Raw genomic sequence first — 121,733 nt, forward strand, 5'->3', positions numbered from 1 at the left:
AGGGTGTTACACTGACATCAGCAAACTCAACGATGAAATGTTTTTGTTGCTTGATCGGTCTTGGTGGGGTGTGCTATTAGGGGTTGAAGACAGTGGCTATTTGGATGGGGAGGTAAGTCTTATATTTGTCTTATATATTATTTTGATTAATTTGTTTAAAAATTAATGTAATTCACTAATATATGTATTTTTTTGTAAAACAACATATCGATGCGTGGGTGTCACGTCTACTAATAATAAGGAAGCTTAGGAAAAATAAAAAAAATTCGCTATATACAATAATGCCGACGGCTTTTCACGCAGTTCACTTGAAGAATCAACGAGATGAATCATTTTTGTTGGGCAATGGACAAGCTAAACTTTATCCTGCATGGTGGGAGGTCGATAAGGTTAGTGTTTATTTTTTAAATTTTTTAAAGGTGTTCATAAATAAGTACGCAAATAAATGAATTATTACTTATGATCGCAGGTGTTTATCCCTGTTTTGGAACGTCGTCACTGGCTTCTCGTCCAACTTCAGCTCCCATCCCTGAAGATAATAGTGTATGACAGCATGATCAATTACATATAATTGTCTGATTTGAGAGATATTTTCAAGGGATGGAGCTCTCATTTGGCTAAATTCTTGGATGGGATTAAGTATTGGAGTCATTCTGGACACAAGAAGCCAAAGAAGTTCAATGTCACAGTTGTCAGAGACGAGACCGCGCCACAGCAATCGCTGGGAGCCAGAGGGGATTGTGGTCCTCTCGTATGCCTTTGCTTGGCGCGTTTGACGACGGGAAGCACATAGTTTTTACCTCCCACCGATAGAGATAGAGCTGCAGTAGGCTTGTGGTTTCGGCATTATATGGCTAGAGCAATATATTTGAGACGCTGCCTACCTGCATCCGCGTTATGAAAGTGTCCATTGTTAATTGGTAAGTCAAATGCAAGTTTTGTTAACATATATACTTCTTTTGGTTTGAAAATGTTTGGTTAAGTACCTAGAATTCAATAATTTGCTGTTTGTAGGTTTTAGATGTGTAGGAAGTCTTGTTTGAGCAAATGTTTGGTTTCTGCAGGTTAATCCTTAAGTGAGCTGCGTGAAATGGATGTACGGGGTCACAAAGTTGTGGTTTCATTGATTCAATAATTGATGAAGAAATAAGAATTATTATTATTTTTTGATTGTTTAATTGATTTGTAAAAGATGATTTGTAAATGTTGATTTGTTTAATTGATGTGTACATAATTTGTGTTGAAATGTAATTGTTGATTTGTTGATTTTCAATCTGCTTTATGTTGAAGGCAAAACAGACTATCGCAACGCGAAATGGCTATCGCAACGAGAAAATCGCAATGCGAAATGAAAATCGCAATGTGAAATGAAAATCGCAATGCGAAATGAAAATCGCAACGAAAAAAATCGCAATGCGATTTTCATTTCGCATTGGGATTTTCGCGTTGCGATAGCCATTTTCGCGTTGCGATAGTCAAATGAATGTCTAATAAGTGATAACAACTGAACATATCATAGCAATGTTCAAACTCAAGTTACTAATACATGCCTAACTGAAAATGTTAAAAGTGCACACATAAAATACACATAATGCAAGTTTTGTTAACATATATACTCCTTTTGGTTTGAAAATGTTTGGTTAAGTACCTAGAATTCAATAATTGTTAAAAGTTTATGCATGTTAATCCTCGTTGCCTTTTTCATTTCGCATTGCGATTCTATCGTTACGATTTGCATTTCGCATTGCGATGGTCAAATGATTGCCTTTCGCAACGCGATTCTGACTTTCGCAACGAGATAATACAGAATCGCAATGCGAGTTTCAAAGTTCGCAACAGGTTTTAGTTTCGCAAGCCAAATGTTTTGTGTATATATCTACGCAGCAGCAACAACTCATAACCTAAATCCCTAAATCGCAACTCATTCCATCTCCATCTATCACTCTCTCCGGCGACATCCGTTCCTATATCCAACGACATCCTTCCCCATCCGGTAACAGATCTTAGTTTCGCATCTCGTTTGTTTAGTTACAACCATGAAATCATCTAATGTTGATCATGTTTGGATAGATTTGTGTTTTGGAGGGTCATGGGAGAATGTTCATGGTGTTTTACAATATATGCCTTTACCCATGAATCTTCAACTAAAACTGTCATTAAAGAAGTTAACTTATGAAACCTTAATGTTACGTGTTTCAAAGAAATTGAATTTAGAGCCCCTAAGTGGATTTAGGCTATCTTATCAGAGAAATGGTAAAGTTTATTTGTTAACCGACAATGAAGATGTTGAACGATTCATTGCTTACATTAATGTTTCAAGTGATGATGTTACATTGTATGTTGTTGAACCTAGAAGTAGTATTGTTGGGTCAGTAGCGGGTAGTAATCAACTAAGTGGGTCTCAAAACCCACAGTCTTTCTCTAATCCAAATCCAAATTAACTTTCAGCACCAAATTCCGGTTTTCGTATTGACCAATTAGACGATGATGAGCCAAGAGAAAAAATTGTGAGTACTAGTCAGTATTCGAAATTTGATCTTGGTCAATAACCGGACTTTGATATTGGTCAATATACGGATTTTGATGATGTTTCAGAAGAAGAAACAGACCCTGCGTGTAATGATTTTGATATTGGTCAATACCTGAATTTTGATGATAAAACACCCGTTGCCGAGGAAGATGTTGTTGATGATAATGAGGAGGAAGTTACGACTGTGAATGAACATGTTGAACATCCATTCTGTAATTCATATAATCCCGAAGAAGAAAAAAAGAAGAAAAAGTCCCCGAAGAAAAGAAAATGCCACGGGAGTATAACTGGAATATGCCAGAATTACTTCAGCTACCGGAAGAAGAGTTGGCAAAGAAAGCAGTTGATTGTTACACAAAAGTTATTCGTATCAAGAAAGATGATTGTTTTGATACAAAGGAAGACTTGAAGATAGCTTTGTATACGAAATGTGTGGAAGATGGCTATCAACTAAAAGTTAACAAATCAAGCAAAGATCGTTTCGAAACAAGGTGTACGATTGACAAAAACTGTACGTGGCGTATGATTGCAAAGAGGATAAAAGATTGCGCAATGTTTCAAGTTAGGACTTTTATTGATAAACATACATGTTCAAGAACCCAAGTTTTTCCTCACCATAGACAGACAAACAAAAAGGTGTTGGGTGGTTTTCTGGCTGAGTTAATGTTTTTGAATGGCAGGGTATATCGGGGACATGAAATTATGACTGACATGAAATGTTATGCCTTGGAATTGTTGAGGGGGTCGCCAGAAGCATCGTTTGCCCAACTGCCGGCTTATTGTCACAATTTAAAGCTGAAAAATCCTGGGTCGGTAACTCATATCAAAACAGATAGAGATGGACGCTTTGAGTTGCTGTTTATCGCCATTGGTGCTGCGGTTAGTAAATCAATATAATTCTGTTAACTCATTTCTGTTAGTTACATGCATTTCACATTTAAATGATTATATTTCTTGTGTATATTATTTTGTAGATTCGTTCGTTTATTACTTGCATGCGCCCATTTATTATAGTTGATGGAGCACATTTGAAAGGTCGATACCTTGGAGTAAACTTATTAGCAGTAGCCATGGATGCTAACAATGGGATATTGCCAATAGCTTACGGGGTTGGCAAATCTGAAACCTCTGATTCATGGACATGGTTTATGGGGCATCTTAGGGATTGCATAGGTCATATTAGCAATCTGACAATCATATCCGATAGGGCAAACTCAATTGACAACGCTGTTAGAAGGTGTTTCCCATATGCTTTTCATGGACTTTGTGGTGTTCATTTGTATAGAAATCTAAAATCAAGGTCTACTGGTATAAAAAAGCACAAATGGACATACTGGAAGGCTGTAAAGGCTTATCGGGAAGTGGATTTCAATAAGCATATAAACTGTTTAAGACATGTTTTGCCTCAGTGTGCTCAAACACTAGAAGATGTCGGGTTTGAAAGATGGTCAAGAGTACATCAACTTGGAGCAAGATATGGTTTCATGACGTCTAATAGTGCAGAATCAATTAACGCTCTAAGTCGTCATTCCCGGAAATTACCCATTACTATGTTAATGGAGTTTTTTCGAGCCTCTATTCAACAGTGGTACTACAAGAAAAGAAACCATGCAGGTATTATTTCTTTGAATTCGTAACTTATCATATATTTTACTAAGTATTATTTATTTAAATTTACAGGAACATTGGAACATCGTGTTACACCATGGACTGAAAAAAAGATAACGAAACGTGTTGTGAAGTCAACGTCATGGAGAGTTGAACCATGTTCAAACACTTTGTTTGAAGTACTGGATAATAACTTAAATGGGCTTGTCGATCTAAATGCAAGGACGTGTAGTTGTATGAAATGGCAAACATCTGGTTATCCGTGTGGCCATGTTATAAAAGTTGCTCTTCATCTAAACCAAGATGATTCAAGCACATACGCTATGGATTACTACACTACAGAAGTATATCGACAAACTTATGCCGAGATTGTCTACCCTATTTCACATCCTTCTGAGTGGGACATACCAGATGACTTACAAACAGTTTTGCCACCAGCCATGGCCGACCAAAAAGTCACGATCGTATACCGTCTAAGGGTGAAGAGAAGAAGAGATCGACATGTAGTCGGTGCAAGGAAAGTGGTCATACAAGGTTGATATGTGGATCACCAGTGCCATCACAATCATATTTTCCTCTACCAAAATATGGATCATCATCAAAATCCAAAGCTCATATGGTGTCAAGAAAAAGGCAATCAAAATCGCAATCATCTTTAAAATCCCAATCACAACTGGCTTCACCTTTTGGGACTGTTAACTTAGGTGATTTTTAAATGCAAACGTTGTATTATGTAGATTTTATGTGTGAACTTTTAACATTTTCAGTTAGGCATGTATTAGTAACTTGAGTTTGAAAATTGCTATGATCTGTTCAGTTGTTATCACTTAATAGGCAATCATCTTAATATCTATCGTAACGCGGAAATTACTATCGCAATGCGAAATGAAAATCGCAACGAGAGAATCGCAATGCGAAATGAAAATCGCAACGCTAATTTCGAAATGCGAAATAAAAATTGCAACGAGGGAATCGCAATGCGAAATGAAAATCGCAACGCGAATTTAATTTCGCGTTGCGATTCTCTCGTTGCGATTTTCATTTCGCATTGCGATAGTACTTTTTGCCTTCAACATAATACATATTGAAATCAACAAAATCAACCATTACATTTCAATCAATTAAACAAGCACAAATAAGAATTATGTTAACATCAATTAAACAAATCAACTTTTACAAATCACCTTTTACAAATCAATTAAACAATAAAAAAATAAGCAATAATTACTAGAGAAAATAACACTTCTACTATTGAATCAACTTTTGCAGCCATACATCATTTTCACGCAGCTCACTTCTGAGATTAACTTGCATAAACCAAACATTTGCTCAAACAACACTTTCTACACATCTAAAACCTACAGACATCAAATTATTGAATTCTAGGTACTTAACCAAACATTTTCAAACCACAAGCCTATAAACATACCAATTGTTTATGGATATTTTTATAACGCGGATGCAGGTAGGCAGCGTCTCGTATATATCGATCTAGCCATATAATGTCGAAACCACAAGCCTACTGCAGCTCTATCTATATCGGTGGGAGGTAGATACTTTATACTTCCTGTGATCAAACGGTCCAACGCCAAGCATACGAGAGGACCACAATCCCCTCTGGGTCCTTTCCTTTGTTGTGGTGCGGTCTCGTCTCTGCTAACTGTAATATTGAGCTTCTTTGGCTTCTTGTTTCCAGAACGAGTCCAATAATTTATCGCATCCAAGAATTTAGCCAAATAAGAGCTCCATCCCTTAATAATATCTCTTAAATCAACCAATGATATGTAATTTATCATGATGTCATATACTATTGCCTTAAGGGATGGGATCTGAAGCTCGACGAGAAGCCAATGGTTACGTTCCAAAACGGGGATAAACACCTGCAATCATAAGTAATAATTCATTCATTTGCGCACTTATTTATGAATACCTTTAAACTCAATCTAAAATAAACACTAACCTTATCGACCTCCCACCATGCAGGATAAAGTTTAGCTTGTCCATTGCCCAACGCAAATGATTCATCTCGTTGATTCTTCAAGTGAACGACATTAAAAGACGTCGACATAATTGTATATCGTGTATTTCTTTTATTTTCCTTAAGTTTCCTAATTATTAGAAGACGTGACACCCACGCATCGATATGCTGTTTTACAAAAAAAACATATATTAGTAACTTACATAAATTTACAAAAAAATAATCAAATGAAAATATAAGAAAAATATAAGACTTACCCCTCCATCGAAATAGCCATTGTCTTCGACCCCTAATAATACGCCCCACCAAGACCGATCAAGCAACAAATAGATATCATCATTGAGCTTGCATATGTCAGTGAAACACCCCTGGCTTCGCTCATGTAGATAAAAATAAACTGCGGTCTTAGCCCAAAGGGTGTTATCCTGAATTGTGTCCGGTAGTTGTTTCCTCTCCTCTTTAGATACCGGTATGGTACTGGCCGGTAACTCATATGAGAGCCAACTTGAATCCATCATGTCCGGCACGTCAGAGGGTTTCTCAAGAATCCTACATATGACGCCATGTGAATCGGGCTCTTGAATGGTGGGAGGGACCTCTTCAACGATGACAGTGGCCTCTTGAACGGTGGGAGGGGACTCTCGAGGAATGATAAGGGCCTCTTCAACGATAGGAGTGGACTCTTGAGGGATGACAGGCGAGTCGGGCTTCTTCTTGCGGTGTCTTCGCACTATTGGGGTATACGGAGACTTAATAGCACGTGCACGCCGTCTGATGCGTGAACTCTGTCGTGCAAGAAAAACCCGACGTAAAGCATCCACCTTATCGGTCCGCTAAATAATTAAATACAAATATCAGTAAATAAACAAACATGATATTTAAACAGTGAAAACAAAGATAAATATATTTCAAACTTTCAACCAAAAGACAAAACAAAGACAAATACTAACTTCACAGTGTTAAAGTAAAAAGTTTAGCAGTTTTGGCAGCAACCGAATAAATTTACTAAGCAATCTAAGTGAAATGGTTAATTTAAGTGAAATTACGAGTAAATTTATCATCAAGTTAAATATGGAAAATCTTAAACTTACCTCGTTGCGTAGAGTATGAACCTCATTCTGCAACGATACTACCATCTCACATAGAGCGGCAACCTCACCACGTAAAGTAGACACCTCCACACGCCATGCACCATCGTTATCAAGTAGAGTACCGATCTCCTCACGCAAGGCATTGACCTCATCACGTAACTCCCTTGACTCATCCCGTGGAGGTGGAGAATAGGGAGATAGAAGTCGTGGCATCTTTGTCGGTCGCCTATCATGAGGTGATGGTGGAGAAGAGGCTCGATGATGTGACGGGATAGGTGATGGCTCTCGTTGTAGAGGTGTATAGTCGGGTCGATCAGGTGATGGCTCTGGGTGAGGTGATGGCTCTCGAAGTGGAGAAAGTGGAGGCTGCTCATCATTCGTGCCATCAAGAAAACGCTGACTAGCTTACCACCAATCAGTGGCAAGCTCAGCCTCCGTGGGTGTCAGTCTCATTAATGGAATGTTGGCCTCCTAAAAATATAAAAACTCAAACAAAGTTAAACGTCTACTATTAATAACTTGTTTATATATGATAGTATTTGTGTTAACTTACATTATTTATTGTCGCATATGATATTAAGTCTTCCCAATCCAACAGACGTTTCCTCTTCCAGGAAATAGCCCTGGGAATATCATTTGAAGTTTTTATTGCATATGTCTTCATGGCGGGAAAGGCCTCGAATATCCAAATCTACAAACAATATAATAACAAACATTAGTAATTGTTAAATAATTAATTATAATTTTGAAAACATTATATAGAAATTCTTACCTTAAAGGCCCAAACAAAGCCTGACAAAGTGTATTTCGACCCATCGCCCCGCAAACTTTTGCGGTCATCAAAGGCAGACGACAACTTAGTCCAGGTAGCTTTCCATATATACGAACCCCACGGAAACAGATTCCATGCATTTAGGTCCTCTACCAATAATATTAGCTCCTGAGGAATAGGTTGTCTGGCCTCTCTGCCTAAAAAGCCGGCATACAAAAGTAGTAGAAGGCATACTCGGACAACATCGACGTCATTCATCCGAGTAAAACCATCTTTCTTATTAAACAATTTCTTCATGTCGTCGACGTGTAAGTTCGGCTTCTCTATTGACTCATCAAGAAAAACCCTGGATAACCATGATGGGCGGGTGATATGACGAGTGTACCGGCCTACATCATCGTGTCCGAATCGTAGACCAGTGATTAAGCAGAACTCCTTCCGCCCAAAACAAGTATACGCCAGTGGAAAATGAAACCATATCTCTTCCTCACCACGTTGTATACTGTCGGGTAGATCGCTAGTCGTGGTCTGAAGCCACAAATGGGTCAAACTAGCATCTCCACCCGGATGTTGTACTCTCAGCCATGGCCCGAAGCAGGTTTCTTCAAACAATTTTCTTTGTGCAGGTGAAAGCTTCGAAGCAATTGTAGTGGCTAGGCTAACTTTATTCCTTAATGTCAATGAAGCCGAAAAAAATTTCTACAAAAAAAAATAAACATACCAAGTTAGATATACCAAAAACTACACTGTCAAGATATACCAAAAACAAAACAATAAACATAAATAGTAGTTTATTCTTGAAACTAAAATTTGCAACACTGTTTTTGTCTTTTGGTTGAAATGAAAATCGCAACGAGATAATTAGAATCGCAACGCGGAAATGACTATCGCAACGAGAGAATCACAACGAGAGAATCGCAACGCGAAATGACTATCGCGACAAGACAATCGCAACGCGAAATGAAAATCGCAACCGCGAAATAAAAATCGCAACGCGAAATGAAAATCGCAATGCGATTTTTGTTTCGCGTTGCGTTTTTTATTTCGCGTTGCGATTCTCTCGTTGCGATAGTTATTTCCGCGTTGCGATTTTCATTCTCGAAACTATTCTTCTTCTGCATTACTTCAACCAAAAGACAAAACAAAGACAAATACTAACTTCACAGGCTAAACAGTTTAGCAGTATTGGCAGCAATCGAATAAATTTAATAAGAAATCTAAGTGAAATGGTTAATCTATTATTGAAATTACCAGTAAACTTATCATCAATCTCAATATGAAAAACCTAAAATAATGCAAAAATTTCAAAATAAAAATAAAAAAACTAACCCTCAGAGGTTGATTTTCCATTTCTGAATGATTGTGAGGGATTTTTGACTGTGAATGGTTGTGAGGGATTTCGCCGGCGATGGGGACGAAAATCTTCGGAGATGGGGATGGATTTCGCCGTAGAGAGTGAGAGATGGAGATGGGACTGAGTGTTGTGATTTTGGGTTTGAGGTTATGAGTTGCGATTACTGTGGACGGTTCAGTTTCCGATTTATTAAGAAAAAATTCGTGTTTGGAATTTGAAAAAAAAATACGCGTTAATACGAATGGCGCTATGTAAATCGCGTTGCGAAAGTCAGTATCTCGTTGCGATTTTGTATTATCGCATTGCGATAGTAAGTATCGCGTTACGATAGTCAGTATCGCATTGCGATTTTCCCAATTCGCGTTGCGATTTACTTATTCGCATTGCGAATTGGGAAAATCGCAACGACACTGTATACAATCGCAACGCGATTTCCAACTATCGCAACGCGAAATGCAACGCGAATTTGCGATAATGGAGATCGCGTTGCGAATTAGCGATCGCATTTCGATTTTGTTGGTCATTTTGGCAAATCCGGAAAAAGTTGGTTAAAATCGTATATTATATGGGATTTTTGGTCACTGAGGTTATTTTCTCTTTTATAAAAGTGTCCATACTTTTAACATATCAAGTAAATTTTACCGGTTTTGTCATAATGAATCTGGTTTTGTCATATTTTTACATGTTATATTGTAAAGTATATATCCTTTTTATAAAAGTGTCCATACTTATTTCACTGTGAAAATATATTTATTATTATCTTTGGTTAATATTGTTAAATTTAAATTCTAAATAATATTTTATAAAATATCAAAACAATCAAATAATTTTGTGTGTAAATGAAATTATTAAATTAATATTGTAGGTGGAAAACATGAAACACTATTAAAAAAAATTGAAACATAAATTACATAACTTTAAAAAAAGTATATATCATTTTTATAAAAGTGTCCATACTTATTTCACTGTGGAAAACATATTTATTATTATATTTGGTTAATATTGTTAAATTTAAATTCTAAATAATATTTTATAAAATATCAAAAAATCAAATAATTTTTTGTGTAAATGAAATTATTAAATTAATATTGTAGGTGGAAAGCATGAAACACTATTAAAAAAATTGAAACATAAATTACATAACTTTAAAAAAAGTATATATCAATTTTATAAAAGTGTCCATACGTATAAAAGTAGGTCTAAGCCATGAAGAAATATTAAAAAATTGTGCTACCGGTTCGTGTCGATCCAAATAAAAAATGTGTCGATCCAAAACGATATAACAGGTAAAACTATGACAAAACCGGTATAGAAATGATAAAACCGGTAAAGCGCTACCGGATACATTTAAAGTGTCGGTACTTTAATATAAGGATCGACACTTCGTGAATTTAAAAGAGAAGCAGTTTTAAATCCTATAAAGTGTCGATACTTTTAAAAAATGTATCGATCCAAAACGATATACCAGGAAAAAATATGATAAAACCGGTTACAAAATGATAAAACCGGTAAAACGTTACCGGATATATTGAAAGTGTCGATACTTTATATAAGGATCGACACTTTGTGAATTTAAAAGAGAAGCAGTTTTAGCGCCTATAATGTGTCGATACTTTAAAAAAATATATCGATCCACAACGATATAACAGGTAAAAATATGATAAAACCGGTATCAAAATGATAAAACCGGTAAAATGATACCTGATATATTGAAAGTGTCGATACTTTCGTAAGTACGTGTAATAAATAATCGACACTTTCAAAGAAATAGGTAATTATCCTTTCGAAAGTATCGACACCTGACATAAAAGTATCGACACTTTTGTATTTGTATCGATTAAATATAAATAACATATCCGATCAAAATATAAGCTAAATCTCCTCTGAAAATAGATAGAACGGACGGGTTTTTGAAATCGAAGCGTAATTGTTGATGCATTTCAGAAGGCGTTTCTAAAGCGAAGTTTGTTTGTTTGTTGCTGCAGTCGAATCGAAAAGTATGTTGTCGAAATCCTAATTTTTTATTATTACAGTAATCGCGATAGGATTTTTATGTGTTGTTTGGGGTTTGGTGTAAAGAAGCATTTGGGAACGATTGCAGGTAGAAAGTGATATTCAAGGAAAAATATAAATGTCGATACTTTTATTAAATATTATAGGTAGAAAATGATATTATAGGTTGTATAAATGTGCCGACACAGTTTGGTGTGGCCATTCAAATTCTTTTGAAGAAAACCGTTTTACCACAAGAGTAGTTATCTATATTTGTATATTGAATAAAGTGTATGTAACAAAATAATTTGATTTGCGTAAACTGATATATGAAGGAAAAATGGAGTCAATGGGTTGGAAAATTGTTGGTGGAGCAGATGACTTTGAAATTGAGGCCGAGACTCGAAAGCAACCCAAGGGTGGATATATGTACTTCTAGTAAGTATCAATGTCTTTTTGTTATTATTGTTGAAATGGTAATTGGATTAAAGTATCGATAAACTTTAAATTGATTACAAATTTTAAATGTTGACAGTATGGCCGAATGCAAAAGGATGAAGGAAGATGGCACACCGAGCGTGTAACACCCCCAACTCGTATCCGACCCGGATACGAGTCCGAAGTGTCACATTGACTTTTCAAACCTTGACTCTTAAGAAAAATCCCGGGAAAATTTTTAAAACTTTATTTAAATCAAAATAAAGACTTTATCAGAGTGCTCGTACTTAATGACTTATTACATGCCAACACTTTATACATAACCAAATACCTACTTTGTCAAATATTTCTGATCTGATCTTTTGGTAAGGAAAACTGACCTGTCTTGCTCCGTATCACTCCTTACTCTTCTCGAAACCTACGTGTGAAACAATCACACGCTAAGTCGAAGACTTAGTGAGGCATAACAACTTATAATGCACTTTAAAACATATATTGATACATGCATGTTCTGTTCTATCATGTTATAGCAATTCCATGCATTTTTCATATCGTATAAAATCATATCAGATTAATTGCAGTAAATACATACATACACATAATTCATCATTAACAGTTTATCATATAATCACATACATTTTCAATCAAACACTATACACACACAACATCATATAATTTCTATAGCATTTATCATACCACTAACTTATATTTGTTCATATCTCTGGATTAGCCCATGTACATATGTGAGAACTATCGATATGTGAGTCTATAGAGGTTGTGCACTATGCTGTCACCACAGCTCGTATAAATGCACCGAAGTGCCCCATAGAATTGCACCGTAGTGCCATATAATGATGTACATAAGGACCACATAGAATTCTTTAAGAATCATATACATATGCTAGGGATCAAGTATGTGTCTTTCCAGACTTCACATATGTTCCAAAGAATATACATATGTCCCGAAGAACCGCGTAGAATTGCACCGTAGTGCCATATAATAATGTCCATAAGGACCACATAGAATTCTTTAAGAATCATATACATATGCTAGGGATCAAGTATGTGTCTTTCCAGACTTCACACATGTTCCAAAGAATATACATATGTCCCGAAGAACCGCGTAGACCCTCGACTCTTGGCATGCCAACTATACCCCTAGCTCTCATGACACATAACATGGGCGTTATCATTTATTTCATTTCAAATATTCACATAAACTTGTAATTCACTTTCACATAGCTTCTTTTCATATGATCACATAGTCACGTAGTTCACTTACACGTAGATCATTTCCATATAATTCACATGTCACATATGTCATGTTTTCATATAATTTCTATCATTTCTCACCCAATCACCTTTATTCATGTACACATACTCATCATATCTTGTTCACATATGATCATATACTTCATATAACAGATAGGAACACTTTCACGTAGCTTATAATCATAGGTTTTGTCTCATAACATATACTTGTTTTCACATATCTATTTCATATCAATTCTTATACCATCACATAATTCCTTTAACATACATAACATATCGTGTAACATTATAATAGAAATACTTATAAGTCATATCACTTAGAGCACATATACTTATAGTCACATTGCTTATATCTTAATCTTATGCCTTCTCTTAGATATATATATATATATATATATATATATTCACATGTTCAGGTAATCCACCATTTCATCACATAATTGTGTATTCATATAACTCATTTCATTTCATTTCATATCTATCTATATATATATCCTCAAGATTATCCTAATATAAATCATATAGCACTCTTATATTTCGTATTCATATTCATCTAGGGCAGACTTATAAACATATCTCACTTCTATTATTTCTCTATATATAATCTAATCTGTTTACTTAATTCAATTTCATATAACTCCTATAATCTTCTCATATAACTTCATAATTTTCTATCATACAACCCATGTGTTATAGTTTTATTTAAACATATGAATCTTTCCCATCTAGCTTATCTTATATGTTCATCTTATCATTTATGTTCAAATCTCCTATTTAGTGTACTATTCTCACTTCATCCTATAGATCAATATTATCCAGCTTATTTCACTTATCATATAATAATAATTATATTTTACTATGATCACATAATTTATATCTCATATAATTCATAACCTTTCTTATGGAATTACTTATACTTTATCATCCAACACATAAAAGAACAGATCAATCCATATAATCAAGCATACATACATGCATATTCCACTCATGCCTTTAATCATGAATTCATGTGTAACACTTTAGGAAATAGACTCATCGCAAGTCTTATTCCCATCGCACATCGTATACTATTGAATATGCACTCTCCTGGCCTCACTAGTCAATTCCAATCTCTTATCTTTCCCTTGATCAATCTTACTTGCCAAACGTTCCGGAATTTCTTTATGCGTAGAATCTACATAAATGTACATTTCGAGGTAATCATTAGATACCTACACCTTTTAATTAGATACTAGCAACTTAAACGAACTTATTAAACCAATATTCCCATTTTTCCTTTAGGGGGAATCGGTTCCCTATTGAGGGGGTATCGATTCCCTCATGACATTCTGGAAATTTTGTCGTTTGAAGGGGTATCGGTTCCCCTTGAATGGGTACCGATTCCCCTTGCCCAGAAATCATATTTTTAACCCGAAAATTACTTCATTTCCTCTCAAATACTTCATATATCATCCCCTTTTCATTCTTAACTCTAGTACACATACTTAAACTAATCTATATTCATTTATTTCATCTTAAACCTCAAAATCCTATATTCCATACGAGATTCAAAAAATCATACCAAATTTTCAATGTGTTCTAAATCCAATTCTAACACTTTATACTTCTTAATTAGATTGATGACAAGTCAAATTCATCCTTAGAATTTCAAAAACCTTTCTATATCAAAATTTCATTTCTAATCTTTTAATAGAAATTCCTTTCTAATTCTCCCTTCTTGATGTTTTAAGTTTATACAAGCTTTCCTTAAGCTTATATAACCCCCAAAGATTCAAAACCAACTTATAAATTCCAGAAATTAACAGTTAAAAATCAAACTTACCTTTAAGCTGGAGCTACGAGAAGAAGAAGAAGAGAGCAAGAAGAAGGCTTCCAGAACTCTCCCAAAACCCACGTATCTCACCTGTATTTAAAGGAAATACAAAATATCCTTTAAGCTGAAAAGACTAAATTGCCCCTTTAATTATCCATCTATGCTATTCAATCCATCATCAAAATTCTTTACTTAAATCCCAACACTTTTAACTTATTTCAAAATTGAGCACACAGTTTCCAAAATTTATATTTTAGTCACTGATCCGGCTTTTGGGGATGTTACAAATCTCCCCTCCTTATAAGAAAATTCGCCCTCGAATTTTCACTGAACATCTTAGTAAGAACATATCTTCTAATGTTCTTATGTTGCTTCCCTGACTTATTCTTTCTTGTCATCATAAGAAACTTACTTTTCAATCCTTAAGTTTCCAACGATCTTTTTCGTTTATACATTCCTCTTCTGTTGCTTATCATATAAATAATAACCAGTAATACCAATCCATTGTTGTCTTTTCTCTCATTCAATTATGCATTTTTCCTTTGACCTTTCTAAAATTCCATATAATGTCACTCATCACGTTGACAGTACATCCATCTCATTACTCTATATCATAAATCCATCTATTTCTTCATAACTCTCTAATTACCTCATAACCATACCAAACTTGTATTTCATCATCATTTGACCAAAACACAACTTTAGATCTTCTTCAATGTGATTAAACATATACTTTAAGGAGTCAAACAATATTTTCACATCACCTTGCACACTTGTCTTATTTCTATATCAAAATTGTTCTCTATACTTCCATATTTATCGTATCTGATTCTTTTAAATGAATCCCTTTCGTTTCTTTATTCCTTATTCCTTATACATCAATCATATATTTCCTTTCATATTCACATACTCTGGTCTTATCACTTATACTCATCTTTATGTACCAATCTTCATTGCATCCTCATTACTCTGATAACCCATTTCTTATACATAGCTTCATTCTTTATCATTTATTATACTTGTATTTCCTTCCTGAAGGTTCCATGCAAATACTTATCTCTGTTTCTACATCATAGCTATCTGCTCAGAATATACAACTATATTCAAATTCACATCATAATCAATTAACTCCACTATATCTTTCCTCCACTCTTAAAACTCTAGCACCTTTACTCTGACAGTTAGATAATAACTTTTGTTAAATCTAGGGCACAAGCCCTATTATACCAATCATATACATCCTTTCCAATCTAGATTATCTCAAAATTCGCTTACTCAACTTATCAATTTCACCTCTATTCTCAACATCCTGAAATTTCTTTTGCTCAAACTCAACATTCTGACTTCCTATGTCCTATAATCTGATCATCGATATACACATTCTCAAACTCTTCTTATCAATCCTCAGCTTTACTTAAATATACAAATTCTTACTTCCTTTTCCTTTAATATACCTCATTACTATGATCCAACTATGCAACTATATCCAGATCCATTGCAGATCTGGTTATCATATCCTGACAATATCTTATAATCTTATAATTCCAGTACATTTTTATCACATACTCTAGTTAGCCAATGCTAACTCTTTCCATCTTAACAGCAAACCCTTATCATAAACATACTCTTGTTTATGCGCAATATTATCACTTCGTTTCAAACTCATAAGCTCTGACTTATACATCTTATACGCTTGTCACTGATGCACTTATCCTTGAGTTCTTCTATACGTAATCATCACGTCATTAGATCTTTTTAACATTCTTATGGTGACACCCGTTCACCATCTTCTATCTTATTCACATAATAGCAAAACTACTCTACATCGTTTTTCCGATTCCAAACGATGAAAATTTTCTATCATTATTCAGATATGATTTCAGCTTTCTGAAATCAACTTTTGATCTTACTAGGCATTTCCTGAGGTGTCCGCTCTTCATCCTGCCTGGCCAGGGCAAGTGAATAGCTATCACAATCAGGAATATCACCTTCCACTTACTTCGAAATTATCTCGATCGGATTTCTACTGTATTAAACTATTCTTATTTTATTAGCAAGACAACGTATTCCTTACACTATCAGATCAGAAATTTTTCAATCTATGTTGGCATGTACACCTTTTATGACATTTTGGACTTCGGTTTATGCCGAGAATCGGCTAAACCATGGCTATGATACCATTAAATGTAACACCCCCAACTCGTATCCGACCCGGATACGAGTCCGAAGTGTCACATTGACTTTTCAAACCTTGACTCTTAAGAAAAATCCCGGGAAAATTTTTAAAACTTTATTTAAATCAAAATAAAGACTTTATCAGAGTGCTCGTACTTAATGACTTATTACATACCAACACTTTATACATAACCAAATACCTACTTTGTCAAATATTTCTGATCTGATCTTTTGGTAAGGAAAACTGACATGTCTTGCTCCGCATCACTCCTTACTCTTCTCGAAACCTACGTGTGAAACAATCACATGCTAAGTCGAAGACTTAGTAAGGCATAACAACTTATAATGCACTTTAAAACATATATTGATACATGCATGTTCTGTTCTATCATGTTATAGCAATTCCATGCATTTTTCATATCGTATAAAATCATATCAGATTAATTGCAGTAAATACATACATACACATAATTCATCATTAACAGTTTATCATATAATCACATACTTTTTCAATCAAACACTATACACACACAACATCATATCATTTCTATAGCATTTATCATACCACTAACTTATATTTGTTCATATCTCTGGATTAGCCCATGTACATATGTGAGAACTATCGATATGTGAGTCTATAGAGGTTGTGCACTATGCTGTCACCACAGCTCGTATAAATGCACCGAAGTGCCCCGTAGAATTGCACCGTAGTGCCATATAATGATGTCCATAAGGACCACATAGAATTCTTTAAGAATCATATACATATGCTAGGGATCAAGTATGTGTCTTTCTAGACTTCACACATGTTCCAAAGAATATACATATGTCCCGAAGAACCGCGTAGAATTGCACCGTAGTGCCATATAATAATGTCCATAAGGACCACATAGAATTCTTTAAGAATCATATACATATGCTAGGGATCAAGTATGTGTCTTTCCAGACTTCACACATGTTCCAAAGAATATACATATGTCCCGAAGAACCGCGTAGACCCTCGACTCTTGGCATGCCAACTATACCCCTAGCTCTCATGACACATAACATGGGCGTTATCATTTATTTCATTTCAAATATTCACATAAACTTGTAATTCACTTTCACATATCACTTATCACATAGCTTCTTTTCATATGATCACATAGTCACGTAGTTCACTTACACGTAGATCATTTCCATATAATTCACATGTCACATATGTCATGTTTTCATATAATTTCTATCATTTCTCACCCAATCACCTTTATTCATGTACACATACTCATCATATCTTGTTCACATATGATCATATACTTCATATAACAGATAGGAACACTTTCACGTAGCTTATAATCATAGGTTTTGTCTCATAACATATACTTGTTTTCACATATCTATTTCATATCAATTCTTATACCATCACATAATTCCTTTAACATACATAACATATCGTGTAACATTATAATAGAAATACTTATAAGTCATATCACTTAGAGCACATATACTTATAGTCACATTGCTTATATCTTAATCTTATGCCTTCTCTTAGATATATATATATATATATATATATATATATATATATATATATATATATATATATATATATATATCACATGTTCAGGTAATCCACCATTTCATCACATAATTGTGTATTCATATAACTCATTTCATTTCATTTCATATCTATCTATATATATATCCTCAAGATTATCCTAATATAAATCATATAGCACTCTTATATTTCGTATTCATATTCATCTAGGGCAGACTTATAAACATATCTCACTTCTATTATTTCTCTATATATAATCTAATATGTTTACTTAATTCAATTTCATATAACTCCTATAATCTTCTCATATAACTTCATAATTTTCTATCATACAACCCATGTGTTATAGTTTTATTTAAACATATGAATCTTTCCCATCTAGCTTATCTTATATGTTCATCTTATCATTTATGTTCAAATCTCCTATTTAGTGTACTATTCTCACTTCATCCTATAGATCAATATTATCCAGCTTATTTCACTTATCATATAATAATAATTATATTTTACTATGATCACATAGTTTATATCTCATATAATTCATAACCTTTCTTATGGAATTACTTATACTTTATCATCCAACACATAAAAGAACAGATCAATCCATATAATCAAGCATACACACATGCATATTCCACTCATGCCTTTAATCATGAATTCATGTGTAACACTTTAGGAAATAGACTCATCGCAAGTCTTATTCCCATCGCACATCGTATACTATTGAATATGCACTCTCCTGGCCTCACTAGTCAATTCCAATCTCTTATCTTTCCCTTGATCAATCTTACTTGCCAAACGTTCCGGAATTTCTTTATGCGTAGAATCTACATAAATGTACATTTCGAGGTAATCATTAGATACCTACACCTTTTAATTAGATACTAGCAACTTAAACGAACTTATTAAACCAATATTCCCATTTTTCCTTTAGGGGGAATCGGTTCCCTACTGAGGGGGTATCGATTCCCTCATGACATTCTGGAAATTTTGTCGTTTGAAGGGGTATCGGTTCCCCTTGAATGGGTACCGATTCCCCTTGCCCAGAAATCATATTTTTAACCCGAAAATTACTTCATTTCCTCTCAAACACTTCATATATCATCCCCTTTTCATTATTAACTCTAGTACACATACTTAAACCAATCTATATTCATTTATTTCATCTTAAACCTCAAAATCCTATATTCCATACAAGATTCAAAAAATCATACCAAATTTTCAATGTGTTCTAAATCCAATTCTAACACTTTATACTTCTTAATTAGATTGATGACAAGTCAAATTCGTCCTTAGAATTTCAAAAACCTTTCTATATCAAAATTTCATTTCTAATCTTTTAATAGAAATTCCTTTCTAATTCTCCCTTCTTGATGTTTTAAGTTTATACAAGCTTTCCTTAAGCTTATATAACCCCCAAAGATTCAAAACCAACTTATAAATTCCAGAAATTAACAGTTAAAAATCAAACTTACCTTTAAGCTGGAGCTACGAGAAGAAGAAGAAGAGAGCAAGAAGAAGGCTTCCAGAACTCTCCCAAAACCCACGTATCTCACCTGTATTTAAAGGAAATACAAAATATCCTTTAAGTTGAAAAGACTAAATTGCCCCTTTAATTATCCATCTATGCTATTCAATCCATCATCAAAATTCTTTACTTAAATCCCAACACTTTTAACTTATTTCAAAATTGAGCACACAGTTTCCAAAATTTACATTTTAGTCACTGATCCGGCTTTTGGGGATGTTACAGAGCGGTTCGGTATGTAAAATGAAATTGACATTGAGTAGTATTTAGTGTTAATGTATTGATTAAGAAACGTTTATGTTTTATATTAGGTGACAAAAGATGTGAGGTCCAAATGGAATTCAATGAGTGATGCTGAAAAGGAACCTTACATCACACAGTCAAGGAATGATAGTAAAGAATACAAAGAACGGAGGAAAGCACATGAAAATAAGGTATTCATTAAACTTGTAAATACGTTGATACAAAATATATAAGAACTATAACATTATATATTGTTAAAAAATGTAGGAAGTGTCGACAAGATGCAGCATTAAAAGGGTGAATTTATTAATTAAACACCTTAAGGAGAAGGGTCAGTTGAATGTGCTGGGAGAAATAGGTTTTGGATCGTTGGTAGGAGTAAGGGATCGACCTATTCGAAGGGAATTGTGTCGATCCTTGATGGCGCAATTTGATGTCAGGCAATGTATTGCTAAATATGGTGATTTTTCATTTCCTCTCGGGATCTCATGTGCTGCAGCCGTATTGGGGGTAGAAAATGAAGGCAAAAGTGTTGTAGAAGTCTGTAAGAGTAAGGACTGGAAAGCACTTGCCTCCAAATATGGTTTGAAGCATAAGGTGACATATGCTGAAATTGAAGAGGAAATAAAAAGTGGATCTTACGTTGGGGATGAGCTGAAGGCCAGAGTTCTATTATACCTTGTCGGTATCTTTCTTTGTCCAACGGGTAATACGTCAACGAACAAAGAACATATGAAACTCATTTGTGATGAAGGCTTGAAGGGTGAATTCAATTGGGCTGAATATATCCATTCGAGATTGATTGAATCAATAATCACCTTTAAAAAGGGTAGCCATAGATACCTCAAAGGGTGCATAGCAATCTTAGAGGTAAATGAGTTGAAGAACTTTTTTGTGTTTTTATATAAAAATATAAATTTTATTATAAATGCAGGTTGCACTGTTCGATTTTTGGTCGGGCTGTGAGGCAGTGCCGGCTTATGAAAGAACCGGAGTGGCACACATCCGTGCATGGGGAAGGAAGAGGTGGTTAGAGTGATGGTGAAGTTGAAGTTGGATAGAGCGAAGAAGCAAGAAAGGGTAATAAATGTAATTAAATAATATTAAGAATATAATCAATGTCTTAATATTGTAATTTAATTTTGAAGGTTATTGGCAAGGATGTAGAGGAGGCAGTGGAGGCAGAGGAGAAGAAAGGAGGGTTGGTTGTATTGGAGGATGACGGTGAGTGGGACGATGGTGAGGGAAAATGTAGTAACTTCGACATTTTGATGTCTGAATTGGCTGATATCAAAAAAATCCAATTTTAAATCATGCAAAGACAATCAAGAGTCGAAGAGAAACTTGAGAGAGTCGAAGATACACTTGAGAGGCATAAGGGGGTAGTGGAAGGAAAAATAGATGGAGTGGTGAAAGAAGTAGAGGTGTTGAGGGGTGAAGTGGTGAAAGAAGTTGGGGTGTTAAGGGGTGATATTAAGATGGTGACGGGTGAAAAATTTGAGGGAGTGGTGAAGGAGGTTGTGGAATTGAGGAGTGAACTTACGGGGGTGAAGGGGGTGGTTGATAAATACTTGGATGAAGGAGATCAATTGAAGGGTGAAATAAAAGAGATGAAAAGCTATGTAGAAAAAAAATACGATGAACTGAAAAAATATGAAGAAGAAAAGAGGGAGGAGGAAGAAAAAGAGATGGAAGAAATGAGGAGGAAGAAAGTCAATGTCATTTATACACCGGAGAGTGTTATAGCAGCAGATTTGGATTCGGAATGTCCTGCACCCCAGAAGAATAAGCAGAAGGTAAGTTGAATAAAAGAAAACTTAATTTGATTTTTATTATGTTATTGTGACAAAAATTTGTATGCAAAATTGTAGGTTGAAAAAGCGGATATTCCAAGCGGAATTGATTACATCGAAGCTGCAATTTGTGATTATTTATGGAATAGCGAGTTAGAATCGGAGTAAGTGAAATATATTGTTTTGTGAGTGATATTTAAATATTTCATGACAACATATTAATCCTAATGATTCATACAGATATTATGTAATCTCAATGGGAAATCAATTTGCTACTGTATACGACGTTGCAACGTTGAAGCCTACGGAATGGGTTGGCGGTGTGGTAAGTAGAAAGTAGAAAATGTTAAAACTTATTGAATTTGTTCTGATTGTGTAATTAATTTTGTTAGATTATCGATTTGCTCGCCTGGACAATATGCTACGATTCTCAAAAGTCACTCCAGAGGATTGGCTACCTTCCATACCTCTTAGCGGTGAGTTAAATTAATAAATGTTGAAAAATAGTGTTATAGAAGGTAAATTAATAATGTTTGTTGCGTAATTACAGCAACAGGCGTTGGATGCCAACAACAAAGAAAGTGTTGAGAGTATTTCTACCTTCTGGGGTCTCATATTGGATAACTATGTGAAATTCACCGACTGTGAGAAGGTAAGACACCATACCAATTGCAAATGATGTTTTCGGATATAGAATGTTGAATTTTGTCAAATTGGGTGTGAAATTTGTTGCAGATCATGATCACAATAAACTACCATAATTCACATTGGTATCTGTTGGTGTTGGATATGGTAGATCGTGTTGCAACAATATATGATAGTATGTTTACAACTGAAGCAGCTAAACAGAGAGTGAAGGATGCTAAGAGATTGGTATGTATGTATGTATGAAAGGACATTATGTAAATTATAATGCATAATTTTTTTGGTGCATAACTTCTTCTATTTTAATGCAGATTAAAATATTAGATTCTTATAATAAGAAACGCATTTGGGTTGAATCATGTGGATCTCTAGGAAAGTATCCCTTGAAAAATTTCAAATTTGTGGAGCATAAGAAGAATAAGCAATTGAATGGGTATGAGATGTTATCACAAATAGAAAGCTTAATTTATGCAGTATTCATCATAATTGACATGTGTGGTTTTCAAATTTTGTAACAGACATGATTGCGGCATGTATGTGATGATGTGGATGGAATCGATCGGTTCTACAGGGGCAACTGGTGATTTTATAAGTGGATAGAAAAATTCGTTTGTGGTAAAATTGTTAAAAGTCGTAGATTGAATGCTGTAGTTGACAATACTTAACGTTCTGACAATTTGAATATAGGTTGTTGGAGACTGGGATCGATCGCGAATATTAAACGATCTCGTAAGCCACAATCAAAATGAACGAAGATAGGATATAACAAAAGCTGCCATATTACATAAGAATAACAAAAGGATGCAATGATGTAAATATAGGGTTAATTTTGTATAAGATTTATAATTTTGTATACGATTTATATTTTTGTATGTGAATATAATTATGAATGAGATGAGAAAAGTTAGCAGTATGTTGTTGTACATGTTTCTTATACACATTAAGGGTCATGTTGATACTTTGAAGTAAAAGGCAAATTTACAATATGGCCAACAGGGTGCAACCATAAAGTGTCGATCCATATATAAAAAGTGTCGATCCCAAAAACATCGAAAACCAAAAGTATAATGTAATATGTAATTTTTCAATCTAACCGGTACAAGTATACTGGTTTTATGAGAGAATATGTCTAAATAATGTGTCGACACTATTTTAGTTTGTGTCGATATTTTTGTTCCAGAATGAATGGAAAATAGGGTGCAACCATAAAGTGTCGATCCATATATAAAAAGTGTCGATCCCAAAAACATCGAACCCAAAAGTATAATGTAATATGTAATTTTTCAATATAACCGGTACAAGTATACCGGTTTTATGAGAGAATATGTCTAAATAATGTGTCGACACTATTTTAGTTTGTGTCGATATTTTTTCCAGAATGAATGGAAAACAGGGTGCAACCATAAAGTGTCGATCCATATATAAAAAGTGTCGATCCCAAAAACATCGAACCCAAAAGTATAATGTAATATGTAATTTTTCAATCTAACCGGTACAAGTATACCGGTTTTATGAGAGAATATGTCTAAATAATGTGTCGACACTTTTTAGTTTGTGTCGATATTTTTGGTCCAGAATGAATGGAAAACAGGGTGCAACCATAAAGTGTCGATCCATATATAAAAAGTGTCGATCCCAAAAACATCGAACCCAAAAGTATAATGTAATATGTAATTTTTCAATATAACCGGTACAAGTATACCGGTTTTATGAGAGAATATGTCTAAATAATGTGTCGACACTTTTTAGTTGGTGTCGATATTTTTGGTCCAGAATGAATGGAAAACAGGGTGCACCCATAAAGTGTCGATCCATATATAAAAAGTGTCGATCCCAAAAACATCGAACCCAAAAGTATAATGTAATATGTAATTTTTCAATCTAACCGGTACAAGTATACCAGTTTTATGAGAGAATATGTCTAAATAATGTGTCGACACTTTTTAGTTTGTGTCGATACTAATTTAAATATCAAGTGTTTTTCCACCGTTCACTATATATAGTACTCTTAATCGAGAAACCCTAAACATAAAGGCAAGCAGGCAGAAGATAACTCTTCTTCTTTCTTCTACCGTTATCATAAGTGACGATCAGATATTCAGGTAAATTTATCGATATTTTATGGGTTTGATTGATTTCTATATTGGAGCTTTTTTCCTGAATGTGTTTGTGTTCCATTGTAATAGCATCCAACCAAAATGGCTCCAAAACGTCAGCGTCAGAAACGAGGTCTTTCTCAAAGCTCTTCTCAACCAAGTTCTTCTCAACCACAACCTCCTTCTGTAACAAACGATTCTTCTGAGGAAATCAGGTCATTCGAAACTCTGAACTTTAGATCCGATATGGAGAAACAAAGATGGCAGACGAGTTTTAAAGTAAGGAAGATTCGTCCCGAACGTGTCATTGACCTGGGTTTCTTGTTTGATGATAAATATGCATTTAGTTTTAAATCCACATTTACATCTTGGGGTTGGCTTGAATTCCTTGGTGTAGAACCAAGATATTATCCCAACCTAGTTAGAGTCTTCTACAACAATGCTTCCTTACAGCACGAGCCTAATAAGACTAATATAATAGGAATTAATACACATGTCATGGGGAAGGATATATATATATCTCCAGAAACTATTGCGGAGGGTTTAGGTGTAGCGAATACAGGGGATTCAGATGAAAATGGTGTAGATTGATCTACAATTAAACGGGTTGCTAGAAATAGCCCAATCCACCTCGATGTAGAGTCGAGAGTGTTTCATAAAATGCTCACATGGTATATCCGGCCTAGTGGGGGAAAACATTCAACGCTTCGAGACAGCGATTATTGGTGGATAGCAAAGTATAAATCCAAAACGGCTCCAAACATTGCAAAACTCATATTTAATACAATTGTATATATGGTCACAAAGGGAGCAACAATTTCAACTACACTACCATATGGATGTGTCATCACCCATCTGTTGAAGAAGAAGGAAGTTGATTTTTTGCATGACGCCCCTGTTCGATTAACCCGCAAGATTGACATGGTATTTATTAAAAAAACGGGATATGATTTTGTTGAAAAACTCGGTTGGAAGCGTGTCAAGGAGGTCGGATTAGATCAAGAGAGGGAGGAAATTGACCCCGTTGGCCATGAAGAAGAGCAACCAAGTGGAGACGCAATGATGGAAGAAGCTCCAGTTGCACAGGATGTCACAATTAAGACCGTGATGGAATACATGGTCAATTTTCGGGAGCATATTGATTCCCTTGTGAGTGGAATGCGATCCGATATTTCATCATTGCAACGTGAAGTCTCCATGTTGCGTAACGAATTACGTCAACGACATCAAACGAGTTAGGTAATTCATTATCTATGTTTCTTAACATTTACACGTTCTGAACTTTATTTTATTTTCTTTTAACAGATGTGGACAACCAAGCGGTCGCAGAAGATGAAGCTGATGATGAAGACGACGATGATGATGACGATGACGATGAAGCTGACGATGAAGATGATGACGATGATGATGATGAAGATGATGATCCAAACAAGTATATCGTGTCTGCAACGCCGCCTTCAAGAAAACTTTTAATTTTTGATCTCAATGGTGTCCTTGCCTACATCCCAAGACTGCCTGCAGGTTTTAATTCTATTCTTTTGTATCCATTATTTTAACATATAAGCGTAGAATTTTAATCTCATTTTCTTCATGTTGTAGATGTTGTCCTCAGAAGAGGATTATTTGAATTTATGCAATTTTGTGTCGACAATTTTGTTGTTGCCCTTTGGTCTTCAAAGATGAGGTTAGAACATGTTTGAAGCAATTGAATTACTGTAGTCAAAATCGTTAATATACATTTGAATGTTAACATTCAAACTTGATTACAATCTCAGGCATAACGTCGACCGTGTACTTGAGAAACTACCTGTATTTTCTGAGCATTTTCTATTCGTGTGGGTAAGATGAATGTCATTACAGTTTGCTGACTTTTCGTTGTCTATGATTCCTACATATTTATGTTCGACTGTTTGTGAACAGGATCAAAAAAAATGCAAAACATATGATTCTGTTACCTACTGTAAAGATCTCAATGATGTTTGGAACGCGTGTCCAGATTTTAACGAGCTAAATACACTTTTGGTCGATGATTCAACAGAAAAAATGATTTATAATCCGGTAAGTTGCATTTATGCAATATGTTTTTCCAGTTGAACAGGTGTTCAGACATTGATTATTTTAACAACTTATGTGTTTATATAGAAATACAATTACATATGTCCACATACCTTTGACGCTGCTTCCCATTCGAACGACAATGCTCTAGGTATGACACAAATTTATTCATGCTTATGCGAATTTAGTTTATTGTTAGTAAAATTGCACCTCATTCGTTTGATAATTGAAATTATTTATGTATGTCCTCAGAAAAAGGCGGAAACATACGAGAGTATTTGGAAAATTTGTTGAAGGCCTCTAATGTTCCGGACTTCGTTAGAAATAACCCTTTTTCATCGGATTAATTTTGTTTGTCGGTACATTATTTGAACATTCTTGTGTATTTATATTTTGGTGTGATTATATTGTGTGTATATTTTCATTAATTATTCCATATTTGCTTCTATGTGTACATATACATTTGAGGATTGTTGAAATATCAATACTAATGTATTTTACATCTGCTTGCAAATGTATCGAAACACATGACTATAGCATTGTTTTCGATGATATCCACAACAAAGTGTCGATTTAAAAAAGTGTCGACTGAAAAATGTAATAGACAATTTTGTAATATAACCGGTATAAATATACCGGTTTACTTATAAAATAGGTAAATATAAGCGCTACCTATTACATAACTTACATATTATTAAATTAAAAACAATAAACATATATATTACATATTTATTATTATCTTTGGTTAATGTTGTTAAATTTAAATTCTAAATATTATTTTATAAAATATCAAAACAATCAAATAATTTTTTGTGTAAATGAAATTATTAAATTAATATTGTAGGTGGAAAACATGAAACACTATTAAAAAAATTGAAACATAAATTACATATCTTTTAAAAAAAGTATCGATCCTTTTTATAAAAAGTATGGACACTTTCAATATAATAGGTAAAAATATGATGTAATAGGTAGCGCTTATATAATGTAATATGTATCGTTTATATAATGTAATAGGTAGTGGTTATATTGTAAAGTATCTATCCTTTTTATAAAAGTGTCTATACTTTTTTCATTGTGGAAAACATTAATTTAAGGTTATCTTTTGAGTGAGTTTTAAGATATTAATTTAGTAATTATAGACGTCTAATGATTTATTTTTTACGTTACGATATATATTATTATTAAATTAAAAATTCTAAATATTATTTTATAAAATATCAAAACAATCAAATAAGTTTTTGTGCAAATGAAATTTTTAAATTAATATTGTAGGTGGAAAACATGAAACATACTTAAAAAAAATTGAAACATAAATTACATATCTTTAAAAAAAGTATCGATCCTTTTTATAAAAAGTATGGACATTTTCAACATATTATAATAAAATAGGTAAATTTGCAATGCTATCGGTATAAATATACCGGTTTTATGCGCGAATAGGTCTACAACCTATATCGACACTTTTTAATATTATGTCGGTACTTTATGTCCAGATTGGAAGAAAAATGTGTCGATACATTGTCAAAAAGTGTCGACATTTACACATCGGAACCCATAATTATAATGTAATAGATAATTTTATAATATAACCGGTATAAATATACCGGTTTTATGCGCGAATAGGTCTACAACCTATATCGACACTTTTTAATATTGTGTCGGTACTTTATGTCCAGATTGGAAGAAAAATGTGTCGATACGATTTAAAAAAGTGTCGATATTTACACATCGGAACCCAGATTTATAATGTAATAGATAATTTTGTAATATAACCGGTATAAATATACCAGTTTTATGAGCGAATAGGTCTACAACCTATATCGACACTTTCTAATATTGTGTCGGTACTTTATGTCCAGATTGGAAGAAAAATGTGTCGATACCATTTAAAAAAGTGTCGGTAATTTTAAGTAACGCGGTTTTTCTTCCTTCATTCAAAATATTTATATGTACATACAATAGGAGTCATGTTGATACTTACGATATATTATATGGAGATCGTTGTCATTCCATTCCGTCTTTGAAAAAATCAGTTGAAGTGTGCTTGTACTCAAACTGAGCTTGACTTGAGGACATGTTAGTTTGTTATGTCCCTCACCGTTGCAGTACCCACATCGCCTAATTTTCTTCTCGACCTTGTTCTTCGGCACTTCTTTTCGCTTGCGTTGTTTTCGTTGAGGGTCACGAACATTGTTTACTACAATGCTCTAGTTGACTGAATGATTCAAACCAAACGAGTTTTCTAATTCTTCTATTAGTTTTTTCATCTCATCTCTTGCGGTTTTGAAAGACTCGTCTGTCTTTGATGCAATGTAGCATAACCTACTTGACGTTGAACGTAGAGCAGCGAACCTTGCCATTTGCATCACTTCTGGAGACACATTCAAATCAACATAGCTGGGTGCAGAAGCCTTCGCATCATTAGTCCACCTACTTTGAATCAAAGTCCCGGGCAAATATGTGTAGTCCAATTGCTTCAAAATGTGAAGTTGATGGCGACACGGAAGTCCAACGGTCTCAAATTTTTTGCAGGAGCAAATTAGAGTTTTCGTACGAGAATCAAAACTAATTTCAAATTTCCTATTTTTTTCTGCGTACTTTGACAAAATATAATGTTGATATTCATCTGATAAGGACTTAATCTCTGCCTCAATCCGGTATAATGTCTCCCGTATAAGTTCATCTTGGAACACACGAAAAGATTCGCGGGTAAAAATCGCAGCGGCATGGCTTTCAAGGTCGACCAGTTTTGTGATATGGAAGGGCTTCGTATGGGAACTTAAGTAATCCGCTTTCAAATCGTTCATACGCATTCTACTAATTCCATCTTCAATTGCATGAACAACATCTAAATATATCTTCTTGTGTTTCAGTGCAATAGCTAGTGAAGCATTCATAGACTCGCACCTTTGTGTTGAGCGAATATTGGCAAAGAAATGACCGGTTAGATATGTTTGTGCCCATAAGTGTCGTGTATTTCCCTTCTCAATCACCCATGGATGCTTTTGGACGTTGAATTCTGAAACAACCGAACGCCATTGAATATCAAATTCCTTGGTTGTCCACCAGGAAGCCATACATTTTGAGAATGCTGCTGTAAACTTTGGGTCACCAATGTTAGCTTGTGCATTGCGAGAAAGATGCCAAGAATATAATCTGTGCTTAGCATAAGGGATAACAGATTTGATAGCCCTCTGCATTGCCCTATCCCCATCGGTTACAACGGAAATAGGTGATTTATTCATCATGGCTTCTAAAAAATTCTGTAGCACCCACTCGAAAGATTGAGACGTCTCGTTAGCGATTATGGCAGTGGCAAACACAATTGTGTTATGGTGATGATTGACACCAACAATAGGCATAATTGGTCGACCATACAAATTATCTTTGTACGTTGTGTCGAACGTAATTACATCACCGAAGCATGTGTAATCCGATCTCGATGTAGAATCCGACCAAATAAGATTATACAATGCCCCCGATTCGTCTACCGAGTATGTCATAAAAAACCCGGGATCATCATGTTTCTTATAATCAAAGTAGGCAATAAGCGCATTCACATCCCCATCGACGATTTCCTTTGCTTTACCTCTTTGAAGTGCATTGTAGAGGTCTTTATGTGTAAATCCAACATTATGATAGCCCCCTGCCTGCTGCGTTAAATAGTTCATTACTTGTGACGTGCCAACACCGACCTCTTTCAATGTTGTTGCCTCATCGATATCAGCCTTACTTACAGCTCTATTAGAACGCATAAATGGTGTCATAGCAGGTGTGCACAATGCATGATTATGTTTCTGATCAGACTTACTTATAACCCACTGATCGTTTGTATTTGTTGCTGTAACTACGACTCTAGCCTTACATCCTGTTCTTGTGACTGGCGTATGAGCACGTTGACGATCAACAATATTGACTTTTGATACTCGAAACCTTTCTTTGTAACAACAAAATTCTTGTGTCTTCACATTCCCTTCCACGTCAAGCCGTGTTGTTCCCTTACGTGCACTAAACCCATGTTCCCGTGCGAATCCCTTGTAAAAGTGCCAAGCTTGATCACGTGAACAGAAGAGCTGACCAACCAATCTGTCAGATTCATCAACATTATGTACTTCATGGCATTCCTCGGTTGGCTTAACATTGTCTACATCAGTATTATCCATGGCAAAAATTTTGTTGTGCAAGTTCAGTGCTCCAGGAGTTGATGGAGATGTAAGCAAAGGTTCATTTTGAACATGTTTCAGTCGTGCTGCTTTCAATAGGATGTGGCATTGGTAGTGGTAGTTAAAGGGTGGGTACAACATTAAATTCGCAGTACATATTTAGGTATGTACAATAACTACAAGTATATATTATCATTAAATTTAGGTATGTACAATAACTACATATTTAGGTATGTTTGTTAACTACATATTTATGTATATACATCTTTTGAGTGAGTTTTAAGATATTAATTTAGTAATTATAGGCGTCTAATGATTTATTTTTTACGTTACGGTATATATTATTAAATTAAAAACAATAAACATATATATTATTTTATTATTATCTTTGGTTAATGTTGTTAAATTTAAATTCTAAATATTATTTTATAAAATATAAAAACAATCAAATAATTTTTTGTGTAAATGAAATTATTAAATTAATATTGTAGGTGGAAAACATGAAACACTGTTAAAAAAATTGAAACATAAATTACATAACTTTTAAAAAAAGTATCGATCCTTTTTATAAAAAGTATGGACACTTTCAATATAATAGGTAAAAATATGATGTAATAGGTAGCGCTTATATAATGTAATAGGTATCGTTTATATAATGTAATAGGTAGTGGTTATATTGTAAAGTATCTATCTTTTTTATAAAAGTGTCCATACTTTTTTCACTATGGAAAACATTAATTTAAGGTTATCTTTTGAGTGAGTTTTAAGATATTAATTTAGTAATTATAGGCGTCAAATGATTTATTTTTTACGTTACGATATATATTATTATTAAATTAAAAATTCTAAATATTATTTTATAAAATATCAAAACAATCAAATAATTTTTTGTGCAAATGAAATTATTAAATCAAATAATTCAAATTGAAAATTAAACAACAAATCAATTAAACATTGTTGTGGGTACATTATTTGAACATTGTTATGGGTACATTATTTGGAAAAATAATGTTCCGGACTTTGTTAGAAATAACTCTTTTTCATTGGATTAATTTCATTTTTGTGGGTACATTATTTGAACATTGTTATATATAAATTTGTTGTGTATGTATGTTTTGGTTTGATTATATTGTATGTATATTTTCATTCAGTTGAGATGAGTTATGTATAACAAAACAATCTATCTCTTCCATGTGAGTACTTTATTCCAACCATGTGACAAGTGTGACAACTCCATCAACTCACAACTCAGCTTTGAACTCAATCAATATTGTCTTTTAGCTTGATGGTTCATAAAGCATGTTACTTGAACAGTATGAATCAATTATGCAATTTTCATGTTCAATTTAACACTGCATTTCAAATTCATTTCATATGTAATTGGAGTTTGAATTTAAATTTCAATTTGAGTTTGAATTTCAATATATATTTTGGCTCCACTATAAATATTAGCCCAAGCCAATATGCATGTTATCATTGATTATTCCTAATTTCCATTGTTTTTTTTCCAACGTTTAAACGCGAGGGAAATCCCGACCATTGTATTTTTTGGTCAACTTTAAAGCGTCAGAAACGTTTCGGGCGTATGATCTGGGTGGTATACAAGAAATGTAACAAATAGCAACTAAAATCATAAGTCCGAAATGCTTCTGAGTAACACCCAAATCATAAGTCCGAAATACTTCCGATGCTCATCAAAATCCAAAGCTCATATGGTGCCAAGCAAAAGGAAATCAAAATCTAAATCTCATATGATGCCAAGCAAAAGGAAATCAAAATCTAAAACTTGAGTTTGAACATTGATATGATATGTTCAGTTGTTATCATGTTGGGATTTTCTCGTTTTTGATTGCTTTGATAGTTGTTCTCTTGCTTCTTCAAGTGTCCTTAGCTTGTAATTTATAGCTTGGAATGTGTTTGATGTTGTATATATTATTATTAAATTAAAAACAATAAACATATATATTACATATTTATTATTATCTTTGGTTAATGTTGTTAAATTTAAATTCTAAATATTATTTTATAAAATATCAAAACAATCAAATAATTTTTTGTGCAAATGAAATTATTAAATTAATATTGTAGGTGGAAAACATGAAACATTGTTAAAAAAATTGAAACATAAATTACATAACTTTAAAAGAAGTATCGATCATTTTTATAAAAAGTATGGACACTTTCAATATAATAGGTAAAAATATGATGTAATAGGTAGCGCTTATATAATGTAATAGATATCGTTTATATAATGTAATAGGTAGTGGTTATATTGTAAAGTATCTATCCTTTTTATAAAAGTGTCCATACTTTCTTCACTGTGGAAAACATTAATTTAATGTTATCATTTGAGTGAGTTTTAAGATATTAATTTAGTAATTATATGCGTCTAATGATTTATTTTTTACATTACGATATATATTATTATTAAATTAAAAATTCTAAATAATATTTTATAAAATATCAAAACAATCAAATAATTTTTTGTGCAAATGAAATTATTAAATTAATATTGTAGGTGGAAAACATGAAACACTATTAAAAAAAATTGAAACATAAATTACATAACTTTAAAAGAAGTATCGATCCTTTTTATAAAAAGTATGGACACTTTCAATATAATAGGTAAAAATATGATGTAATAGGTAGCGCTTATATAATGTAATAAGTATCGTTTATAAAATGTAATAGGTAGTGGTTATATTGTAAAGTATCTATCCTTTTTATAAAAGTGTCCATACATTTTTCACTGTGGAAAACATTAATTTAAGGTTATCTTTTGAGTGAGTTTTAAGATATTAATTTAGTAATTATAGGCGTCTAATGATTTATTTTTTACGTTACGATATATATTATTATTAAATTAAAAATTCTAAATAATATTTTATAAAATATCAAAACAATCAAATAATTTTTTGTGCAAATGAAATTATTAAATTAATATTGTAGGTGGAAAACATGAAACACTATTAAAAAAAAATTGAAACATAAATTACATAACTTTAAAAGAAGTATCGATCCTTTTTATAAAAAGTATGGACACTTTCAATATAATAGGTAAAAATATGATGTAATAGGTAGCGCTTATATAATGTAATAGGTAGCGTTTATATAATGTAATAGGTAGTGCTTATATTGTAAAGTATCTATCCTTTTTATAAAAGTGTCCATATTTTTTTCACTGTGGAAAACATTAATTTAAGGTTATCTTTTGAGTGAGTTTTAAGATATTAATTTAGTAATTATAGGCGTCTAATGATTTATTTTTTACGTTACGATATATATTATTATTAAATTAAAAATTCTAAATAATATTTTATAAAATATCAAAACAATCAAATAATTTTTTGTGCAAATGAAATTATTAAATTAATATTGTAGGTGGAAAACATGAAACACTATTAAAAAAATTGAAACATAAATTACATAACTTTAAAAGAAGTATCGATCCTTTTTATAAAAAGTATGGACACTTTCAATATAATAGGTAAAAATATGATGTAATAAGTAGCGCTTATATAATGTAATAGGTAGCGTTTATATAATGTAATAGGTAGTGCTTATATTGTAAAGTATCTATCCTTTTTATAAAAGTGTCCATATTTTTTTCACTGTGGAAAACATTAATTTAAGGTTATCTTTTGAGTGAGTTTTAAAATATTAATTTAGTAATTATAGGCGTCTAATGATTTATTTTTTACGTTACGATATATATTATTATTAAATTAAAAATTCTAAATATTATTTTATAAAATATCAAAACAATCAAATAATTTTTTGTGCAAATGAAATTATTAAATTAATATTGTAGGTGGAAAACATGAAACACTATTAAAAAAAATTGAAACATAAATTACATAACTTTAAAAGAAGTATCGATCATTTTTATAAAAAGTATAGACACTTTCAATATAATATAATGTAATAGGTAAATTTGTAATGCTATCGGTATAAATATATCGGTTTACTTATAAAATAGGTAAATATAAGCGCTACCTATTACATTATATAAGCGCTACCTAGTATGTTATTGTACTTTATAATATTTCCGATTAAATAATATAACATAACCGATCTAAATTTTAACCGGTCACTTGTTTAACCGGTCACGCCGTATATTAACCGTTTTTTAGGCGTCGCACCGCATAACTACCCACATTTGCCCCTTTAGTTGTGTCTAAAAGATCAAGTAAGCCCTTAATTTGAATCATAGATCAAATGGATTTTTATATGAAAAATCATAACCCAACGACCATGTGATTTGAATCATGTATAAAAAAACTTCTTATTTGAAAATTCATCTTTACATTTAATAAATTATTTGATCATTATTTTTCAAATATTGACCCCTTTTGTAAATGATTCAGGTCAAAGACTCGTTTAATTTTCATGTATACTTGGATAACTTATTATCCTCGTATCATTATCCTTCATTGGTTTGGATTTTCATAAATTCTGAATCGATATAAAAGACAAGTAGATAAGTGTTCGAACCAATGTCTAAAGGAGCTCAAGAAATGTTCATAAATTCTGAATCGTGATAAGAATTTATCATCAAAATTACATGGCTTATAACATTATAATTGTATAAGCATGGTGTTGATGGGTCGACTCTGGTGCTTTTATCAGTACATTCTATATCTAATTGACACTACCTTTTCTTTCTTGAATCTTTATTATAATTCTATCTCAAAACTCATGCCTTCATAGTACAGTTCTGCTTAATAAAAATTAAAAACTCAAAGATCGGTTCGCATACCGTTCAAACCACAGGTTGCCGGTTGAGGTAGCATAAAGAAAACCACCGAGTGATGCTTTTGTTTTGTTGGTAACCCTCTCCTTCTGGTTCCAAGAGGGGCAATGAATTCTTGTTGGATGAATATACACATTGGTCAGCTGTGAAAAGCTGCTTTGATATCTGACGCAATATCGGTCGAGATAAAAATTGAAGGATACTTGAACCGAGATTAACAACGATACACCAATTTACACAAGACCATCATACTACGGCATCGGTCTGTCTTCTTGTCAACCTAGCATATAGACCATCTTTATGAAGAAGCTCATTATGGCTGCCCATCTGCAGGTTTGGATGACAATTATGTCTATGAACAACAATTCTTGATGTAAGCATAACACTTTATAACAGAAGACTCCCGCACACATATATTTCTTCCTATCTATGTTTAAGATGCCTTCTACTATTTGTCAGAGGCTAAATTCATTGATGTCGGATTTTTTATGGGGGAGTAGGGGTGACAAGAAGAGAATGCACTGGGTACGTTGGGATTATATATGTAGTCCGTTGAGTGGAGGAGGCTTGAGAGTGGCGGATTTGAAGGTTACAAATCGAGCGTTGTTGGGTAAGTGGGTTTGGAAGTTTGCCAATGATAAGTATTTGATGTGGAAAAAACTCTTATGCAGCAAACACAATGTGAGCTGTCAATCCATGGATATCAATAAAGTTTTCTCTCATAAAGACTCTTGGATTTGGAGGGGAATTGTGAACAACTATTTTAAGGATGATATCATTGGAGGTTGCCTTAGATCTCATGCAAAGCTTCAAATAGGTAATGGTAAATCTATTTCCTTTTGGAGTGATACATGGAATGGGGATTTTCCTTTGAAACTGATGTTTCCTAGAATTTATGCCCTTTCTTCAAATAAATTGGGTAAGATTGCTGATTTTGGGAGTTTCGATTCGTCTGGATGGGTTTGGAATATTAAGACCAGGAGGAACCTTTGTGATTGGGAGGTTGAGCAGTTGGTTGAGTTATTGGACATCCTGAAAAACATTAAACTGCTGGAGCCTTTGGAGGATTGTTTGTTGTGGGATGGTTCGGACGAGGGGCTGTTTTCTGTTAAAGCGTGTAGGAAAGCTCTTTCTGTTTCTCTTGATGACTCAGTTCAGTGGGAAAAAGTTGTTTGGCTGGGTTTAGTTCCTCCTCGAGTGGAGACTTTCCTTTGGCAATTGTCACATAAAAAGTAGCTGTGAGAGTGGAGTTGTTGGAAAGGGGGTTGATTTAGGGGAGAACATTCTCTGCCCGTTATGTAATCAATGGGCTGAATCAGTTCAGCATTTATTTATTTCTTGTCTTGTTTCTTGGGAACTGTGGACTAAAATTATAGGGTACTGGGGTATTCGGCTAGCTCTTCCGCAAGACCCTCCTAAACTGCTCAGTTCGTGGGCTGATTTGAGGCCAAATTCTGCTATATGGAAGTTGATTCCAGGGGCAGTTTTTTGGTCCATTTGGAAGTTAAGAAACGAGATCATCTTCGACAAAGGAAAGTTGGACAGAATCTCTTTATTTTTCACTGTTCGATTCAGATTAGCCAAATGGTTTGTAGCTAAGTATCCCCTATTTTCGACTCAGGTTGATTTCTTAATTGGTGACCCTTCTGTGGCTGACAACCTATCAGACTCTAAGGTTCTGGACAGTAGTGTGTACTGTTGGAATCCTCCTCCACTGGACTTCTTTAAGATGAATGTGGATGGGGCGGTGAGTAGTGTGGGGATGGTGGCTGGTATTGGGGGAATTCTTAGGGACTGGAATCGGGTGACACTGACTTCATTTTCAGAAAATGTAGGTCCTAATACTCCCATTCTAGCAGAAATGAAGGCTATCAAGAAAGGCATTGACATCTTTGTTTCATCACTATGGGCTTCGAAGGGTAGGCTCATTATTGAAAGTGATTCAAAGATTGCAGTGGAATGGATTAAAGATCAAACTTCAGTCCCTGTTTATCTGTCAAATTTTGTGAAGGAGATTGCGTCGACTGTTTCTTTAAATCAGATCATTATCAGGTGGATTCCTAGGTGTTGTTATTGTGAGGCGGACAAGCTAGCTAAGGAGGGAATTGGCTGATTGTACTGCTTTTAGTTGGTTTGTATGTCTTAGAGGGGAGGTCCTGCAAGAGTGTTTTAAGTCTTATGTATTTTTATAGGAGCGTTTTTCAAATCTTATGTAATTGATTTATCATTAATAAATTGATGTACTCTTTTCCTCCTTCCACTAGTTGGTTCTTTTCTTAGGGCAGTGGACTTACTTAGAGGGAGGTTTTTAATGAGGCATCCTATTCCTATCAAAAAAAATATTTGCTATGGAAGAAAATAATGTTAAGCGTTCAAGAAAAGAGCCAACCTCGACAATTTGACCACAATTCATCACCACGATTCTGTCAGCAGCTTGAATTGTAGAAAGTCTGCAGATAGTGCATGAGAAGATTTTTATACTCACTGTTGAGCCTTGAAAAAAAAAAGATAATACCTGAAAGCTTACCGGTGTGCAATTACTATGATGGTTCTTCTGGATGACAAATCACTTCTGACAGAACGAAGAACGCCCTGGATAAAGTGGCATGTGAAAACACTGAGGGTCAGAAACAAGTGGCTCCCCAAGTTCCATGCTCAACCTCCCAAAAAGGTAATATAAAAATTGGTGTTTGGTATTGGTATTCATAACAATGGCTACCTTAACATTGTGCTCACTCTCTGCATCCAGTGCACTGGTTGCTTCATCAAGGATGAGAATTGTAGGGTCTCTAAGAATGGCTCGAGCAATGGCAATTCTCTGCTTTTGTCCCCCACTGAGCAAGTCATCATCGACAAGTGTGTTATACCCATCGGGAAGTAATGTGATGAAGTCATGGGCATATGCCTGCTTGGCAGCCCATTCAACATCCTCTTGCTTTATGTTTCTGGTACATCCGTATTTAATGTTTGAACTGATGTCCATGCGGAAAAGTTTTGGTTCCTGTACAGAATGAATATATTAACGAGGGAAGATCCACCGAAATTTAATGAAATTCAATGCTCGAACTGAATGGAGGACCTGTCCCACATATCCTATTTTTCCCCTCAACCACTTGATGTCCAGTTCATTGAGGGGGACGCCATCAATTAAGATCTGCAAAAAGAGGTACAGATCTAACATAAGATTCAAATTATAGGTATCGGAAACAAAATTGCTGAGATATAAGCAGAAAATACAAAATTGATAGCTATGGAACACTATGCTGTTATACTCTCCAAAAGGAAGTGTTCAATTACCCCATTAAAGATCAAAGTTCCAATAAGCATATATCAAACACCAACTGCTCAGAGGAAATTGAATAGGATGATCAGAACATTTCTACCTGACCATTTGTTGGCTCATAGAGACGAAGCAAAAGATTCACTATCGTGCTTTTCCCACTACCACTGAGACCAACCTATTCAAGATAAAGCACATAGCAAAGTATTCATCATAATCAATGAGGAAGTAATGTAAGTTTGTAAGAGCCAAGAAACACTCACTAGTGCAACCACTTCACCAGGATGAACCGATAAATTTATATGCTGCAGGACTGGTACCTGTTGAAATTATCTACACAATTAATTGTTTCCATGTAGATATAGTAACACTTTTACATAGAGAGATAAATGCACCAAAAATTAAAGTATAGGGTCTTGGGATATTAGAAGACAAAAAATAAGATCGAAAGTCTCAATAATCAGGCAATCCATCCAAGGGATGCACCGCGATAAAATTTACAGCAGAAAGAAAATGCTGCAGAGCTGTAAAAGCCTTATTAGGAAAAGGTACTATTTTCAATTTTCGCATTTTCCACTTTTATATGGTTTCTCAACTGGATTCTCAAGAAAAAAAAAGAGTGAAGGCTGTCTAAACCTTCTATGGAGAATAGTGCAGGAGACAAAAGCCAACGAGAAGTAGCATTCTTTGTTTGCAAAGAATTTTGAGAAAGAGCTTTAATCATAGTAATCTCGGAAGGAAGGGGAAAATTCTTCCACATTAATTCTTTCTATGAAAGAATGCAACTGAAAGCCTGAAACAGTACATCATCTCCTTTTGAATTGTTCTTATACAAGAGAATGTGGTCCTTAGGTGTTGGTTGTTTTGTGGGTTTCAGTTTAACAGGATTCCATGACTTGGAAGTGGCGTGCAATTATGCAAGAGGGAAAAAGTGTAACAAATTAATTTCTCTCCATTTATATTTATTTTGTGGAATCAAAGGAGCAAAAGGGGGCATTTGAAGCAGAATAGTTTTTCTCTTAAAAAAATCTACAAGAAGAAAGTTCCACCCCCATTTGCACTGCACTAAAATAATAGAAATGCCAACACTATCAAATGAAAGGTGTTCCTTTAAGTACTTGTGATACTAAGGACAACATACCATTGATCTTGAAGGATATTGAAAAGAAACATTTACAAATTCTATAAATCCCAGCAGCTTTTGCAGTGTCATTCCTATAATTGAGCAAAATTCAAAGTAATACAAGTTAAATGAATGATAATATCAGCCATTGAAGAGAATTTCAGATGAACGTAATATTTAATGAATGACTAAAACGATGTTTCTCACACCCTAGACTAAGATTATCTATTATTTTGATAGAGTAAGATTATCTATTATTTTGATAGAGAGAAAGAATGATGTAGAACAATAATAATTGCTCTCTCTACACACATGTGACATATCTGTCGCCCACTAAAAAGTAACATGCTTCAGTATCATTTCAAACCTTCTATCTAAAACCTGTGTGAATCAAAATGTATTTGAAGTACCATATGCCAAAAATGTTACTATGTAGCAACAACACATCCCTTAATGTCTGATCCAAGTAGATGTATCAAGGGAAATAATATATTCAACCATGTAACTACACGCTTTACTGGGTTGGAGTTAAGATTCAGCAATCTCCATGTTGATGGAATACTATGTATCACAGAAAAGTGAATGAAGGAGCTTTCCAGAAAGGAAAAAAAAAGGTCATGAAGTGTCTACCAAAGCAAATAAAATGCTTGCCTTTGGATATGAATTGATCACTAGGCATAAGATCCATCAATTGGAAGACCTTTTCACTTGCTCCAACAGATTGCATCAATGATGATACATTATCCCCAATCCACCATGTTGAATAGATTAGCCATTCACTGTATAATATAAACTTTGTAAGTTTCTCTGCTGTTATATGACCTCCAAGAATATACATCCCTCCAACCAGCACAGCAATAACCTATAGAGAAAGGAGGAAAAAAGAGAGGAGAATTCAATAATCAAAGGAGTACATTACTATTTTCTTTCATTTATGATATTACACTTCCTTGTTAGCAAGGACAGAGCCATGGGTCACAAACCTGAGTTGCATGGTAAAGAGTGTTGAAGGTTAGATTCCAAATTCCATAGGCAGCACTTTGCCGAAAGCTTATCTCAGCCAGTTTATCCAGAAAATGATTGTACCTGTTAATCATAAACATATCAAATCTTTGTCGATATCTATCAAAGGAAAAGATCAAAAAGCAATGACATTTGGACCAAAAAAATAGCGGAATAGTTAACCTTTTCATTTCTTGCTTCTCTGTTCCATAAACACGAACAGTTCTCATTAAGGATAATGTCTCTTGAGCCACCTATGAAATAAATAGTGAGAAACCTTTCACCCCACTGTTAGAAACAGAAAAGAAATGCAGGATGCAAACTACATAGAAAGGTTTATATTAAATACCTCATTGGCAGAAGCACCAAATTCTTGGATCATTTTTGCTGTCTTTTTCTGGTACCTACACAAGTACAAAATATATTTTTTCTCAAAAAATAATTACACTTACTCCGCAAACCAAGAATAAGATAACTGTGTCAATCTCAATTTTAGTTTATTACAAGTCAAAATCCTCGGTTTGAATCAAAGCATCATTTTTCTTAGAATCCAAACACATTTTCAGTTATCTGTCCTTCCTCCAACCCCCTAAAACCTACCATGTAAATTTGCAGTACTAACTAACTAATAGCATTCGGATATATCTTCAATCCAGCTATTATCTTTAGTTACCCTCCGATGCATCCATTTAATCACACCTACCCCCTCTTACATTTAAGTAAATTAACTTCTCACTCACAAAAAAAAAAAAAAGAAAAGTAAATTAACTTCAATGTAAAGAAGCAAAAAGTGAGGATACTTAAAAATCTTACAGTCCATAAACCGTCATAACTGCTGCTAGACTACAGCATATCACCAATGTACATAAACCAAGTGGCCATGACAAAACCAGCAAGTAGATCAAGGCACCTGTCCCCTAAAAGAAGAATGAAATGCTAATCAGATCCCCATTATTCCAGAAAGCACAAAAAGATTAATTATTTGATCAGTATCAAACCTGAAGAACATTTCGCAAAATCAGATTAAGATCATTCCCAATCACACGTGACACTTGTTGACAATCTGAACCAAGCCTACTTGTCAAATCACCAACTGTTTCACCATCAAAAAAGGATATATCCTGTAGAAAATATGATGTAAAAGTTTGCTGACAGAACAAACTAAAGATGTATAATTACAACCAACATGTCTAACTGCAAGCAAAAACCTATAGGAATTTGAGTTTTTATATATTCAGAACCTGAAGAAGAAGAGCAGAATACAGTGTTTCTCTCATTCGCTTAACCTGTGGATATTACAGGAAGAAATCAGGCCTACAGTCATGTTCCATGAAAAAAAATGTTATGATCATCACTAAATTCAAACTAAAAATGGAAATAAAATTTTGAACAGTGATTCTCAAGAAACACCCCAAAAACGTAGGGCCCTATGTGAAAACCAGAGAAGGCATTGGATGTTAAATAGTCAAATGATCATAAGAAACTCACCAGGATCATATTTGCAATGCCAAAGAAGCATCCTCGCAGACCACTGAAATTCAAGTGAACCGAGCAAAGCATAAGCCACTATTACTTCTTCCTTCATGAAAGCTCAAATTCCAACAAAAATATTTAAAACTTTTATGTTCACCGGAAACTAGCATGCAAGTGCTAAAATTTCTAAATGTTGGTCTGGCCATATGCAATGGTGAATCCTTTTTCAGCATTAATACACGCAAACAATTAAGGGATAACAACCATAGAATGATAGAAGCATGATTTCAGATTCTTTTAGTAGCGACCACACGAAAAGGAACATCCCATATTTAGTATTGCAACTTAATATAGAAGGGAGATCTGACCATACTAGACTTTGACCTGCATATTCCTGCGATAACACACATCATAATCAGATGGCGTACATTCATATGGAACGTCGCTATTTCACGAGTCTGTGCCGAAAATATGGATGCCGTCAAGTAATGTGGAATAGATATTTCCGAAAGCTGAACCAATATATGCATCAATCAGTTTACATAATTAGAAAGCAAAAAACTAAAAAATTCACCGGCAACCAGAGTTATTAATTCCATCAAACAAATTAAGAACTAATAAAAAATTATTACACTATACTTACAGCAGCCACAATCAGGGTAGAAAAAGCAGCGAAAATAACCAAACGATCATTAGCAATCAATTGCCACATTCGACCAAGAGCCCGCCAAACCGTCACCGGTTTAGCCACTAAATTGACCTCCACTTCATCGGAGAAGTTCCACCAGCTCCCTCCTGGCAACACAGATCGGAGAAAATCGATCCATTTCCGGATTCTCTCTCGCAACTCCACACTCTCTACCGTATGCTCTTCCTTAAAGTGTTCTAGATTCGTCTCTAGCGGGAATCCGTTAACCGAAGACGACGATTTCAGAGGAGGTAACCGAAGGCTTATCCTCCTGGAACAAATCGAGACCTCACCTCTCCTCGAAAATCGGAGAGTCCGACGGTTAACGAAATGGAACCGCCCCTCGTAATGAGACGAAGAACGACGGCAAGGGTTTAACCTCGCGTTGCAGCAAAGGAGAAGCGCCATTGGACGGAGTAATGGAGGGAGTTTGTTTGGGGATAAAGCAAAGTGTTTTTCAAAATCTTTAGCTTCTGGCCCATGTGTTGCTGCGAAGAAACGGCTGCGATTTAAGGCACGGGGCGAATGGCAAGTGAGGTAGACTTTTGCTTGATTATTTGACACAAATTCTCGCGCGTGGTGCATGTGGGAAGTGCGCGCGTTGACGGATCTTTTAATTTTCTCCTTTTTTAAAAGTTTTTTGTGTTTCGAATGGTTTCCTCGTGTTGAGATCCACACCGTTAGATCCGTCCCAATAAAACGACAGCGTTGCGTGGAGTGCTCAACTGCAGTTCGTGGAGATTATTATTATTATTATTTCCGATGACGTGTTTGAACGGATCAAGCTTTTAGCCGCTACACTCGTCTACGAATTATTTATTATTTTGGTTTAATTCCCAATTTAATCCATCGGATTTTATAAAGAGTTGAGAAATTTATCCTTCATTTTTTTAATTGAAAGATGGCTTAATCAATGGTTTAAATAGGAATAATTTTATAATACAAAAGTCTCGATATATCTCTTGAAACAAGCTATTTGGATGTTGGATTGTACACAATGAAGTAATGAAACTTGATAGTGGTCAAGAGTGGCATCTTCATCGGTAATCACTATGTTAGATTCTCATGAAATCAAAAAAAAATTCATAAACCAAGTTTGATTTTGAATAACATATATGACTTTTATTAGAGGGAAAGGGTTGAAGTCTACGCTCGAGGCAAAGACTAACTGCACTACTTTTCGCACAATCTGATTGCATTTGGAGTCATTCAAAATCATAGGTTCATACCACTTGAAGACAAATATAAAGCCTTCTTAACTTGGTTTGAAGACACACCCATTGATAACACACACCTTTTAGACGTAGTTGGTCGAATTTGAGAATTTAAGATAGAACAATCTCCATTTAATCATTGTGATCATTCAATAGATTATTAATATTTAGATATTAAGATTATTAGAATACTAAATTATCACTAAATAAAATCTTACATAATATTAAAAGTAAGTTAAATACGTAACTATTTTAATGAAGAGATTAATGGTCCAACCATTTATATGAATAAAATTGAAAAAGTTATAATTATATATGTAACAGATAAAAAAACCAGTAGTTTAAAGTCATTTGTCTACTTGTAGTTGCACTGATTTCTTGTTTTTATAAAGTAGAGGGATGAATATATAATTAAACCAAGAGTTTATTCAGTTTTAAAGCAGATGAAAGGGTAATTTAGTCATCGAGACAAAAAAAAACCAACTTTCTAAAAATATCTACACATTCACGGCGGTTTTGTTAACTGGAACGCCATATATTTCCTTTCTTCTCTATCTCTTTCTATCGGACTCCGGCCATGGCTGTGGTTATTGGAAACTTAGCTTTGTTACTGGACGTGACGTCAGTGAGGACAGTTATAACAACAGACCGAAAGTCCCGTCCCTCGGCGGTCGACATCGTTTTGAACTTACAGAAGAGAGATCCTCATTTCTCCCACGCTTCTCTATCCAGCAAGAGCCAACACGAATGCTGGGACGGGGAGAGTCGGTCACACCGAGCGGTGGCTCGTGGCAAATCGAAGGCGGTGGATTTCGACGCTGCGTCCAGTGACGACGATGGGAACGGCAACGGAAACGGAAACGGATTTGAGGAGGAAGAGGAGGAGTACAATTGGGAGAATGAAATGAGAAAGAGAGTTAAAGAAATTGAGGAGATGAGGGAGCTGGAGAAGAAAGCCGAGGAGTTGCAGAATAAAGCGGAAGCAGAGGAAAGTGAAGGCGAAGATAGAGAAGAAACCGAGGAGGAGAAAAAGCTGAGAGTGAGAAAAGAGCTCGAAAAGGTCTTTCGCGCCTTCTTCGTTCTTCCATTGCTACATAAAATGAATTAATTTGCATTAGAAATTCAAATTCAAATTCAAATTCAAATTCAAACTTTGATTCTAATCTGATTTAGATCGCTGTGTGAGAACAGGTGGCTCAGGAACAGGCGGAGAGGAGAGCAACGGCACAATTGATGTTCGAATTGGGCCAAAAGGCTTACGGAAGAGGCATGTACGGACGCGCCATTGAGTTTCTCGAAGCCGCTCTGACCATCATTCCCAGGCTGACATTATTTGGCGGTGAGGTTGGTTGATAGCAACGCCGTTAAAGTCAAGGCCACTTGAAATTTGAGCGGTGTTTAGCAGAATTGTCAAAGACTAAACAACATATTTTCTTTATTCTCTTTTGTGGTGTCAGATTCAGATATGGCTGGCAATGGCTTACGAGGCGAATAACCGCCACGCGGACTGCATTGCTCTGTACCAGCAATTGGAGAAGAAGCATCCTAGTGTGAGCATTCGACGGCAAGCTGCCGAGCTCCGATACATTTTGCAAGCACCCAAACTGAAGATTTCACAAGAAGAGATGGTTACTATACCGCTGATTGGTTCTAGTTACGACAGGTATATATTCTTTTTGTCTTTTTGAATATTGCATAAAATAATGCAGCAATTGACATTAAATGACCCTTGCTTTTATGTTGATTAATCCACATTTCATTTATTCCCTATTTGCATCTGTTACCTTGTTGTTTTGAGAGTAAGCAAATACTTATTTTCTTCCTCAGTCTCGCATGTTTTGCTGGGAATGGCATCTGATGATATTCATCAGTTCTGAGAATATTATATGAGTTCAAACTAGGGATGGAATCAGATTATATATTAAATAATATGAGAGATTAAGTCGTACTGTCTTTCTCATACTTTTAATACCTCCGTTTTTGGTTTCAAGTTTGTATCCGAGTTTCATACTTTATAGTCTCAAACATGAGATTTCAAAAGTTCTTATCATATACTCCCTTCTTGGACATGTCTGATGGTTTAGTGACACTGCTTTTGAACTTTAAGATCTTCAACTTTCTTTCTGTTATGAGATTAATATTCTTCACCTTTCCAAGGCGTGAAATTCTCTCATTTAATTTGTGATTCTCTGATCACGAGCCATTATCACGGTTATCCATCTTATCTACCCCACTCATATATTGATATGCTAGATGTGAAATCATACAATCAAAAGATCGTTCCGATATCACTTATTACAGAACCATTAACCTTTTCGCAAAATTCATGGGACATAAACTTTAAGTCTTAAGAGTTCTTAACTAGCTTGCTATTATTCATTCTTGAACCTTGTTAACCTTTCTCTGTGCCCAGATTTAATAACCAGCTTCTGCCTAGTATTGTACTATTATTTTCCATCTCTGAATATTTACATGTTCACCATTTTCAACTTTGGTAGGTAATAATTAGAGCTAATTACATGCATTATTTGAAAACTTTCAGCTATGCAGCAACATGGACTGATAAGAACAAGGACAAGGATCAAAAGGCAATCGGATTGACGACCAATGAGCTTCCGTGGTCCAAAGACTTTCTGGGTGATTTTCTGGTGTGGCGGCCTCCGGCCGGACTGGAGAAGAACAGGGCGTTTTGGATCGCTTTGACAGTATGGTTTGGCTTGGTGGGAGCGGCAGTTTTTCTACAGAAATGAGTCGTGTCGTAAACAGAAACGAACTCCTCCATGATTGGTATTGTTGGATCATGATATATAGATATATATGTTCATTTAATTATTTATAATGACTTGTTGATGTGATATTAATGATGTATTTATGAAGCAAGATTACATGATGTATGTGGTGGATGTTGAATCGGGTACTGGTTATTTCTTTGCTGAAGTATTTCATTAACCAAATTTCTTAGAGTCTGACGTTAAGTACTTGAAAGAAACTTGATTACCACCGAAGGGTCAATGATTGGTGGACGATTTCTTGGGTAAAGAGTGCACTCTTCTTCATCAGACAGATGATACAAAACAATGAAAACTGGGTTGTGCAAGGCTTAAACACTCGGGTTTTACACGCAGGATTGTTACTTGAATTTCTCCAACAAGTTTTAATTTCATAATCGAGTCGTACAATAATAAAATTAAGATAAAGTATGGTCATGTAAACATCAAAGAGATTATCACGTACTCGTAAGACGTTGAAATCTATAAGTATGAATGATTATGAGAATGTATAAACATTGCCCATAACTATCAGATATTCAGATGTGGTGGTAAAATGCATTTACACTAGTAATAAAAAAATTCATGTTGACATTAAAAACAACGTTATTAGAAAAAAACAGCCGCAAATTTTGAATATAAAACCGATAAAGACATACATCGCACACACAAATACAATATTTTCAAGGCTTTAATTATGGATTTAGTAATTTATTTTCGAAAAATAATCCATTTATATTTTATAAGTTATAAACAAGTTACTCAAATAAAATATTGTTACAAATATGTTGTTATGCCATTAAAATTAAAACATATATCTAATGTGACCTAGTATAATAACATTTTAGTCCTAGAACTTGTACATTCTATTAATTTTATCCAAATTTAAAATAATTCAATAAATTTAATTCTTTATATTTAAAATTTCCATTAATTTTAGTCTTGTTTTATTATATTGTCAAATTAAGCAAATCCATCATATCAAAACAATAATTGGATAACTGCATTATGTCATAAAAATAACAATAAGTTATTGTTTAACTGTTATTATATTAGGAAAGTAACAAGTAATATAACATTTATGGGATAAGACTAAATAATTTAGGAGATGAATAAAAACTAGAATGGTGAAATCGTTAAATATGAATGATTAAATTTATTAAACTATTTTGTATTATGATCAAATTGATATATTATATAGATTCTAAGAACTAAAAATATTATTATATCAAATAATGTTACTAATATTTAACTACAAAATGACTTGTTTGCAGTAATATCTTAATTGATTAACAACTGACGTGTTTGTGACTTTAAAAAAGTGACTTGTTGTTATCAAGTCTATAATTAAGTGACCCTTGATGTAATATACCCTATATACCCTATTTTAAACTATCACTTTGGAGCCCATCAACTGTCATCATATATAGACTCTAGCCCAAAGTGGTAAGGGCCGAACCACCAAAAACCCTAGAGAGTAATGGCAAACTTGGGAAATATTAGCCTCTTCTACTAAATAAAAACCCCCCAATAACCCTACTTTCATTTTGCCTCTCACAGCCGCTGTGTACCCTTCCTCAAGTTCCACACAGATCCCAGAAATGACAACCCGCTTCAAGAAGAACCGCAAGAAGCGCGGCCACGTTAGCGCCGGTCACGGCCGTATCGGCAAGCATCGCAAGCACCCGGGAGGTCGCGGTAACGCCGGAGGCATGCACCACCACAGGATCCTCTTCGACAAGTACCACCCTGGGTATTTCGGGAAAGTCGGTATGAGGTACTTCCACAAGCTACGCAACAAGTTCTACTGCCCCATCGTCAACATCGACAAGTTATGGTCTCTCGTCCCGCAAGACGTGAAGTCTAAAGCCAACAAGGACGCCGCCCCGATGATCGACGTGACCCAGTACGGCTACTTTAAGGTCCTCGGAAAAGGTCTCTTGCCCGAGAACCAACCCATCGTGGTCAAGGCTAAGTTGGTTTCCAAGACTGCAGAGAAGAAGATTAGGGAGGCTGGTGGTGCTGTTGTGCTCACCGCCTAGGTTAGCTTTTTCAGTTTCTTTTTTTGAGATTCGAATGACCGTTCTGTTAAGTTATTATCCTTTGTTGTTTGGAGTTAAACTTGAAATGATATTTCATTTTATTTTGGCCAATTATATATTAAATATTTGACGATCTGGGTTACCATGCGTGTTCTATTTGGTTTGCATTGTTGAATTTCGTTGCATTAAGGATGCCTCTTTTGTTGAATTATATATATCAATAGATTTGTGGACTATTGTTGAATTTCGTTGCATTGAGTATTTGCCCTATGAGATGCTTATGACATTGTACTAAATTGCGGTTGCAGTGTCTGTTATGGATGTGGTTATGGTTTAGCAAAACAGTTGTTGCGGGTGTGATTTGTTTTTCAAAATCACAATGTTTCTAAATTGTAGATGTGATGTTGTGGTTCGATGATCTTGAAAATTGTTATGATGTGGCCGAGGTCGCAGCTTAATACTATGCCTTATGGTTATGGTCCTTTTTATGTTTTCTGATTGACAAGTTAGTGGTCTAAATGCATGGTTTTGTATTTGCATTTTGGGAATAAGAAATTTAATAATGGTTTTATGTTTATTGTTAATTATTTTATAAGGCTGTTTTGATTGTAGGAAGGGGATGCAGAACCTCCTTCCTCTTTGCTATCATATGCTTAATTTACGGCTGATAGGGAGCATGAAAATCAGGGTTTGATCGAGTCGAGTTTGTTTACTTTGCCTGGCTTGAAATATGACCAACTTTTGGTGGTGAAATGTTCAGACCATGAAATGCATCATTTTTCAGAGTAGCGAAATAAGCTATTTCCTGTGTCACTCCACACAAAATTCCCTGAAAATTTGTCCAAATTCCATTGAAAACAACTGTTTCTGCAGAAAGTCCATTAATATTCATGTTAAGAGATCTTTCGAACGTGTGAGCAGTTGGAACTTCCAGTTAGGGTGAGCAAATTTTGATTTGAAAAATCAATTTTTCTAACTTGACTCCGTAAAAGCTAGACTCGAATTAATTTTTAGTCATATTTTCATAAATTTAACTTGAATTTTAAGTCGAGTTATAAAATACAATTTGAATAACCTGAATAATAATTCGAATAACTCAAAATATTTGGTAATTATTGGATTGATTTGTAAGTTTGAATTGATTCTTTCTATTCTATATGACATATATGAAAAAATATAAAGAAATATATATATATGTATATTATATGTTATAGAAAATTGTTTAAATTAAAATTAAATAATATTATAAATAGAAATTCAAACAATTTGAACATAAATTCAAACAATTTGACTTGATTTAAATTTTATAAATTTGATTTAAAAAAAATTTACAAATAAAACAAGATTTATCATCTTGAATAATGTATAATTTTTTAATTCAATTTAACCCAATGGAATATTTATTTTTATTTTCAATAACCAAACACCATATTTTTAGATGGCAGAATGTTTGGAGTTGGTCATTTTATCCGAGCGAGTTTTGAGAAATCCCATAAAAGGGAAGGACATGGTCATCGGAGGATAGAGTTAAACATCGTGTACGGTGTAGAATAATTACTGTAATTTATCCTATTAAGGCTTTGCTGATGATGTGGATTGAAATTGCAGCATTAGGTGGAAGAGATGTGGTAGATGAACTAATATTAGATTGCATCATTATCACTTTTTATAAAAATAAATAAATTATTTTTAATTGAAAAATTTTAATTTCAATAATCAATTTCACTTAATTCAATTATTAAATGATTTTAATAATTAAGGAGTTTATTCTTATCTTTTAAGATTTTAAAGTTGAGCATCTTAAAGTATAAAATTTATTACTAAAAATTTAAAAATATCTAAACGAATTCTATCTTATATTCATTTTAAATTTATATTTAAAAATCTTGAGTTTAATGAAGGAAGAGTGGGGGACATAGCTTGGGCTTTCAGCATGGTTCTGTAGGCCTAATAAAACTATTCTCTTAACCCAAAAATACAAAGAAGTTTTTTTTTCCTGGGAAAAAAATGGTGAAATTAAGTAAAATGACGAACTCATCCCTCAATCTCCCCGTCTCCGTTTGGATAAAAGTTCTGCAGAAAACAAGTTAAAGGTGGAGGTTATTGTGGAGAGGTATGCAATCTCTTAAATCCATTTCAACTCCTTTTATTTATTTATTTATTTATTTATTTTTAGGTACTTTCTTCTCCATAAGCATCCGTTAACTGCATTTGCAATGTCAAATTTTCAATTTATATAAATTGGGTTTTCTTCGTTGTATATGTTTCTCAACATCTATGATACCATTCCCATGAATTTCATGTAGTTATTATTATCTTAGTTTTCTTATGCTTCAGTTTTCGGTAAAATCAGTCAAATTTGGATATGATTCTTGCATTTGGAAAGAAAATGAGAATGGATTTGTGTAAACTCTTGATTGTTTGGCATGAAGGTAACCACTTTGGCCAAGAAACTGTAGCTGCTTCCCAGAATACACTCATGTAAAGTACCCAAATTGTTTTGAGATACAGCATAGAATGGCTCTTAATCTTGCAGAAAATATTTGTGTCCCTAATGGCAACTCAATGAAGAAACCTGAAAATGAATGTGAGCAACAATTTCCAACTACTCTTTTACCTGCAGTTCTGGTTTTCTTGTTTCTTTTTGTATCTTTTACGGTCCATGTTCGAGGTTCATGATTACCTCTCCCGACGATGTCGTATCCATGGTTTGAATCTGAGTTCTCTTTGGGAGTGCAATGTGCAGTGCTGGTATATTTGAATACTTGATTGTTTATGTTTATGTTTCTGATTTGCCTTTATTAAGCTTTGTTTGCACCAATGTTTTGTTGCTGGTTAAGTGGAAGGCACTTGTTGCTCATCAATTTCGATTATTTGTTGACTGTTCTCTTTTCTTCAACACAGCAGGTAAATTGCAGTTCAGGTGTTACGTTGTTGCATCGTGTTTATCGAGTCGTCGTCACATAATAGCACGTACAGCTGCTTCATTGTTGGCTGTTGCGACCTTCAACTGTGTTTTAACTCCAATATTACCAGTACGGGCTGAATCAGATGACCGAAAGGAAGAGGATGATGGAGTTGTAGGGGCTATCAAGTCATTGTTGGATCCTAATGAGAAAACGAAGTCCGGAAAAGTGTTACCAAAGGCCTATGTAAAGTCAGTTCGAGAAGTAGTGAAGACACTCCGTGAATCGCTGCAGGAGGATCCCAAGGATGTCGCAAAGTTTAGACGAACAGCAGATTCCGCAAAAGAGTCGATCCGAGAGTATTTGAGTAATTGGAGGGGACAAGAGAAGGTGGTTCGCGAGGAATCATATATCGAGCTCGAAAAGGCGATCAGGTCTTTGGCCAGTTTCTACTCCAAGGCAGGGCCCTCTGCTCCATTACCGGAAGACATTAAGAATGAAATATTGAATGATTTGAACACAACTGAAGAATGTTTGTAGCATGGTGGAGATGATCGGTTGCATATACCGTGAGGCATAACAATGACATATTATCTTAGTTGTATGTACTTTTGATTAAGAATGAATTCGATTTGATTCGAAAAGTTAATCTTTTTGAATTTTGATTTATTCAAATAGGGTACTTGGAGTCTACTTAAATTTTAGTTCGGAAGATGAAGTTTTAGTCTATCTAAGAAACAAATAGCTCACTCCAAATGTTTGTTTTGGCCGACCGATTCTTTGAATTGATGAAATGATTACTGTTTTTTTATTGATCAATCAACTTGAACCTAATTTCTATACATTTTGAAATAAATAAAATTAAAACTAAAACTAAATGCTTGATGAAAATGGCGACGACATGCCTTTCTTGTTTCTACCATTGACTATATGCCTCCCATTGATTGATCACAAGTTGCTTCCCATGCAACTCTATACCCAAAGGCTACCCTTTCCAGCTAACTATTGCAACAAAGATCGTTTCACTCTTTTGCTGCTCCTTGTGCTGTCCACAAGCTTGAACCACTGGCTCGAAGGGTCGCATGTGTTGTCTTTACTTATGCATTTGCAACTATTTGTGATGATAGTCTTGTCTGGCGCTACATCAAGGCAAATGGATTTTCCATCTCCGAGCTTAGTCGAAAGATGCATCTTGGAATCCGATATCATTTCCCATTTCGAATTCGAGCCGGTGCAAAAGATGCCGATCTTTCCAGATGTCCTGGATCCGTTGGCTTGTAAACAATAATGTGTTCCATTTACTAGTAAAGTCTTATGGGGGGAGTAACTCCAAGCATAGGAGTTGGTGCATGGACCTAACCGCAACCGGTGGTCGAATGATTTCCTTGTGATACAAAGCCCTGTTAAGGGATGGAAGATCACTTTGTGCGGTTTGACTTCCGACAGTCCCGGACCTGCATATGTCATTGCGGAATAACGAAAGATTAGTATTGATTTTTTTTTCCGGTTCACATCATTCTCAAATTAAAACAAAAGAAAAAAGGAAACTTTAATATACGTTGGCTTACCCCGGAAAGGAGCTTGGAGAGCTGAAATTCTTTGTATGAAGCTCGAATTCCTGGGTGCACACCAATTATAATCCAAGGTCCGTAATACTCGTTTAACCCGACGACGCCTTCTCTCACGTAATAGCTCCCGGTCAGTGTCCACAAGGCCCAATCCAGGTCAAGCTCCGCTGCCACGCCCAAGAAGCAGTTCAAGTACCTATTGGCTATTGCCATTGACATTGGCTCCTGTTTGGTCGATCCCGAACTCGCCAATGAACAACGGGTATCCTTGATCAACCAAATACCCAGATGTCTTCATCATGTGTGTCGACACTCTGCCACAAACTTCGTTTGGGTTTCCGGTCACCCATGTTTGCGGCCCATCGGAGAATCCATACCAATGCGCCTCGAATACTAGTTTCCCACTAAACGTGAGTTTTACGGGTTGAGTCTTGATGAATGACAAGTCTCTGTCGAAATCAAATCCAGAAAGTATAACGAGAACATCCGGGTTTGCCGAGTGCACTGCTTCGGCTCCATTCTGCATGTACTTATACCAGTCGTTTACGTTCTGTCTCGGGCCTCTTAGCTCGTTCCTCAAGCTCATGCCGACCACGTTGGTGACGCCGTTGAATAAGGTGGCCATCCGCGTCAGCCCGGTGATCCATTGATCTGGGTTGAAGTACTTGTCGCCGAAGAAACCATTGTCATCAAGATTACTGCAGCACCAACCGGGTTTGCTGATGTGATTGTCAAGTATGACCATCAAATTGTGTTTCCCTAAGTTTGATCCACTGTCTGAAATATTAATATCAATCAATAAATCAATGCCGTAAAGTTTGAGACATGTTTATTCAAAGCTGATCGGAGAAAACAAGGACATGGAAAATCTGTCAACCTGGTAAGCTTTGATGAGGGGGACATCGATGATGGAAGGGTTGTTGGCTTGGACATCAATGAAGCCGAATTGTTGAAACGATTGTCTAACGGTGAGAGATGCCAACGAATCATTGGTGAGCAGATAGACTGGCCAAGTGTACCTAATGCAGTTGAACCCCATTGACACAATCTGTTTGGCGATCGTATCCATAGGCTGCTTGCTGAGCCCTTCGGCAAGCATCAGTTCTGAGTGAGACGACCAGTTCACGCATGCCAGCTTCACGCGTCGTCCTCCCTCGCCCATAATCCAACGTGAATTCGTCGACAGAGGCAGGGGCATGACAATGGGAAAGAACAGGAAGAGCAGGAGAATAGAGGAGGAAACGAAACTTGCCATGCCTTTTGTTTTGACTTGAAGGAGGAGAATAGATCGTTGAAGGAGAACTTACTTGACTGGCTTATTTATACAGTGGTTTGCGTACAAGTCATTGTCCATAACAAAACCAAACACACAAATCCTATTCCAATTATATCTTTTAACTTTTATTATGAAATTTAAATGTTTTATTTATATAGTAGTATTGGTTCTCTTTTTATAATTATTAATTTTATAAAATATTAAATTTATAACAAAAGCAGAGTCCTACTCTAAATACACTTGTTAATTATATCTTAACTCAAACATATTTATTTATTAAGATAAATTATTTTTAATTATAAATATTAATTTTGAGATCTCAAAAACGGGATAAATACACAGTTCAACTCCGACCACCTTCGTGATTACTTCAATAAACTATTAATTTGGATTTGCACTTTACTTCACTCTGTTTTTCTTCTGGTTATTGTACATCTATTGTTTGCTTCATTGTTCTTTGATAACATCTGCTGTTTAGTATTTAATTTATGTGCTCTTCGATTGATACTTGAAGTTGGTAAATGCTGATCTCCACTCTCTGCTTATCAGTGTATCATCTGCTAGTTGTTGCTTGTTGTCGATTGGTTTTTTTCTGGTTAGTCTGTTGGAAAGTGTACAATTCAGTTCATGCAGCATCTCAACGATTCAGATCGTCGTCATTTGTTACTTCTTTTACAAGATATACTTAAAATTTGATGTTTAATAACCAAGTTACCATGAAAGAAAAATCTTTAAAAAGCGTTTAACAGCCTTGCTCTCTATTAATCCGATAAAAGAGGACGTGTTTTTAATTCGAAGATCAACGGTTTAAAATCTAATCTGACTGTGTCGTTTAGACTCATATTAAACTGGCCCATAATAAAATTGAGTCAAGTTTGTTAGTTTTGAATATTCAGAAAATGTTTACATGGACGGTAATCCATTCTGTTGCTTACATTTATCGTAGTCGTGTTCTGAGACACGTGGCTCAGAAATTAAGTTTCTGATACGATCTTTTTCCGATTGATTATAGACTCATAAAGTCGTCCACCGTTGTTAACTACCGTTTTATCTAGTTTAACGATGTTGTCGACACATTGCTCCCTTTAGACACTATTCGCTATCATGATAGGTTTGCATGTTAAACAAAATGCTCGAAAGAAATAGCCCGGCTCTTCCTAGAGGACTCTAGTCCGGGATCATGCATTTCAAGCTAGTTCAATTTTCATTTTTTTTCTTTAGCAGCTTTAGTATATAGCATAGGCAAGGTTCGTCAAGGTGAGGGTCGTTACGCTCCCACTCTTGCAATAATAAGATTGCATGTCGCGGTCTTCCGCTTGCAATAAAAAATGTTATGTGGAAAGGGGGAAAACAACATTAAGTAGTAGTTTTACAGCTTGGTTGATAAAAGCATGATTTTTGAAGCTAACCCTTGCTATCTGCAATGCAGCCACACGGCTTCTTTAATTGCTCACCAGCCATCGATGTTTCCTCAGAGCTCAAGGACGACATTGCAGCAAAGCCTATCCAAAACGGGATGATCACGAAGCTTTGAGTTGATCACCGTAGTCTGCAAAATGTTCATCAAACATCAAATGACCAAGCCATTGGCTTGACATTATTAAATAAGTATGAATATTGAATTCTGTATAATTGAATCGATTAATAACATTTAGAGCACTATTATATTAGCAACTGAAACAGGTGACCTGATGAACAAACATGGTTGAGGCAATAACCTAACGGTGGTAGCCTAGAGTAGCCAAACCTTTCTATAAAAGGTAATTCTAGAGTCCAAATTTCATTACCTCCTACGCAAGTGTTGAAACTTGCAAGGGCGGAAGAAGCAATTACATGATCAGAACGTTCGGTAAACAGTTAGGGTGTTACTCATTGATATGAAGGAAAAGCACGCCAATTTTCATAAAAAGCAGGGCCTGGTCATGAGAACGTCCTGATAGTTACCAGAGGATTACATTCTTTACATGAGTTGCAGCCGTTTCACCCGAACGTATAGCAAGTTCAAGGTACACTACAACGTTCATCATTTCCCCTTTCTGTGCATTATTATTGCAACTCGCATCAGTTTGGATAGCATAAACACAACAGTATTGCCACACAATTATGCCATTGAGAAGGAATACATTGATTGTTGGGGAAAACGGGTTATTTCCCACACGAACGTAGTTTTAAAATTGACCTAAAATGTCAAGATTAAAACCACCAAAGGTTGCACAATGGATAAACCTGTCAAACTATTAAATATTAAAACACAATGGAAAAGAACCGAATAAAAACAATAAAGGAGCGAACACACCAAATTTACGAGGTTCGACGAGAATATCGTCTACTCCTCGGGCACCACACCAGATGATAACCTCACTATATTGCCAATATTACAACAAATGAAATTCTTTAGAATTCCCAAAGTGGGAGAATGAAAAATACAAGAGGAAGAGAGAACTTGTTTTTGGGATGATTTCTAATGGAAATACTTAGGCCTATTTATAGTTGAGTTTTAAGAATAATATGTTCAAAGTTTGGCCACCTACCAAAGAATTTTCCAATGTGTACAAGTTAGCCACCAAATATGAAATTCACATGTTCAAAGTTTGGCTACTAACCAAGATGAAATTTCCAATAAGTTGACCACCAACTAAGATGAAATTTCCTACTTGTCAACTTAATTTTTAGACAAATCTAACAAAGCTCCACCTTGGCTTGAAATTACCAAGCCTACTCATCTTCTTCAACTCCCCAAATTTGTAGTGCCTCTAATTGCGCTCATAAGCGCCACACACCCGAATGTGTTCATACTTTCAGGATGTTAATCAAGTTTAAACAATGATTGAACTTGATTACTGTTACCACCTTGATCATCATATCTGCAGGATTTTCTGATGTCGCAATTTTCTGAAGTAGAATATTTCCTTCTTCAAAGATCTCCCGCACAAAGTGATACCTCATGTCGATATGCTTAGTCCTTGAATGGTAGACTTGATTTTTCGCTAAGTGAATAGCGCTCTGACTGTCACAATAGAGACTAATGTGACTTTGAACAACTCTCAAGTCTTCCATCAACCCATTAAGCCAAATTGCTTCATTTACAGCCTCTGAAACTGCCATGTATTCTGCCTCTGTAGTAGACAAGGCCACCGTAGATTGCAATGTAGACTTTCAACTTACTGGGGCTTTAACAAGAGTAAACAAATACCCAATAGTTGATCGACGCTTATCCAAATCACCAGCATAATCGGAATCAACATATCCAACCACACACTGACCAAGTGCTTCATCCTGTTCAAAAACTAAACCAACATCCACGGTTTGTTGGAGATACCATAGAATCCATTTCACAGCTTGCCAATATCCTTCTCCAGGATCATGCATGTACCTGCTCACAACTCCAACTGGTTGTGAAATGTCAGGACGCGTACACACCATTGCATACATCAAGCTCCCAACTACATTAGCATATGGAAATTTTGCCATATACACTCGTTCTTCGTTAGTTTTAGGAGATAATTGAGAACTAAGTTTCAAATGAGAAGCCAATGGGATACTTACATGTTTGGTATTTTCATTCATGCCAAAACATTGTAATACCTTTCTCAGATACTGCTTCTGTGTTAAACAAAGTTTCCCTCTCTGTCTATCTCTGCTTATCTCCATACCAAGAATCTTCTTGACCTCACCTAGATCTTTCATCTCAAACTCTTGATTCAACTCAGCCTTTAATTTGTCTATCTCCTTTTGACTCTTCGAAGCGATTAACATATCGTCAACGTACAAGAGAAGATAAATGAAAGATCCATCTTTGAGCTTTTGCAAATACACACAATGATTATATTTGCTTCTAGTATACTTTTGCCTCCTCATAAAGCTATCAAATCGCTTGTACCACTTCCTCGGAGATTGCTTCAATCCATATAGGATTTGTTCAGCTTACAAACCCATTTCTCACAACTACCATCTTTGTATCCTTCTGATTGAGTCATATAGATCTCCTCTTCTAAATCACCGTGCAAGAAAGCCGTCTTTACATCAAGTTGAGCTAGCTCCAAATTCAACTGTGCTACCAAGGCCAATAATATTCTAATGGAGGAATGCTTCACAACAGGGGAAATTACTTCATTGTAGTCGATTCCCTCCTTTTGAGTGTAGCCTTTAGCTACCAACCGTGCCTTGTAGCGAACATCTTTCTTGCTATGAGATTCATCTTTCTTTACAAATACACACTTGCATCCAATCGCTCTTTTACCTTTCGGTAATTGTGTCAGTTTCCAAGTGTTGTTTTTTTGGAGAGATTGCATTTCTTCATCCATGACACTTTTCCACTTATCACTTTCCAAGCTTTGTATTGCTTCTTGGTAAGTGATAGGGATATCATCATCAACAATTGGAAGAGCATAGGCCACCATATCGACAATCGAGCAGGTCTACGAATTTCTCTCCTTGGCCTTGTAACTGCAAGTGGTTCTGGTGTCTCCAATGGTTCTTGGTTTTGAACCTCTTCATCTTCTGATTCTTCTATTGGAGTTGAAGAATCAGCTGCATCAACTTCTGGGATCATCGTCTGCTGAAACTCCACCTGTTTTGGAGTATGCTCCACCTACTGCGGAGTACTACTTGTCTGGACAGCTTCACTTGTTACATTCTTTACTAGGGCAGATTCATCAAAGGTAATATCTCTGCTACAAATTATCTTATTGGTGTCTAAACACCAAAGGCGGAATCCCTTCACTCCATGGGTTATTCCCATAAAGAGAGCCTTCTTTGCTCTCGGATCAAGTTTGGATTCCTTCACATGATAATAAACAGTGGATCCAAATACATGTAAGGAACCATAATCAGTAGCAGGTTTTCCAGACCATACCTCCAATGGTGTTTTTCCTCCTATCGCTGATGACGGCAGACGATTGATGAGATGGTCAGCATATGTCACAGCCTCAGCCCAAAATGCCTTGCCTAACCCAGCATTAGGCAACATACATCGAACTTTCTCCAATAGTGTTCGATTCATACGCTCTGCTACCCCATTCTGTTGTGGTGTATGTCTAACAGTGAAGTGTCGAACAATACCATACTTATGGCAAACGTCAAAGAATGGGTCACTTTTATATTCCCCTCTATTGTCCGTCCTAAGACGTTTGATCTTTCTACCAGTCTGGTTCTCGATCATATTTTTCCATTTCAGGAAAATTTGAAGCACTTCATCTTTAGACTTCATCGGATACACCCAAACTCTTCTGGAAAAGTCATCTACAAAAGTTACAAAATAATGGTTTCCTCCCAAAGACGATGTCTTTGAAGGACCCCATACATATGAGTGAATATAATCTACAATACCTTTTGTATTATGTATAGTGGTGCCAAACTTCACTCTCTTCTGCTTTCACAGAACACAATGCTCGCAAAAGTTCAATTTGCAAGCCTTTGCACCTTTCAACAATCCTTTCTTTGCCAGAATTTGCAAGGATTTCTCTCCAGCATGTCCCAACCGCATATGCCAAAACTTGGTTACGTCCAAATCATCACCTCCGGAAGCTGCTGCAACTGCTCCAATAATTGTACTACCTTGGTAGTAACACAAATTATTTTTCCTGATGCCCTTCATCATCACAAGTGCGCCATATGTGACTTTTAAAACTCCATCTCTCATAGTGACTACTGAGCCTTTGGATTCCAAGGATCCCAACGAGATGAGCTTTTTCTTCAAACTGAGCACGTATCGGACATCCGTCAGAACTCTGGTTGATCCATCTTGGTTCTTCAATCGAATTGAACCTATCCCAACAGTTTTACAGGCATTGTCATTGCCCATATAAACAACTCCTGCATTTAGTTCCACTAAATCGGAGAACCATTCTCGATTAGGGGACATATGATAGGTGCAACCCGAATCTAATATCCACTCATCGGAATGGAATGTTGTTGATAAAGCAACCAATGATATGTCAGAGTCATGTGCATCATGCTCTGTAACACATGCATCTGGAGCAGCTTTTCCTTTCTTCTTTAGCTTCAGACAATCTTTCTTCCAATGGCCACATTCATCTTTTCCCAGTCTGGACTTCGACTTTGATCTCCCTCAACACTTTGGCTTTTGACTTTTCGAGCGACCTCTTGCCACCATGGCCTCTGCTGCTTCGTACTTGCTATTCTTCTCGGTTTTCTTCCTGAGTTCATAACTATACAAAGCAACAATTACATCTTCAAGGGTAACATTATCCTTACCATGAAGTAACGTTGTCTCAAGGTGCTCAAATTCATCTGGAAGAGATGACAACAACATCAAAGCCAAATCTTCATCTTTGAAGGTTTCATCCATGCCCAATAAGTCTTCCACTAGCTCATTGAACGTAGTGATGTGTTCATTCATACTGGAGTCTGGTTGATAATCAAATCTGAACAATCTTTTCTTCATGTGGAGACGATTCTGAGAGCTTTTCTTCAGGAATTTTTTCTCCAAAGCTTTCCACATCTTACTTGCAGAAGTCTCGTTCTTGTAGCCATACTTCTGCTCCCTGGAAAGACAAGATCGAATCGTGCTGCACGCCAAACGATTGATTATTCCCCATTCTTTCTCCTCCATATATTCGGGCTTTTCTTCCTCAATGGCGATGTCTAGACCTTGTTGGAATAAAGCGTCTAACACCTCATCTTGCCACATGCCAAAATGACCGGATCCATCGAACAACTCCACCGAGAAATTTGCATTTGACATCACCCTCCTCACCTGTCCAGATGAAGAGCTTGATGTCTCAACTGATCTGTATTTTGGCATTTTAATTCTAACGAACAATATTCAATATCACAAACTGTATCTTTTCAGCAACGGAACCACCAGGATAACCTCAACCGAAGCTCTGATACCAATTATTGGGGAAAACGGGTTATTTCCCACACGAACGTAGTTTTAAAATTGACCTAAAATGTCAAGATTAAAACCACCAAAGGTTGCACAATGGATAAACCTGTCAAACTATTGAATATTGAAACACAATGAAAAAGAACCGAATAAAAACAATAAAGGAGAGAACACACCAAATTTATGAGGTTCGACGAGAATATCGTATACTCCTTAGGCACCACACCGGATGATAACTTCACTATATCGCCAATATTACAACAAATGGAATTCTTTAGAATTCCCAAAGTGGGAGAATGAAGAATACAAGAGGAAGAGAGAACTTGTTTTTGGGATGATATCTAATGGAAATACTTAGGCCTATTTATAGTTGAGTTTTAAGAACAATATGTTCAAAGTTTGGGCTCCTACCAAAGAATTTTTCAATGTGTACAAGTTAGCCACCAAATATGAAATTCACATGTTCAAAGTTTGGCCACTAACCAAGATGAAATTTCCAATAAGTTGGCTACCAACCAAGATGAAATTTCCAACTTGTCAACTTAATTTCTAGACAAATCTAACATTGATCACAAGCACACAGACAAAAAAATGGCAGACTTGAAACATAATCAAGCATCCATAAACATATAAAGTTTTGTGCATATACATATCTCATACATGCATCTATTAATGTTCATATATTTAAACAAAGATAGAAAAATTCGACATACTGAAACTAGAGTGAGTCCATGATCGAATTGAGCTTTGCCATGGCCACAATCAGCTGCTCTCTTCATCCATTTCCTTGCTTGTCGACCATTATGTGATAAACCTTCACCGAATGTAAAACAAAGCGAAGCATTATACATAGCACGCACATATCCACCTTCAGCTGCCTCTAGATATCATCTAGCCTAAGCAAACAATAACAAAACAAAGTAAACCCAATCATCAAATGGAAACGATCACTAATTATGAATATAATTAAAACGGCTAAGCAAAGAAATCCCATAATGCTTCTTCAAGATTTCCTTCCACCCCAAAACCTTGATCCAGGCAAAGGGCCAACTGGTATTGAGCTCGAACATGGCCCCCGACTGAAGCTTGATGCAACCATTTTATAGCTTCCTTATGATCTTGAGGTTCACCTGGATATTTTTCAATAGAATTCAAATTGTATGATATTAAATTATAAGCTTAACCATTCAAAACAATCAGGTTTAGAGTCACTCCAAACATGTTCGGAACCTATGTGATTACTGAACAACGATTTCTTATAAGCTAATCTTACAGAAAAAGCTCACGAAATTCTTTGTAAGTATAAGATTCCGAGATTGCACTGGCCAGCAGTGTAACCGAGGGCGGCAGCTCTTTGATAAAAAGCAATTGCCTCTTCCTTTTGACCCTTTTCCCTGTAACATATTAGGCACGCACTTATAATCTCTGTATGGTGTAAGTGGTTAGGGAAAGAAGTTCCGTTCTTGGGGTTGCTGATGAATTGGTCGGTGAAGTTGATGAAATGATTTTGAACTTAATTGGGGTTGCTCATTAATTGGTCGGTGAAGTTTTCTTAATACATCATATTCAACAACCTTAATCTTTTGGTATTCTGTCTTCGCTTAAATTCTTAAATTAGAAGATGATATATATATATATATATTTGGTTGCCTTCCCAGCTTCTAAGAGCTTCGGCCCGGCTAATTTAGACCAACTCGCACCGCAAAACTAATTTTAGTGAGTGAATCTCTCAACGTAGAGTAATGCGTAGACTATTTGAATGAACACAGAGAAATAGCATTTACATTCATTAATTATTCATCTCCATTATTAGTCATATTAACAAGACACTATTAAATCAGAGATAAAAACAAAGAATGCAGAAGAACGTTAATAGCCAAATGATCACAAGTCAAACAGAGCAGCAAAGACATATTCTCAACTTAGATTGAGGGCAGAAGAATCACTGGCCAAGAGAACAATTTGGATAATCGAAGCCCTATTTTCTTGACGAGGATTTATCTGATTGTAAATCAATCAGAATCTGCAACATACTAAGAAGCAAACAACGACGGTGATGGAAGCAAACAGAAACTCGAAGAGACAACTAGCACGGCAAAGCGAAAGAAAGATGGCCGCAGGACCATAGGCGAATGATACCATATTAGAAACTCAAGAATCCGATCCCCGGTGTTTCCGTTCAACAGGTTTGGGTTACTATCTAAGTTGATTTTGAACTTAATTGGGTTTGCTGTGGTTCAAGTTTTCTTAACACATTATATTCAACAGCCTTAATCTTTTTGTATTCTATAGCTTCACTTAAATCCTTAAATCGGAAGACGATATATATATTTAAGTCTCAAACACACGTTCTACTAAAGAGTTTCCGCATCAACCAGGGTTTGGAGTATGGAACCAAGTCCCATGGTAATTCAATACGCGAATCATATTCAATGACGAGAGCTGCTTTCTAATGTAAAAACCTCTTGATTGTGAGCCATCTCAGCCTCAAGATCATTAAAAGGGATAGAACATAAATATTCATAGCAACATTCCATCACTTGAAGGCCAGCTCTCCAAAAATTGCAAATTATAATTGAAATGGACATCAATCTACGTTAACAATCAATAAACAACGGGCTGCCTTTGTACTAAGGACAATGCTTGACATTCGCCTCTCGCAAAACATGAATTAGGGTCAAACTCTAGCACTATTAAAACCATGAAGTGCGATCCTAATGTCCAAATTCACTGCCCTGAAACAAAAATATGCCAGCACTACACCTTTGAGATGCCAGAATCGAATCCACCAAACTCCAAGGAGCATATATATATATACATACAAACATGCAGGAAGACACCTTTGTTATATATTCTACAGAAGACAGACAAAGGCTTTTAACTTGTCACTCATCTAAACATTTTGCTATGGATTTGACTCTGCCTGAATTTAATCAAATTTGAGCCTCGGAAATCAGTAGTAGCGTTCCTTTTAAATCAACTGGTGGAAATGACAACTGCATTCTCCTTGGACCTCTAGAACCCAGGACATTGAACTCATAAGAGAGGTGATCTACAGGAAAGTTGCCTGCGAGGGGAAACTTGTTTCATATTAATCAGCCAGAATTTGGAGGCTTTAAATCATAGGCAGTGAATTTGGTACAGGATAGGAATCGAGGCCCATGTTTTTTTTTGGATTGAATTTTACCTCAATGATCAACTGAATGCTAATTTCATCTGCAATGATTTTGTCATGTCGGGAAATCTTTGCTAGATTCATTTATTAAGATCCATCATCCATGCTGGTCTATGTAAGAAATAAATAGCTCAATCCAAATGTTTGTTTAGGCCGACCGATTCTTTGAATTGATGAAATGATTACTGTTTTTTTATTGATCAAATCAACTGGAACCTAATTTCTATACCTTACGAAATAACTAAAACTAAAAATGAATGCTTGATGAAAATGGCGTCGACATGTCTTTCTTGTTTCTACCATAGCCTATATGCCTCCCATTGATCAAAAGTTGCTTCCCATGCAACTCTATACCCAAAGGCTACCCTTTCCAGCTAACTATTTCAACAAAGATCGTTTCACCCTTTTGCTGCTCCTTGTGCTGTCCACAAGCTTGAACCACTGGCTCGAAGGGTCGCATGTGTTGTCTTTACTTATGCATTTGCAACTATTTGTGATGATTGTCTTGTCTGGCGCTGCATCGAGGCAAATGGATTTTCCATCTCCGAGCTTAGTCGAAAAATGCATCTCTGAATCCGATATCATTTCTCATTTCGAATTCGAGTCGGTGCAAAAGACACTGAGCTTTGCCGATGTCCCGGATCCGTCGGCTAGTAAACAATAATGTGTTCCTTTTACTAGTAAAGTCTTATGGGGGGAGTAACTCCAAGCATAGGAATCGGTGCAAAGAAATCCCATACTGCTTTGCCGAGCTTTGCCGCTCACTAATTATGTATAATTAAAACGGTTATGCGAAGAAATCCCATACTGCTTCTTCAAGATTTCGTTCCACCCTCCAGGCAAAGGGCCAACTGGTACTGAGCTCGAACATGGCCCCGACTGAAGCTTGATGCATCCAGTTTATAGCTTCCTTATGATCTTGAGGATCACCTGGATATTGGTCAATAGAATTCAAATTGTAAGACATTGAATTATAAGCATAACCATTCAAACAATCAGGTTTAGAGTCACTCCAAACATCTTCGGAACCATATGTGATTACTGAACAGCGATTACTTATAAGCTAATCTTACAGAAAAAGCTCACGAAATACCTTGTAAGTATAAGATTCCGAGATTGCACTGGCAAGCAGTGACACCGAGGGCGGCAGCTCTTTGATAAAAAGTAATTGCTTCTTCCTATTGACCCTTTTCCCAGTAAATAAGCCCCGCATCGACCATAGCGAACGTGGAGCCCAGCTCAGCGCCTTTCAAGAACGACCCGAGAGCTTTCTCCAAATTGCGTCGGACACCGACTCGACCGTAGGGCCGGCCCTAAGTATTTTTTACCTCGGGATGAAATAAAAGAAATCGACCCCTAATTTTAAAAAATTATAAAAAATATATAGTATAAAATTGATATTATTATTTTTAAATAAACAAATAGTATTTAATTACTATCTCAAAAATGTCAAAAAAATATTAAAGCACACAAAAATATATAAAAGAAATGGACTCCTAATTTTAAAAAATTATAAAAAATATATAGTGTAAAATTGATATTAATTTTTTTTATTAAAATAAACAAATAATAATTAATTATCATCTCAAAAATATCAAAAAGAAAAAAAATTTAAAGCACACAAAAATATATAAAAGAAATGGGCATCTACTTTTAAAAAATTATATAGTATAAAATTGATATTAATTTTTATTAAAATAAACAAATAGTAATTAATTATCATCTCAAAAAATGTCAAAAAAATATATATTAAAGCACACAAAAATATATAAATGAAATGAGTCCCTAATTTTAAAAAATTATAAAAAATATATAGTATAAAATTGATATTAATTTTTTTATTAAAATAAACAAATAGTAATTAATTATCATCTCAAAAATGTCAAAAAAATATTAAAGCACATAAAAATATATAAAAGAAATGGACCCCTAATTTTAAAAAATTATAAAAAATATAGTATAAAACTTTTACGGGCCCCGGGCGCCCCTTATGCCCCGGCCCAGGGTCGACCCTGCTCGACCGTGCTTGAACCGTTTCCCGTAACGCAGCAGCACAATCGCTTCCCTCAACGGCCGAAGCGCATCCCTCCAGGACCTGCAAACCAGAGACGCCACTAGGAGATTCGGGAAATTGAACGGTGCCGCGATTTTCATTAACATGTCGAAAGGGAGAGCTGAATATTGAACATTCAAGATAGCTAAGCTAACAACAGATGCAAGAACTGAATACTTTCTTCTTCATCTTTTCAATTCATCCTTTACAGCTTATATATAGTTCCAAGTATACAATTAGTTACTCATTAGTTACAACTACTAACAGACATTCAACAGCCTAACTGACTAACACCTTAACTGCCTCAACTACATGAGCACACCCAGCAGCATCTATCAGCTGCATCACAACCTCATGGGTGGAGACTTCATGCATCACGTGTAAGCACATTCCAATATTCTCCCTACTTTCTCTCCTCCCCTACTTCTTCAACACATCTTCACACATTCTTCAAAGGAATTTTGAGCTAGCGGCTTGGTCAGGCCATCAGCAACCTGATAAGCAGGAAGCACGTAGTTAACTTGCATTTGTTTCACTGTAACCTTCTCTCGCACGAAATGGATGTCAAGGTCAACATGCTTGGTGTGTGTATGATAGACAGGGTTTGCGCTCATAGCCACAACGCTCGTGTTGTCACACCATATGATCGGTTCTTCCTTTTGGCACACACCAACCTCTGCAAGCAATGAACTAACCCAAACCACGTCTACTGCAGTGTCAGCCATGCTTTTGTATTCTGCCTCCATCGTGGAGTGCGAGACAAACTTTTATTTCTTGGAGCTCCAAACTACCAAGTTGTTGCCAATAAAGACACCATGTCCGGACACGATATTACAACCCTAATCTGCATCGGCAAAGGCATCAACTTTCACCCCAACACCAGCAGTAGTGAAAACCAGACCAAAGTTCATCGTGCCTACCAAGTAACGCAAAATCCGTTTTACTGCAACCATGTGTGACTGTCGTGGAGCATGCATATATTGGGCCACTTTATTTACATAAAATGCGATGTCCGGTCTTGTATGGCAAACATAAAGCAATCCTACAATGATGTTGTGATAGTTGTATGCATCAGGAATGAGTTCTCCTTTATCACTGCGCAATTTGGTAGCTGCAACCATAGGAGTTGGTGTAGGTGTGGCTTTTAACATGTCTGCTTTTTCCAGAAGTTCAGTGATAAACTTCTTTTGTGACAAGGCTAGATATTCATTTGTTCTTCTTACTTCGATGCCAAGAAAGTATGAAAGTTGTCCGAGGTCCTTAAGTGAAAATATATCACTTAACAGTCGAACAACTTCATCTATCTCATCGCTCGAGTGGCCTGTGATGATTATGTCATCAACATACACCAGTAGATAGACATAGTTCACACCCTTCTTCTTGATGAACAACGATACATTAGCTCGTGACTCTTGGAACCCAATACCAGTAAATTGTCTCGAAGCTTGGTGTGCCAGCTTCTCGATGCTTGTCTTAGGCCATAAAGTGCCTTCTTCAGTCGACAAACCAGCTTGCTGCCATCAGGAGCAGTCTGTTCAAAGCATAGTGGCTGATGCATGAAAACTACTTCTTGAAGCTCACTGTTCAAGAAAGTATTGTTGACATCCACTTGTCGAAGTGCCCAACCGTTGGTCACTGCTAAAGACAGGATGACATTCAAGGTGGTGAACTTAATCACGGGGCTGAAGGTATCTCTGAAATCGTACCCAGGAATTTGTGAGAATCCTTTAGCAACCAGACGTACTTTGTAATGATGAATTGAACCATCGAGGTTCTTCTTGAGCCTCAACAGCCACTTACAGCTAACCATTTTTCTTCATTTTGGTAACCTGACTAACTCTCAAGTCTCATTACGTTGCAATACATTATATTTTTCATATACAGCTGCCTTCCATTTTGGGACTTGAAATGCTTCACGTACTGTGAATGGAATATAATCTAGAACAGACCCTATGTAAGCTTTGGGTTTGTACACTCCACACTTGCTTCGAGTTAGCATGGAATGAGTATTGCCACAAGGTTCTATAGGTTGAACGCTATACTCGTTGACTTCATCATTATCATGTTGCTTTGCAGTGGATTCATTAGCAGGTTGACTGGCAATATCATCGTTTGTTTCCAAACTGCCAGAGTGTTGTTCTGAACTGACTTCATGGTCATCACTCCCATTATTGGCATATGTAACATCCTCCATATCGGGTTAGTGATTAAATTGTGAGATTTAAAAATTCAGTGACCAAATTGGATAAATTGAAAAGTTCAAAGAGTTAATTGAAATGTTTTGTGTAGGATCAATTAACAAAAAAGGGGGAACTAAAGGGGTAAATGAGTCTTTTAATAAGGGAAATAATTAAATATTAGTTGAGGATATTTTATACCCACGTGGAAGCTATTGGAGAGAACCAAAGTTTCCAGACTTATCTTCTTCTTCATTCTTCTTCTCCATCGTGAAGCCAAGCAAACGGTGAGTTTTCTTGTTAATCAAATTCTTGATGAATTTAAGGTTACTTATTGATCATTAGATGATAACTAAGCTTAAGGAAAGCTTAGGTTATCTTAAAATCAAAAGATGATGGAGTTAGGAAGGATTAAAGAAAGGAAGTAGAAAAGTGAAATCTTGGAACAAAGTTCATAATAAGAATTAGAAGTGGGATTTGACTTGTCATCAAGCTAATTAAGGAATAGGAAGTGTTAGAATTAAAATTAGAACATGTTGGAAATTGAGTGAGATTCTTAAATTCCACATGAAGGATTGAATTTCTAAGTTTTAGAAGTATTGAATGGATAATAATTAGTTTAAGTAAGTTGCAAGTTAGGGATATAAAATGAGGTGAATTATGAAGTGTTGAGAGGATTATAAAGAGATTTTCGTGCTCAAAATAACATTTCTGGGCTATGTGCATCGGTGCACATTCAATGTGTACCGATGCATCAAGGATAAATCCCAGAAATTGTTCAAGGTGTATCGATGCACATGAAGTGCATCGATGCACTAATTTAAAATAAAAACATCGAATGTCATCAGTGTATCGATGCACAAGTAGTGCATCGATGCACCCCCTTAAATACAAACATCGAATAGGATTTATGTATCGATACATAGATAGTGCATCGATGCACCCGTCAAGGGATGCATCGATACATGGTGTAGTGCATCGATGCATACATTCATTAAAAGATGAAAATGGATTTTCTTTTAGCCTAAGAAATGATAGTATAAAATATATTAATTAGTATACTGATAAGTATCAATGAATTACTATGTAGATACAGAGCCTAAACAAGTTCCAGAACAATTGCCTAGTAGGATCGATCGAGGAAAAAACAAGGAAATATAGGTGAGTGCATATACATAACATGATTATAATGATATAATTAGTTCTAGACTTGTGAGAAATCTAGATTCAATACATTGATGCATGATTCATTTCATATTGTGAAGTATGATATGAATTCATACTATGTGCATTGTGTAGCATGTTTTAAATGAATATGTATGCAAAGTTATATGAGCAATGTGATGAAGGTAAGGAAATGATATGTCTATGTGATATATATTATGTAATTTGGGAAAAGCCCATGTTATGTAGATGAGAACTATAGGTATAGTTGGCATGCCAAGAGTAGAGGATCTACGTGGTCCTTCGAGATATATATGTATTCTTTGGAATATGTGTGAGGTCTTTTGAGATATATACTTGATCCTTGGTATATGTATATGATTCTTAAGGAATTATCTATGTGGTCCTTAGGGACAATGTTATATGACACTACGGTGCAATTCTACGCGGCATTTCGGTGCAATTCTACGTGGCGCTTCGGTGCATTTATACGAGCTGTGGTGACAGCATAGTGCACAACCTCACAGTACTTATATACCTTAGGTTCTCAGTATGGTATCATGGGCCAATAATCTTATTAATACGAATTCATGAATGTTAATATATTATGCTTACAGGTAAGGATCATGGTGATATAAACTGCATGGTTAAGTATTTGATTTCATCTCATCCCATTTTATTATGGCATTTCCATTACATTTCTTTATTTTCATTATTATTATATTGCCTCACTAAATCGATGACTTAGCGTGTGAGTGTTTTACACGTAGGATCCGAGAAAGTAGACGAGACAGGTTAAGCAGCTGAATAACACTACTCCTGCAACTATCAGATAAGAGGCAACTTAATCAGTAAGTCATTTTGTTATGTAAATTAATGTTGGCATGTAATCAAAGGGTCAAGTTGTGTATGCTCTGAGTATTTTGATAAACTTGTATTAACATATGTATATTCGTATATTTTAATAATATAAGTTCAAATATTTTATCGTTTTTTAAGAGTATTGTTTAGTTTAGTTAATGTGACATCCTGGACTCATATCTGGGTCGGGTATGGGTTGAGGGTGTTACATTTAATGGTATCAGAGCTATGGTTTAGCCGATTCTAGGCATAAACCAGAGTCTATAGAGTCTTTAAATGGAATACATGCAAAACAAATAGTGAGAACTTCTGATCTGGTATAGTATGAGTATGTTGTTTTGCTAATAGAACAATGTGTTTATTTTATTAGATGTCCGGACATAATAGCTCCCGAAGTGAAGCGGGAGAAGATAGGCCTGCTGAAAGCAGTAATTCACCTGCCCTGGCCAGACATCTCAGGGAGTGCCTGTACAAGACCAAGACACTTTCTTCAGGACGTTGGACGCTATTTTGACGCGTCTTCAACCTCCTGCCCCACCAATTCAAAGAATGAATGTAGTAAAAGAGTTGAGAAGTTTGGGAGCTCCCGAATTTAAGGGAGAATCTGAGGAAGGTCTGGTTGCGGCGGATCTTTGGTTAAATGATTTGAAAATCATGTTGGATGGTCTCCACTGCTCTAAAGTGGAGAAGTTAGATGGAGCTATCTCGTTACTGAGGGGTCAGACGTGAATATGGTGGACGAACGTCACCATGAGGATGTCCAGTGACCAGTTGACTTGGTTTTTGTTCTTAGATGGATTTAAAATCAAGTACATTGGAGATCAATTTATTCGACAGATGAAGTATGAGTTTATGAACTTGAAACAGATGAGCTGCTCTGTATATGAGTATGAATGCGAGTTCAACAAGTTGAGTCGGTTTGCATCTGATCTTGTGCCTACTAAAAAAGATGCGTGTGAGTGGTTTGTGGAGGGCTTACGCCCTAGATTGAAAGAGATGCTGATAGTATTGAATTTGTCCTCGTTCCAAGAGGTGATCAATCGTGTAAAGGCTCTTGAAAGGGCTCAGAATGAGAGATTCGGGGACTCAAGAGTTTAGACATCAAAGAAGACAGATGCTTCTTCTAGCTCAGCACCACCAAAAAGAGGAAGAGACTCAGGATTTCGATCACAAGTTATATTAGAATCAGTTGCATCATCTGCTAGGGGAGCAAGTCAGGCAAGGCCTAGACAAACACAGTCAGTGGGATCTGGTGCTGGGAGATCCAACCAGGGTCAAGCAAGACAGTGTCAACATTGTGGGAAAAACCATTTTGGGGCGTGTCGGATGGCTGTTGGGACTTGTTTCCGATGCGGAAATGCTGGACATTTTATCCGGGATTGTCCGTTGATGGTTGGTGAACCTGCACCATCAGAGAGAGTTGGTTCTGCCTCAGAGAGAGGACGATGAAGAGGTAGAGGAAGGAACCAGTCTGAATCCTCTACTCAACCTGAAGTTCGGTCAACCGTACGGGTATACAATTTAAAGACAAGTGAAGACCGTGATGACCCTGATATTATAACAGGTACTTTTCAGCTGTATGATAAATTAGTATTGGTACTGATTGATCTGGGTTCTAATTATTCTAACATTACAAGTAAGTTAGTAAAGGAATTGAGGATTCCCTTAGAAGCTACGAGTAATGAGATTATAGTAATTAATCCTTTAGGCCATAGTGCTCGGGTGAACAAAGTCTGTAAGGGGTGTCCCATAAAGATTCAGGGAATTGAATTCCCTACTAATATGATGGAATTACCCTTTGACGAGTTTGAAGTGATTTTGAGAATGGATTGGTTGTTCTGTTACTATGGGGATGTTCATTACAGATCGAAAAAGGTAACCCTGAAGAGTCCAAGAGGAACAAAAATAGGTGTGATCAGTGAAAGGTTTAATCCTTTAGCAAATGTAATATCATTAATGTCTGCTAAGAAGCTATTGCTATAAGGATGTCAAGGTTTTCTTGCAAATGTGATAGATACAAGAGCTAAAGAAAAAGGATTAGATGAGATTTCAATAGTTCGGGAACTCCCTGATGTTTTCCCTGCTGAGTTGCCAGGATTACCTCCAGATAGAGAGGTAGAATTTCAAATTGAAGTAATACCGGGAACAGCTCCGATTGCAATGGCACCTTATCGGATGGCTCTGAAAGAATTGCAAGAGTTAAAGAATTAATTACAAGAGTTGTTAGAGAAGGGATTTATTCGACCAAGTGTGTCGCCATGGGAAGCTCCGATGTTATTTGTTAAGAATAAGGATGGGTCAATGCGTCTTTACATTGATTATCGACAGCTTAATAAGGTAACCATCAAGAATAAGAATCTCCTCCCACACATTGATGACTTGTTTGATCAGCTAAAAAGAGCTTCGGTATTTTCGAAGATCGATCTACGTTCGGGTTATCACCAATTGAAGATTCATGAGATAGATATTCTGAAGACGGCTTTCAAAATGAGATACGGTCACTATGAATTCATTGTAATGCCATTCGGAGTAACGAATGCACCTGTTGCTTTTATGGATCTCATGAACATGATCTTTCAACCCTATTTGGACCAGTTTGTTATTGTCTTTATTGATGACATACTGGTTTACTCGAAGTCCATTAAAGAGCATAGCGCACATTTGCGAATAGTTTTGCAAATTCTCAGAGATAAGAAACTTTATGCCAAATTGTCCAAATGTGAATTTTGGTTAAATGAAGTAATTTTCTTGGGGCATGTTATCTTTGCAGATGGGATTCGGGTGGACCCTCAAAAGGTAAAAGCTATAATGGATTGGGAAGTTCCAAAGAATGTATCCGAAGTTCAGAGTTTCCTTGGACTTGCCGGTTATTATCAAAGATTCATTAAGAATTTTTCGATGATAGTGTTGCCTTTAACGAAGCTGATGAGAAAGAATGTACCGTTTGTTTGGACTTATGAATGTCAAGAAAGTTTTGAAGCTTTAAAGAGAATTCTGACAAAAACTCGTGTATTGGTTTAACCAGAATCTGGTAAGCATTTTGTTGTATACAATGACGCTTACCACAATGGGTTGGGGTGTGTATTAATGTAAGAATGGAATGTGGTAGCGTATGCATCGAGACAGTTGAAACCACATAAAAAGAATTACCCTACCCATGATTTAGAAATGGCTGCAATGGTGTTCACTCTCAAGATTTGGCGTCATTATCTGTATGGAGAACGATGTTACTTGTATACGGATCATAAGAGCTTGAAATACCTGATGACTCAAAAAGAGATTAATTTGAGACAAAGGAGATGGGTTAAGTTTTTGAGAGATTATGATATAATAATTTACTATCATCCTGGAAAGGCTAACGTGGTAGCAGATGCTTTGAGTAGAAAAATGTTTGCAGCTTTACGAGCTATGGATGCAAGGTTATCTTTGACTGGAGACGGTGGTCTATGTGCAGAGTTAAAACTTAAACCATCATGGTTGGACAGAATAGGAGAATTGCAAAGCCAAGATGAAATATGTTTGAAAAGAATAGAGCAAGTAAAGAATAAGGAAAGTAAGGATTTTGAGGTGAAGTCTAATAGGAAATTGTATTATAAAGAAATAATTGTGATACCAGACGATGAAGAGTTGAAGAAAGATTTATTGACAGAGGCTCATTGCAGTCCATTGACAATGCACCCGGGTGGAACCAAGATGTATATGGATTTAAATGATCGGTATTGGTGGCCAGGAATGAAACGAAGCATTACTGAATTTGTGTCCAAGTGCTTAACATGTCAGCAAGTCAAAGCCGAACATCAAGTTCTGTCTGGATTATTGCAAGCACTTTCCATTCCACAATGGAAGTGGGAAAATGTAACGATGGATTTTGTTTCGGGGTTACCCCTGACTCTAAACAAAAGAGATTCAATCTGGGTAATTATTGATCGATTGACCAAGTCAGCACATTTCCTTCCTGTCAAAACATATTTCTCCATGGAAAAGTATTCGGAACTGTATATTAGAGAAATTTTTAGATTGCATGGAGTGCCTGTTTCTATAATTTCTGATCGAGATCCTCAATTCACCTTGAGATTCTGGAAATCCTTGTATGGAGCGTTGGGGATTCACTTAAACTTTAGTACCGCCTTTCACCCTCAGACAGACAGACAATCAGAAAGAACAATTCAAATATTGGAAGATATGTTGCGAGCATGTGTCATTGAGTTTAAAGGGTCGTGGGAGAAATACTTACCACTGGCGGAGTTTGCTTACAACAATAGTTATCAGTCCAGTATTAAAATGGCACCCTATGAGGCGCTATATGGGAGAAAGTGTCGTACGCCATTAAACTGGTATGAGCTCAAATATCGAAGTGTACTTGGTCCAGATTTGATTCAAGATATGAAAGAGAAAGTTCGGGAAATTCAACATAACCTAAAAGTGGCATTTGATCGGTAAAAGTTCTATTCTGACCTTAAAAGAAATGAGATTGAATTTGAAGTTGGGTATAAAGTGTTTATGAAGGTATCACCATGGAAAAAAAGTATTATGATTTGGTCGGAAAGGAAAGTTAAGTCCTAGATTCATCGGGCCATATGAAGTTGTTAAAAGAATAGGAACAGTTGCATACCAGTTATCTTTGCCACCAGAAATGGAGAAAATCCATAATGTTTTCCATGTGTCCATATTACGAAGATATAGGTCTGATCCCTCTCACATTGTTGCACCAGAACAAGTAGAAGTTCAACCTGATTTGACCTATGAAGAAGAACCAATAAAAATATTGGCTCACAAAGTTAAGCAATTGAGAAATAAAACGGTTCCGTTGGTCAAAGTTCTTTGGAAAAATCACAAGGTAGAAGAAGCCAGATGGGAACGTGAAGAAGATATGCGATTTCAATATCCTCATCTGTTCGTACAATGAAAATTCGGGGACGAATTTTCTTTAGGGAGGGAGATTTGTAACATCCTCCATACCGGGTTAATGATTAAATTGTGAGATTTAAAAATTCAGTGACCAAATTGGATAAATTGAAAAGTGCAAAGAATTAATTGAAATGTTTTGTGTAGGATCAATTAACAAAGAATGATGAACTAAAGGGGTAAATGAGTCTTTTAATAAGGGAAATAATTAAATATTAGTTGAGGATATTTTATACCCACGTGGAAGCTATTGGAGAGAACCAAAGTTTCCAGACTTATCTTCTTCTTCATTCTTCTTCTCCATCGTGAAGCCAAGCAAAAGGTGAGTTTTCTTGTTAATCAAATTCTTGATGAATTTAAGGTTACTTATTGATCATTAGATGATAACTAAGCTTAAGGAAAGCTTAGGTTATCTTAAAATCAAAAGATGATGGAGTTAGGAAGGATTAAAGAAAGGAAGTAGAAAAGTGAAATCATGGAATAGAGTTCATAATAAGAATTAGAAGTGGGATTTGACTTGTCATCAAGCTAATTAAGGAATATGAAGTGTTAGAATTAAAACTAGAACATGTTGGAAATTGAGTGAGATTCTTAAATTTCATATAGAGGATTGAATTTCTAAGTTTTAGAAGTATTGAATGTATAATAATTAGTTTAAGTTAGTGTATGCAAGTTAGGGATATAAAATGAGGTGAATTATGAAGTGTTGAGAGAATTATAAAGAGATTTTCGTTCTCAAAATAACATTTCTGGGCTATATGCATCGATGCACATTCAATGTGTACCGATGCATCAAGGATAAATCCCAGAAATTATTCAAGGACTAATTTAAAATAAAAACATCGAATGCCATCAGTGAATCGATGCACAAGTAGTGCATCGATGCACCCCCTTAAATACAAACATCGAATAAGATTTATGTATCGATGCACCCGTCAAGGGATGAATCGATACATGGTGTAGTGCATCGATGCATACCTTCATTAAAAGATGAAAATGGCTTTTCTTTTAGCCCAAGAAATGATAGTTTAGAATATATTAATTATTATACTGATAAGTATCAATGAATTACTATGTAGATACATAACCTAAACAAGTTTTAGAACAATTGCCTAGTAGGATCGATCGAGGAAAAAGCAAGGAAATATAGGTGAGTGCATATACCTAACATGATTATAATGATATAATTAGTTCTAGACTTGTGAGAAGTCTATATTCAATACATTGATGCATGATTCATTTCATATTGTGAAGCATGATATGAATTCATACTATGTGCATTGTGTAGCATATTTTAAATGAATATGTATGCAAAGTTATATGAGTAATGTGATGAAGGTAAGGAAATGATATGTCTATGTGATATATATTATGTAATTTGGGAAAAGCTCATGTTATGTAGATGAGAACTATAGGTATAGTTGGCATGCCAAGAGTAGAGGGTCTACGAGGTCCTTCGGGACATATATGTATTCTTTGGAACATGTGTGAGGTCTTTTGAGACACATACTTGATCCTTGGCATATGTATATGATTCTTAAGGAATTATCTACGTGGTCCTTAGGGACAATCTTATATGGCACTATGGTGCAATTCTACGCGGCACTTCGGTGCAATTCTACGTGGCATTTCGGTGCATTTATACAAGCTGCGGTGGCAGCATAGTGCACAACCTCACAGTACTCATATACCTTAGATTCTCAGTATGGTATAATGGGCCAATAATCTTATTAATACAAATTCATGAATATTAATATATTATGCTTACAGGTAAGGATCATGGTGATATAAACTGCATGGTTAAGTATTTCTTCATCTCATCCCATTTTATTATGGCATTTCCATTACATTTCTTTATTGTCATTATTATTATATTGCCTCACTAAGTCGATGACTTAGCATGTGAGTGTTTTACACGTAGGATCCGAGAAAGTAGACGAGACAGGTTAAGCAGTTGGACAATACTACTCCTGCAACTTGTATTAACATATGTATATTCGTATATTTTAATAATATATGTTCAAATATTTTATTATTTGTTTAAGAGTATTGTTTTGTTTAGTCAATGTGACATCCTGGACTCGTATTCGGGTCGGGTATGGGTTGAGGGTGTTATTGACATAAGTATCCATAGGCAGCTCATTGGCAGACATATGTTCAACATTTTCTTCCAAACCACAAGTGGCAGCTATTGCTTGCTTACCACCTGATGCATTTATGCTTGTACTTGTAGGTTGCCTACTGGATTCACGTTGCTGAGTCATGAATTTGGTGACATCAGTGACTACCTCAAGGGACTGAGAATGTTTCGTATTCGAGCTTGCCATAGAGCTCCTGTTGAAATCACATGCAAAAGGAAACACGTCCTCATTAAATACCTCGTGCCTAGAGACATATACACGTCCATCTCTAGCTAAGCACTGAAACCCTTTGTGATGCATACTGTAACCCAGGAATGTGCACACTTGAGATCAAAATTCTAATTTATGATGCAAGAATGGCCTTAGATGAGGGAAGCATCTGCAGCCAAATACTCTCAAGCCATTGTAATTTGGAGTCTTGCCATACAAAACCTCAAAAGATGACTTGTCATGCAATATTCTTGATGGCAACCTATTAATCAAGTGGACTGTAGTTTGAACAACGTAGGACAAGAGCTTAATAGGCATGGACGCCTGAGCAAGTAGAACAAGGGCCATCTCAACAATGTGCCTATGTTTTCGTTCGACTACTCCATTTTGTTCAGAAGTGTGGAGACATGTAAGTCGATGAATCACACCGGACTTTCTTAGTTCGTCTGTCAACGGGAGAAACTCTCATCCCCAATCAGTTTGAAGTACTTTAACTACACTGTTGAACTGCGTAGAAACTAGTTTTTGAAAGAGATTGAATGTTATTACAGCTTCAGCCTTTGACTTTAGTAGGTACAACCACATAAATCGTGTAGCAGCATCGACAAACGAGACATAGAACCGAAAGCCATTTGAAGATATGTGTGGAGGTCCCCATAGATCCGAGTAAACAAGTTGAAATGGTTCTGTGTAAGTAGTACTAGATTGAGGAAAAGGAAGCTTGTGACTCTTACCCAAGTGACAAGCCACACAATTTTTATTGATATCATGAAGAGCTTTTACCTCCATTCGTTTACAAATTTTAACAAACGTGTCATAACCAGGATATTCCAGTCTTCTATGCCAAGTTTAAGAAGTTTTGGAGGATGCCATGGCAGTATGAGCTTTGGCTTCATCATTTCAGCTTATGTTGCTGGCAGCTTTAAAGGAGTATAGGCCACCACATTCAATGCCACACAGTAACACAACCTTTGTGTCTTCATCTCTAACACAACAGGTTTTAGCATGGAATTCAAGAAACACGTGGTTATCCCTAGCAAGCTTGGAAACAGAAAGCATATTCTTAGTAATGGAGGGAACATGTAGAATATCACTTAAAGATAAGGTGCGCGAAGGGGCTTGTAATTCATCCTTGCCAACTTTACAAACAGTCAATGAACCCCTATTCCCAACCATTAGCTTACCAGGATTATTGTAGTTTGAGTGTGAAGTAATCGAAGCTGCATTAGGTGTAATGTGGTGGGTCGCACATGAGTCAATCACCCACTGTTCTTGATTAGCAGCACTGGAATGTGCCTGGTTTTTCCCTACACTTCTGTTACCATCATGATATGTATTGCCATGACTGCAGCAACCACACGCATTACCATTGACTCTGTTGGCAATATAATATGCGTTAGAGTTTTCAGACCCTGAGATATGATCATCAAGTGTGATACCAGTAAACTCTTCATCAAACATATGCCAGTATTGACTGACAAGGTGTCCATTTTTGCCACACAGTTGGCACTACACCTTGGGTCGAGTTCTGCCCCTGCCACGAGATCTCCCTCGAGAGTGGGCCGAGTTGGCTCTATATTGTTGCTTCTCACGACTCTTGTTAGTGTCAACTTCTAGCTTCCCTTGTGCAAGATTGGCACTAACAAGTAGAGACTCAGGCTGATAATCGAAGCCCTCAATTTGTGTTTCAGCATCGACGAGTATGGTGCAGATGCTGTCAAGTGACAACGAGTCACGCATGGCAGATATGACTGCAATGAAGGGATGATACTCCCTTGTAAGGCCTTTAAGGATGCTAGCAACATGTTCAGATTCTCGAACTGGACTGCCACAAGAAGATGATGCATCAATGACTTCTTTTACCTTGGTAAGATAGGCCCTCATGTTGTCTCCTCCTTTCTTGAGGGACTGCATCTTGTAATGTAAACTCATTACAGCAGTAGCAGATCGGCTTGCAAAGAATTGTAGGACTTTATTCCACACCTGCGCCGATGATTCATCACCAACAAAATGTGGAAGTAAGTGAGGACTTACTGTTGATAGTAACCAGAAAGCTAGCGCGCTGTCTTGGGCCAGAAATTCTTCATACTCTTCATTGATGATCGTGGTTCCCTCTTCACCAGTCACAGTTTCTAGAGGGGGTAGCATTGATCCTGTTAGCATCCGCTCAAGACGATGACTGTGCATAGTGAGTAACACTTGCTGTTTCCAAAGTAGGAAGTTTGACTCATCAAGAATCACGTTCACCCTTTTTTTTGTGAATGCTTTGGTATTTCGGGTTGAAAACTCCATTGAAGTAGTTGTGGATGAGGCACTTCCATAGCAACACGAGCAGCGGAAACAGCCCCTAGGATACGGTAGCGAATGATACCATATTGAACATTCAAGATAACTAAGCTAACAACAGATGCAAGAACTGAATACTTTCTTCTTCATCTTTTCAATTCATCCTTTACAGCTTATATATAGTTCAAAGTATACAAGTAGTTACTCATTAGTTACAACTACTAACAGACACTTAACAGCCTAATTGACTAACACCTTAACTGCCTCAACTACACGAGCACACCCAGCAGCATCTATCAGCTGCATCTCAGCCTCATGGATGGAGACTTCATGCATCACGTGCAAGCATATTCCAACACTGAAAAATCTCGATCGCCGGTCTGGGACAACAGTGACCGTTTTTGACCATATTTTGTACGGTGTGGAGGGTTAGTCCTTCCTTGTCTTCCGTCGGATTTGGATGACGGAAAAGAATTGAACCGGGAGGAGTCGGATTGGTCCGGCCATGTTTTTGGGTTCATGTTGCGGGTTATACTTTACTGAGCTCAAAGAGAAAGCGTCAAGGGAAGTTCTCAAAATAGAAAATGTAATTGAAAAAATGAAAAAAAAAATCTGGTAGGAATTGCACGTAGCATGACGTGACTTAGTCTTAAGGAAACTAGAACTCTACACGTGGAACTTTTAACTATAAATGAAAATGAAAACTAATTGTAGTCACTAATTAGCTATATTTCTCTTTTCACCATAAAAGTTAAAACATTTATGTTTATGTCACTAAAGTTGAAAATTTATGAGGTTAAGGTAAAAATAAAATACATTTTAAACTAAGATAAGAGTTAAATATTTTTTTAAGTTATAATAAGTATGTACTTTGCTTTTTAAAGGGTAATAATAAGGTAATATTTGTTTAATTTTTTTAATTATTGACAATATATATATTTTACAGACACAACTACTTGAATCAAAATCTCTAGAAAAAACAACATTATTTTTTTAGTATCATTTATATTTTATAACATATATAAACTTTTAATTAGATAATTAAATTTATTAAAATAATTTAAATTAATATTTAATTATATTTTTTAAATTAAATTAATAAAAAAATCAAATGTATATTCAGGTTTGATTCATTTACTTCACGTTTGACAAAACTTTTTGTGCTAACTGGTAAGTTATCACCTGCACGAACATGATTACTTTTTTCTAGCCTTGTACCTACCTGATACTGGTTTAAGCAAAAAGAGAAAACCCAGATCTTCACCGTTACTTGCAAATTGCATGCAAAAAGTTCCCAAGTTCTATGAATTTCCATGTACACATAAACCAGCTAGAAAAATACCCTAAAACAGAGGGAAAGATAGAACGAGCTAGAAGTAGTTAATTTAGCCCGCATGTCGTATAAAGGCGGTTTCCAACGCCGGCGGCGGAGTAAAGAAGTGATCTCCATCACCTGCATGGTTACACTTGGAATTCTACTTTCTTCCCCTGTCGGTGCCGTTGAACATGATGCCTTCTCTCCTTCTTCATCGCTTTCTGGTTTATCTTTCTCTTTTGGATTGTTGTGTTTATAGCCTTCAATGGAGGTCGTACACAAATCCCAGCATTTCGCCTTCAGATTCTAACCCCACGTCCACCTAAGGCTTTTCTGAAACACCCATGTCTTTGAACCAAAACCCTAAACACCCAAGGGGGGAGAAACAATGGAGAAGGAATCAAAATGAAGAGGTTTTGGTTAGCTTAAAGAAGGGGATGTGAAGTTGCTCAAAGAATATGAGAGAAGGAAGAATGTTTTGCAGCTAAACGGAAAAACTTTCGAGATAATGTTCTGAAAGAAATTAATTCACGAACTAATGCACTCCCAAGATTAATTGCTCAAATAGGGTGAAATTCACAGTGTTGGCCGTAGGTCGCCATGCACTCCGGGCGATCTTGTAGGTCGCCATGCACTCCGGGCGACCTTGTAGGTCGCCATGCACTCCGGGCGACCTACCCTTGCTCAAACAGAGAGAATGAATGTTAAAACAGAGAGAATGAACGTGTTGCATGGCACATGCACGTCCCAACACATAGGTCGACATGCCCTCCGGGCGACCTTGTAGGTCGCCATGCCCTCCGGGCGACCTACCCTCGCTCGGCTTCCCTCGGATTCCCTCGCATAGCTCGCTCGGTTGCCCTCGGATGCCCTCGCATAGCTCGTTCGGATGGCCTCGGTCGGATGGCCTCGGATGCCCAGCGTGTTGGGACGTGCATGGCACATGCAATCTCTTGTAGCTCGCCGGGAAGACATGGCGACCTAGTAGGTCGCCCGGAAGGCATGGCGACCTACGGCCAACACTGTGGATTTCACCTTATTTGAGCAATTAATCTTGGGAGTGTTTTATCTCGTGAATTAATTTTTTCCAGAACATTATCTCGAAAGTTTTACCGCAGCTAAACGCAAAGTGATTTATTAAATAAACAGAATACAAAAACTAATACATCAACTTTAAATCATATGAACCACCAAGTGAAAGAGACGAGACTTATGTCTATTAGAGCGATAAGTTCTGATTGAGTTAGAGCAAAATTTGTAATATGTAGATCATTTAATATTTAGATGACAATCATAAAGATATATTTAATGGGGTCGAGTATTTGATTGAGTTAGAGCAAAACGAATTGAGTTAAATTGAATTGATTTATTTTATAATTTAAATTTTATTTTTAAAATATTTGAGTTTAATTTATAACATTTTTTAAATTTAATTATAAATATTTATAATATTACAATATAATTTGATTCTAATTTAAATGAAGTTATCTAATTATAAGATATATATATATTTCATATGTAAGTAAAATTTGTACTATTATTTAATAAAATTAATTATCAATTAAAATTATAAAATACATTTATAATGTTGTAGACACTCATTTTCGTCCGGATTTTTTTTATTTTTAATATATAATTTTGAAAACATTTTTGAAAACATATATACTATATAGTTTTAAAACATTTTTTAAAACATATATAATATATAGTTTTAAAACATTTTTGAAAACTATATAATATATAGTTTTGAAAACATTTTTTTCCGACTTAAGCTGTACTGTAAATTTCCTCTAAATGAAGGATGGACCCCTTCGCGGGTCTAAGTCGATCATAATTCTTCAGATGACCCCCCTTCACGACGAGTGGCTAGTTTCCAGTTAACGTTTTCAAGCCAGATTTCAACTTCATGACAGATGATATCCGGCTGACAGAATTTACCACTTGGCTTTTTCGTGAAGGGGATCATCTGAAGAATTATGATCGGCTTAGACCCGCGAAGGGGGGCCATCCTTCGTTTAGAGGAAATTTATAGAGTTACCATTAGAAGCACTTCCTCAAAGTTCCCCATAAAGTATGATTAATGCATGTAAAAATGTTTAAATAAATGCTATGCAAAATGCAATGATACATGAAATGTTGGAGGCATTGATCCACAAAAACATATTCGTTAAATGTAAATAGTTGGCATTAATGGACAAAGGGGTTATAATACAAGAGATGAAAAGCTCAGAAGTCCGACAATGTCATGTTTTTAAAAAAAGATTTTGAGGATAAAATATTAATTAGAGTATAAAAGAGTCGAAAAATTTGATAGAAATAAAGAATTTATAAAAAATATCGCAGTTAAAGAATCAAAATGAATAAAATACAAAGTTAAAGAATTAAATTTAAAATATGGTTAAAATTTGTCAAAAATTAAACTTAAAATAAAGAAGTAATTGAAGAAATAAGGAAATCATACAAAATTATTAAGAGACTAAATTGCAAATACAAATATTCTGCAGTAGTTGAGGAGCGTGTGATTCAAATTTGATAAAAAAAACTTAAAAAGAATGAAGAATTCAATAATTAAACAAAAAACCAAATCACAAAACAATTAAATTATTTAACAAATTATTTAACAAAGATCAAAATGACTTGGTTTTAATTTTTAGTTTTTCGAATTTTGAAAAGTTTAACCAAAATTAAAAAAAAAACATAAAATGAGAATATATGTATTCCAAGATTATCTAAAATGGAAAAAAAAGAAAATAACTTCAGTGACCGAAAATGCCTTATAATATACGATTTTAACCAACTTTTTTTGGATTTGCGAAAATGACCAATAAATTCGCAACGCGAACTCCAATTTCGCAACATAGGTTCCAAATTCGCAACGCGATTTTTGAATTTGACTATGCGAATATGTAAATCGCAACGCGAATATGTAGATCGCAACACATAAGTCAATTTTGCAACGCGAATTTATTTTTCATAACACAAGTTTCCTTTTCGCAACAAGATTTTCTAAATCGCAACACGAATTTTATTTTCGCAACTCTATTTTCGAATTCGCAACACGAATTTTAATTTCGCAACACAAATGTTTTGGGTATATAAACTACGCATCAGCAGCAACTCATAACCTAAATCCCTAAATCGCAACTCATTCCATCTTCATCTATCACTCTCTCTGGCGACATTCGTTCCTATATCCAACGACATCCTTCCCCATCTCTAATTTTTTTTTACATAATTTTATTTCTATATAATTTTTCAATGATTTCTCTCCCAAATTATCAACTATCAACTTAATAAAGATATGCTTTTCTCTAAGTTAGTGATGATATCTAGTTTATAGCTCGTTTGTTTAGTTAATTAATTTACAATTTGTAGAATGAAATCATCTAATGTTGATCATGTTTGGATAGATTTGTAATTTGGAGGGTCATGGGAGAATGTTCATGGTGTTTTACAACATATGCCTTTACCCATGAATCTTCAACTAAAACTGTCATTAAAAAGTTAACTTATGAAACTCTAATGTTACGTGTTGTAAAGAAATTGAATTTAGAGCCTCTAAGTGGATTTATGTTATCTTATCAGAGAAAAGGTAAAGTTTATTTGCTAACCGACAATGAAGATGTTGAACGATTCATTGCTTACATTAGTGTTTCGTAAGATGATGTTACATTGTATGTTGTTGAACCTAGAAGTAGTGAAGTTGGGTCACTAGCGGGTAGTAATCAACTAAGTTCTTCAACCCCAGTTTATGGTGCTCACAATATACAACGTTGTTATCAACCTCAAAATTTAATGGTTCCACCACAATTTCATCACCAAGAAAATTTTGTTTCACCACATTTCCAATACCAAACACAATATCAAACACAATCTCAAAACCCACAACCTTTCCCTAATCCAAATCCCAATCTGACAATCATATCCGATAGAGATTGCATAGGTTCTATTAGCAATCTGACAATCATATCCGATAGGGCAAACTCAATTGACAACGTTGTTAGAAGGTGTTTCCTATATACTTTTCATGGACTTTGTGGTGTTCATTTGTACAAAAATCTAAAATCAAGGTATACTAGTATAAAAATCACAAATGGACATACTGGAAGGCTGTAAAAGCTTGTCGGGAAGTGGATTTTAATAAGCATATAAATTGTTTAAGACGTGTTTTGCCTCAATATGCTCAAACACTAGAATATATCGGGTTTGAAAGATGGTCAAGAGTACATCAACTTGGAGCAAGATATGGTTTCATGACGTCTAATAGTGCAGAATCAATCAATGCTCTAAGTCGTCATTCCCGAAAATTAACCATTACTATGTTAATGGAGTTTTTTCGAGCCTCTATTCAACAATGGTACTACAAGAAAAGAAACCATGCAGGTATTATTTCTTTAAATTCGTAACTTATCATATTTAATTTAATATATTTTACTAAGTATTATTTATTTAAATTTACAAGAACATTGGAACGTCGTGTTACACCATGGACTGAAAAAAAGATAACGAAACATGTTGTGAAGTCAACGTCATGGAGAGTTGAACCATGTTCAAACACTTTGTTTGAAGTATTGGATAATAACTTAAATGGGCTTGTCGATCTAAATGCAAAGACATGTAGTTGTATGAAATGGCAAACATCTGGTTATCCGTGTGGCCATGTTATAAAAGTTTCTCTTCATCTAAACCAAGATGATTCAAGCGTATACGCTATGGATTGCTACACTAAATAAGTATATCGATAGACTTATGCCGAGATTGTCTACCCTATTCCATATCCTTCTGAGTATGACATACCAGATGGCTTACAAACAGTTTTGCCACCAGTCATGGACAGCAGGCTACCTAGCCGACCAAAAAATCACGATCGTATACCGTCTAAGGATGAAAAAAAGAGGATATCGACATGTAGTCGGTGCAAGGAAAGTGGTCATACAAGGTTGACCTGTGGATCACCAGTGCCATCACAATCATCTTTTCCTCTACCAAAATATGGATCCTCATCAAAATCCAAAGCTCATATAGTGCCAAGCAAAAAGAAATCAAAATCGCAATCAAAATCAAAATCCCAATCACAACCGGCTTCACCTTTTGGGACTTATTAACTTAGGTGATTTTTTTTAAATGCAAACGTTGTATTATGTGTATTTTATGTGTGAATGCATACATTTTCAGTTAGACATACATTAGTAACTTGAGTTTGAACATTGCTATGATCTGTTCAGTTGTTATCACTTATCAGATTGTTGTTTGTTATCTTTTTGAAGGTGTTTTCCTTGAATTCGCAACGCGAAAGTCAAATTCATGTTGCGATTTTCGCGTATTGATTGTTGCGAAAGTCAAATTCGCGTTGCGATTGTTGCGAAAGTAAAATTCACAACAATCGCAAATGCATATTGAAATTAAACAACAAATCAATTAAACAAAAAAAAATTCTTATTTACACTTGACAACACATTGATACAATTAGCCCCATACAGTACATTCAAATGCTCCTAACAATAGGGAGCTTACATCCAAATACATTAATTTCACGCAACTCACTTCAAGATTAACCAGCAGAAACGTTATGTCCATGAGATTTTCTACACATCTAAAACCAACAAACAACAAATTATTGAATTTTAGGTACTTAACCAAACATTTTCAAACCAACAAGTATATATGTTAAACATTTTCAAACCAACAAGTATATATGTTAACAACACTTGCTCAAACATACCAATAACAAATGGTTGTTTATGCACACTTTCAGCACGCGGATGCAGGTAGGCAACGTCTCGCATATATCTCTTTAGCCATAAAATACCAAAACCACAACCCTACTGCACCTCTATCTCTATCGGTGGGAGGTAGAAAATGTTTACCTCCTGTCGTCATACGTTTCAAGAACATGCATATAAGAGGACCACAATCCCTTTTGGATCCCGCCGTTTGTTGTGGCGCTGTCTCGTCTCTCATCATTGTAACTTTTAACTTATTTGGCTTCATGTTTCCTGAATTAGTCCAATAATCAATCGCATCCAAGTATTTAGCCAAATGAGCGATCCATCCCTTACAAATAATATCTTTCAAATCAGAAAATGGTATGTAATTCAACATGATGTCATATACTATCGTCTTCAGGGATGGGAGCTGAAGCTCGACGAGAAGCCAATGACGACGTTCCATAACAGGGATAAACACCTACAATCAAAAATAATAATTCAATTGCGCACATCAAATTTTATTTATGAACACCTTTAAATATGCAAAAATAAATACTAACCTTATCGACCTCCCACCACGTAGGATAGAGGATAATTTTTCCATTACCCAACACATATGAAGCGTCTCTCTGATCTTTCAAGTGAGCTGCGTAAAAAGACAAAGACATAATAGTTCATCGCGTCTTTTTTATTTTCTTCAATTTCCTTATAATCAGAAGACGTGACACCCATGCATCAATATGTTGTTTTATAAAAAATACATATATTAGTGAATTTAATAAATTTTTTAAAAAATAATCAAAATGCAATATAAGAAGAATATAAGACTTACCCCCATTCGAAATAGCCATTCTCTTCAACCCCTAATAAAACACTCCACCAAGACTGCTCAAGAAATAAATGCATATTATCGTCGATTTTGCATATGTCAGCGTATCACCCTTGGCTCCGCTCATGTAGATAAAAATCAACTGCGGTCTTAACCCAAAGGGTATTATCTATAATTGTGTCCAGTAGTGTTCTCCTCTCCTGCTGAGGAATGGTACTGTCCGGTAACTGATACGAAAGCCAACTTTGATCCATCATACCGGGCACGAGAAGGGGTTTATCAATATGTCGACATAGTATGTCATGTGAATCGGGCTCTTGAACGGTGGGAGAGGCCTCTTGAACGATGAGAGGGGCCTCTTGAACGATGAGATGAGCCTCTTGAACGATAGGAGGGGCCTCTTGAACGATGACAGATGAATCAGGCTTTTTCTTCCGGAGTCTTGGAACTATTGGGGTGAAAAGAGACGTAATGGCACGTGCACGACGTCTGATGCGTGAACCCCGTCGTGCAAAAAAAACCTAACGTAAAGCATCTACCTTATCGGGCCGCTAAAAATAAATTAATACATAAATCAGTAAATAAATAAATAATACCAAAAAAAGGTTATTTGCATTTTTAGTATAGTATTAAACAAACTTACCTCATTGCGTAGAGTATGAACCTCATTCTGCAACGATGAAACAATCTCATGTAGAGCGGCTACCTCATTACATAAAGTAGATACCTCATTACGTAAAGCACCATTGTCATCGTGTAAAATATCTACCTCACCACGTAAAGACCGTACCTCATCACGCCATACACCATTGTCGTCACGTAAAGTACTGACCTCATAACATAAAGTACTGACCTCATCACGTAACTCCCCTAACTCATCCCGTGGAGGTGGAGAACAGAGAGATAAATGTCGTGGCATCTTTGTCGGTCGCCTATCATGAGGTGATGGTGGAGAAGAGGCTCGATGATGTGATGGAATAGGTGATGGCTCTCGGTGTGGAGGTGTATAATCGGCTCGATCAGGTGATGGCTCTCGAAGTGGGGGTGCTCATCAACCGTCCCATAAAAAATGCCTACTAGCTTTCCACCAATCAGTGGCAAGCTCAACCTCTGTGGGTGTCAGCCTCTGTAACGGATAGTTTGCCTCCTAACAATATAAAAGCTCAAACAAAGTTAAATGTCTACTACTAATAACTTGTTTATATATGGTAGTATTTGTGTTAACTTACATCATTCATTGTCGTATATGGTAGTAAATCTTCCCAATTCAACAGGCGGGTCTTCCTCCAAGTAATAGCCCTAGGAATATCATTTGAATTTTTGATGGCTTATGTCCGCATGCTGGGAAAAGCCTCAAATATCCAAATCTACAAACAATATAATACACAAACATTAATTTTAGTAATTGTTAAATAATTAATTATAATTTTGGAAACATTATATAGAAATTCTTACCTTAAAGGCCCAAATAAAGTCTACCAAAGTGTATTTGGAACCATGGTCACGCAAACTACGATGGTCATCAAAGGCAGACAACTTTTTCCAGATAGCTTTCCATAGATATGAACCCCACGGAAACACGTTTCATGCATTTAAGTCCTCTACCAATAATATTAAATCCTCAGAAATAGGTTGTCTGCCCTCTTTGCCTAAAAAGCCAATATTAAAAAGTAATAAAAGGCATACTCGGACAACATCAAGGCCATCCATCCGAGTAAAACCATATTTAAGAAGTAATCTTTTCAAATCGTCGACGTGCAAACTGGGCTTCGCCTTTGCCAGCTTAGGAAAACCCCGAAATATCCATGATGGGCGGGAGATATGACTAGTGTACCGACCTACTTCATCGTGTCGTCCGAAACGTAGACTAGTGATTAAGCAAAACTCCTCCCGCCCAAAACAAGTATACACCGGTGGAAAATGAAACCATATCTCTTCATCACCATGCTGTATCCTCTCAGTAGATCGTTAGTCATGATCTGAAGAAACAAATGGGTCAACATAGCATCTCCACCTGGATGTTGTACTTTCAGCCATGGCCCGAAACAAGTATTCTCAAACAAACTTCTTTGTACAGGTGTAAGTGTCGACACAATTGTAGTGGCTAGGCTTAATTTATTCCTTAAAGTCAATGAAGCCGAAAAAAATTCCTAACATAAACAATAAACATACAAAGTTAGATATACAAAAACTACAAATTATACACTATAAACAGACATGATATTAAACAGAGAAAATATAGCCAAATATGTTTCAAACTAGCACGGTATTCACTCAAGTCATTATTCTATCATAGTTCACAAAATGCATCAGATAACATTCCAGAAGTAAGCGCTTATATAAACATTTAAAAGGACAACATATAGGTTTAGTGCAGGTTCAAGGACAACATAAAGAGTAGTAGTTTATTCTTGAAACGTAAATTCACAACACTGTGAAGTTAGTATTTGTCTTTGTTTTTTTGTTGAAGTAATGCAATTCATTCAAGTTTCAATTTGCAGAAGAAGAGTAGTTTTGGAAACTTAAATTCGCAACACGAAAATGAAAATCGCAACGCGATTTTAGTTTCGCGTTGCGATTTTCATTTTCACGTTGCGAATTTAAGTTTCAAAAACTATTCCTCTGCAAATTGAAACTTAAATGAATTGCATTTTAACCAAAATACTAACTTCACAAGGTTAAAGACTAAACAATTTAGCAGTATTGGCAACAACCGAATGAATTTACTAAGCAATCTAAGTGAAATGGTTAATCTATATATTGAAATTACCAGTAAATTTATCATCAATTTAAATATGAAAAATCTAATAATAATTCAAAAATTTCAAAATAAAAATAATTAAAAAAATAACCCTCGGTGGTTGATTTTTCATTTGTGGCCGTGAATGGTTGTGAGGGTGGCTCTGAGAGATGGAGATAGAGGAGGGTCACCGGATATGGGAACAGATGTCGCCGGAGATGGGGACGGATGTCGCCGTAGAGAGTGAGAGATAGAGATGGGATTGAGTTGTGATTTAGGGTTTTAGGTTATGAGTTACGATTATATTGTTTACATTTGTGTTGCGAAATTAATATTGTGTTTCGAATTCGAAAATAAAATTTGCTTTGCGAAAATAAGCGCTCTTTGCGAATTTGACTTTTTTGTTGCGAATTTGACTTCTGAGTTGCGATTTACATATTTGCGTTACGAATTGGGAAAATCGCGTTGCGAATTTGTTGGTCATTTTCGTAAATCCAAAAAAAGTTTGTTAAAATCGTATATTATAAGACATTTTCGGTCACTGAAGTTATTTTCTAAAAAAAATACACATAACACTAAGCTAAGCTTATGATTGTCCAACACATAACTACAACTTAATGACAAAGAAATCTAATTAATGCTACAATTACACCCCAAAATGGGTGAAGATGAATGAAGTGATTGAAATAGTAAATGTGTGCTAAAGAATAATATTATCATTATTAGCTAGGGAGTGGTTGATTTGGTAAAGTTGGTGGACTCTGCCTGAAAACATGCTTTCTGCAACGCTCAAATATACTGTCATATATCAAATCAAATCGAACTCCTGCTCTTTCTCTGTTCACTATGAACAATATGTGATCCGCCTCTTCAATGATCTTGTAATACCTGCAACAATCATCCATTATGCATTTAGGACTGTTCAATCATATAAAAAAATCGATTTCATCAAGTTTACGACGGTGGAAATGAAATGAATAATACTAACCATGTGCCTGGCTGTAAAAGTAGGCAATCGGAATCATCGACAACCAACCGGCTCGGATGTTCGTTCGGCAGACGAGGGTGAGTCATCGATATCGTGTTCAGAGCTCCATCATTGTCCTGCCAATTCTCATCCCTGCAAAATACTCACAGAAACTTCATCAAAAACACCATAACTCCATAATCCCAACATAAAACAAACATCCATGCACATGAACAAGTTGATGTAGTAGATCGAACCTATTGCCTTTGTAAGGGGGAGGAACATCAGAGGGATGTCGCCATTGGCTCATCTGCAGTACTCGTATAGAGAGCAACGGGTGTATACCAAGAATGCCGGACGGGACGGGACCGTCACGCGGAGGATCTTCCTGGTGCGCTTGGTAGCGTAGCTGAAATAGAATGTGTCGGGGAATGTCTGAAGACGGCTGTTCATTTCCATCGATCCTTGAATCGTGAGATCGGGAAGGATCCAATCTCCGGTGACAAACGGACCTGCATTGCCCAACAGGCAATCAACAAGACCCCAAAGTCCCATTTTTTTCCTCGACATGTTGAAATGATCGAACCCGAAATTGTAGTAAGCCTTTAGCCAGGGGATATCTAACCAGTCATAGATTATAACTCCTATGCGACATAGCTGAAGCAGACTCACAGGTTTCATCGTTTTCCCATTGTCCGGCCTGCAAAAAAAGATCGAAATTCAATATAAAAAAAAGAAGCAGTTTTCGACTAGCCGAAGACGATGGCGTAGAGGGAATGTTGGTAATGCTCAATTTGTAACAGTTTTTTAAAGGTTTTTAATTCTATGATTAATAGAATTAAATTGTGATTTGGAAGTGACTATTTTGCCCTCACTATTTAGCCTATAAATAGAGGGTAATTTCATTCACTTTGAGATATCCCAAGCAAACATTTGCTTTGAAACACTCCTATCTTTTGAGTGTTGTTTGAGTTGAGAGAAGAGCAATACCACCAAGTTCACTCCAGTTTTCGGGTGTACGAATTCTTGGAGAGCCGTGTTAACCTCAGGGGGTTGTTCGTCCATTGTAGCGATTACACACATCGGGGCGAATTTGCTTCTAAGGCAGTGGATTACCACGACACAGTTATCATTCTGATTGATTATTTTATTTAATATTTTCCAGTCAATGCTAACGCCTCGTTTTGCAGCAGTCTATTTGACCAACAATTTAGAAGCAAATTCCAAATATTGTTGCAAAACTCATTCGAACAACTAATGAGGAAGTTGTTGAACTTGATTGAGAATACTGATGGTGTTCAGAAATATTCGTGAATTTCAAAATGGTTGAAAGAAAATGAGAAGTCTCATTGGCAGGCTGGAAAAATTCGTAAGTTACAAAGGATGCTATTATTAAAGGTAATAATATTATATCCTTTAAAATCAAGTATACGTTTCCTAGTTTTAATTTAATGTTATAATGTTCTTTAAAGCAATTTGATAAATGTTTAACCACATGGAATTGCTTTTAATACATTAAAACAATGGAAATGATTACTTACGGTTTTTTGGTATTTGAATTGCAAATATGATTTAATATGTTTCATGGGGCCATTAATTGATGCAATTATAATTACTAGTGCTTTAGGAAGGTTACAAAACGTATAGAACGTTTTCCCTTACAAATATCAAATAATTGTTTTTTGATTCGGTTAACTAGTAAAATATTTGAGTAGACAATTCATATTCTTTGAATTGTTTTTAGCTTTATGACAATGGTAAAAGCTTATTGCATGATTAATTGAAATAATAAATTCTTTGGATGGTTAATTTTGTGGAAAAATTAATAATTGTTTCACTAATTGGAGATGTTATCTTAGTAGATTAATTATAAAATGTAATTGATTTATTTGTTTTAGCCATAACGGTTTTTGTAATGATAAGGAAGGATTTTGAATTTTTTGATTTTAAAAAAAAAATCATTAATATGCTATTAAATTATAGCATTTGAAGTAGTTTTATGGTTATTTAAATCAATTGTAACGGTTATGACTTTAAAATTTGTTGGTTAAAATACTTTAAAGTTATGCATGATTACACATTTATTGATGGGGGTTTCATGACATTTAATCTTATACATGAATGCTGATTGTAGCCATTATATGATCTAAATGTTTTAAGTTTCAATAGTAGATTGAACGATTTATTAAATAACTATATAAATATTAGTTGATAGCTATATAAATGTTAGTATTTTTAAACGTTCAATTTTGAAACTTGCATGATATAATCAAGAAGTGACATATCTATAATGTTATGAACATTCACATTTTGATATGAGAGATAATGCATGTATGATATTTGTTTCATGTGGAAATATGAAATTATTTATTTTCATGTGGGAGTAAGATTATTCAGTTTCTGAATATTAAGTTGAAAATAATGAAGATGATGATGCAAAGAATGAAGTTGCATGCATGGTGAGAATGAACAAGTCTATTTGGAATTGTGATTCTACCTGTGAGGTCAGATTGTTTAGACTTGTTGCCTGTTAATTCATGCCTTTTAAATACATGAATTAGATTGCATGAGCCTTTAAGATAGTCTTTAAAACTCAGTGGATACTATAAAATGAGATAAAACCACTATTAAAGACTAAGGTAGTACTACTAAGGCTAAGGCAGTAGTTTGAGCCCAAAATTTATATGCTTAATAAGATACTATTGTGAGTAAAAGTATCAAGCATAATTCTTTAAAGAGATCTTATTTAAAGAAAGAGAAAATTCACAAATGATTTATTGGAAAGAAGTGTGATGAGTATGAAAGTGCATGTCTAGGATTGGTTCTATGAAGACTTGGTACTTAAGCGTGCCTAGTGCACCACCTCTCTTTCATAGAAACCTACCTGGTGCATTGTTCATTACTATGCTCACTATTCCAATACTATGACAAGATAAAAACTCTTACAAACTTAGTGCAGAAGTTAAAAGAGTAGAGATTAATTTGGTTGAGCGGAATACCAAATTTAGTCATAGTAAATAAAATATATGATGATCTCTTTAAGGCTAATATGTTGAATATCATGAATGAGTATATGATATAATCTATTGCTACTAAAAGTGTGTTGTAGCTATTAAATCTCTTTAAGTGATTTTCCTAAGTAGAGGAAAGAAAAGAGATTATCTATTTCAGTTGTGCTAAAATCTCTTGTTTTAAACTTGAGATCATTTTTTCCTGATGTTAAGAAAAAATCGAAATTCATTTTGAATGAGGAAAAGTCATAAAGAATTTCATATTGGTTTATGCATTTTAATCTTAATGATTTGTAACTTCTCAAAACTTTGAGAATTTAATTATGTGTAAACAAAACTTGAGTTTGTTAAAATATAGTTTTATGGCTAAAACTCATAACAAACTTTACTCTAGTATGATTGAGTATTTGTTTACACGTTTTACAAGACACTTATAGATATCCTAAAATGTTAGAAATGTGGGGGTGTCTTAAAATGTAGATTAAATGCATAAACTCAAATAGAAAATATTCTATCAACTTCTTCTAGTATTCCTGCTAGGCCTTCTCAAGAAATTGATTTCGAGACTAGAAGAAGTAAAAGGCTATTTGGACCAAATTTTATCACTTCCTTTATTTCTGAGATAAATGATTTAGACTCTCTTTCTGATCATATAGCTTAAATATTATATAAGGATCCTAAAAAGGCTATAAGATCTATCGATACTAGTTCTAGAAAAGCGCTATTAATGATGAACTAGAATCGATAATGTCTAATCATACTTGGGAATTAATTGACTTGCCTAGAGGATTTAAACCAATCTGTAGCAAATGAATCTTCTTGAAGAAAATGAGACCAGATGATTTGATCCAGTGGTATAAGGCAAGGCTAGTTGTCAAAGGGTTCACTCAAAAGTTTGTTTTAAACTACTTTGATTCTTACTCTCCCATTATGAACATCTCAACGATCCGTGCATTATTTGCACTAGCCTCCATTCATAAGTTGCAAGTACATCAAATGGATGTTAAGACTGCATTTTTGAATGGAGATCTAGATGAGGAGATCTATATGAGAACAATGGTACAAGAAATTTCATAAAACTATACTTAGTTTTGGTTTTGTTGTGAATGGTTCGGATGCTTGCGTGTATTCGATGATGTTTGATACTGATTGCGTCATCATAAGTTTTGTATGTTGATGACATGTTGATTTTCAGTTCTAACATTGAGTCCATTAACAAAACAAACGGTTTCTTGTCCACTAAATTTGAGATGATGGATCTGGGAGAAGTTGATGTAATCTTAGGTGTCAAAATTACTGAAAAGGGATTTTCTTTATGTCAAGCACACTATCTTGAGAAAGTGTTAAAGAAATTTGACAGTTTTGACGTCGTCCCTGTTCAAACTCTTGTGACACTAGCATATATCTCTTTAAGAATAAAGGAAGTAGCGTTTCCCAAACATAATATGCTAAATTAATCAGAATTTTAATGTTCTTAAAGAACTATACTCGGCCTGATATTGCTTATACTGTGAGTAGACTAAGTAGATATACTCATAATCCGAGTGGTGAGCACTGGATTGCTCTTAAACGCTTACTGAAGTATCTTAAGGGTACTTTGGATTGGAAACTTGAATTTTTTGGCTTTCCTGCGGTACTAGAAGGATATTGTGATGCCAACTGGGTTTCTGATAATGATGAGGTAAGCTCTACGAGCGGGTATGTTTTTACTTTGGGTGGAGCAGCAATCTCATGGAAATCATCAAAGCAGACTTGTATTGCTCGTTCTACCATGGAGACAGAGTTTATAGCTCTTGACCTAGCTGGGCAAGAAGCCGAGTGGCTCAGAAGATTGTTAGCAGATATTCCGTTGTGGGGAAGACCGACTCCTTCAGTTTCATTGTTGTGTGATTCACAAGCTGCGATATGTGTGGCTAAGAACCAAGCTTACAATGGTAAGAAAAGACACATTCGCATAAGACATGAATCAGTTAGACACTTAATAAAGAATGGAGTGCTCTCTTTAGAGTATGTGAAGTCGGAAAGGAACCTAGCAGATCCGTTTACCAAAGGGTTAAGTCGGAAGCTGGTCCTAGATTCGTCGAGGGGGATGGGCCTAAAGCCCATTGGTTGAGGAATTCATGGTGGATACCCAACTTAGTTATCTAAGTTCCATGTGGTCAAACGAAACCATGAAAAGACTCATAGTGCACATTCCTACTACCTATCCCTATGATGAATAATGTGCATGCCCAGGATGAGCTTAATTGCTCTTAATAAATTCATAGCCCAGGCTTTGGGTGGTCTTAGTGAGAAAGACTTGATGAATTTACCGATTTTGGTTGAATATCTATTCTTAATAAGTTCATAACCCAGAGTTGAGTGGGTAGTTCTAATCGCGAAGGACTAGATGAACTTATCGCTTGAGAGGATGAGTTTTATTAAACTCTTAATGAATTCAAACCCAAGAGGTTCCTAGTAAAAATGACATATTGAATGGGAGTTCCTAGTGAGAATGACATATTGAATTCACCGAATTATGAGGCTGAATATTTATTCTTAATGACTTCTTATCCCAGAGTTTGGGTGGTTCATTAATAATGAACTTGAAGAAAGTCACCATACCCTTTGTGAGGTTGAGCTATTATAAAAGCTCTTAATTATTTCATAGCTCAGTTTGAGTGGTTTATGTTGATATAAATTTGATGAAATAACCTATGTAAGTGAGAAGGATTAGCCACCTTCTATGAAAAACGTTGGGCCGTTTTTCTAGTACACTTATTAGAATCCTGAGGAAAGAGGGCTAAACATATATACGCTTTTGTATATATTCTTTGTAGACACATCGAGAACTTTGATGGATGAAGGGGTTAGTTGTGTGTTATGAGTTTACCCCAATCTTAGAAAGTTCCAGACTAGTTTCACTTATCTAAGAGAATGATTGCTCATCATCACTATGTACTAGTTCCAGATACGTTCACTAGTGCTTAAGCAACTAATCTCGCTATTGCTCTTCTCATGTTTTTACTTCATTGCTCTCATCTTTACGAAAGAATTCTTTCGCATTAGTGGGGGAATGTTGGTAATGCTCAATTTGTAACACTTTTTTAAAGGTTTTTAATTCTATGATTAATAGAATTAAATTGTGATTTGGAAGTGACTATTTTGCCCTCACTATTTAGCCTATAAATAGAGGGCAATTTCATTCACTTTGAGATATCCCAAGCAAACATTTGCTTTGAAACACTCCTATCTTTTGAGTGTTGTTTGAGTTGAGAGAAGAGCAATACCACCAAGTTCACTCCAGTTTTCGGGTGTACGAATTCTTGGAGAGCCGTGTTAACCTCAGGGGTTGTTCGTCCATTGTAGCGATTACACACATCGGGGCGAATTTGCTTCTAAGGCAGTGGATTACCACGACACGGTTATCATTCTGATTGATTATTTTATTTAATATTTTCCAGTCAATGCTAACGCCTCGTTTTGCAGCAGTCTATTTGACCAACAGGGAACATGCTGCATACCGTCAAAATAAGTTCTGGTAGTGCCATTGAAAGCCCCGGATAAGGATGTTATACTTAAAACCCAGTGCTCGGAAGTTTTCTCATACCCTTTGAATTCCTGGGGAAACACAACAAAATCATACAATGACGAGAATGAAGTTCATGCACCATTGTTTTTCATATGAAAGGGAGATTTAGTAACCTTATTGGCAAGCATCTGTTGCAAGACACGAACGACCTGAGCACCGGCTGAATGGCCGACGAAGTGAATCGGGTGATCTTCATCCCATTCTGGATAATGCCCTACATCGATATGGAAAACGAATATATATATTGTTCGAATTTAGGTCAAACTCTAACCATAACCAAATACAAATCCGGGATATTTTCTGCTTGCCTTGTTCATAAACTCGTCCAAACTGGGAGTGGCCATAAGCTTTACTGTGTTTCTTCACCATAATCAACTCGTCCTCCTTTCAAATAATAGAACAATTCACGTGCCCTGTAAAACCAACAAAATCCCATATGACAAAATGCACAAAGAAGAACATAAATGGCAAGAATTCATGCTATAAAGAAAGGGCCTACCTATCGTATATGCTGGTAAGAGATCCTAAATCAGGCAAAAGAACTCTCTAATCTTTCTTCTCTACTACAGCAAAATATGAAAAACTTCTTAGTTTCTGCAAAACAACAGATCAAAAATTCCAGCTTTAAACTAAAGCCCCAGATCATGAACATAAAAAAACATAACAATATTAAAAAGAAGAAAAAAAAAAACATATTCCTTTGCCAAATCCAAAAATGCCATGAACCAATACAATAGCAGGCAGATGATCCACATTGGTTCTATTGTGATCTTCTCTTTGGACTACTAAATTAGCATTAGGCTTAAAAAACGTTTACTTAAATTCTGAGAAAGATTCCCAGCGACGGCTGTGCTAAATATATACAATCCATACAACATGTGAACCAATGAACTGATAACCAGCTCGGCTAATTGCAAAGCATAAATCCACCATCTTATCATCTTCTAAAAATTCAAAAAGAAGAGCCTTCTTCTCCTCCTCCTCCTTGAAAAGCCCAAAAGGAAAAGAAAAAGAAGGCTCTTCTCTGAATAGAAAACAAGAATAATGTATAGACAAAAGGGCTAAAATCCTTCAATGATATATGATACTACCACAGGGGGGTCAAATATTTGTTATTGTTTTTGGTTATTTTCTGTTGTTATGACTGCCATTCATGGGGAATTCAGTTTCAAACTTCGAGAAAAAATGGTTTCTTTTTCCCAAAAATTCATCGTCGATTCCAAATATACAAAAGTGGCCAATGGGAAGCCAAATTGGGGATTTGTAGATGTCATATGTCCTGCTGGCAAAGCCTCCATCTCCATCGCCACCACCCCCTATCAAATTGTGCACTTTATCTTCCTTTCCACGATTGAAGTAATGGGTCCCCACTAAATTATGGGAAAGATAAAGATGGAATATTAAATTCCCAATCCATTTAAAGAAAACCCAGAAATCTCTTGCTTACTATTTTGTTGATAAATTTAGAAACCCATAAATTAATCAATGCTGAAACGGATGTTTGTTTGACGTTCAATTCACCAACGAGAAAACCCAATTAAAAAATAAATAAAGTATGCAAATGACTAATATATTTTTAAGTAGAAGTATAATATATTCATTGGTCAAATAAAATATTATTAATAACGTCTTGCTATATGCATACATACATTCATATTTATCATAAGTAAAATAAAATGGTGATCGACTAGTGATAAGCAAGAGTGTGAACAATTGAGGCAACAACATATAGAGATGAATCATTCTGATGTCTCAAAGCATCAAACATAAAGGAGGAAAACTTGAAGAATATCTAGAATGAACAAATGAAAAACGAATCATCCTTTAACCGTAATCTCGTCCGCCACATATATATGAGAACCAACAGAATGTCATATGCAAACGAACAAAGAAATCTGTATCGAAAAAACAAGCAATCGTGAAATTCGAAGAATTATGGACCAATGGAAGAAACATGCACTAAGAGTCTAAAAACGCCGATAACCATGATATCATTTACTAGAAAAAAGACCAAAAGAAAATATTATTTTAAATATATTAAATATAACTGAAAAAATAAACTTAAACAACAATCAATTAAAAAAAATAAAAATGACATGAAAGTGGCCGGAGGAGACCCCCTCCACTGGCCTTAATGAAAAGCTTGTGGTAACTGCCAAAAAGTTAACTGCGACAGAGGTTTTCTATTAGTAAATGACTAGTAAATTTGAATTAATAGGATAAATTCATATATCTAATTAAAAAAAAAAGTCAAGTACACAAATTACATCTAGACTATAAAATATTATTTTATTAAATTTTTAATTATTAAAAGTTACAAAATGATCACCTACTATTGAGTGCATCGACTATTAAAAGTTATAAAATGATAAATCAACTATTTATATGTTTCAAACTCGTTCTTTTTCTGTTTGAGTTGGATGTTAACATGTTGACTGAGATATGATAGTAGTTTGAGATCCTATGATCATATTTTAGCATATCTCACTCAACATGTTAATATTCAACTCAAACTGCCGTCAATTTTTTTAACGAAAAATGAAGAGTTTGGAACATATGAATAGTCGGGTGATCATTTTGTAACTTTTAATTGTCGAATGACTCAACAAAATAACATCTTACAGTCGGATGACCATTTTATAACTTTTAATAATTTAAAACTCAACAAAGCAACGTCTTATAGTCTCACGTACTTTACCCATAAAGATGATATCAAATGAAAACTAAATTTATGTATTTAATTTAACTAAAAAACTTTAAATACTAAATTAACCCTTAAAGTCAAAATTCACATACTAAAATGCATATTGAACCTATTATTTTTATGGAATTGTCTTGGTATTTTCTTACTTGTTCACCACTTGATCATGCATCTTCTAATCCGTTATTGAAATAATATGCGTTGTTACGGATATTATATTTAAACATATATTATTATTTTTAATTATTAAATAATAATAATAAAAACAATCACGCCCCACCTCCATATCGCGTCTATAATAAATGATTAATTCATTTATTATTAACGTTCTCCTAAGAGATAAATAATTAATCATGTATTTTATTTTTATGAACTAAGTTTGAATTTCGATATCATAATTATGCGAGAGATAAATAATTAATTATAAACTTTATTTTACTTTTAGGAATTAAGTTTGATTTTTGATTCTATAATTATGGGATAAAACGACGATTTAAAAGTAAAATAATTAAACATAAGTATTAACATTATGATATAATAAAAATAAAAACAAGGTATTATTTTAAGCCCAACACTTCACAAACCCACTCCTTATTCCGGTCCATGAAGTAGAAACTAAAGTTAAATGTTTCCGAACCCAAACTTGAGAGTTAATTTTAAGAGACGTGTTAAATTCTAAATTTTAACTATTAAATCTTAAATAATAAGATGGACTCAAATTGAACTTTATGTCAAAAACTCTATAAATAATAAAGTTATATGTTTCCGAATTCAAAATCTTTTATTAGTTTTAAGAGATATTATGGGTTTAGAAATCGGATCTCAATATTTATAATTTTTTATTATTTTGAATTATTCTGATGCCTAAAGCAAACCTAATTTCCCCCCTTTTGTTTGTAGGCAAGTTGAGCCCATGTGGTCCAATTTGCTTGTCTTGTGTGACAAAGATGGTTAAGATAGAGGGGGACAGCGATACAATTCAAGTGATGAGTAAATTTCAAGCTTCTTCAAGTCTACCTTCTATGTTCGTGTTTTGTCCCTTTATTCCCCTTACATTACATCAAATACTTCTAGCATTGCGTGAAGTATAGTTCAACTATTCTATTTAAACCATAAACAGAAGCATGCTAATACGAAGTATCACACATATCCGGTACATTGACAGTAAATCGAATGAATATATATTATCGAAAGTTTTTAAATATAAATTTAATGAACGTTTTATAGTTATGTGTCATTATCTAGTTTAATAATACTATCGAATATAAATTTTATTATAAAACGGTCATCGTCAACCTCCGACAATTTGGTAAGCTGAATGCTGCTACTGGGGATCCATCAACAAAATCTGCAACTGAACAACTTTGCCAATTTCAGCTGAATGCATGCCTCTCTCCTTCTTCATACTCTCATCATTTCCCATGTATTTTGCTTGTAGTTGAAGTTTGTGTTTTGATTTCAATGAATGCTTGATTTTATTAATAGGACCACTAACTCTCTTTTTTCATGACCTTAAATCATGATTTCTCAGTTGAGAGTAAGGAGTATTGGGATAGTCGCATCCTTTCAAAGTTATAAATTTATATATAATTTAGATATTTTCTTTATATTATCTTCTTATGATTTAGTTTACTTGTAACAATTCGTGCTAATATTACAACTTAACGAAATCCAACGTTAAAGTTTATATATTTAATTATAAATAGATAATTTCTAAGTGAAGTATCGCGACTAATTTCAACAAAAACAAATTTAAAAAAAATGATTTCTCGGTTTATCATCATTACTTGTTTCATGTTATTAATAATATCCAGTTATAAATTATGTCTATTTCCATCATTATGTATAATTGGATCCACAAGCCATACTTATTTCACTATAATATTCCACTATTTTCCCAAATTTACACAAAAAGTCCCTAAAAATGCTATAATTAACTCAACAAAAATGGGATTAACAACAAGGAAAATAATTACTATAAAATTTACCCCAAAAATACCCAAACTCACTCATCAATGATCTTCTCAAGAAACCCAACAAGTATTAAAAAAAACTATATAATTTCTTTTAAATTAAAAATTCCATCAAATACCCTTGTCTTTAAGGGCACTTCACATTTCTCCCAGGTCCTCCATAGTAAAAATAATTGCCCCAAACTGCATTGATCCCTCCTTGGATATCATAGCAACCGGGATGATCTGCAAGCACCTTAAGGTTTGGTAATGGGATTAAGTTATTGTCCCAATCAACAACTTGCAAATTTCGAAAATACGAGGCTTTTCCGAAGCCTTCGCTGGCGAAATGGCCGCTGCCCATCTCGGTCGATGTGTGGGAACCTCCCGGGCTCGAGTTTACAACTTCTCCTCCGAATTGTACCATGCTAGCATGGTCCCTTAGGTGGGTGAACAAGAATGATGGCCAATATCCTACGAGAATCCCCGATCCGAATTCGAGCCACCAATTACCGTGCTTTGGATCCTGCACCAAATATGTATGTGATACTCGTTTGTCGACTTGAACTTAATGAATATTCTTGTGACTATCGAACACGAAAAATTTTCATAAAGAAAAGGGAAAGATTGATGTGGTAAATTGGGAAAGAAAGTGGAGGGGTCAGTGCACCATTGAGGTCTTTTTTTACTTGGAAAAGAATAGAATCTTGCAAAGCAAAAGAAAAGCTGTGGAGAATTACAAGCATTTGGGGGGATTAACAGTGTACGCGGGCGAAGTGCATGAAATGAATAGAGCTTGCCATATTGCAATCCACAATGCTTTTTGCTTATGATTTTACTTTATGCAACCCGCATTTTTTTTAGTGTCATCTCGCATACTGATTTTAGTTATTAAAATTTTAAATTTATTAAATTATTGTAATAAGTATAAAAATAAATAAATTTAATAATTATTTTATAATAGTTTAATAAATTTAATGATCATTTTATAATTTTTGAAATTTTAGTGATCAAAATGATCATTTGAACATAATTTAATGACCTCTAGTATATTTTACTCTTGACAAAAAATACAACTGGATTTATTAGTCTAATTCTATGAAGGTCCCTCTATTTTCCAAAATATGTATTTGAGATCTTGATGTCAACTCTTTTTTGTTAGTTCCGTCAAATAGTTTGACCAGAGTTATTTTCTTAATCATATGACGACATAACATATGTATATCTTAGCATTTTTTTTCGTACTATTGATAAATTTTTATATATTTAAATAAATAAAAGGAGAAAAATAAATATTATTTATTCCATTATAAAGAAAATATCAAACTATGAAAAATAGATCATTTCAAATAATTTGACAGAATTGACGAAAAAAAGTTGATATTAAGACTAAAATACACGATTCAAAAGTATGAGTAAAAAAATATAAAAATGTAGTAATTAAAAATTTTAATACAGGGACCTTCTATGCAATTATTCTAAATTTTTCTACTTTATTTATAGTTGAAATTAGTATAATAACTGTAAGGTGGTACCTTCCAAACCAAGAGGCTGATATCAAATTGTCCACCACCATAGGATGATGTTGGCGAGATTGCAGCTCCAATGGCAACCTTATTATTAGTTTGAACAAAGCCTGAGCACAGCAAATTATAGCACCCTGTTGCTTGGTATGCATCACTCTGCAAACACAACGTTTCATGATAAATCATTATTATTTTTATTTAATCATCGATATTTAATTTATTGACTGACTAATCATAATCGAGTATTGTAGAATTCCATTTATAGAGACAACTATTCTAACCTAATTTTCTTCATTCATAATACCAATATTTGAACTTGTGATCTTGTTTAATACATTATTAATTTGACACGAAATGATGTATCTTAAGCTTCAAGATAGAGCTTAATAAAAAAAAGCTAAGAAAAAGGGAAATTATACTCACGGTCCAATAAGTGAAAAATCTTGGATAATAGTCCCCGTATAGCTCCGGGCTGACCTGCATTAAAAAGGGTATAATTGCAACTTTAGTCCCTCCCATCTGATAAATTTTGAGCAAAACGAGGTTTATATATGATCCACATACCTGCCAGCCAGCTTCGATGGTGTTGAGATCGTCGCCGAATGAACCGGAGATGACCCACAATTGTGATAAGCTGAATTCGTATTGATTAGTGACATTTGGTGCCCACACGTTTATGCTTGCTTTAGCTCCGTAGTATTCATCTCCACTCACGTACCCAACTGCATGCTGTAATCCAATATTAACTTATGTATTAGTATTTGATTGAGGAGAATTAGTGGCATTAATCCATGAAATTACCCTCCTCTCTAAGCAAAGAAAAGTAAACAACTAGTTCAGTGGCACCTACCTCGTGACCATCGTTAGTTGTGTCTCTTCGAACAAGTTTCGCGGATTTCTTGCCGAAACTCGCGACGGAACTAGCCCTCAACATGTCTTGTTCGGTCGTTCTTCTGATCGGAATCGTCCCTTCCGGACATGTTTCACCCGATCTTCTCCATAACTGAAAATCTTCTGCTGCCATCATCATCCTTTTTGGATTATGACCATTTGGTCTCTCTGGTGGAACCTGCCAATCCAAATCCAATGTTCACATAGGAAAGAGAAACAAGACAGAAACTGATTCATGGTAGTAAAATTTGATGATTTACCAACGGTTTTCTTCCTTTTAATTGAGTATGATCGAAAGCTGGTTGATGTCGCAGTAACACACAATCAATAACATCACCATCCGGACTCTGCACCATCAAAACAATGGCGTATTTAGTATTTTATACAGAAGAAAATAGAACAAAAACAGAGGCTTTCGTTAGATGAATTGCCTGTATCGTCTTCAGAGCCGGCTTGTTGATCTTTCTGAGACTTTCCCTTACTATTTTCAACTTCTGCAACTCTTCTTGTGGCCGCAAAGTTTGGTTCTTTGCATGGGGATCGTCGGTTTCCCGAGCGGTATGAATCGGAGAAGAAACAAGGAGAAAGAATACAAAAAGAGGTACGATGGATGAGATTTTACAACAGCAAGAAGCCATTGTTGTTGTTTCTTGGCCTATGTTGGTTTCCATTAGTGTATATTATCGCCGTCTTCGATCGAAACAACACCATTTTCTTTTTACACCATTGCCAAATCTCTTGAAAAAAACAACACTCGAAAGGATTGAACTTGTTCTAAGTAGACATTGTGGTGATTAGAGAAATGAAGGGGGAATTGAGTTTTCTTAAAGTTTAGGCCATGTGGGACTGCTGATATAAATACTTGCGTATAGTGATGAAATCATGCTTAGGGTATTAAAAAAAGGAATTTTCTTGGAGAGAGAGGGAAAGTGAAGTGGGAAGAGGTGTGTTTCCAGTCTCCAATACAAGGACTGAAACTTTAGCTTTTTTGTGTTTAATTTCAAAAGGGGAAAACAAAAAAGAAAATGGGTATTGAATTTCTGCTGTTGTTTGCTTGGGTTTGTGAGGACAAATGGGAATTATAAACTTGATTTTCTGGTTTTCCAATGTTGTTTGCTTTACTCTTAGCCTCTTCTCTTTCTCATTTCCCTATAACTTCTCCATGTAAGCTTACTCCTTGGGATGGGTACTCATCCAAATCCATCAGATTTTGATTCGATTCAATCTTATAAGGACAATATTTTTAAAAATATTATATTAGAATCGAATCAGGTCAAGTTAGAGTTTTAGGTGAAAAAAACTACTTGAGAATAATAGTATAATTGATCTTTTTATAGAGATAATTATTATAATATCCATTTATATATATATATATATATTTTCAATTAGGTCTATATTTTACCTAATAAAATGAGAATTATATATATATATATCGAGTCAGATTAGATCAGATATAGAAATTTATCTCTAAAATTGAGTTAATTATCAAATCAGATAGAATCTCTCTAAATTTGGAACGAATCAAATAATAGATGAAAAGATATAAATAATACTTAAATCAAACCCAAATCGGTCAAAAACTTAATCATACCCAACCCATACCCATAACCCATCCCTACTTACATACATTAAAACTAAAAGATGGAAGTTAAACTTTACCCAAACTATTTAATACTCTTTAATTATTACCATTAATTTTCTGCGGTTTAGATAATTTGACATTAACACACCAAAAAATAAAAAAGATGGAAACAAGTTGTTGATAACAGCACAGTAATCAATATGTGCCTGAATTCGGAAATAGGTATAAAACTATAAATGGAGCTTAGATCAAAGTTTAAGATAGATTTAAGTTATTTTATATCAAAAGATTTAAAATTTATCGAATATTTAAATTTAAAAGTTGAAAAGAATAAATATCTTACTTAATTAATATTTAAAAAAAGAGAGAGCTTAATGTGTTATTATGCTAAAAGTTTTGGGAGGTCATAGTAAGATAATGGATTCTAGTATGCTTAAGCGTGTAAAAGTTTACTTATTGGATAAAAGTAAGATTAGAAGTGATTAAAATATAATAAAAGGATTAAATTGCATTAAACATATAGCAGAGGGACCTTTTATAAAATTTGTTGACATTCAGCACGCGCACTTGGTTTTGTGGACTGCGATTGCAATTTGCATGCCTATAATTTTATATTGTGCTGCTGCTGTTGTTATTTCATTGCATGAAATTCGTCGGCCCATTCATGGTCTCATATTCCTGCTGCCTTGGAGTTGGTTGCCTTGAGCCTTGATTTACCTTCTGTAAATTATATTTTTTTGTTAACGTTCCTATGTATATCTCTATTGTCATTCTTCGGTATTAGAAATTTCAAAATCTTTATTTAGATTTTCTTAAATATCTTAAGATTCATTTAAAGATAATCTCGTTATTTTCTGCATTTGACTATAATATCTCAATATGACCGTTATCAATTTCTCACCAACTAAATATACTATCTGCCAGTATAATCTATCTCATCTATCAAACTCATCAATAGTTATAAACTTTAAGAGTGACACCAACCATCTTATTATCGGGTGTTAGGGACACATACTCATACAAATAAGGTTGAAAGAGAAGATCTTACACTAATTGTTTATCGTCTTCTTCAATCTTTTTCTCGCATTCCTTCATATCATCACCGACTACAATTTTATCTAATTTTTAAAAAAAATGAATAATCTAAATTTACCACTTTTCTACTCATACCATCGACAAGACTATTGTAGAATTAAGTTGTAATCGGTGTTATATTATTTGCTTCGTCGATTGGTTATACTAATAAATCCTAAGGTCAATTTCATCAAATACAATTAGGAAAGGAAAGAAAAATCAAAGTTGACACTTAAAAATAAAAGGCTGCTAAAGCAAAATATATGCAGACAGCTTTGTAGACAATGGGGACTTCATGCACATGAAGATATTTCACAAAGGAAAAGTATAATGTAGAGCAGTTATTATATTATACAATTATCGAGCATCAAATATATAATTATAATATAAATTTATTGATTCATTTTAGTGGTTTAGAATAATTTGTTCATTTTAACGATCCGGATTCAAATAACGATATTTGTAGAAATAAAATGAAATCTAAGTATAGTTTAAGATGTCATCAAAATTATGATTATAATATAATAAAAAATATAAATGATGAATAAGTATTCACTTCTCAATTCAGATTAAATGTTCGAGTTACAATATTAACAACATACTGTATGAGTTCGGTTTGAAAATAAACATCTTTAATTCCTTCCTCTAAAATTAAATTTAAATTTATAAATTATAATACATTACAATTAAGATAATTTTTTTATTTTTTATTGTTCAACCCAAAACAAAAGTAGAATAGCTATAAAGGGAAACTCCAATTAGACCCCACTCCCACATGAAAAGAAGAGAATAGAATTATGAGCAAGTGTGATATTAATTTTTAAAGCTTACTATTGCATATCATCAATTATATCCCTTATACTCTATTTCATAGTATATATATAATTTAAAAACGCAGACAGCGTATATAACATGGGTAAAGTATACAAATGGCCCATTAACTATAAGACTGTTTTATTGAGTCCGTCGACTATTATAAAACGGTTTTCTAACTATAGAGAGTTGCTTTGTTGAGTCATCGACTACCAAAAGTTACAAAATGGTTATCAGACTATTCATATACTTTAAAGACATCATTTTCTATTAAAAGATTGACAATAGTTTGAGTTAACTGACTGATATATGATAAAATCATATTTTAATAACGTTTATTGGCACCGTTATAGCTTTCAAGCACTAGCTCGACGATACAATGTAAATGGAAACTCGATCCACAAAATACACTTGAAACAATTATGAGATTAGATGTTATCATATCTCAATCAACATGTTAACGTCCAGCTAAGAAGGCTGCCAATTTTTTTTACAGTAAAAGACGGGTTTGGAACATATGAATAGTCGGGTGATCATTTTGTAACTTTTAATAGTCAGAGAACTCAACAAAGGAATGTCCTATATACGAGAATCATTTTATAACTTTTAATAATTGAAGGACTCAACAAAGTAACATTCTATGGTTGGAGGACCCTCTGTGTACTTTACCCATATAATATTTGAATTTACATATAATTGAATTAAGTTTTTATAGTTTTATTTATAATTATTTGTATTTAATTTATTGATTAATTAAATTAGATCAGTATTATAAAGATTTATTACAGGACAATTTTCTTAATTCAATTTGTTTCATTTACAATAACATAATTTTAATCCTTGATTTTATTAAAGATTTAGCGTATTATTTATAAAAATCAACTCGTAGTTAGTGAATTTTCAATAATTAAGCCTGACTTATACTTTAAAATACAAAGATGAGGTATTGAAAGAGTTGAAAAGTGGTGGTTACAAAGGGGATTTAAGCATGCATGAAACATCTATTTATATGGAGCAATGATTTTGTCAAGTTGGAAAATCAAATAGAACCATAAGAAGGGTTTACCAGACATACGACCACTTAAAAGAAAACCGATGTCGTTGACTACACGACTTCTGATTATATTAAGGTCAAATTAAGTTAAACTTTTAAATGGGAAATAATATGTTTTTATAATTATTCTTTTTATGTTCACAAAAGTTAAACTCGAAGCATCCACTCAACCCCACAAACGTTTTGATCAAGGAAAAAAAAGATTTTGGATACAGATTGTGTTTTCCTTGAAAGAAAATTTCTTTTGATGTTGATTTACTTGGATGTTCGGATGCATGCATGAGACTTCATCCCATGCATCATATATTACGATGATTTGTATTTCATAATTCATCATCATGGTGTGGATGATGATGCTGCTGGTATTACCGAGTACATTTTCTGAACGGCAATGGCCTATTCACGTTGCTTTGTCATGGGGACAGCTCATGATAATGATACATAATGATGGCTGCATGCTCATCACTCATCAGGCAGCTTCATCTAATACTTACTTTACTTGCACATGCAGATTGATCATAGCCGGCATTTAAGCCCAAATGTCTTTCAAGTTTCTTAATTGCTTACCTCGTTCCTGTCTTCTTTGTCCCTTGACATTGGATGCGATATAAATTTATTGTATTTTATTTTTAAAAAAAATCATAAGATTATAAATAGAGAAAATAACTTCAGTGACCGAAAATGTCTTATAATATACGATTTTAACTAACTTTTTTTGGATTTGCGAAAATGACCAACAAATTCACAATGCGATCTCGAATTCGCAACGCGAACTCCAATTTCGCAACTCAGTTTCCAAATTTGCAACACTGAATTTTAAATTCGCAACTCGATTTCTGAATTCGCAACGCGAATTTTGTTGTATCAACTCGATTTTCGAATTCGCAACACAAATTTTAATTTCTAGTTTCGCAACACAAATGTTTTGGGTATATAACTACGCAGCAGCAACAACTCATAACCTAAATCCCTAAATCGCAACTCCTTCCATCTCCATCTATCACTCTTTTCGGCAACATCCGTTCCTATATCCAACGACATCCTTCCCCATCTCTAATTTTTTTTACATAATTTTATTTCTATATAATTTTTCAATGATTTCTCTCCCAAATTATCAACTATAAACTTAATAAAGGTATGTTTTTCTCTAAGTTAGTGATGATATGTAGTTTATAGCTCATTTGTTTAGTAAATTAATTTACAATTTGTAGAATGAAATCATCTAATGTTGATCATGTTTGGATAGATTTGTGTTTTGGAGGGTCATGAGAGAATGTTCATGATATTTTACAATATATGCATTTACCCATGAATCTTCAACTAAAATTGTCATTAAAAAAGTTAACTTATGAAACTCTAATGTTACGTGTTGCAAAGAAATTGAATTTAGAGCCTCTAAGTGGATTTAGGCTATCTTATCAGAGAAAAGGTAAAGTTTATTTGTTAACCGACAATGAAGATGTTGAACGATTCATTGCTTACATTAGTGTTTCGCAAGAAGATGATGTTACATTGTATGTTGTTGAACCTAGAAGTAATGAAGTTGGGTCAGTAGCGGGTAGTAATCAACTAAGTTCTTCAACCCCGGTTTATGGTGCTCACAATGTACAACGTTGTTATCAACCTCAAAATTTAATAGTTCCACCACAATTGCATCACCAAGAAAATTTTGTTTCACCACATTTCCAATACCAAACACAATCTCAAAACCAGCAACCTTTTCCTAATCCAAATCCCAATCAACTTTCAGCACCAAATTCTGGTTTTCGTATTAACCAGTTAGACGATTATGAGCCAACAGAAAAAATTGTGAGTACTAGTCAGTATTCGAAATTTGATCTTGGTCAAACCCGAACTTTGATGTTGGTCAATACTCTGATTTTGATGATGTTTCAGAAGAAGAAACAGACCCTGCGTGTAATGATTTTGATAATTGGTCAATACCCGAATTTTGATGATGAAACAACCATTGCCGAGGAAGATGTTGTTGATAATAACGAGGAGAAAGTTACGACTGTGAATGAACATGTTGAACATCCATTATGTAATTCATATAACCCTGAAGAAGAAAAAGAAGAAGAAAAAGTCCCCGAAGAAAAGAAAAAGAAGAAAATGCCACGGGAGTATAACTGAAATATGCCAGAATTACTTCAGATACCGGAAGAAGAGTTGGTAAAGATAGCAGTTGATTTTTACATAAAAGTTATTCGTATCAAGAAAGATGATTGTTTTGATACAAAGGAAGACTTGAAGATAGCTTTGTATACGAAATGTGTGGAAGATGGCTATCAACTAAAAGTTAACAAATCAAGCAAAGATCGTTTCGAAACAAAGTGTATGTTTGACAAAAACTGTACGTGGCGTATGATTGCAAAGAGGATAAAAGATTGCAAAATGTTTCAAGTTAGGACTTTTATTGATAAACATACATGTTCAAGAACCCAAGTTTTTCCTCACCATAGACAGGCAAACAAAAAGGTGTTGGGTGGTTTTCTGGCTGAGTTAATGTTTTTGAATGGCAGGGTATATCGGGGACATGAAATTATGACTGACATGTATGCTCGGTTCAAGATTAGTATCTCATATTCTCAAGCTTGGAGAGCCAAATGTCATGCCTTGGAATTGTTGAGGGGGTCTCCAGAAGTATCGTTTGCCCAACTGTCGACTTATTGTCACAATTTAAAGCTGAAAAATCCTGGGTCGATAACTCATATCAAAACAGATAGAGATGGATGCTTTGAGTTGCTGTTTATCGCCATTGGTGCTGCGGTTAGTAAATCAATAAAATTTTGTTGACTAATTTTTGTTAGTTACATGCATTTCACATTTAAATGATTATGTCTTGTGTATATTATTTTGTAGATTCGTTCATTAATTACTTGCATGCGCCCAGTTATTATAGTTGACGGAGCATATTTGAAAGGTCGATACCTTGGAGTAAACTTATTAGCAGTAGCCATGGATGCTAACAATGGGATACTGCCAATATCTTACGGGGTTAGCAAATCTGAAACCTCTGATTCATGGACATGGTTTATGGGGCATCTTAGGGATTGCATAGGTCCTATTGAACATCTGACAATCATATCCGATAGGGCAAACTCAATTGACAACGCTGTTAGAAGGTGTTTCCCAGATGTTTTTCATGGACTTTGTGGTGTTAATTTGTACAGAAATAAAAAATCACAAATGGACATACTGGAAGGTTGTAAAAGCTTATCAGGAAGTGGATTTTAATAATCATATAAATTGTTTAAGACGTGTTTTGCCTCAATGTGCTCAAACACTAGAAGATGTCAGGTTTGAAAGATGGTCAAGAGTACATCAACTTGGAGCAAGATATGGTTTCATGACGTCTAATAGTGTAGAATCAATCAACGCTCTAAGTCGTCATTCCCGGAAATTACCCATTACTATGTTAATAGAGTTTTTTCGAGCCTCTATTCAACAGTGGTACTACAAGAAAAGAAACCATGCAAGTATTATTTCTTTAAATTCGTAACTTATCATATATTTTACTGAGTATTATTTATTTAAATTTACAAGAACATTGGAATTTCGTGTTACACCATGGACTAAAAAAAAGATAACGAAACGTGTTGCGAAATCAACATCATGGAGAGTTGAACCATGTTCAAACACTTTGTTTAAAGTATTGGATAATAACTTAAATGAGCTTGTCGATCTAAATGCAAAGACGTGTAGTTGTATGAAATGGAAAACATCTGGTTATCCGTGTGGCCATGTTATAAAAGTTGCTCTTCATCTAAACCAAGATGATTCAAGCGCATACGCTATGGATTGCTACACTACAGAAGTATATCGACAGACTTATGTCGAGATTGTCTACCCTATTCCACATCCTTCTGAGTGAGACATACCAGATTACTTACAAACAGTTTTGCCACCAGTCATGGACAGCAGGCTACCTGGCCGACCAAAAAATCATGATCGTATACCGTCTAAGGGTGAAGAGAAGAGGATATCGACATGTAGTCGGTGCAAGGAAAGTGGTCATACAAGGTTGGCCTGTGGATCACCAGTGATATTACAATCATCTTTTCCTCTATCAGAATATGGATCATCATCAAAATCCAAAGCTCATATGGTGCCAAGAAAAAGGAAATCAAAATCGTAATCAAAATCAAAATCCCAATCACAACCGGCTTCACCTTTTAGGACTTATTAACTTAGGTGATTTTTAAATGCAAACGTTGTATTATGTGTATTTTATGTGTGAATGCATTCATTTCAGTTAGACATTCATTAGTAACTTGAGTTTGAACATTGCTATGATATGTTCAGTTGTTATCACTTATCATATTTTTTGTTACGATTGTTGCGAAATGTCAAATTCGCGTTGTGATTGTTGCGAAAGTCAAATTCGAAACACGAAATCGCAACGCGAAGTTGACTTTCGCGTTGCGAATTTGGCTTTCACGTTGCGAATTTGACTTTCGCGTTGCGAATTTAACTATCGCAACGCGAATTTGACTTTCGCAACCATGCGAATTTGAATTTCGCGTTGCGAAAGTGTACCTTCAACATGTCTTTTTTTCATTCAACATAATGCAGGTTGAAATTTAAAACAAAAAACAACTTTTACAAATCAATTAAACAAGCAAAAATAAGAATTATTTACACATCAATTAAACAAATCAACTTTTACAAATCAAATAAACAAGCAAAAAATAATTATTATTTCCTCATCAATTAAACAAATCAACTTTTACAAATACATCAATTTCACGCAGACAGTTGTTTATGCACAAATACATCAATTTCACGCAGCTCACTTCAGGATCAGGATTAACCTGCAGAAACCAAACATTTGCTCAAACAACACTTTCTACACATATAAAACCAACAAACTACAAATTATCTAGGTACTTAACCAAACATTTTCAAACCAACAAAGAGTATATATGTTAACAATACTTGCTCAAACTTACCAATTTGTGTTGTTTATGCGCACTTTCAGCACGCGGATGCAGGTAGGCAGCGTCTCGCATATATCGCTCTAGCCATAAAATACCGAAACCACAAGCCTACTGCACCTCTATCTCTATCTGTAGAGGTAGAAACTATTTACTTCCTGTCATCAAACGTTCCAAGCACATGCATACGAGAGGACCACAATCCCCTCTGGCTCCCTACGTTTGTTGTGACGCGGTCTCGTCTCTGATCATTGTAACTTTGAACTTCTTTGGCTTCTTGTTTCCAGAATTAGTCCAATAATCAATCGCATCCAAGTATTTAGCCAAATGAGCGCTCCATCCCTTACAAATAATATCTCTCAAATCAGACAATGATATGTAATTCAACATGCTGTCATATACCATTGTCTTCAGGGATGGGAGCTGAAGCTCGACGAGATGCCAATGATGACGTTTTAAAACAGGGATAAACACCTACAATCATAAATAATAATTCAATTGCGCACATCAAATTTTTATTTTTGAACACCTTTAAAATATTCAAAAATAAATACTAACCTTATCGACCTCCCACCACGCAGGATAAAGTTTAGCTTTTCCATTACCCAACACATATGAAGTGTCTCTCTGATTCTTCAAGTGAGCTACGTGAAAAGACGTCGGCATAATAGTCCATCGCGTATTTTTTATTTTCTTCAATTTCTTTATTATCAGAAGACGTGACACCCATGCATTAATATTCTGTTTTATAAAAAAAAATACACATATTAGTGAATTTCATAAATTTTAAAAAAATTAATCAAAATGCAATATAAGAAGAATATAAGACTTACCCTCCGTCGAAATAGCCATTCTCTTCAACCCCTAATAACACACCCCACCAAGACCGATCAAGAAATAAATGCATATCATCGTCGAGTTTTCATATGTCAGCGTAACACCCCTGGCTCCGCTCATGTAGATAAAAATCAACTGCGGTCTTAGCCCAAAGGGTATTATCCAAAATTGTGTCCGGTAGTGTTCTCCTCTCCACTTCAGATACCGGAATGGTACTGACCGGTAACTCATACGAAAGCCAACTCTCATCCATCATGTCGGGCACGTGAGGTGGTTTATCAATATGTCTACATATTATACCATGTGAATCGGGCTCTCGAACGGTGGGAGGGACCTCTTGAACGATGCAGGGGCCTCTTGAACGGTGAGATGGGTCTCTTGAAGGATGATAGGGGCCTCTTGAACGATAGGAGAGGCCTCTTGAACGATGACAAGTGCTTCGGGCTTCTTCTTACGGAGTCTTGGCACTATTGGGGTGAACGAAGACGTAATAGCACGTGCACGACGTCTGATGCGTGAACCCTGTCGTGCAAGAAAAACCTGACGTAAAGCATCTACCTTATCAGGCTGCTAAAAATAAATTAATACATAAATCAATAAATAAACAAATAAATAATGCCGAAAAAAGGTTATTTGCATTTTTAGTATAGTATTAAAGAAAGTTACCTCATTGCGTATAGTATGAACCTCATTCTGCAACGATGCAACAATCTCACGTAGAGCGGTTACCTCATCACGTAAAGTAGATACCTCACCACGTAAAGCACCATTGTCATCGCGTAAAACCTCTACCTCACCACGTAAAGACCGTACCTCATCACGCCATGAACCATTGTCTTCACGTAAAGTACCGACCTCCTCACGCAAAGCATTGACCTCATCACGTAACTCCCCTAACTCATCCCGTGGAGGTGGAGAACAGGGAGATAAATGTCATGGCATCTTTGTCGGTCGCCTATCATGAGGTGATGGTGGAGAAGAGGCTCGATGATGTGATTGAATAGGTGATGGCTCTCGTTGTGGAGGTGTATAATCGGCTCGATCATGTGATGGCTCTGGATGAGGTGATGGCTCTCGAAGTGGGGGATGCTCATCATCCATGCCATCAAAAAAACGCTTACTAGCTTGCCACCAATCAGTTGCAAGCTCAGCCTCTATGGGTGTCAGCCTTTGTAATAGATAGTTGGCCTCCTAACAATATAAAAGCTCAAACAAAGTTAAACGTATACTAGTAATAACTTGTTTATATATGGTAGTATTTGTGTTAACTTACATCATTCATCATTGTATATGGTAGTAACTCTTCCCAATCCAACAGTCGAATCCTCCTCTAGGAAATAACCCTAGGAATATCATTTGAATTTTTAATTGCATATGTCTGCATGCTGGGAAAAGCCTTAAATATCCAAATCTACAAACAATATAATACAAAAACATTAGTAATTGTTAAATAATTAATTATAATTTTGGAAACATTATATATAAATTATTACCTTAAAGGCTCAAATAAAGCCTTCCAAAGTGTATTTGGAACCATGGTCACGCAAACTTTTTCGGTCCTCAAAGGCAGACGACAACTTTTTCCAGGTAGCTTTCCATAGATATGAACCCCACGGAAACATGTTCCATGCATTTAGATCCTCTACCAATAATATTAGGTCCTCAGAAATAGGTTGTCTGACCTCTTTGCCTAAAAAGCCGACATGCAAAAGTAATAAATGGCATACTTGGACAACATCGAGGTCATCCATCTGAGTAAAATCATCTTTAACAAATAATCTCTTCAAGTCGTCGACGTGTAAACTCGGCTTCGCCTTTGCCAGCTCAGGAAAAACCCGAGATAACCATAATGGGCGAGCGATATAACTAGTGTATCGACCTACATCATCGTGTCCGAAACGTAGACCAATGATTAAGAAAAAATCATCCCGCCCAAAACAAGTATACGCCGGAGGAAAATGAAACCATATCTCTTCATCACCACGTTGTATCCTCTCGGGTAGATCGTTAGTCATGGTCTGAAGAAACAAATGGGTCAACATAGCATCTCCAGCCGGATGTTGTACTTTCAGCCATGTCCCGAAGCAAGTATCCTCAAACAATTTTCTTTGTACAGGTGTCAGCGTCGACGCAATTGTAGTGGCTAGGCTTAATTTATTCCTTAAGGTCAATGAAGCCGAAAAAAATTCTACAAAAATAATAAACATACCAAGTTAGATATACCAAAAACTACAAATTATACACTATAAACAGACATGATATTAAACAGTGAAAACAAAGCCAAATATGTTTCAAACTTGCACGGTATTCACCCAAGTCATTATTCTATCATAGTTCATAAAATGCATCAGATAACATTGTGAAGTTAGTATTTGTCTTTATTTTTTGGTTGAAGTAATACAATTCATTCAAGTTTCAATTTGCCGAAGAATAATAGTTTCTGAAACTTAAAATCGCAACGCGAAAATAAAAATCGCAACGCGAAAATGAAAATCGCAACGCGAAATGAAAATCGCAACGTGAAACTAAAATCGCGTTGCGATTTTCATTTTCGTGTTGCGAATTTAAGTTTCAAATAGTCTTCTGCAAATTGAAACTTGAATAAATTGCATTACTTCAACCAAAAGACAAAACAAAGACAAATAATAACTTCACAGGGTTAAAGACTAAACAGTTTAGCAGTATTGACAGCAACCGAATGAATTTACTAAACAATCTAAGTGAAATGGTTAATCTATTACTGAAATTATCAGTAAATTTATCATCAATTTAAATATGAAAAATCTAATAATAATACAAAAATTTTAAAATAAAAATAATTAAAAACTAATTAAATATGATTTTCCATTTGTGTTGCGAAATAAATATTGTGTTTCGAATTCGAAAATAAAATTCGCATTGCGAAAATAAACGCTCTTTGCGAATTTGACTTCTGTGTTACGAATTTGACTTATGTGTTACGAATTTGGTAAATCGAAATGCGAATTTGAAAAATCGCGTTGCGAATTTGAAAACTCAGTTGCGAAATTGGAGTTCGCGTTACGAATTTGTTAATCATTTTTGCAAATCCAAAAAAAATTAATTAAAATCATATATTATAAAAAATTTTCGGACACTAAAATTATTTTCTCTTATAAATATAACATAAATCATTAATTTTAGTCTCACCTGTCAAACCCGACTTTTGCAGACCTGAGATGATCCGTATTTAAAACTATTTAAATATTAATACAAATTAAATCTAAATTTATTTGAAACTGAAATTGTCCAAATTCAATTTTATTTAAAGTTTTGAAGTCCATTTGATTAAATTAATCTAAGTATTTGACCAATTGATAACTCTACTTTCTAAAAAGTGATTATTCACAATTAAAATATTTTATAAGCATAATGGAGTTAGAGCTATGTTAAATCATATTATTGTTGAGGAAATCTTCTGAATATACAATTAGTTAAAATTTTCAATAATTAAGCATTATATTCTTAAAATCGATACTAACATAAAATGTTTGAGATTTTGTCTCTCTACTCAATAATAGATCTTGTGGTACACCTTAAAAGAAAAGGAAAATAAAACGTACAACATTTATCGTAATTTATCGTTCAACGTCAAGGACATCACACAATGACCTAATTAAGAGATTGATGATGGTGGAGGCTGAATTACAAAGTTGGCATAACCATGATGATCCGATTAAGGGCTCTGCCAACTTTGCAACCCAATCGTCACCATTGCCAGGCCGTTAATTGGATCACCATACAACTCGACACTGAAAGACAAGTTACAATAAATGTAATAACCCGAATATTTATAAAATAATATTTAATTAAAATTGAAGGTTAATAGTGAAAATTGATAAATTATTGGTGACTAAATCAAAAATTTTGAGAGTTTATAGGCCATTTTAGAAATAAACGAAATCCAGGGACCAAGCCTTGAATTTACCCTAAAACTGTCGACATCTTTGGGTGATTATAAGCGTGCATTTGGTTCTGATTTTCAGAACCAAAATGCTCCCATTTTCCTTTCCCATACGCCGTTTCCAACTCCGATTCCGACGCCGTCCAAATTCCGATCGTCGTTTTAAAACCACCGTTGTGTTCATCATCGAACGTGGAATAAATCCTTCAATTTAATTGAAGCGAAACGCTGCCAAACGTCGGGAATTTACAGTCAAAGTCTCGACGTTTTTGTTAGCTCTATCGCCGGGAAAATCTTAAATTCACCGCCGATCGTTGCTCTGTTTACGACACCTCCTGCACCATCGTGTTCCTTGTGTCGTTTCGAGTCCGCCGGTGTCAACCTTGTTCGCCGTCGACGGCGGCGCGTGAGGAGGTGGAGCAGTCAAAGATTCGGCCGAGTTGAAATCGAGCTCTCCGCCGTTCAAAATTTTGAACCGATCTTTGTAAGTATCTCGAAATCGCTTATAATAATTTTTAGAAATTTTCTGGAATTTTTAGACCCCCGGAAGTGGCCTCACACGCCGCACGCGCCGCCGCAGGGAGAGTGGAGGGCTGGAAACCGGTTTGACCGGTTTTCAAAACGGTTCTGACCAGTTTGACTGGTTCGAATCGGTCTGAACCGGTTTGACCGGTCCGACCCGACCCGACTGACCCGACCATTGACCGTGACCGTTGACATTTGACTTCCTTTGACCAAAACTTAAAATGGCTTTGACCTACCCTTAAACGACCGTAAATCTTTTCCGAGTATACCTATTCTAATAGTTTTCGATGTCCCGAATCCATTTCCGAAGTCTGTTTCGTCAAATTCAAACCCGAAGGCCTCCAAATTGACGGTCAAAGTGGTTGACTTTGACTTTGACCAAGAATATGAATTTTTCGAAAATTCATACTTTATGTTTTTCGACGTCCTGATTCCGATTCCGCAATCCGTTTGGCCAAATTCAGACTCGAAATACCCCAAAATGATAGTCAAACCCAAAAAATGCTTATATACTTAAGAATTTTAGCTTTGAATAATTAAGTAAGATTTGAGGCTGATTAATTATTAATGTTTGAAGGTACAAGAGACTCTCCGGATCGTTCGACAGCTCGACCCAGCTCTTCTAGATCAGTTAAACCACGTATACCAGTATTCACCCGTTCGAAAACTGTAGTATAGCGTGGTGAAACCAGCATTCAGTAGATCTACTATCTGAACCCATTATCGAGGTGTGTTCCTGTTTACTACATAATGGTTTTATATGTTTTGAAATATGGT

At 35.1% G+C, this 121,733-nt stretch overlaps 5 protein-coding genes, 1 long non-coding RNA gene and 2 pseudogenes across 6 annotated transcripts; 3 read left to right on the top strand and 5 right to left on the bottom strand.

Annotated features, from left to right (window-relative positions):
- The first annotated feature begins 30,890 nt into the window (after window positions 1–30,890).
- Window positions 30,891–49,559, top strand: LOC120133871 (60S ribosomal protein L27a-3-like). Its single transcript, XM_039150369.1, has 3 exons — window positions 30,891–30,911; window positions 41,303–41,305; window positions 48,987–49,559. Exon 3 carries the CDS (start codon window positions 48,989–48,991, stop codon window positions 49,427–49,429), a length of 441 nt encoding a protein of 146 aa, XP_039006300.1. The 5' UTR covers window positions 30,891–30,911; window positions 41,303–41,305; window positions 48,987–48,988; the 3' UTR covers window positions 49,430–49,559.
- LOC120133868 (ABC transporter B family member 26, chloroplastic-like) lies at window positions 35,588–43,907 on the bottom strand. Its single transcript, XM_039150366.1, has 18 exons — window positions 43,361–43,907; window positions 43,102–43,229; window positions 42,733–42,775; window positions 42,486–42,530; window positions 42,243–42,365; window positions 42,058–42,161; window positions 41,594–41,648; window positions 41,428–41,498; window positions 41,226–41,328; window positions 40,894–41,104; window positions 40,261–40,334; window positions 39,383–39,439; window positions 39,223–39,297; window positions 38,919–38,993; window positions 38,559–38,840; window positions 38,367–38,431; window positions 38,229–38,289; window positions 35,588–36,166 (listed from the first exon to the last, which is right to left on the bottom strand). The coding sequence occupies exons 1-18, from the start codon at window positions 43,811–43,813 to the stop codon at window positions 36,086–36,088; spliced, it is 2,106 nt and encodes a 701-aa protein (XP_039006297.1). The 5' UTR covers window positions 43,814–43,907; the 3' UTR covers window positions 35,588–36,085.
- On the top strand, window positions 45,078–60,040 carry LOC120133869. Its single transcript, XM_039150367.1, has 5 exons — window positions 45,078–45,679; window positions 45,811–45,963; window positions 46,077–46,282; window positions 47,162–47,369; window positions 60,028–60,040. The coding sequence occupies exons 1-4, from the start codon at window positions 45,197–45,199 to the stop codon at window positions 47,367–47,369; spliced, it is 1,050 nt and encodes a 349-aa protein (XP_039006298.1). The 5' UTR covers window positions 45,078–45,196; the 3' UTR covers window positions 60,028–60,040.
- Window positions 51,932–52,921, top strand: LOC120133870 (photosystem II D1 precursor processing protein PSB27-H2, chloroplastic-like). Its single transcript, XM_039150368.1, has 2 exons — window positions 51,932–52,016; window positions 52,334–52,921. Exons 1-2 carry the CDS (start codon window positions 51,947–51,949, stop codon window positions 52,873–52,875), a joined length of 612 nt encoding a protein of 203 aa, XP_039006299.1. The 5' UTR covers window positions 51,932–51,946; the 3' UTR covers window positions 52,876–52,921.
- Window positions 53,320–55,158, bottom strand: LOC120134299 (annotated as a pseudogene).
- Window positions 57,142–66,500, bottom strand: LOC120133872. The gene is made up of 3 exons (XR_005517130.1): window positions 66,298–66,500; window positions 62,743–63,159; window positions 57,142–57,215 (listed from the first exon to the last, which is right to left on the bottom strand). It is a non-coding gene; the product is annotated as an uncharacterized LOC120133872 (long non-coding RNA).
- A 25,792-nt stretch (window positions 66,501–92,292) lies between these two features.
- On the bottom strand, window positions 92,293–100,205 carry LOC120134223 (annotated as a pseudogene).
- A 3,631-nt stretch (window positions 100,206–103,836) lies between these two features.
- Window positions 103,837–106,994, bottom strand: LOC120134215. The gene is made up of 7 exons (XM_039150690.1): window positions 106,644–106,994; window positions 106,473–106,559; window positions 106,172–106,390; window positions 105,886–106,050; window positions 105,745–105,798; window positions 105,331–105,477; window positions 103,837–104,321 (listed from the first exon to the last, which is right to left on the bottom strand). The coding sequence occupies exons 1-7, from the start codon at window positions 106,881–106,883 to the stop codon at window positions 103,944–103,946; spliced, it is 1,290 nt and encodes a 429-aa protein (XP_039006621.1). The 5' UTR covers window positions 106,884–106,994; the 3' UTR covers window positions 103,837–103,943.
- Window positions 106,995–121,733: the final 14,739 nt, after the last annotated feature.

The sequence above is a fragment of the Hibiscus syriacus genome, unplaced genomic scaffold (assembly GCF_006381635.1).
Source record: "Hibiscus syriacus cultivar Baekdansim isolate YM2019G1 unplaced genomic scaffold, ASM638163v2 tig00110597_pilon, whole genome shotgun sequence".
In the NCBI taxonomy this organism is placed as follows: Eukaryota; Viridiplantae; Streptophyta; class Magnoliopsida; order Malvales; family Malvaceae; genus Hibiscus; species Hibiscus syriacus.

Bases quoted from the DNA above. Each gene is read 5' to 3' on its own strand.
- LOC120133868 (XM_039150366.1), bottom strand. From the start codon at position 43,813: ATGGCGCTTCTCCTTTGCTGCAACGCGAGGTTAAACCCTTGCCGTCGT. The intron at 42,776-43,101 runs GTCAAAGTCTAG...CTTGAATTTCAG, and splicing joins GTTATCGCAGGAATATGCAG to TGGTCTGCGAGGATGCTTCT. The intron at 41,499-41,593 runs GTATTTAATATA...TTTATTTCATAG, and splicing joins TTGGTGCTTCTGCCAATGAG to GTGGCTCAAGAGACATTATC.
- LOC120133869 (XM_039150367.1), top strand. From the start codon at position 45,197: ATGGCTGTGGTTATTGGAAACTTAGCTTTGTTACTGGACGTGACGTCA. The intron at 45,964-46,076 runs GTTGGTTGATAG...TTGTGGTGTCAG, and splicing joins TGACATTATTTGGCGGTGAG to ATTCAGATATGGCTGGCAAT. The intron at 46,283-47,161 runs GTATATATTCTT...GAAAACTTTCAG, and splicing joins ATTGGTTCTAGTTACGACAG to CTATGCAGCAACATGGACTG.
- LOC120133871 (XM_039150369.1), top strand. From the start codon at position 48,989: ATGACAACCCGCTTCAAGAAGAACCGCAAGAAGCGCGGCCACGTTAGC.
- LOC120133870 (XM_039150368.1), top strand. From the start codon at position 51,947: ATGGCTCTTAATCTTGCAGAAAATATTTGTGTCCCTAATGGCAACTCA. The intron at 52,017-52,333 runs GTGAGCAACAAT...TCTTCAACACAG, and splicing joins GAAGAAACCTGAAAATGAAT to CAGGTAAATTGCAGTTCAGG.
- LOC120134215 (XM_039150690.1), bottom strand. From the start codon at position 106,883: ATGGAAACCAACATAGGCCAAGAAACAACAACAATGGCTTCTTGCTGT. The intron at 105,478-105,744 runs GTGAGTATAATT...TTGTGTTTGCAG, and splicing joins GATTTTTCACTTATTGGACC to AGTGATGCATACCAAGCAAC. The intron at 104,322-105,330 runs GTACCACCTTAC...TATTTGGTGCAG, and splicing joins TCAGCCTCTTGGTTTGGAAG to GATCCAAAGCACGGTAATTG.